The sequence below is a fragment of the Salarias fasciatus genome, chromosome 20 (genome assembly GCF_902148845.1).
Source record: "Salarias fasciatus chromosome 20, fSalaFa1.1, whole genome shotgun sequence".
NCBI classification, from domain to species: Eukaryota; Metazoa; Chordata; class Actinopteri; order Blenniiformes; family Blenniidae; genus Salarias; species Salarias fasciatus.
This window is the reverse complement of record NC_043764.1, coordinates 27,017,381-27,139,276: the sequence shown is the minus strand read 5'-3', so window position 1 is coordinate 27,139,276 and position 121,896 is coordinate 27,017,381. Positions and strand designations below refer to the sequence as shown.

The following is a 121,896-nucleotide window of genomic DNA, read 5'->3' as shown; positions in this document are numbered from 1 at the left end:
CCGAACGGCTCCGTCAGCTGGACGGACACGTTGGTTCCATCAACTGTTTACGAGCAGAAGTGATGATCGGTTTGATAAGCTGTTGGCTAACAGAGCTGGCCTGTGCTGACTGTCGGCTAACTGGTCCAACAGCCTCATTTAATAAACAAGCAAATGGTTAAAAGAGTTTACCTGAGTTCGCTTCTTTCTGTTTCCTCTTTGAAATGAGTAAATTCATTTGTTTCCTCAGAAATACACAAAATCCCATCAAGACAACATGAAACGGTGACAGTGGGCACAGCAACTTGAGTTAACAGACTGGTGTTACTGCAGTGAGCCACCAGGGGGCAGTAGTGACACACTGGGCTTCATGACGGTGGGCAGTGAGTTCCTTTATGAGAAATGTTTTACAGAAAGAGCCTGAAGCAGAACGGTGCAGCTGTAGGATTTTCACAAAAAATGTGTATCTGACTCCACGTTTAGGGGGAAACCCAACATCTCTCCGCCACTGACAGGAACTAAGATTCCATCATACCATCTTTGAAATTGATCAGCCAGGGCTCCTCACAGTGTTCAGTCCTGTGATTCCTTTTTTTTATAATTTTGTGTCCATTTTTTGGGTCACAGGTCTTCAATCTGGCGTGAAGGCAAAGAATTCTGAGGATTTGTTAACATTCATTTGCTGTTTCTCCTCTTTACTTTGATGCTTGTTATTAAAAAAAAAATCAAGGACAAATTCAACGTTTGTGAAAAATGAAAGTTGATGAAATAAACAACTTATTTCATCTACAAGTTGCACAAATTAGTTGAGATGTAAAAATTCCACTAAAAAACAAAGATGGTGTCAAAGCATGTGCTGGAGTTAGAGGACATGATGGACCAGGGGAAGAGTCCTCGCAGTGTCTGATGTTCTCCAGTTTGCTCGGTTGGTGCCGTTCTCGCTCCTCAACCAGAAAGTTGCAGATTTGATTCCACATGTTGAAGTGTTCTTGAGCAAGACACTGTCCCAATTGCTCCCAAGAGATGGATTTTGGCACCTTGCATGGCAGCTGCCTCCGTTGGGAGTCTGACAGACGGTGTGAAGTGATTTCTGGACTGTTCAAGCCCCGGAGAAGGGTTTTATTAGTGAAATCCACTGAAAGTGCTTTCCACTGAGGTCACGTTGTAGAAACAGCTTTCGAAGCAGCAGCTCCTCTGGAACGCTGCGTATCAGGCTCCAGTCTTCATGTGGTGATTCTCTGTTTGTGCTTGAAACAACAGAGATATGGAACGATAGAGGAATACCGAAAGGTTTTCGTTTCTGGTTAGATAAACACACGTCCAAACGGCGTCGGGGCCTCCAGGCTCCTGTTTACGCTGCCAACGTTTCTAACGTAACATCTCCAGAGACCAGAGCAACCGTGTGTGTGTGTGTGTGTGTGTGTGTGTGTGTGTGTGTGTGTGTGTGTGTGTGTGTAGCAGTCATGTCTAACTGAAACTGTGTGTGTATGTGTATTTGTGTGTGCTGTGGTTTCTGATATTGAGTGTCATTCATCATTACCGTTGCTCCCAATAACGCACATGCAGGCTGACCTCCGACCACCAACCGCCCTCTCCATCTCTTTTTTCCTCTCTTGGCCCTTCTTTTTCTGGGTCCGGAAAACCAGAAACCTCCTGCTGCGTTGCAACATCGGCCTCCAGCAGGCAGCGGAGGGCTCTGGGTGAGGAGGGGTGCCCCCCGCACATGATGCACTGTGACAGGCGGAGGAGGCCTCTGCTGCAAATACACACATCAACGGTGAGCGGAAGCTCAGCCTGGGAGGCGTTCAGGTGTCCCAGTGGTGTTCAGGTGGTTCAGGTGTCCATGTGGCGTTCAGGTGTCCCAGTGGTGTTCAGGTGGTTCAGGTGTCCATGTGGCGTTCAGGTGTCCCAGTGGTGTTCAGTTGTATATGTGGTGTTCAGGTGTTTGTGAGGCGTTCAGGTGTCCGGATAGTAATCAGACGTCCTTGTGTGGCATTCAGGTGCCCATGTGGTGTTCAGGTGTCTATGAGGCATTCGGGTGTGTCGATGTGACATCCAGATGCCTTAAGGTGACATTCAAGTGGTTAGATGGGGTGTTCAGGGACCTTTATGTGGTGTTCAGGTGTCTGTGTGTGGTGTTCAGTAATATATGTGGTGTTCAGGTGTTTGTGAGGCGTTCAGATGCCGATGTGGTGTTCAGGTGTCTATGTGTTGTTCAGTTGTATATGTGGCATTCAGGTTTATATGTGGCATTCAGGTGTCTCTGTGGTGTTCAGGTGTCTGTGTGGTATTAATTAAGGTGTCCTTGTGTGGCATTCAGGTGTCCATGTGGCATCCAGTCATCTGTGATGTTCAAGCGTCTAGATGTGGTGTTCAGGGACCTTTATGTGACGCTCAGAGGTCTTTATGTAACGTTCAGAGGTCTCTCTGCTGCATTCAAGCATCTCTGTGTAATCTTGATGTGTCTCTGTGTGACGTTCAGGAACCTTTATGTGATGTTCAGGTGACATTTACACACAGTCACAGTGATAATAACGACTAACGTTTAATGAACTGTTGAAGTCACGGTACAGACAAAAAAAATTACAGTCTTTAGAAAAAACAGGCAGATAAACAACTCTCAGTGGGCGTGGCCAGCCTGAACACCTTGCTCTGTGATTGGCTGGTTTTCTTCCCGGTGTGCTTCCTGCGGGTCACTCTACGGTTTCTGGTTTGGATTCCATCTTTTTTCAGAGAGAGCGGCCGATCCATCTGCAGACACACAGAAAGTACACACAGAATTACACACCACACCATAGTGCACTGCACATCACCACGGAGATGCGGTGTAGATGTGGTGTAGTCTGGATTATCGGGTGTAGTCTGGACTACCGGGTGTAGTTTGGATTACCTGGTGTAGTTTGTAGTAGAGTCCACAGGCGTTGCAGAGCGGCTGTCCTGCAGAGTTTCTCCTCCACAAAGTCGTAGTTTCAGTTTCACAGTTTACACACCGAGCAAACTTCCTCTGAGCCACGACCTGAACACAAGAAAACTTTAGAGATTTGGGATTTTGTGGGTATACATTGTAGCCCTAGTGTGTGTGTGTGTGTGTGTGTGTGTGTGTGTGTGTGTGTGTGTGTGTGTGTGTGTGTGTGTTCTCGTATTTCTATCCTTGTCAGGGCCAAATGTCCCGACAAGGATAGCAAAACGTGGAACGACGTGCCTTGTGGGGACCTTTTTCCGGTCCTAAGTAGGAGAAACAGTGTTTTCTTGACCATGTTGTTGTTACTGAAAAAAGTAAAAGTGCAAAAACATTTCTTTAGGGTTAGGCTTTGTTGTGGTACGGTCCCCACGAGGATAGAAATACGAGACTGAGCGTGTGTGTGTGTGTGTGTGTGTGTGTGTGTGTGTGTGTGTGTGTCCTCACAGTTCTCCTCTTGGGCTTCAGCAGTGGTGTGTCCTCTCTGTTCTGAGAGCTGCAGCTGTTACACTGGGGTCGACCTGCAGCGTCCTTCCTCCACAAGGGGGCGCTGCTCGTCCCACAGCAAACACACTGAAGATGCTCTGAAAAAACACACACACACTCACACAAATCAGCACCAGTTCACCCACACCCACACGCACACACACACACACACACACACACACACACACACACACACACACACACACACACACACACACGCCCAGTCTTGTATTTCTATCCTTGTGGGGACCGTCCATTGACTCCCATTCATGTCTAGCCCCTAACCCTAACCCTTACCCTAACCCTAACCCACACCACAACAAAGCCTAACCCTAAAGAAATGTTTTTGCACTTTTACTTTTTTCAGTAACAACAACATGGTCAAGAAAACACTGTTTCTCCTACTTAGGACCGGAAAAAGGTCCCCACAAGGCACGTCGTTTCACGTTTTGCTATCCTTGTGGGGACATTTGGCCCCAACAAGGATAGAAATACGAGAACGCTCACACACACACACACACACACAAACACACACACACACACACACACACCCACACACACACACACACACACACACACAAGAAATATACCTGGTCCATAGCTCCGCCCCTTTGTTAGACAGCGAGGTAACAACCAATCACAGGAAGCAAAGGATGGCGGATCATAATCGTTGCCATAGTAACCATTCGACCCAGCGCTAAGGGGGCAGGAAAGGGGCGTGGCCACAAACGGAGGAATGATGTCAGCCCGGGTCAGTGATTGACAGCTGGATTCAGCCAACCACGCAGATGGACCCGGAAGAGGCGGGGCGGCCTCGTGGAGCAGGTAAGCTGATTGGAGGAGAGAGTGTGGAGGGGCGGAGTCAACCTGGAAATACAGAATTCTGAATGAGAAAACAGAAAAGAAAACTGGACCATAACTTGAACAATGATTACCGATCTGGCAGAAAACACAAACTCATTCACTTTGGTTCCTTTTGATGAGAGCAGTCCTCTCTCTGTCGCAAACTGAATGTTTCAAATAATTCAAAATAATAGTTTTGTGTTGATGAGTAAGTAGATGACTAAATTGTAAACCTGATAATTCACTTCGAAACTACTGAAAAATTGTATAATAATATAATTTTCAAAAAATATTTAATACAGATTTTTTTTCTTTGCTTTTTTACATTCCTATCATTATAATGAACAAGTTAAAAAAATTATTAGAGCAAATGAAAAAAAACCCTAATTCATTTTAAGATTAGTAGTTTAGTGTTGTTACATTTTTTTTCATATTCAGTAATACATTGCTGGAATTCTTATTGAAAAATTTATTTATTTATTTATTTATTTATTTATTTATTTATTTATTTATTTATTTATTCATTTATTATTTTAGATACAGAGATTCAGCAGCCGTATTTCATTTCATCCCGATGATGGAAACTGAGTTATACATGTTAAAATCATGTTGAAATCTGGTTGGAGCTGGTTGAATCAAACACAGGGAAAAAAATGAATAGATTGACAATAAAAAGTAATCGCACTGGCAGCAGAATAAACTTCTTTCCTCTATAGTTTCAGATATTTTTGAATGGAAATCCAGATTTGTTTAAGCTTAAATTCAACTCCTTTTTGTGATAAGTTAACATACCTCTTACTTCAAGTTTATTTTTTGTTATTTTTTGTAAAAATTCAAACATGTTTGGAGATAAATTCACATATTAGATTAGGTTAGATTAGGAAATCCTTTACGTGTGGATTCTAAAAAAGAATAAAAAAATTAATAATAAATATTAAAAACAGGAAAGTGAATATAGATACAATATAATAATGTTGATGGTGATTGGACTGGAAGTTATTGTTGCACAGAATAAATGCATAAATAAATTATATACATTACTCACAGGATAGTATGCATTCATGTCTGCAGGAGAAACTCTGATATGTTTTAAACTGACTGAAAATCCTGATATATATGAGGATAAATTAAGCTTTTCTGACCTTCATGTTGAATCCTGGTAAAGTTTCTGTGTTGAAAGAAACAGCAGAGAGCCAATCAGCTGCCTGCACGTTTTGTGACATGATGCTGAGGAGAGAGAGTCAAAAGTTGTCTTATCATAGAAGATCTTTACAGAAAACAAACAAGTGGATCAGATTCAAAGAAAATTCACCTCAGTCTCAGTGAAGCTGCAGAGTTGCTCCGAAGTGTGAGGGCTACAACAGCTCAGTTTTATCTGAGAGGAGGAGGAGGAGGAGGAGGAAGTATTTTTGCTCCTCCTATAAACCCTGAACCGTTTTCTTCACTTTTTGAATGATTATGTTGAGTCATGAAGTGTTGTGCAAGTAACTGACTATCAATATTTAATAACTTTTGCTTCAATTAATGGAGTTTCTCCGTAGTTTTAATTTATTCTGTTCTACCTTTATTCTTACAGGATGTCACTTTGGTAGGATCGGGGGAGCTGCCATTCAGAACCGGGAGGTTTACACCTTAAAGTCATTAATGGACGAGAAAGTTTTGAGTTTTTCATTACAGTGGTTCAAGTATGAAAAAGTCGTTTGTTCGGTTTCTCAGAGAGAACGGTCCTGATGCATCCTGGAAATTTACCTAGCCAAGGTTTGTACGTTACTGTCAGCAAATGCTTCGTCACTTCCATCCAGCATCCCGAGATGTTTTTACCATCAATAAAAGTATAAATACTTAAACTGCCAAAGCTGTGTAAGCCAGCCTCTGAACACTGAAAACAAGATTTAGTGGTGTTTAGTGGTAGTGTAGTGTGTAGACAGACACTTAGCACAGCGCTGTAAAAGCTGCTGGAGGTGATGGAGCATCAACACAGAGGCTGTGTGGAGGTGACAGAGCATCAATAAATAAGCTGTGTGGAGGTGGTCTGTGGCAGCACATAGCCTCATGTAATTTTTGAATGACGTACGAATTAAAAATAATGGTATTTAATAACTACTCATATCAGTACTCGGCATCGGCCAGTAACTAAAGGTTCTTTATTGTGTAAACAGGGCTTGAGACTACAGTGACTGACGAACTTATTTCATTTAGGTAATCAGTTACTAACTCATCACTGACCAAAAGCTGTGGAGTTAGTTAAACAAACAAACAACAAAAAAACACTCTTCAGTGTTTAGACGACTTTAGGAAACACACTAGATTCAAATATGTAAACTTTTTTAATATTTTTAGCGTGTTGATTTTGTGTAATTTCTCAAATCTGCTTCATAAAATTTTGTGTGAATATTGTCAACATATAATTCAAGATAGCCATTGTTTTAAAGGAAGTCTGGTGTGATAATAGGGTCTCGTCTACAAAGAAACGAGTTCTGCTGAAAAACCCACAAACCCTGTTTCTGTTCTTGTTCTTAGTTTTCATCTTCCCATGTAGAATTTTTTTGGAACTGGATTTGTTTTCCACCTTATTGTGAAGCCTTGATTTTTTGAAACTTCGTTACTAAAATTCATAAAAGACGATCTTATGTTCTGAGTCCTCTGAATGCAGTTTAGGTGCTTGTTTTTTTTATCACATGGTCAAACTTCTTCGCTTGTTCATAAGGAACCCAAATGTTGGTTTTCAGATTTTGAGGACATTTGGAGTCCTGTGGAGTTTTCACAGAGGAGTCTGAGCATCGGTTCTGAGACTTTAATGAAAGAGACGAATCCATTCACACTTTAGGACAGGAATGTTTTGAAATGAAGGGGCGCAGCAGTTGCTTCAGAGGCAGGAGGCGTGTCCCTGCAGCAGCGCGGGGTCTACCAAGCTGTTCTCCATGGGCAGGTCCACCGAGAAGTCAGTGGGCGGGGCCTGCAGGCGCTGGCGGGGGGGTCTGCCCCCCCTCTGAGGGATGGGCAGCTCCGAGTGGTGGGCGGGAAGCGGAGGGGTGAAGAAGAACGGGTGGAGAAGTGCCTGCAGGGGGAGACGCTGAGTCAACACACCAACCGAGCAGCTGACCAACTAACTGACCAACAAACCAGCCCTGTAACCAACCGACCAGTCATTCAACCAACCAACCAACTGGCCATCCAGTCATTCACCCATCCAACCAGCCATTCAACCACCCATGTAACCAACCACCCAGGCGTTTAACCACACAATCGTCCAACTGACCAGCTGACTGACCAACCAACCAACCGTTTAACTAACCATCAACTCTCCCACTTCTCTCCCGCATGTTTGTTATGTATTTCCTCCCATGTCTCCCCATACCTCCCCCGTCTCCCCTGTGTATCCCCCTGTTTCCCACCTGTCTGGCGGAGCAGCGCTGTTTGGACGGGTAAACCAGGAACTTGTAGAGGAGCTGGATGGCGTGCGGCGAAGTGTCAGGAACAATCTCCTCCAATGGGATGGCAGGATTCTCCTTAAAGGTGATTTTATTGTAGTCGGGCAGCTCTACCATCTCCTACACACACACACACACACACACACACACACACACACTGAGCGGCTGTAGCTGCACAGGATTCAAAATGTAAACCTTTATTGGTTCTTACAGGCCAGCTTTGCTGTGTCGGCGTTCCCAAAACTCGAAGGACGCAACAAAGCTGCTCGATGTCATTTTCTCCAGGAAACAAAGGAGACGAGTTCAAGAGTTCCCCGAAGATACAGCCTACTGCCCTGTAACACACACACACACACACACACACACACACATCTGAGCAAATGTAATGTCCGACTACGTGTGTGTGTTTCACTCACCACAGATCGACCCCTTCGTCATACTTTCTGGCTCCATACAGCAGCTCAGGAGCTCGGTACCACCTACACACACACACACACACACACACACACACACACACACACACACACTACTTTCACTGAGCTGTAACTTTCAATGTTTGCAGGTGTTCTACAGACAGCAGGAGCAGAAGAGACAGGTTACCATGGAAACCGCGCCCTTACCGGGTAGCAACCTGGTGGCTGTAGAGTCGATCCTGTTGGTCGGTGAAGAGTCGCGCCAGACCGAAGTCTGCGATCTTTAGGTGACCTGAAGAACTGATGAGGAGGTTTGCTGGCTTCAGATCCTGAACACACACACACATATATACACACACACACAGATTCATACTTCATCCTATTTGACTTGACACTGAAAGCAGCAGGAGGAGGAGCTCACCCGGTGCATGATGTCATTGCGGTGCAGGAAGGCCACGCCTTTCAGAAGCATCATCATGTAACCTTTGACCTGGGCTGGAGTAAGAGGTCGCTGCGAATTCCTGATGACCTCGGAGAGGTCGGACAGCATGAATTCGAAGACAAGAACGAAGCCTGTCCCATGAGGAAAGACGTCCTTCAGCTTCACCACGTGCTGGTTGTCCTCGATCTCCTGCAGAGCCTTGATCTCCCTCACTGCCTGGTTCGGGATGCCGTCCTCCAGCCGCCGCAGAGCCACCTTCTTCAGGGCCACTGTCTCACCTGTCTGAGAGGACACGCCCATTTTAACCCCTCCCACTCAGCTGACAGACCAGCCAAGGCTTACAGTTTCCTGCTTCTCACAAACTGTCACACTAAAAGAGGCTGTAAGCTGCATTAAACTAACCAGAACCTCAGCAGTTTAGGTATTGAGAGACTAAATCAGAATGAAAGTGAAACTATGTGGACTCACCTCAATGTGTTTGGCTTTAAACACGATGCCATGAGCCCCTTCCCCGATCCGCCCCAGGAGACTGTACTGCTCCATGTCTACTGGACCAGGACCACAGTCAGGACCGGATCTGAGTCAAGGACCAGGACTAGGTGCAACCCAGATGAGTAAAAGCCCAGGATCAAAAGTAGGGACGATCTCAGGTTTTTATCAGGATCAGGACTACAACTGGAACCAGGATCTGAAGCGACCAACTGGATCTGAAAGGTTCTCACTGCAGCTTTTATCACATCTGATTTGAGTTCTGGAATAAAACTGAACCCAGACAGTCAGTTTCTTTTTTAAGGACACAGTTTAAAAAGCAGAAGACACGCGAGTCCAGAGTGGACCGATCTCTGATTAGAATTCAAGGCGATTTAAACTTTTCATTCAATTATTCAGTCGACGTACAGGAAAATTAAATATTAGTCCTTCGTTCAGGAAAAGGGGGAGGTGCGCTTTAAATCGTCAGTAAAAAACCTTCACAAAATAAATCGATTGTAAGAGAGAGCCTTTTCTTCATGCACGAAACAGATGGCGTTGCCTTGGTAACGCATTGCTGAGTTCACGCATCTAAAGATCGACGTTTTCACTTACTTATAAAGTAGAATGATGTCGTTGAAATTACGAAACCATTACGTATACATTTGTAAATTTATAATAATGTTGACTCAGCTATATGGTTAAAAATTTAATAGAGTGAATCCAGCAGCAGAGCTGCCCCCTGTCCGCCATGTTTGTTTACTGTGACGTCAAGAGCGTGATCATAGAATAGTAGCACATAGAACAAACTTTTTTGTCATAAAAAACTAATATTTATTTATATAAACATGAACAATAAGAGGGGAATGGCTGTAGCTTACAATAAAGCATGAATAAAATTATTTTTTGCAAATAAAAAAATTAATTGTTAGTATGAATTGAATTGTTGTTGTCTTTGTTTTGTTTTAAACCATTTTTGATGAATAAATAAAGTGTTTTAAATAGAAGTGATAATTTATTAATAATGTGTTAATATTTATCTGAATAGTCTTATTTTGAAACAAATCTATGTAATCTAGTTCTACGCGTATGCCTTTACTTTTGAGAAGCGGAAGTGTCCTTGTTGACAAGTGTTTCTCTTCCGGGTCAGGGCTCCGGTTGCACGCTCCGTCCTCATCTGTCTTTCTCCGGTGTTACCGGACAGTTTGAGCGGCAGCAGAAGTGCCGTGTACCCCGGGGGAGACGTGCGGGCTCCCGGCGGGCCGCCCCGGTGAAGATGGCTCCGCCCGCTGAAAGCCCCTCAGCTGTGAACCAGAAGGTTCTGGAGTACGAACACTTCATCAACGAGGTTCTGCGGAGAGACCTGCAGTGAGACTCCGTTCATACTCTTATCTTATTAGATCCTGCGTGTTGTTGTGCTAAGCATGCTGTTTACTCTGAAACATGTTATTTACTCTATTGTGTAAACATAATATTATAATTTATTCATATTCCGCTTTACAGAAAACTCCAAAACTTTGCATAGTCACATTATGAAGTCAGCAAACCTCATGAAACAAATCACAATGTCGTTTACTCTGTGTCAGAAAGGTGATGGAGCAGCGTGATGAGGTTTATGAGAAAATCTCTCAATATCTACAGCTGAAGAACACAATCCAGAGTCTGCAGGTGCGCGCGCGCACACACACACACACACACACGCACAGTCTTGTATTTCTATCCTTGTGGGGACCGTCCATTGACTCCCATTCATGTCTAGCCCCTAACCCTGACCCTTACCCTAACCCTAACCCACACCACAACACAGCCTAACCCTAAAGAAATGTTTTTGCACTTTTACTTTTTTCAGTAACAACAACATGGTCAAGAAAACACTGTTTGTCCTTATTAGGACCGGAAAAAGGTCCCCACAAGGCACGTCGTTCCACGTTTTGCTATCCTTGTGGGGACATTTGGCCCCGACAAGGATAGAAATACAAGAACGCACACACACACACACACACACACACACACAGAGCTTTCACTTCTTTTCAGAGATTTTTCAGATTTTCTACTTTTTGATATGTTGTTGATTTGTGTGTGTGTGTGTGTGTGTGTGTGTGTGTGTGTGTGTGTGTGTGTGTGTGTGTGTGTGTGTCCCTCCTGCAGGGGTCAGAATCCAAGCAGTTGAAGGTTGACGTGGATCTTGGCTGTAATTTCTTCGTTCAGGCTGAAGTGTGAGCGTCGCCTTCCTGTCACACTCTGAACTGCAGCTTTGACTGACCTCACTCTGCTCCTCTTCCTCCTCTTCTTCTTACTCTTCCTCCTCCTCCTTCTCCTCCAGTGAAGACTCCTCCAGGATTTTGGTGTCGGTGGGTTTCGGTTTCTTCGTGGAGATGACGCATGATGAAGCTCTTCGATTCATCGAGAAGAAAACGAATCAGCTCACAGCGTCAGTATTTCATCATCATCGTCATCATCATCATCATCATCATCATCATCACAAAAGATGCTTTCTCGATGCTAAAGATGCTAACTATGCTAATTGTCTGTTCCAGCTTCACGGAGCAACTCACCAAAGACTCGGCCAAAATAAAAGCAAACATTCGCTTGATCCTGGAGGTCCGTTTGTCTTGTTTTTCCTTTTCTGTGTGTGTGTGCGTGGGGGGGGTGTCTGTCCTGTTGATGTTATTATTTACAACATGTCTACATATCTTGTGATTGTGTTTGTTTTCACTTCTACTCCACTCTGTGTTGTTGTGTGTGCTGTTTCTGTGTTTTGAGATGCCAGTGTTCAGTTTTATTGTTTGTACTGTTTCAGTTGTTGTATTGTTTCTGTTTGTATGTTTGTTTTGCACTTGTGTTTTTTACTTTTCTTTTCACTGGTTAGTTTTTATAGTGTTTGTGGTGTTAAGCCATATAGTTTGTGTTGTTTGATTAGTGTTGTCCATATTGCTTGTGTTTGTCTTCTTTTGTTTATTTTGTTATTTATTTGCATTGTTTGTGTTTACTCATTGATTGAGTTGTTGGTTGTTTAATTTATCTTGTATTGCTAAATTTTTTCAAAAATATTTATTTGTTGGGTTCACATGACTTGCCTTGATTGTGGATGTTGTTTATTTTGTTCGTCATGCTTGTCTTGTTGATTGTTTACGTTGTTTGTTTTCTGTTCCTGTAGTGTCTGCGGGAGCTGCAGGGACTCAAGGATCTGCCCGACAACAAAGCCAGAGATGTTTTTTAGTCATTTCCCAACTCGGGGCTTGAGGACCGATTGGCACCTTGACGGATTTTAACAGGAGAAAAAAAAGGTTTTCTTTTTCAAAAAAGTTGATTAAAAAAAATCTGATTTTTTTTTTTTTTTTTTTTTTTTTTTGTATTTCATCTGATTATCTTTTTTTGTTTATTAAGAAAAATTGTGTTGTAAAATAAATGAAGGAAAAAAATGGTTACATTTTATTTCACTTGAAGTCAGCTGGAACCTGTTGCCATGGAGACAGAACACTCTACAAATCAAAAAAACATTTTTTTAAAAGCAACTGTCATCAAAACGTTATCAAACAAAACAAGCTTATTGTGATTAAAGAAATTTAATAAAAGTAATTTTAAAATCCTAATGTGAAAATAATGGAAATATGACAAAAAAGCTGAAGTTCTCAGTCTGATTCCACACAGCATGGACTAAACTGTTCAAAGTTGATGATATCTGATGTTGGGGTGAGACTTCCTGCAGCAGTGATCTGATATCGTGAAGGCAGGACATTCAAAGTGAAGCATGGGATGGTGAAGTCCTGTCATACTGAAGCATGCAGTCAGTATTAGTGGAGGGAATACCATAAAATGTCTCAGCACCTTCTCATGTGAGCTTCAACATCAGTTAGTTTGACGACGACACCACATGCTGTTCACAAGTGGCCTTATTGTTACTTCACAAATGGTAAAATAATTTAACTCGCGCAGCACTTTCCCACCGCTTTACACTGTTCACCACATTCACACACTTCTGCACACATTCACACATCAGTGGAGGCTGCTGCTTTGCAAGGCCTCAGTCCATCCTGGGCACCACTACTGAGGCATGTCTTCCAAGTCTTCTAGAAACCCTCACAGGTGTCTTTATTTCTCTTTATATATTTTTCTATATATTTCTCTATTTCAAATATGTATTTTTAACTGTATATTTCCATTTTCATATTGGTGTGTATATGTGTGTGCCTATGAGGCTTTCTCTTTATGTGTTTATTTCTATTTATAAACTGAGTGTCTGTCCTGTTGAGTATTCTTTTGTTTGTTTCTCTTTTTGTATGTATTTTTTTCTCTTTATATACTGTAGTGTGTAACTGTCTTTCCGTCCTGGTGTGTGTGTGTGTGTGTGTGTGTGTGTGTGTGTGTGTGTGTGTGTGTGTGTGTGTGTGTGTGTGTGTGTGTGTGTGTGTGTGTGTGTGTGTGTGTGTGTGTGTGTGCATGCATCCTGTTGTGTGGTGTGTGTACTCTGTGGTGGAGAGCTTGCTGTATATCCTGTAGCGCCCCGCGGTGCGCTGCTGACGGGCAGAGGCGGAACTCTCCCCGGTGACTCGCTCCGAGTCTGGCCGTGATGAAAAGTAGCGAGGAGACGTCGGTCCGAGCAGGGAGACACCGGGAAAACGTGGAGAAGTGATGAACTCGGCCGCCACACGCACACACGGCCGATAAACCGCCCGCCGGAGCCCGGAAAACTACTTTTCTTCCGCAGCGGAGGCCTGCGGACGATCCCCGGTGAAGCCCAGGAAGCCAGCCCGGGAGTTGTCGCCCCTCGCCGGGCGCTCGGGTTGCTGTCACTGCGGCAGGCTAGGCTAGGCTAGTTAGCACGCTAGGCTAACAGCCCCAGAAAACCTTGAACTTGTGGAAACTTTTATTGACATTAAAGACCAACGAACATCAGCAGGGCGGGATTTCAACAGACGCCCCGGAAACCACCGGGACGGAAAACAAAAATAACTAACATTTTGCGGTGCAGATATTAATTGGACTAGCGGTGTTAGCGTGGCTGGATAGCGGAGATCAGCGCTTGTGCGACAGGCTGAGCCTCCGCCGCAGCGGCGGGGGATCCAACTCCGGGATCCGCGCTCACGACGGAGGGGCCGGGCGGACGGACAGCGCCGCTGTGGGACACGTTGGTGCGGCGTTTGGACGGACCCAACTTTCTAATGCTGGGAGCCTTGTTGTCGTTAGCATGGAGGCAGGGGAGCCTGGCAGCGGCAAGGAGCGGTTACATAACGCCAACAGGTCGGCGGAGCAGCCGCTGAACGTCGCCTCCTCCTCCTCCTCCTCCTCTTCCTCCAACACCACCACCACCTCCTCTACAGCCTCCTCAGCCCGGCTCTGACAGCCGCACACTGCCCCATCACACACACTCACACGCACACACTTACACACATACACACTAACAACAGAACAAAAACAATAACCAGCAGCAGAAGCACGAGAGGACAGCAGCATGGAGGAGGAGTGAACCTGCAGGGACACAACAACAACACTGAGCTGAAGATGGAGTCCAACACGCTGATTAATGGTGAGATACTGCAGTGTGTGTGTGTGTGTGTGTGTGTGTGTGTGATTTGGAGGGAAGCAGCAGTTTTGCAACAGGTGTGCGGAAGCTGCTCAGGCCTGCTCCCCTCTGTGTGTGTGTGTGTGCGCGCGCGCGCGCGTGTGTTGAAGCAGGTATTTTCATGCATGTGTGAACTTGCAGACACCCTGAAGGCCCTTGCTTTCGCGCAGTCTCACACTCAGCTTGTAAACAGTGTGATGCATGAGAGGCCTGCAGCATGCAGCACAGCGTCAGATCCATCGGATGCTGCGGTACCTGATGATGCACAGTCGACCTGGAGCCGTGGCGTCCAGGAGAGGAGGAGCAGACCAGTGAAAGCATCCTCTCCTCGTTCATCGCACAGCGTCATCGTTCATCCAGGATCCTGTTAACTGCGTCCCCATTTACACGAATTTTCAAGTGAAAAGTTTTTCATTTAAATGGTGAAGTTTTTGAAAGTGATGTCCTGGTTTACACGGAATCGGGTGTAGTTAACAAGTTTGCGTTGTTGTTTGTTTTTGTGATTACATGACACACACAAACACACGTGCAAGGAACAATACACCCCAAACATAGGAGTGTACAGACATTCGCATAGCTGGGCGACCAAGCTGGGTTGGTTTTACGGTGACGGTCAGCTCTCAACTTAACCTGACACGTCAGATGGACAGTTTCATATGTCCGCCACGGAAATATTTCACAAGTCCATCCGGGTAGCCGCTCTTCCGATTTGATTTCAGAGGTAGGACCTTCAAAACAATCAGTAGCTGGCGATTGGACGACCGTTCGAATCAAAGAAGAAGACGATTGGACGACCGTTGTGATTGACACGCGACACACTCACCACAGACCAATCTACATCAAGCCACGGTGTGACTTTTGTGCGCTGCTGCTGAGAAGCAGTAGACATCGTTTCCTGACAAAAAGGCTTGAAGTGATGTTCTGTGCTCCTCTTTCAAAGAAGAAATTGAGTCAGTTTTTTATAAAATTGCAGATATTGGCATTTCCACGGAGATCGCTTCACATGCCGCCATTGTTTTCCAACTTTCATGCGCTTCCCGCTGTCGTCACGTCTTCTCATCACTTCCGCTCCTCCCGCAGCACCCGCCTCTTTCCCTTGATTGGGCCGGCAAAATTTTAACAGAGTGAAACCATTGGTCTATGGAGCGCTTCAAGATGGGATCTGCAGGATTTAGGAACTGAATCAGGCAGGCCCATCTGCTATGCAAGGTTACTCTCAACTACCAAGTCCAGGAGAATCTGGACTGGGACTCATGACGCTCTGGAGGAAACCATTGTTTGTGTTGTCCATCTAATTGTGCACAGAAAAATAGTTACGAAAATACAAGGGCCGTGGTGCGGCATTTCAGAATTTGCGTTTCCGTGGAGATGGAGTCGGAGCATTTTTGGCAGGTTCCACCTTGGGAGATGTTTTCAAAAGTTGCGTTTTCAGTGTCTCTGAGCAGTGTTGTCGTGTAAACCGAAAGTATAATGTGCCATTATCTGATCACTTGATCCCACAAACGATCTGATGATGTGATGATCACTCGTTTTCTCTTAACCCTGATGGGCTCATGGCCTCACAGCGGTGGGATAGTTTGTGTCTCTCTCGGACCTGGAGCTCCGTCAGCTGGAGTATCCTTCTCCTGAAAGGGATGAGCAGGTGGAATGGTAGAGAGCAGATGGAGAGTGATCCCCTGATGCTCCTCATTTGGCGGTCGGCGAATAACCGTATCCTGAAAACCTGTGTATTAGGCTGCAGCTTCTTTTTGCCGTCGATTAATATATTGATTCTTTTTTTCAGTTAGTCACGACTATCATCTTTGTTTTTAAGTACATATTCTCTGTGTAACCTGATGGTACAACAAATCCAAGGTGTTGGCATTTAAGGTGTATGTATGGCCGTAGTGCTGCCATGGAAGGAGAGTTGAGCGTCAAACTTTGGGAACTGGGTTGGAGTTTTCGAACGTCTTCTCCCCCATATTCCACTGAATGCGTTCTTCTTCTTCTGTTTCTGTGGAATGTAAACAGCGAGCGATACTGCCCCAGCACTTCCTGCAGTGTACTGGAGAGACCGATGAGCATGAGGGGACAGTTACATTTTATCATACAGCAATTTACATGAACAATAACACGATGTGTTGACGTCTAAGTTTTCGCATCAATGGGATCCATTATGTTGACTAATGACTGCAGCCCTGCTGCGTATTAAGTAGTGTTGCCGCTGGGCCCTACTACCGGGAAGCAGAGGAACAAGATGTTAGTGCCCAGATGGATCAATAATCTGCAAAGCAATGAATGGTGCTTAAACCAGTGACAACTGAGAATATTTTTAATTATTTTTATAGTAGATTTCTTACTAATTGCACCTTTAATATGTGGTGTTCCACAAGGTTCTACACTGGGACCCTTCAGTTTTTAAATTGTTTTCATTTAACTGTTATTTTTTTATCATGAATCGGTTAGGGATTAATGTCTAAATTCATAGATTTGAGCTTTGAAATATCAGAAAAAGGTGAAAAATATCAAAAATATGAAATGTTTTCTGAATGTCTGAGATGAACCTTAGCCTGCTGTATTTTTAACCAGCACTCACAGTACAAAAGTTTTTCACTTCATTATCATGAAGGACATTAGCAAAATGGAATATGTTATCATAGATTTCTCTGCATTTATTTCTGGAATAATTTCCATCAGAGTTTTGGTTATAAAATTTGTTAAAGATGACGACTTTTACAACAATTCCTTTATAACAATTCACTGAACTCATGATTCAGTGTTATTTAGGATGTCAATGATAGGATTTTTTTTTTTTTCGTTTTCCATCAAATGAAGCTTCTTTGAACCTGAGATAGACACAGAAACTGACAGCGAAGCACCAGCTAAGGCACATTTTCTTTTCTTTGAAAGGGAATAACTTGTAATATCTTTTGTCTGAACAAATTAGCTGAATTTTGAAACAAGTGTCACATAAAATAATCTTTGAGGAAAATATCTTTCGTTAAAAAAATCAAAGGCTAATAGCAGATGGTTTTGCTTTGGTCTTCTCTATTATTTTGTCATCACTGTCATTTTCGAACCTTGGGCACAGGGCGGGGGACGGAGACTTTCCCTCCTGGCGAACGTCTGTCGCCGTGAGGACAGTTTGAGGCCACCGACGTGATGTTCCTGCGTTGCCTTGGCAACGCTGACACGTTGCGATCGGCTGCGAGATGTGATATGTTCTGGATGTGATGTGTGCTGATGAGCCACAAAAAGTGCTGACAGATGGAGAGTCACAGTGCACCGCCGCGTCGTGTTCATCAGCCTGAATCCGTCACTCATTTTCCCTCTCCAATGTCAGAAAACGTGGAGCTGAAGTGTTGAAACGGTTTGTTAGGTCTGAACGACTCTGAGTTTCCTAAAGTCTGAGAGTCATCAGACGCCTGTTCCATCCCCGCTGTGTTGTCAGTGACTCTCAGCACCGTTGTCGTTTAAACGGACTCTGAAAAAAAGAAATCTGTGTTTCAGTATCTTTTCTTGAACTTGTTGCCGTGTAAACGGGCTCTAGAGGAGGATGAGGAGGGAGTCCTGCTCAGATCAGGATCCCTCCTGGACTCAGGCCTGAAGGCGTGACGTGCATCCAGACTGCTTCACGCTGGATCAGTGTGTGAGGAATGAATCAGACTGCAGCGTCTCTGTAGAAATAAAGCCACTCTACTTTTGGCTTTAGGAAGGCTTGGGGACAGAGATAAGCCTGGAACACACACACGCACACTCACACACTCACAAACACACACTCGTGTTTTTTCGCTTTTCTTTTTTATTGTCAGAGATTTCTTTCACCAAAGCCCCAAACTAATGAAACCATGTACTGTAAACAATGAAGCCACCTTTTATAGAGATGACTGTTACTGTTCGACCCGTCTGTGCTCTGAGTGTCACGATCACTTCAACAGTCCGATGACCCTGGTCAGTGAATTGACCCCAGAGGTCGCCGTGAGGGAACGCACACTTGTAGAATCAGTGTATTTTAGCAGCTGCTTCTGTGGAAAGTGTCTCTGAGCAGCAGCCGCCTCTCGCCTCTGGTTGACAATGAAAGCCGTCGCCATAGCGATGGTTTCCATGGCGGTTGGATGAGCTGCTTATGTAACAGGTCAGCCGATGGTAATGAGCTTCATTTACAGCAGTGAGGCTGGGATCCGGCGTTACCAAGGCCCCGTTTGCACCGCGTCCTGAGTGACAACGCAGTGTTTTCATTTAAGAAAAGTTTTACAGTGACGAGGCAACATTTTGACAATGAAACGTGTGTGTGTGTGTATTTGTGTGTGTGCCCTGCAGCCATGGACCCGTCCATCACGCTGTGGCAGTTCCTGCTGCACCTCCTGGAGGACCAGCGGCAGCGGCACCTCATCTCGTGGACGGGGGAGGACGGGGAGTTCAAGCTGCTGGACGCCGAGGAGGTGGCCCGGCTGTGGGGGCTCCGCAAGAACAAGCACAACATGAACTACGACAAGCTGAGCCGGGCGCTGCGCTACTACTACGACAAGGTAGCATTTCCCCCGCCACGCCGGCACTGACCTGAACCTCGGTTCGAAGCCCCCCGCTGAATGTGCCTTCGTCTTCCAGAACATCATCAAGAAGGTGAGCGGCCAGAAGTTCGTCTATAAGTTCGTGAGTCAGCCTGACGCCTCGCTGCCCGACGGCGTGCGCTCCGCCGCGGAGGACGGACTGAGGCGGGACATCGCCGACGCCAACAGCCAAACCAAAGGCCTGGTGGGCGGGGCCTCCACCTGTCCGTCAAAGGGCTTACCACAGGTGTGGAATCTTACGGAGGTTGATGATGATAACGTTGGTGGTGGTGATGAAGGTGATGTGGACAATGTGTTTGTGGACAGAGGTCGTCGCCCGGCGTCTCTCAGAAGAGCTCCAGGAACGACTACATGAAGTCCGGCCTCTACTCCACCTTCACCATCCAGTCACTGCAGGCGCAGCCCAACCCGCGGCCAATCAAATCCGAGCTCCTGCTGCAGCAAGACTCCGCCCCCAAGATGGACCGCACGCCGCGAGAGGTGAGGAGGCCGCACGCCGGCTGCAGGGGAACACCCGTAGAACACATCCTCTTCATCCTCTTCTCCTCTTCCTCCTCAGATGTGTGTGTTGTCAGACTCCAAGTCTCCTCCCTCGGTGGGAGGCGCAGTGGACGCGTCTCTGCAGGTCATCGTGACTCAGACGTCTCCATGTCCGACTCCGGCTCTCAGTCCTCAGATTCCGGCCGCCAGCAGCCAATCACAGGTCAGTCTAAAGCCTCAGCCCCACCCACATCAAAAATACTCTTTTGAGGTTTAAACCGGTACCAAACTGGAAAAAAATTTTGAATTCTCTTCCTAGTGGAGTTTGACTCTCCAACTGTGTCCAACTTCATTTCCCAGAATCCTCCTCTGAGTGACCCCCCTCAGATTTACCTGACCAACGTGAGCGACCCCTCCTCCCTCACCCCCCTCATCCCTCTGGGTCCCGTCGGAGGTTCGCCGAGTCCAGTCCCCCCTCCCTCCCACATGTCTCTGGGCTTTCAGCAGCAGCAGCCGCCGCCGCCGCACCAGGACGACTGCGGAGGAGTCGCCAACCCAGGCAGCTTCCCCCCGACTCACCCTCCGCCCGTCTTCGTCATCATCAACCCTTCTCCTCCTCAGCAGCAGCAGCAGCAGCAGCAGCAGCAGGTGGCGGCCATGACGGCAGCTCCTCCTCCTCCTGCTCCCCATCCTCCTCCTGCTCCTCCTCTCGCCACCCGCCCCCCTCCTCCTGCTCCTCCTCCCATCGTCATCAAGGAGGAGCAGCTGCCGTCGGAGGCGGAGCTGCTGGAGATGGTGACCCTGGAGGGGAAGCAGGCGGAGGAGGTGAGCCACTGCTGCACCGATCGGTCGGAGGTAAGGCTGCAGCAATACTGGTAATGATACCAGCATCGGGTCCTCGTACTCATCAGACCTCACCGCTACATGCTACATGCTAAACGTGATTAAAGTATGACTAGTATTCTTGCGTATCATTGAGTTTCTAAATGCCATTTACTGGCCGTCCTCAGGTCCCGCAGCTCATCTGCGGCTCGGGAGAAGCAGAGCCTCCTCTCACCATCGTGGAGAGCCCGCCTCCCGCCTGCACCGAGCCCGGGGTGGAGGTCCCTCAGCAGACGCAGCCAAAGGAGACGTTAGCAGGTAAAACGGGAGCGACGATCACACCGTTGATTTGTATCCAACGGAGAGGCGCACAGAGAGGTTCCACCAGTCAGCACAGACTGCTGCTCTTCATTTATAAAGGCTGGAGATTAATGATGGCATCTAGTCCATGTAATAGACAAGCAGCTGTATAATCAAAAAATACTTGCTACATCCTAGCTTCATGGCTAACTCCCTTATCGACCCTGCTACAGAGTGTTTGTTCGCTCCTCTTCAGATCCCTCCATCCCCCCTGTGTCCAACCCCTCCTCCTCCTCGGCGGCGCCGCCTCCCGTCACCTCCTCCACGCCGGACGCCATTCCTCCCAAGCCCAAGAAGCCGCGGGGCCTGGAGCTGCCATCCTCCCCCTCGCTGCCCCCCGGCCTCTCCCTGGACAAGGTAGACGTCTCTTGTCCCTCGCACCTGAGCCAGCAGCTTTAGCTCCTCCCTCCACGTGACATCACTTCCTGTCTCCCCCTCCCCTCCGCAGGTGAACGCAGCGGTTAACAGCCTGTTGGCTCCTGGATCCGCCACCAACACGCTCACGCCAACCGTCATCACCTCCCACGCACTGGTAAACGCATTTTCCTTCGTTTCTGTGGAAACTGTGCAATTTCGACAATTCCACCTAAGGAGCCGTTTTCAAAAACTTCCACTTAAAGTCTCAAGTAACCAGACGCCCAAACCCGGAGCGAAGTTTAGCACTTTCGTGTTGAGACTGGACAAATGGGAAACACTCGGCACGGTTTAGAAAACAGTGATTTGAGGCGAATTGAGTCTGAAGTGAAATTCCTCCGACCGACCGACCGACATGAAACTCTGTTTGTCGCTGCAGACTCCCGTCCTGCTGACTCCCAGCCCGCTGCCCTCCACCATCCACTTCTGGAGCACGCTCAGTCCCATCGCCCCTCGATCGCCAGCCAAGCTCTCCTTCCAGGTGACGCACACACACACACACACACACACACACACACACACACACACACACACACACACACACACACACACACACACACACACACACTGCAGGTTTCTGGCTCATGTTTCTCTCCATCTGTTACCTGCTGATAACACAGCACCATCAGAACCAACAAAAACAAAACAAACACATTTTTTAACATAAAAAATGCTGAAAGATTCCGGTTTTAGATCAAAGTCTTTGAAATTAATAAAATGAATATTAAAATTGAAGCAGTTCAGTTGTCAGTTACTCTGTTTCTTGCTGTTCACAAATGTGGGTTTGCTGCGGATCTCTGTCGCCTCCCTGTGGTCAAATGTAGAAATACAACACACAGACCTGAAAATGCATCCACAGCAACACACTTCACTTCATAACGGACACACAACATGCATACACACTGCAGCATAAACAACTACACACAGCAACATACGCTCATAATTCCACAAACACAACAACAAAAACACAGTGTACACACTACAACACAAACACACACGATGTACAAGCAGCAACGTACAATAGAAACCGCAGCAACATTCACACTGCAATAAACAGTATACACACAACAGTGACACAGAATGTACACGCACAACACACAAACTTGAAAACTGAAAACACAGAGAAACCCCACAACAACAAAACACAACAATAGGAAGCACAACAACAGTCGTACAAACCTGAACTCTGCAGATTATGATCTGACAGTCAACAAAACAAACTAACTCAGACGTGTGTGTGTGTTGTGTGTGTAGTTTCCGTCTAACGGCAGTAACCAGATCCACATCCCCGCTCTGAGTGTGGACGGCCTCTCCACTCCGGTGGTCCTCTCTCCAGGACCCCACAAACCATGAAGTGGCAAGATGGCCGCCGCCGCTCACTGGACTGCGCCTCCTGCAGGGGGCGCCCTGACTTCACGGGAGAAGGTGGAAGAGGAGGAAAAAGCTCTCTGAAGACTTTGCCTCACTTCTTCCTCCAAACAAAAACGTGTGCTGCGTCTCAGCAGGATTCGGAGGAGAAGGTGAAACCTTTATTTTTCCCGAGGGCCTTGAAGGCAGCACAGACTCGTATTTATTCCGGCTCCACGTCGCTCCTCCCGTCTGGTTGTTTCCACGGCGACGGGCTTTGAATTTGCTCCTCCCTCCCGGGCCACGGTTTAGAAACTCAGCCTTTTCTGCGGAGTTTGTCGCTTTCTTCTTATTGGCCACTTTTCAGGCCCCGCCTTTCTCCACTTATGCATGGCCCGACATTGGACGGACCCCTTCGAGGGGGGGAGGGGCTCAAGCCTGTCCGATTGTAGATTTTCTCACGGTTGTTGTCGATGAACTGTTCTCTCTTCGGAGCTTCATTCCAGACGTTCAGCGGGTTTCGGATTGATGAATGTTTATTTTTGTATTCGCTGAAAGCCTCGGATCGTCAGCCTGCAGGGTCGTTTCTGTTGCCACAAGTCTGAAACAGTCGAGCACTTAAAAAGATGAAAGACGTTTTTCTGGTTTTCGTTTTGTTTTTTTTTATTGGAGCCATAGCGAAAAGCTGCAAAAAGCTCAAACACATCCAGACTTTTTAGCACAAATTAGCAACTTTTCAACATTCAAGTTTAAGATTTGATCGTTAAGTAGCCATTTTTGGTTTTGACAGCTGTTTTAATGTGAAAGTATGATTTACTGTTTTTTTTTTTTAATGTCAATAGCTATTTGATTTTCTTTAAAACTCATCATTCTGTTGTATAGTTTGAAGTTCTATCCATAAACATTCTCGTAAATGTTACTGTTTCCGCCATCAGACGTCATCAAACCGTTTAAAAAGATGGAAAATGTTCATCGGCACCTTAAAAGTTTACATTAAAGCTGCAGTCGGCGCATAAGAAGTTTTCTTAACCCCTACAATCAGAAAGTTCAAAGATTTCCTTAAGTCTATGACCGGCCTGTTTAAGTTTATGTTAAAATCTTCGATCGTCATGTTACAAGTTTACGTGGAATTTACGATCCGCGCGTTAGACGTTTTCGTTAGCTCTACAATTGTAACGTTAAAAGTTTACATTGAATCAGCACTTCTGTTGGGAACTTGTGGCAACAACCCAAACCTGCAGAAACTGAAAAACTATGAACGCACACTCAAGAAAACCAACTGAACATGACTGTTGTTGTTGTTGTCGTCGTTATCTCTGATGCTAGCTGTGGTTGCCACGGTAACCTGATCCGACTGTTGCCCACCTGCAGGTTGCTGCTGCTACTGCTGCTGCCGTAGTTGTTGTTTGCTGCCGACGCTGTAAATGTCTTTTTATGCTTCTGTGTGTGACCACGAGGCTGCTGACACACACACACACACACACACACACACACACACACACACCAAAAAGGAGCTGAGCGAGGCTGAAATTCAGTGTTTGTAACAACAAGGAAAAATCTTAATTTCTATCTGTCCCATTAGTTTGTATTAGGGGTTCCGTATGTCTCCCTCTAGTGGCGATGCTAAGAATTACAGCAACAATGTAGCGAGCCGAGAAACAGGATGGGACGATCAAAGATTCGGGCTGGGACCTGTGCTGGAGTCTCTAGTGGCACCAACATATAAAAATTCGTCAAATTATTATCTATTAATGTGTAACGAGAGAAAAGAAGAAACTATCGTTTTTTTAACACATGACATGAAAGCTTAAGGGTTTCACACACAACTTGGATATATATGCAATACGATAAAACAAATGATTAGATCCGAATTAGCAACTTTTTTTTGTGACGTTAGCAAAAATCTGCGGGACTGAAAATCAAAAGAAGGAATGTGACCTTTGTCTGTGGATATTTAAGCAAGTTCAGCCTCCCATCAGCTCCCGGCGGCGTATTTTCCCAGCCTCTGCGGTGACCTTAACGCAGCACCAAGCCATCCCTTGCTGGACTGTTCTCCCCCTACCCCTGCCCCCGCCCCGCAGCATGACTCTATTTTTCTACCAGAGGCGTCGTGTTTATATTGTGTACCGAGTTCAAAGAGCGACGAAGCCTTAAAGACGTCATCGTGTTTTTAAAAAAAGACGAAGTGCGATGACGAGCAGCAAAAAGCCATCGGAGGAAATCACCGCCGCTTGTTTCTCTCACCAGCAGAGCATGAATCATGTTCTTCATCCATTTTTCATCTGAAAAGAACAAATCATGTCCGACCCTTTAAAAGGTGAAAGGTTAGAAATTCTGTTTTCAACATTGGAACTTAGACACTTCTTTTTCCCTACAACTTAATTATCATCTGGAATTTATTTTCTTTATTGCTCTTTTTGATTTGCGAATTTTTGTTTTTGACATTAAAAAACCTTAATCATCTACTTATGTTTTTGATGAGTAAATTAAAAAAAAAAATTCTGACAATTTTTTTTTTTTTTTGCAACTTTTTAGTTTTACCCATTAATTTACTGCTTTAGTTTAAAATTCTTAAACTAAACCAACTTTTGTTTTTAACATCTGTACTTGACTGGTGATTTCCCCCCCCCCCCCCTCTGATGAATTTCTTTTCTGAACTTTTTAGTTTTTTAAATTAAAAAAAAACCTTTGTGACTCTTTGTTCTAATGTTAAAACCTGAATCATCGGCTTTTATTTTGGAGGTTTAAATTGGACCGGCACTTTTTTCAACCAACAACGTTCTTTGTTTTTGGTGTTAAAGCTCAACTCAAACTCGGTTTCTAAAACATTACAAACCATATGAATAAACTGACGAACAGCTTTCGTTAAAATGGTTGACAGTCAGCAGATTCCATGTTTACGGCTTAAAGTTGTGGAAAACGTTAAAGAAATGAAGTCTGAATCCTTTAGGGCCTGAAGAAATGTGTGAAAGAAAAACAGTCTTAATGTTTTGTTTTCTCTGTGAACTCCATTGCGTTCATTCATGGATCTGGAAGGTTTTTTAAAAGGTTTTTAAAGGAGTTTTTTCTTCCAGAGCTTTCTGTCTGTTTTCCTTCACATCTTTTGCAATTCATTTTATTCCACAGTGCTCCCCGGATGATAACCACTCTGCCACATTTAGGACCAAAAAAAATTCATGATTTTCCAACCAAAAATTATCTGAAATAACCATAGAATATTTCTTTGCGCATTAAAAAATAATATTCCATAGCTGTAGTTCATTGTTTTTTGCTTTTGTATCAGATTTTATTTTTCTTAGATTTTCTCCACTTTAACTGTGGAGCTATTTATGGCCGCTGAGCATTTCATCGTGGTTACAACAAGTTTAGCTACATTAGCAGTTTTAACCATTTCAGCCAAGTCGGTTGTTTTTCCTCTCCTACTCGTTGAACAGTCTATTTTTATCCTGGAGATTTGGCCTTTTTGGCGATCATGGGGTGACGTGCGATTGGCGTTGGGCCCATTGTAACAGCTCCACCTTCAGGTCAGACGTGGACTTACATCTTTGATTAAATATAACGTTTTATCATGTTTTCCGGTAAAATGTGACCAATATCATCTGGCAACTTTGCGATCAAACCCAGTGCCGGTCATCATAGAAATGACCTGGCGTCGGGGGGACTCCGCGTCCCATGATGCTTTGCCAGACAGACAGACAGCCCTGGAAGCGGCCGAGCGTGTAGAAATCTTCTTGTACATAAATCTAACCCGAGCGTAGAAGCGTGTGCGAGCAGAGGGCTGTTCCAGGCTCCGCCCCTCCCTCCGGTGGGAGGGGTTTATTGTAAAGGGGCGGGGCCTGCCTTTATTTTCCTGCCTGTTGCTACTTACTGGAAACATTGGAGAGGAAAGAAAAGCTATTTTTTATGGACTTCAGATTCTGTCGTGTAAATGTTTTATGGATGATTCCTCTTCTTTTTTTATTTACATGTTTACACACACACGCACGCATACACACATACACACATGGCGGGAGGACAATAATAAAACTATTTTGTTTGGTACAATTCTTGGTTTTGTTGCCTTCAGTCATTGAATTTGTAAGAAAAACTGAAGCAATTTGCAGATTGAAACCTTTTTAAGGTCTGGTTTTCTTTTCATCCACTTTGAAATATTGACTCGGCAATCTAGAAAGTGTGTGTGTGATTGTGTGTGTGTGTGCCTGTGTGTCTGTGTGTTTAGGCTGTTTCAGGTTTCAAATGATTCAACCTGCTTCATGAACCGTCATCAGGATGAACGCTCACACCAGTCCACGTCACGGCCGCTGGCCCTCGGATTACAGTCACAAAAAAATAGAAATGCTTTTAGTAAGGTTTCACTTCTCAGAGGGGCAGCAGTCACACACACACACACACACACATACACACACACACATACACAGAGATCTCAGTATTCAAGTGTAATCCAAACTAATCTGGATTTCAGAGGCAGCGAGATTGTTTTCACTCAGCAGGAGTTCACATACACACACTAACCTGTGTGTGTGCATGTGCGCGCGCACGTGTGTTCATCCCATGCACATTAAGTTTTGTCAACTTCAACCTTTGACCTGATTTCTCTGGAATAATCTGTCATTAATGCATCAGGAAGGACCACGATGTTCCTGTGTGTGTGTGCGTGTGTGTGTGTGTGTGTGTGTGTGTGTGTGTGTGTGTGTGTGTGTGTGTGTGTGTGTGTGTGTGTGTGTGTGTGTGTGTGTGTGTGTGTGTGTGAGGGAGAGAAAGAGAGATTAAATGTTTCTAATCTTTATTTGAATGCATCTTCACTGTAATAAATCATATTTTATTAGGATTCTCTGTTTTAAACATTAATCTTCCAGAAATATATCCTGTATTTTTCACTGACATTCAACATAAAGCAACGTGTTGCATTTTGAATCAAACATGTTTTTGTTGACAGTTTATATGATTATAAATAAAATTAAACAAGGTCAAACGCAGAAATGAATCACACTAAAGAAACAATCAAATCAATTAGTATATTTTGCTTGCTTTAGTAGCATCTTTCTGTATGAGTATCTTTGTTTTTAAAAAACTAAAATGCAGAAGTAAATAAATTATTTTTTTATTCTAAATACTTTTTATGCTTTTTTTCATTTCTCTATCTTTTTTATTCAGTATTTTTCTCCTTAGTTTTTGGTGTAATTAATATTTTCTAATTAAAAATTTTGATTTTTTAAATTTTTTTAATGTAAAAATGTTCTGTTCATTCACAAAGTGATGTTATTTGTATTTAAAAAAAAAAAAACTTCCGCGGCACTACTCTTCCTCTCTTTTTTACCTTTTTCCTCTTCATCCTTCATCCTCCTTTCTTCTTTTCTTTGTCCTCCTCTATCTCTTCCTCATTCTCTCCTCTTCATCTTCATCTCTTCACCTTAGAAATGCTGAGTCACCTTTCCTGGATCCATATGATGTCACAACCAAAAAAGATGTAAACAGAAGAGACTTTTGTTTTGTTGATTATTCATTATTTACTAGTTTACTAAGATTGAAGTTAAAAAATTGAGTGAATCAAATTCTGAAAAACAACAACAACAACAAGAATATGCAGTTTTAATAATGGTAAAAAAAAACAATCTAAAAAATATAAAAACCAAAATGCAGTAAAACTACACTCTTAGACTTTACAAGATATTCCCTTTATTTAAAAAAAACAAAACAAAAATAAACATACCACTAAACTTATAAAAACTATTATTTGAGGAAAAAACCAACACACACACCTCTGCAGTTTCTTTAAAAATCCTAAAATAAAATATTAAATAGTCAAATACAAACAATACAAGATGAGTGACTTTAGAAAAGATTAAGCTGAACAAGAGAAATTAATTTAAAAACAACCCTAAATCCTATTTAAATAAATAAATAAAAATAAAATAGGTTTTAATCTTTAAAAAAAAACGACATGAATTTAACTGATTTATAACTTTTACAGTCTGAACAACAGTATATATATTGTTTTATATTATTTTCTCTAAATAATAAATTCTCTTATTATTTTTATTATTATTATTATTATTATTATTATTACTGATGTTGTTGTCATTTATCGTTTACTGTAAACACATTCAGATGATGCTCTGTTGATGATGTCATCATGAGGTGAATCTGGAGCATTACGTCATGCCCCCCTCACCCCCCGCTCCACCGCGCGCAGCATCCGGCCTCTGATTGGTTCTCCTGCTCGGCTCCTGCGCTCCTGATTGGCTACTGTGAGTCAGCTGCTTGCGGACCTAATGGAGGACAGGCTGTTGGGGGGGGTAGGTGTTGAGAGGAGGACGAGCGGTGCTCTGGATAAAAGCGGCCGCAGCAGCAGCGTCCAGTCCGCCTTCATCCGGATCCACAGACCGGCGGTGAAACCGGAGGAACCGACCCGGGACTCAGCGACCCGGCACCGGAGCCGAGAGGGAGCGAGGCGGCCTGAGGAGGAGGAGGAGGAGGAAGAGGAGGAGGAGGTGCACGAGAAGCAGGTGCAAGGTGAGAACACGGGCGTCTGGGGAGCAGGAGGCGCGGGGCTAGGTGTGTGGAGACCGGAGCTCGGAGCTCTGTCTCTGCGGCGCTCGGAGCCTGAAAATCGGCTTGATGTGCTGACTTCTCCCGCCGAGGATGTCCCGAGGTCTGGAGGTCCGGAAGTCTGGGAGGGTTTAAGTTCAGGATGAAGGGAAGCCATCACTACGCTGTAGAAATAAATAAATAAATAAATAAATAAATAAATAATGACAATATATAGAGAATAAGAACAAGAAGAATATAATCTGTCAGCCTCCATTGCTACACTGTAAAAATACCTGTCAATCTCCTTCACTACACTGTAAAAATGTTCTCAGCTTCTATCACTACACTGTAAAAAGAAAAGTATCTGTGAGTTTCCATTTCTACTGTATAAAGAAAAATATCTTTCAGCCTCCATCATACATGGAGGCCGTTGTGTTTATATTCACACTTTAGCGCCATTTACACGACAATCTTTCAAGTAAAAAAAAACATCACCTTTGCATTTTAGATTTGTGCTTACATGGAAATGTTTTGGAAACGATGGCCATGAGTTGGTGTTGTTGGTTGTTTTTGTGATAAAACCACACACACACATACTGCAGAGAACAAAACACTATTAACAGGAATAATAGTAGACGGACACTCAGACCAGGTAACAAATGAAGCCATTGCCGAAATGCAGAAAAGCTGTAACTCTGGAGAAATTCCAGCAGGGGGGCGATGATGGTTTCAAAAAGAACCCTTGTCTCAATGGAATCCATTAAAGAATTCCGAATTTCAGAGTGCAAATAAACATGAAAGCCTCTGAACATGTTCTGATCTGTGGTGCTAGTTTCCACAACCGTGTTGACTTGACAAGTCCAGGAGGATCTGGACTGGGACCAGGACCGGGACCAGGAGGGTCTGGACTGGGATTCATGACACTCTGGAGGAAAAACATTGTTCTTGTTGTACATCTACTGATTATGTGGAGAAGCGTCGCAGCGTTTCCAGTGTTCAGATGGTCTGAACTCTTCCAGAAAGTTGTGTTTTCACCTGTTTACATGGAGTCACAACGCTTTCGAAAAGTTCCAGCTGAGCAGTTTTCTTGTTATTGAAATCTTTATTATTAGAGAGCAGTTTTCAATGTTCTCAATTGTTCCGAGCGCTGTCATCATGTAAACGAACACCCAAAACGCTACGAAAGTTCAAGCCTTTTCACGGATTCAGGAGTTCTTCATCACCGCTCCAGAACGCGTACGTCAGATGATTTGGGATGAGATTCTGTCCTGGAGGCAGGACGCCTTCCTCCCTCAGACACGACCGCGATTCACCATGAAACCTGTTCATGGTCCTGGAGCTGGAGGAGCTGCTGCTCAAGTGTAGCGCTGCTTCTGGAAACAGGACCTCGGTAAAACCACTAAGTAAAAATAGTCTAGTTCTTCACCTCACATCTAAAAATAACCGAATTCTGCAAACTGTGAAGTTTTGATCAAAAACAGTAAATACTAAAACCTTTGAAATGTTAGGGCGTAATGTGAACACATAAATATGTACACATCAGTGTAAAAGCACACATCCGTCAAACGAATCCTGGATTTGTTTTAATGGTGGTGGAACTGCTTTCTTCAGACGGGTGAATGAAGAGAGCAGTTCACTGGCTTTAAAACGGCGGCGGTGAAGCTCCTTCTGAGGACGAGCAGTTTAGACCCCGACATCTTTAATAATCACAGACCTGAATCCACCTTACCGTTTTTAAGTAACATTTTAGTGTGTGAGCGAATATAAAGAAAGAAAAGAGGCTCACAGGTCCTCACTGTGTGTGTGTGTGTGTGTGTGTGTGTGTGTGTGTCCTCCAATCACAGCCTGTGCTGTGGGACAGTTAACGATGTGCTCGCAGCTCGTTAAATAATTTAAATCATCTCATCAATATTTCAGCAAGATGGATGTTCAGAGACAGTGAACGCACCACAGACACTGGACTGACCACAGACAGTGAACGCACCACAGACACTGGACTGACCACAGACAGTGGACTGTCCCACTATTAATGCCGACATTGAACTAACCACGGTGGACTGTCCCGCTGTGATTACAGACATAGAACTAGCTAAATGCAGTTGCAGTAAAGACTTATTTCCCACGATGCTCTCTGTTTTGTTTCCCTGCTGATGTTTATATTTCAAGTCAGTGCACACTTTTGTCATGCACACTCCTACAGGGTAGAATAGTAAGAACACACACACACACACACACACACACACACACACACACACACACACACACACACACACACACACACACACACACACACACACAGGCACACTTTGTCACTTCCTGGCTGGTTGCCATGCCACCAGAGGCAGAGTGTCCCCGTTTCCTACTGCACCTAAATCCACACAAACAACAGCATCAGCCTTTTAATATCAAGACTTTGTTCACAGAAGTTTTTTCTCACATTAAATTATTATTGTTATTACTATTATTATTGTTGTTTTTGAGATTTTCATATTACTGAAATATGTGTGAAATAAGATGAAAATGAGAAACGTTATTTTTAGCATCAGTAAGTCTGCAGGAATCCAGTTTGATGTACTCTGAAGTGTGTGTGTGTGTGTGTGTGTGTGTGTGTGTGTGTGTGTGTGTGTGTGTGTGTGTGTGTGTTTGTGTGTCCTCTGTGTTGTCACAGTAATTGCTGCTCTGTGTTGACGTTGCTGCAACACGAGTTTGACACAGTTTCTGCTAATGAGCAGCTCGTAGCTATGTGCGTGTGTGTGTGTGTGTGCGCGCGCGTGTGCATGTGCGTGTGTGCATGTACCCGTCCGTGTCTATTACATGTGCGTGAGTGTGGATTTGTGTCCACTGTTCTCGCCCTCCTGCTGTAAGGGGAATAAAGGGGCATCAGCTGTGTGTTTCTGAATTATTTTTTATGATTGCCTTCAATGAGCTGGGATTTTCATACCAGCAGTAATAATGGAACCAGTTTTGAAGATTGTCACTCGCGTTTCGTGAACACATGATTAATCACCACAGCCCCACTTTCAGAATTCAGTCTGACATTCCTCTTCACTGTTTTCACTTGGTTATAGGTTAACGTTGTTTTCCATTAATTTTTCACATCTTTAAATAGCGAGTCCAGGTTTGGGATTCCTCAGGGATTCGTTCTGGGTCCTCTTTTATTGTTTTCCTTTCGTTGAACAAAACATTCAGCACCATTGCATCTTTTCAGTTAATAATAAAACAGACCTTCTTCACTCTGTTTCAGTGTTTCTGTTGCCTGCTGACCTGCTGGAAAGAAGTCAATCATTCAAGCTAATTCATCACACCCAGTGCATCATGGGAGCTGTAGTCGTCTCCCTGCTGCTCATCTCTCTGCTGACAGTATCAGTGTGGGGATCGGGCGTGTCCAGCCAAGGTAAAGGTCCTCTTTCTTTTTTTAAGAGGTGACACTGAGGCTGTGTACAGGTTTGTTTTTAACAGGTGTGTGTCCTGTAGGTGGCGCTGTGCTGTGTCCTCTGCAGTGTGTGTGTGAGACGCGGCCCTGGTACACTCCTCAGTCTGTGTATCACCAGGCCCGAACTGTCGACTGCAACGAGCTGCACCTGCAGAGAGTACCGGCTAACGTCTCCATGGACACGCAGGTGACTGTCACATGAAACAGCTAACACTGGCGCTACACAGGCAATGCTAACACTGCTAACACTGACGTCACACAAGTAACACTAACACTGACGCCACATAGGTAATGCTAACACTGATGTCACACAGATGATGCTAATGATGCTAATACTGATGACACACTGACAATGCTAGTGATGCTAACACTGGTGGCACACAGATGATGCTAACGACGCTAACACTGACGTCACACAGACGATGCTAATGATGCTAACACTGACATCACAGGCAATGCTAATGATGCTGATACTGACGTCACATAGGTGATGCTAATGATGCTAACACTGATGTCCCACAGGCAATGCTATTGATGCTAACACTAACATCCTGCTGGCCACTGGCTCCGTGTCTCTGTGGTTCTAGTTGAAGAGGACTGCAGCTGTGTGGTGCAAACGTTGTAAATCTGCTGTAAATATGTTTGTCGTCATTTGTTTCAGGTGCTTCTCCTGCAGAGCAACAACATCTCCTCCATCACCACCGAGCTGCAGAGTCTGACCAACCTGACGGAGCTGGACCTGTCGCAGAACCACTTCACTCAGGTGAGTCGCCTCCAGCCGCCGCTCCTTGGTACGACGTCCGTTCAGGTGCTAATATGGTGGTCTGGGTCCGGTCCAGGTGAGCTCCATGGGTCTGTCCTCTCTGGGTCGCCTCGTCACCCTGTACCTGGAGGAGAACCACATCGAGGAGTTAGAGGACTTCAGTCTGAGAAACCTCTCCAGTCTGGAGGAGCTCTACATCAACCACAACCAAATCTCCTCCATCGGACCCAAAGCCTTCGCTGGACTCTTCAACCTGTTGAGGTAAAGTCAACCAACAGTGCTGCTACAGTCTCTTTACAACTCAGCATTACTGTGAAAGCGTCACAAACCTGAGCTCTGCCATACCATGTATTGAATAGTTCAGTAGAATCTGAAAAACCGGGAGCTGGTGTTATAGGTGCTACACCTACACCGAACTGACCGCGTTCAGGGGCCTCTCCTTCTGGGTGAGATTCTGGTTCCAGCTGGTTGAGAACTGCAACACCTCCACACCCCCCTGTTTTTGGTCTCACAGGCTCCACCTGAACTCCAACCGTTTGGTGGCCATCGACAGTCGCTGGTTCGAGTCCCTGCCGTCCCTGGAGATCCTGATGATTGGGGAGAACCCCATCCTCGGTCTAGAGGAGAAGAACTTCCTCCCTTTGTCCCGCCTCCACAGCCTGGTCCTGGCTGGGATGGGACTGTCCTCTGTACCCTCAGCTGCCTTTGTGGGTCTTGACTACCTGGAGAGCCTGTCTTTCTATGACAACAAGCTCAGGTGGGTTTCTAGTTTGACTCCCACTGTAACATTTTCCATGTGAGAGCACCAGGACCAGGCAGGACAGGTGCTAAACCCAGAGATTGTCTTTCGTCGGCAGGTCGGTTCCTCGTGATGCACTCAGCGTTCTCCCAAACCTGAAGTTCCTGGACCTGAACAGAAACCCCATCAGCCGAATCCAGCAGGGGGATTTCCAAAACCTTCAGCACCTGGAGGAGCTTAGGTCAGGCTGAACACCCCAACGAGACACTTCTGTGTCTGTACATGTTTCTGTTGTCTCTTTGGGTTTAATTGTCCCTCAGAAGACCAAATTGATAATTCAGTCAATTTTTTTGACTGTTATTGCAGATGTTGCATTCAGGGTCCCTCAGGTTGAGTGTTGTTGTCATGTTGTGTTCCACCTCAGTTTGAACAACATGGAGGAGCTGCTGATGGTGGAGCACGGGGCTTTCCAGAACCTTCCAGAAATCGCCAAACTAGAGCTCTGCAACAATCCACAACTGTCCTACATCGATCCTCAGGCCTTCAGGTGACCGAGTCCTGTCGTTTGATTTCTGTTTCTACTTCATATAGCCATTATTTTGATCAAACTGCAGTATGAAGTGAGGAACTGATCAGATCAGCACCACACTAGTACGTACTTAAAGCTCGCTTTACAAATTTTTCATACCAAGTCGTCCTCTCGTTCCAAACCATGACAACGTCTGTATTCCCCAGCTTTTTTTTTTGTGTTTTCTCTCTAAACACGGTTTCTGTTTTGTGAATGGATGATGGCGCATGCATGTTATGTTTTACTCTTGCTAAATCACGGAAAAACAAAACAAGAAACAACAAAATGCCTCATTTTCACTTGAAATGTTTTAGTGTAAACCGATTAGATCGGGGCCAATATTATTGATTTTTGATTGATCAGGTATTGACAAATTCAACCGATCACCTCTCAGATCGTTTTTTCAATGACAAACAGCAACCATGCAATAACCAGCATTAGCATTAGCAATCCAGTGGCTAACATGTCAGCAGTCTGGAAGTGCAAATGTAGCGATGTAAGTATTGGAACAGAAAAGTATCGAAAACAGCAAAATCAGATCGTATCGGGGGCCAAGAAGTATAACCAGGACATCCCTCCAAAGCTCCACTTCCTGATGTGTGATCCTCGTCTCTGTGCTCCCCTCAGTGACCTGGCCTCCCTCCGGACGCTGCTGCTCCACAGTAACCAGCTGGGCCTGGTCTCCGGAGACCTGCTGTCCTCCCTGTCCTCCCTGGAGGAGCTGTCCCTGCACTCCAACCCGCTGCGCTGCGACTGCCTGTCCTCCTGGGGCCCGCACCTCGGCAACCAGTCGCACCTGAAGCTGCTGGAGTCCTCCGTCACGCTCTGCTCCTCCCCGCCGGGCCTGATCGGTCGAGAGCTGCAGGAGGTGGTGGCGGCGGGGTGGGGCGGGGGCGGAGTCAACAGCTGCCTGCCGCACATCTCGTCTCACGCCTTCCCGCCGGCCATGAACGTCAGCGCCGGGCAGCCGATCACGCTGGAGTGCTGGGCGGACGCTGACCCTGCCCCCCAGTTTTACTGGGTGACGCCCACAGGGGACAAGGTGGGCGGAGTCAATCTCAAACACTTCACAGGCATCATATAGATGATTACTAATATTAAAAAATTAAGGCACTTCAGGGTAAAGGAATGCTGTCCTCTGATTGGTCCCTCAACACTGTCGGCCAATCAGGTCTCAGGACCGAAAACACATTATTTAATGCTTAGGATCAGATTGTTGTCCTCATGAAGATGTGATCAGAAACAGCCGGTACTGACGGTGTGGCCTCTCCGGCGCCCTCAGGTGAGCTCGGAGGCGGTGGCTGCGCCGATGATCTCAGAGGAGGGGCGTGGCCTCAGCAGAAGGAAGAAGAAGCACCGTGTGTCGGAGCCCGGAGCGCTGGTGATCGAACACGCCGAGCCGTCGGACACAGGTCAGACCGATCCGCCCGGCGTCATCCCCGCCGCCCCCACCGCCCCCACCGCCCCCACCGCCCCCACCGCCATGTGTTAACCCTCTCCCCTCCCCCTCCCCAGGTGTGTACACCTGTGTGGCCTGGACCGCCGAGGGAGCCGACACCAAGAGCGTCTCCGTGTTCGTGGACTCACAGGGGGGCGGCTGGAGGGGCGGCGAGGCCCGGCTGGGGAACTCCTCCAGCACCGGCGCCTCTCTGGTGGTGCTCGCAAAGGTCATCGCTCCGTTCCACATTTTATCTTATTCCTCTCTCGTTCAGACCCATTTACACCACAATGTTTTGGTTTCAGAAATGTTTCACGTGTGCTCGGTTTTGAAAGCCAACCATTTCTCTCCAGAAAAGACTGAAATGTAAAAAATAGATGTATTGTTGATTTCTGGCCACTAGTGGGTGCTGTGGGTTGTTTTCAAAATAAGTTAAAAAAGTTTCACTTTGGGATCTTATTTTAAAAATGTTTTCAATTTTCTCTTGAAAATGTTGATGTAGAAAAGCGGTTTTAGCAGGAACAATTTATTTTACAGGTGATTTAATTGCCTAGGTGATTTAATTGGTGATTTATTGGTTGAATTAACATATTTCGTTTGGTTAAAGTTTAATTGTAATTCATAATATCAGTATTTTTAATCTTTCAGTTGGACTACTTGACAGACAAGTATGACATTTTTTTAATCATCCCACTTAAATAGAATCTTAGTGAAACTATTTTTTGCTTAAATTTTGATCATAATAATGTGATTATTTCAGTTTTCTTCCGTGTTCTTGGTCCTCCTCCTGTGGATACCTGTCTGAATTCCCTCTGCTCCCCGTGCAGGTGGTTCACGCTCAGTCGGTGGTTCTGGAGTGGAGGTTGTATCCCAGTAGAAGAGCTCCGTCGGGGGATCAGACCCAGCCCGACGCCCCCCTCGCCCTCCCCCGGTGGACCAGCGCCACCGTCCACATCGACAACCCGCAGATCAGCTACACGGCGAAGGTGAGTCGGAGGTCAACGCCGGCTCCTTCAAACGACACGGTAACGTCTTTCATACGACTGGAGTCTTGAAGACGGGCTAACTCTCCGTCTCCCTGCAGGTCCCGGTGGATGTTCAGGAGTATAATCTGACTCACCTCCTCCCCGCCACGGAATACCACGTCTGCCTCACCGTCTCCTCCTCTCCCCCCTCCCCCGTCCTGCCGTCCTCCTCCCCCGGCCCGGCCCCGCCCCCCGCCTCCTCCCCCTCCGCCCCCGTCCACACCTCCTGCCTGAACGTCACCACCAAGGAGGCGGGCTTCTCGGTGGAGCTGGTGGCGTCGCGGCGCAGCAGCGTGGCGCTGGCGGCCGTCATGGGCTCCATGTTCGCGCTGTCCATCATGGCGCTGCTGGTGGTCTACATGGGGCGCCGCGTGCAGCAGCACAAGTCCTGCGGCCACTCGCTCAAGAAGTACATGCAGCACGCCACCGCCATCCACCTCAATGAGCTGTACCCGCCGCTCATCACGCTGTGGGAGAGCGAGGTCGAGAAGGACAAGGACGACAAGGACGAGGAGGAGGAGCGGGGCGGCGGGGCGGCGGGCGGAGGCCGGGGGGACGAGGGGGCGGCGGGGGGCGGCGGCCAGATCGACACCACCAAGACATACATGTGGTAGCCGGAGGACGGGCCAGGTCGGAACCCACTGACGCCCGAGGAGGGAGGAGCCTGACGGACATGGGGGGAGGGTGAAATATGAAAACACGCCCACTCTTAAAGGGCCAGTCCAAACCTCTGATTGGCTGACACTGTTGGAAGGACCAATCAGACAACAGATGCTTCTTTTAGTCCAAATTCATCCTCAAGCGAAACAGACAAAATCTGGACAAACCCTCTTTTAGATTTCAACTCTGGTTGAAATGAAGCAGAGATTGTGTTTATTTTTTTCGTTCTTCTGTCAGACTGGACATGTTTCCCTCTAAACTGTGGCTCGGGGGCCGTTTCGGGGCCATCTGTGGGGTTGAAACGGGGACAGGGTTCCCTTCCGAAGGGACGCTTGGATGTTTTCTCCACCGTCTGTCGAGCACACCGACTGTAGCCGCACTGTTAGAACACCAGACCTGGTCGTCGTCATGGAGATGGCGTGACGAACACTCAGCACAGGCAGCCACCGGGAAACGTCCCAGGAGCTCTCAGGTCCCGTCCTCACCGCAACCAACATTCCAGACATTCGTAGCACCTTTACGTCCTCAGTTTGCCTTTAGTTCCATAGTCCGATCCCTCATCACTACTTTCCTCTACACTGCACTGATGCTCACCTGACCAGCTTCCTGTTTGAAGGCGGGACCTTTAGCCCTCCACGGACTCCACTTTAAAGCGATACTTCAACATTTTGGCAAATTGGCCCATCTAGGGCAATTCGGTAGTCATTTAGAACAGCATACTTACTTTTTTTGTGAGGGCGAGCTGTTGTTTATTCAGCGGTGAGTCTGAGGAGAGCTTCACGGCGGACATAATGGAAGTGGATGGTACAGTAGCTTCCCTCGTCAAACTCATCAATCCAACACAATCCAACAACCCCAAAACACACTTTGGTGGACACGTTATAATCCCCACATTCACTACGCTGTGAAATAATAATGCAAAATTACGAGATTGAGCGTTTTTTTGCGAAGATTGCTAAGACGGAACTACTTACTAAACATGGCGTCTGGGCGTAGTGATCTCAAAAGAAAAAGTAGTTCCCAATATTTGCTTCAATGTCGTAACGCTACAATATTATTTGTTGGTGTTTCACAGCGTAGTGAATGTGCGGATTATAACGTGTCCACCAAAGTGTGTTTTGGGGTTGTTGGATTGTGTATTTGATGAGTTTGACGAGGGGAAGCAACTGTACCGTCCACTTCCATTATGTCCGCCGTGAAGCTCTCCTCAGACGCACCGCTGAATAAACAACAGCTCGCCCTCACAAAAAAAGTAAGTATGCTGTTCTAAATGACTACCGAATTGCCCTAGATGGGCCAATTTGCCAAAATGTTGAAGTATCGCTTTAAGGACGATCTGGAGCCTTCACGGTTCGATTCCCACCGACCTGCCGCCGCTGTCCCGGTGCTGCTGCAGCTGCATGCCTTTTGCACACACTTTTAGGACTGTTTGTATCTGTGTGACTACCTGCAACCTGCTGGAGGAGCGCCGCCTCCGCGCTCCACTGCTCCACCGTGCCACACCCGCTCACTTCCAACACACACCAAAGACTAGAGACCTCTGCAAACACACACAACCACACACACACAATGATGTCAGAGAAACCTCACAGGCCACTGATGTCAGCTCAGACTCACATGTAGCAACCAAACAAACACTTCCAGAAAAGTTGGGACACTTGATGGTTTGAAAATAAACCTCTTGCAAAGTAAACGTCAAGCAATAATTTCACTTGGTTTTGATTATCTGCTGTCTTCACATATCGTGACTCAGGCCCGTTCACGCAGCGATGCTGCTCATCCTCCAGTAAACAGGAGCTCCGTGAAATTGTCACACTGCAGGCAGCAGCTTAATGCTAAAGCGACCAGTGAGCAGGATGGTGAGACAGCAGCTTTGCAGCTCTACAACCGAAGTAATGAGGTCACTTAGGACATTTCGAAAGTGCAGAAATGTTTTCACACTTTTCACACAGGATTATTTTGAAACAAAATGGCAGTTAGCGATAGTTACAATTTGAGCCACGATTCGGCATTGTCGGCTATTTTCGTGATGAAACCACACTCACGTGCCGAAAAGACAATATGCTAAAAACAGTAATGACGAGTGTAAGTTGTTTTTCCCTCTGTTTATGCCAACACAGACTCAGAGTGTTTTCGAAATGGTGCGTTTTCCCTGTTTTTACGTAGTTGGGATTGGAGCATTTTTGAAAAGTTGTGTTTTCCCTCCTTTAAACAGATATGAAGATGGAAGGGTTTTTTTCCCCATTGCTGTGGATAGAGTCGGAGCATTTTTGGAAAATGGTGTTTCACAAAAGTCTAATTTTTTGACACCATTTGTTCTGTAAATAACTGAAAATGATTCCCACAATCCCCAGATTTCAATCTTCCTGACGCCCCCAGAGGAGACCCGACATGCTGTACCTTTAAATGTTTGCAACTGAAAAACACCGTCCCAACCTTTCCTCAAGTTCTGGGTTCATTCTGTTGATGTCAGCCAGCCACACATACACACACACACACACACACACACACACACACACACACACACACACAGACGACAGGGAAACAGCCGGTTCACTCCACAGTAATATTAATCTTATATATGCAGGGTATTTTGTATAAAGTGTCTCGCTCTATATTTGAAGAATTGCTTATATTGTTATTGTTCATATTATTTAATCGACACTGAGCACCAGTTGTAAGTAAAGGTGTGTGTGTGTGTGTGTGTGTGTGTGTGTGTGTGTAAGAGACAGAGATAGAGTGTGTGAGCGTGTGTGAGGAAAATGATCTAAATAAACTTTGTCACTCCACAGCTGCTTGTCTCTTTATTCTTTCTAAACCTAAAGACCTAAACATTTTTTACCTTTTGCTTCTTTTTGTTTTGTTCGCATTTTCTACAGATCTGAGCCATACTGTATATTCCAGTGGTTATTTTACCTTCTTAGGACATTTTATGACCAGAAGGGAAAAAAAACTTTTGAAAACAGTTCAAATAAAATAATAATCTGAATTACAAATGTGACAACTGATAACATGGTAATTTTGTCCATTCTGAAAGTAATGAAGCTATTAACCTTCCAGCAAAGTAATAAAATAGTGAAAGATTTTATAGAATCCGAAGTTTGTCCTGCTTGACACTCTACCTGTAATGTCGCATGTTGTCCACACGGAGGGCTCACACACTGATTCTCGCTCTGTGTGTGTGTGTGTGTGTGTGTGTGTGTGTGTGTGTGTGTGTGTGTGTGTGTGTGTGTGTGTGTGTGTGTGTGTGTGTGTGTGTGTGTGTAAGTTTGAAGCCTCTTTGTTCTCCATCCCTGCCTCATCCCTCATCCCTCTCCTCCCGTTGCCAAGCAGCAACAGGCTGAGAGACAAAAAAAACTCTAAAGAACTTTATTGTTCTTTTTTCTTTTTTATCTTCATATGATTTCAGCCACCACACTGACGCCATGTCTGATTGAAATGTGTTGAAAATGAATTTGTTCAATTTGTTTATTTATTACAACTGAAAATGTATTAATGTAAATTTAAAGACAGTTGCTTTGTTAAAACCATACTTAATTAAAAACACTAATGAGAAAAGAAATCTTTTTAACGACATGGACAGAAACGGCACTGAATTCAACTTGTATGTATAAAATCTGTAAACAGTGGTAAACAAATGTTTTCAAAATTGGTTTTGGGCTTACAGCCAACCAGAAAAAGAACAGATTTGAAAACTATAAGGTGACACAGGTTTTCATGATGAAAAACATTTTCCTAAGAAAAAAGCTAAATTTAGTAAAGGAAACTGAAAGGAAAATGTACAAAAAAAAATCAAACAACAAAACAAAAATAAACCAACTCACCAACCAACTAACTGACCCAACCAACCAATTAGCTCTGAAAACTTATTAAAGCTAAATTCGAGGCTGTCATGATGAAAAATATTATTATAAAAAACTACATAATGAACCCAAATTGAATACAACAATAAACCTCTAAAAAAATCGATAATATAAATGTTCCACAATACAGAACCAAAAGTTGACAACCAAACACGGAATGTTGAAATAAAGTGCAAGGTAAAAAAAAAAACAAATGTTCATTTAAACTTTAAAGTGCAGTCTTTAACATTTCTTAAAAAATACAATCTAAAATGACCTTCTAAATGGTTTTCTTAGTAAATTAAAAATTTGAATTAGCTGAATTTTAGCTGAAAACCAATATGTATAGAATATAAAAATCATCCATATGATATTTTTTCTATTAACATCTCTCTAATCTTTCAGTTAACAATACTATTATCATTATTATTATTATTATTATTATTATTATTATTATTACCTGTTTCTGACGTAATCTAGGAGTAACGTCGTGGCGTACGCGCTGACGTCAGACGCCCCGGGAAGTGACGCCGCTGTTAGACTGTGTTGATGTTTGGTGAGCGGAGCCGCTGGAGGAGAAACACGGAGAAGATTCTTGTTTTTCGCCGTCAAACCGTCGAAAAGACGCCGCGCCCACGCTCCCGCGTCCCGCTACGCTTCGGTAAGAGCCTTAGCTCGGTGATTAGAGCCGAACGGCCGGGCCGGAGGGCGCATACAGCCGAACATTTGATCGAGAAAAGGGAGGACTCGTCACCCGCTGACCCCCTCCCTACCTCCCTCGCTCCACCATGACGATTCTCCCGAAAAAGAAGCCTAGCTCCGGGGTCGGAGTCTCGGACCACGCCGATGACAGCGACCGTCGTAGCGGGTCTGACCCGCACCAACATCCGCACCCGCACTCAGGGAGGGCCGGGGCTCGACCGAGGGCTTCCCCTCCACCGTGGTCCTATCAGTCCGCTCCGCCCTCTGCCAGGGACGACAGGCGGAGCATCGAGGCGAGCTCCCGGCCGCAGCAGGCCTCTCCGCCGCCTGTCGGTTCCGTGTCCCCCGTCGGGCCCGGTGACGGGCGGGACAGCAGCGGGGGAATGGTGGCGGGGTCCCGGGGGGAGCTCGTGGTGTCGGCCGGTGTGGTCGGCTGTGGCGGTGGCATCGGCAGCTGCTGTTCGGGCCCCGGGCTGAGCAAGAGGCGGCGGCAGGCAGGCACCTGCTCCGGCGGGGTGGTGGCTACTCTGGCCGGCGGCGGCCAGCCTGGGGTGACCGGGCCGGGCGGCGTCGGCTCCAGCCAGGACACGGAGGAGGGAGCCGGGAACAACAGCGAGGACGAGTACGAGAACGCGGCCCGCCTGCAGTCTATGGACCCGGCGACCGTGGAGCAGGTACGGAGCTAACGGAGGCTAGTTAGCTCCGCTGATGCTAATGTGGCTACACGGAGAGATGTCAGGGCTGTCTGGAGGTTCCACTGAAAAGAAAACACTGAAATACAGCGCTTTAAACCAGCAAATATCCACATTTACCGTCGGAGAGTTTTAATGACTTTAAGATTTAATACATTTCAATGTTTCAACAGATTGGTAAACTTGTTTTAGGTGATTTTTGTTGGGTCTTATAATCTTATAATATGCCTGGTCAGGTAACCATGGCAACAGCAGTAGCAACCCACTCACCTGTGTAAAGTAAATGAACTTTATTCAAATAACATTTATTTAAAGCTTCTGCAGAAACATCCAAAGAGAGAAAATATCTTTGTGTATTCAGGAAATAAAACACATCAGTTGAACATAAGCATTTCAGATATTTAACTATTTGACCAAAACTCCATGAAATAAACTAATCAATCAAAGACGATGGATTGCCTGTGCATTATCTACTGCCGACCAATGTGCACAAATGCACAGTGTTTTCAGTTCTCAGTCTGTGGTGTGGTTCAGTGGATAACCCTGCTGGGGTCAAACCCAGCTTCTGGTGAAGCTCATTAAGAATAAATGTGGCCATAAGATCGACAGATTATCAAAAAAAATCCTCTCCAACCAAAGGTAATCTAAGATTTGTGGTCAGGTTAGTGTATTAATGTGACTGCAGACACTTTGAAAAAAGGCAAGGGGATTTTTAACCTATGAGGTTAGTAAAGATAAACTGACCCCACTCTAAACTGAGGAAACAAGCAGTTTAAAAATCAGCAGAGTTTTGTGAGGATCAACGCATCCAAGTCAATTCATAAAGATCTTCTGGAGTTTTGGACAACCTGGAACTACCATCAGCTCACTCGGTGTGTGATTGTTGGACTAGTTACTGGCCTTTTTAAGAGCCGTTTTTGAACAGTTTCTTCCTGGTTCAAGGCTGTTGTTTGGCTCGTTACTGACTGGTTGGAGACTGTTTTTTTGACTAATCAGTGACTGATCAGAGGATGATTTTTCATTAGTTATTGACTTTCACAAGATTGTTGGTGGGTTGCTTACTGTTTTTTTCTTTATTTGTTTAATTGGTTACTATCTGACTGAAGGTTGTTATTTGACGAGCTGTTTGATGAGATACTGATGCTTTTTAGTTTTGTTTTGCTAGTTCCTGATAGTTTTGCTTTGCTTATAGCTTTGTTTATAGTGGGTTTTATATTGTAATTACTGACTGGTGTGTGCTGGTTCTGTTTGTTTTTAGTTTTTGACTAGATACTGACTGCTTTAACTTTTTTTTTGTTTTCCAGTTTCTGACAGGTTGCTTTTTAATGTTACTTTTTTGACTGGTTTTGATGCTTCATGACCAGTTACTGATTAGTTTCCAGGTGGTTTTCAGTAGTTACTGACTGATTTTCTATTTTTCTTTTTGAGAACCTACTGGTTGGTTTCAGGTCTTTTTGTTTTTTTTGTTTGTTTGTTTTGTTTTCTTTTTCATTTTTGTTTGTTTGTTATTTTATCTAGTTTTAATGACTGTTTTAAAGTTGCTTTTCAAGCAGTTATTTTTTGAGTCGTCACTGACTGGTTTCTATGATTTTAGGAAACTATTTCGGATGAAATGTGGATTTAAAGTGGTTCCACTTCGCTCTGAGTAACAGCCTGTCAGATCGAAGTGATTGAGTCCCTGCAGTGTCCGATCGGTCCCCTCCTGCAGTCAGCTCAGACTTTGGAGCTTTGTCAGTCTTCCACGTAGTAATGTTAACGTCTCCTTCACTGTGTGGACTCACTACACCACCCTGTGGTACAAAGTGGAATTGCATGACGAGACAGGCCAAGGGGGTCGGCAAAAGAACAAACAAACGTGATTGTCTGAACAAATCTAACTGTGTGTGTGTGTGTGTGTGTGTGTGTGTGTGTGTGTGTGTGTGTGTGTGTGTGTGTGTCCAGCAGGAGCACTGGTTTGAAAAAGCTCTGAGGGACAAAAAAGGATTTGTCATTAAGAAGATGAAGGAGGACGGCGCTTGTCTGTTCAGAGCTGTCGGTGAGTCTTTATCACACACAGGGGAAAAAATATCAATATTGGAGTTACAAATCTAAGGGACAGCTTGAAATCAAAATGTAAACATTCACGTTGTGTCCTTTTTTCCCCCACAATTTCTTCTGTTTTCGATGATAACAGGAGTTCTCTATCACTGCTTTGCAGCTCACTGTCACTCATTATTTGCTCTTTGCGTTCCGTCCCCACCTTAACGCACTTCTGCACAAATTAATCTCACAGTGAAAATTAGGCATGCAACCGGGAGGGAAATCCCCTGTGCTGCTCGAATTAGACATTATACATTGATTGGCAACGCCCGAGGGTTTTGATGGCGACTCTGTAGTGAGGTGTCAGTCGGACAGATCTCCACGTCATTTGAGTCACATCATATCGGGGGGGTCTGCAACCTGCGGCTCTGGAACCACATGTGGCCTTCTGTAGCGCCTCCCTGAAGCTTTCACTAAGAAATATGGAAATAACAATTTTATTTTGTTTTTAGCTTATTTACACAGCAGTCTTTTTCAAAGGACTCTGATCTCTTGGCTAAAGGGGGTTTTAAGAAGAAGTATTTATCATCATAAATCATAATTGAAGTCGGTTGTGTTTATAAATGCAATATAACTTAGTTTTTGTTGGTATACATATCTAAGCTCTCTAGCTGTACATGAAATCTTATAAGCTGTGTTTTAAAGTTAAACATAACTTGCAGCTCTAGTTAAATTTCACTTGGTGGAAAATCACAAGAACTGCTCTTTTGTTCCTGAAGGTCAAAGACCACTGTGTCAGACACTTGTTTTTTTGAAACGACATGCATTCCACCAATCACTGCGTAAATACTAGACAAACAGCTGTGGTGGTTTGATGAAGCAGTGTGAGTCAAAGCAGGAGGCTTGAAGGAGTCCTGATCTCCTGTAAATCTGACCAAAACGGTCAGGAACCTGTAAAAACAACACGGATCAGCTGCTGCTGACGACCCCGTCATTCAGTTATTATGCAACAGGAAGACAGGTGTTTGTTTACGGGTCTCACACACACACACACACATACACACTCACTCAGTGACATAACTGCCGCTACATAATCGCCGTTGCCCGTAACCCGACAAGCCGGACGCAACTGATAGAATCCACGGTTATTCTTTACTCAACACACACACACACACACACACACACACACACACACACACACACACACACACACACACACAGAGTTGAGACAGAAAGCGAGTGGTTTGTGAGGATCACGTTGGTAGTGGGCCATGTGACTGGCAGCCAAGCCAGAGTGAGACTCGTTTCCATCTATCTTGACAGGAAGTGTGTGTGTGCTGCGTCTGTGTCTGATTGAACTGTGTGTGTCTCTCAGCTGATCAGGTGTATGGAGATCAGGACATGCATGAAGTGGTCCGTAAGCACTGTATGGATTACCTGGTGAGTCGCTGCCTTCCTCATCCTCCCTTCACTGTATCCTCCGTCCCCAGTCCTCCTCCTGGACTGTTCTGTCTTTTTCCTCGTCCGTCCTCACCTTGACCCCCTGACACGATGTCTGTCTCTATCTTCTCGCCTCAGATGAAGAATGCAGATTACTTCTCGAACTATGTGACAGAGGATTTCACCACATACATCAACCGAAAGAGGAAAAACAATTGCCATGGTAACCACATTGAGATGCAGGCCATGGCCGAGATGTACAACAGACCCGTGGAGGTGTACCAGTACAGCACAGGTGAGCCTCACCGTCCAACCACAGCCCACGCCTCCGCCTCCATCCTTCCAACTGGCACCACAGCGACCCCCTCCTCTTCCTCCCCCAGAGCCAATCAACACGTTCCACGGCATCCACCAGAACAACGACGAACCAATCAGAGTGAGCTACCACCGCAACATCCACTACAACTCTGTGGTCAACCCCAACAAGGCCACCATCGGGGTCGGCCTGGGCCTGCCTGCGTTTAAACCCGGGGTAGGAAGAAACGCACGCCGCCATGACACGACTCTATCATACCTCTGTCCAGTCAGCTGACACGACCCCGTCACGCCTGTGTCCCGTCTCTAGTGTTGATTTCCTCAACGATAATTACGATGAAATCTCTTCGTCAACAAAGCTTTATCACATGACAAAAACGAGATGAGCCAAACTGTAAGTGGTGGTGATGTGATTATTAGGGGTGTCAACGTCTACACGGTTAATAAATCGTAGCCGTTTAGGAAAATCAATAACCATGTACGCATAATTTTCCTCCTCCTCGTCCTTTTTTCACCTATATATAATGTGTCTTGGAGTGATGATGTTACCTTTCAGATAATAACATTAGCTAAGTAAATGTTCCCTCTAGTGCAGTTGTCCACATACATAATAGATACACGCGAAGCAATGTGAATGTTGATTTAAAAAAAAAAAAAAAAATCACCCACAGCCAGTGTTGCGTTCAAGTTGACTCGGCGACGCCGTGGCAGCCAACAACGAGCGGAGCGGTGTGGAAGCTTTTCTGAAAAACTGAAAATACTGCTGGGTGGAGGCTGTGTCGGACAAAGCTGGTTTACAACAGCAGTGCAGGATCGACGAAAGACCAGCTGGCATGGAAACACCCCAACAAGCTGGAGGGACAGACGCTGCAGCTAGCATCGGCGCTAACGCTCACTAGCGAGGTTCACAGGCTAGCATGAGGGATTTTATATACAACAAATCAAAGAAATGCGACAAGACACTTAGTGAACATATCAGCAACTTAACAGCTGAAATGGTGGCCCTTTTGTGTCATGACTAGTGGAATATCTTTGATTTAATGGGTTTATGAGGTAGTGTATTTCAATGATGACAGAGCCCTCTAGTGCTCATATAGCGCAACTGCAATAGAAAAAGCTAAATGTATGATGACACGTGTAACCGGTTAAACATGGGTTAGAAGTCCCAGTTACACGTGTAGAAAAAATTGTAAATGTTAATAATAGTAATTAGAGCTGGGCAACGATTACATTTCTTAATTGCGATTAATTGCACCCCAATCCTGGAGTTAATTGCGATTAAAATGGCTCATTTGAAGTCTGCCCAGGCCATTCAAAATGTGTGTGTGTGTTACATAAGTAATGACCAGAAGTAAGTCCTCAAGAACGAGTTTCTGTTTATTCAATTAGACATGAATAATCAGCAGGCATCACAGGTAACCAACAGGCGATTTGACACAGTTCTGTGTTCATGTGTCATGAACCAAATGACAACCAAGTCATAAACAGATGAAAAATGGAAGTTTATTCTGAGCACACACTTCCTCAAACTTCATTTTATCTCCGACCCTCCGACAGAGAAGACAGGATCAATTCAGTCACGCCGAATTGTGCGTCATCCTTATCTTTATCAAGCCAGATTGTGTGTTGAAGGGAAATGTACTTTATTTTGCGTGTTTTCAGCACCTGAAGAAAGCCCAGCGTGTCGAAACGTTACACCGGCAAAACACGTGATTTAAGTTTCATTTTCATTTTTTTCATGTTTGCGCTCCTTATTTCAGTTTGTGCCTCGTACCAGCATTTTCTTTGTGATTTTTCTGATAATTCGGCCGTTCATTATGGCAAATAATGAGGAATGGACCGTGTTTCACCGCTAAAAGCGCAGGTGTGCTTTTTTGACGCTCAGCTTGAGCGCGGTGTGGGACTGGGGCGCAGGACAGGTTCGGCTGGTTCACGCTCCCCACAGCGTTATTCAGCCAGGCTGGGCCAGGCATACATCCACACTAAAATATATCAAAGTGAATTGCATAGCTTGCATATGTTGTAGACTCAGCTCCCAGACCCAACTTTGAAAAGCATAGATTAACAGCGACATTTTTTACCGCCGTTAACGGCCCAGCTATCATAATAATAATGCATTTTATTTCACAGCGCCTTTCAAAACACTCAAGGACACTCAACAATAAATTAAAAAACACATTACAAATAAATAAAACAACAGACATCGTTGACACCCCTAGTGATGATAATTCTAATAAAAATATTGTTGACGAATGAAAATGAGACAAATTGTGGTTTATAGAATAAAAACTGCTAAAATGTCTCTTCATGATCGTTTATGAAAACGAGACAAGAAGAAATAACGTTTTAATGTGTCGTCGCGCTGGTTATTGAGTTTCTGTCACAGTGACTTCCTCAATCCCCGCTGGAGCTGAGCGGAGCAGCCGGTGGTGGAGGGGGAGGGGGGCGCCGGCAGGTGGCAGAGCGCGGGTAGCCGGGGCGCGGCAGCCAGGTGTGGAGAGCGGCGTGGGGAGAACACTGCGGTAACGGGACGGAGAGGCAGAGAGCGGGGCGGCCGAACAGAGCGCCTTAACCTTCCTCCTATGGATGAGGAACAGTTGAAGCATCTGCTTCAGCTGGAGGCTTCTGACGGTCAGAGTTTGATCTCAGCTTTGGTCACATGACTTCAGCTGTCTCTCGGTGCAGGTAGGACCAGGGTCACTCCGCCCAGCAGCTTGACTAATGAGGGATTTATGCAAACGATACTGTATTGTATTTTGACAGTGATAGAGATATGTGTGTGCGTGCGTGCGTGCGTGCTCGTGCGTGTGGCGACAGGTTTGGTTGGTAAATAATATGTTAACTAGAGCATCTTCCAGGCCTAGAATGGGTGTATTCCTGAGTTTAGAAAGCAACAATAATATAATAGTAAGATGAACATGTTTGATTTGTGAAATGGGTTTGACTAAATGAAAAATTGGGTTTTGTCTATGCTATACTAGGAAATTATACTACATTGATTGGGCTAAATAGAATTACATTACTAAAAAGATAGGAAAACTGCATTTTCATTGACTAAAACTAGACTAAAATATCAGCAGTTTTTCGTCGACTAAACCTAGACAGAAGTAGTCCTTGCTTATTCTGACTAAATTTCTCCGAATTTTAGTCGACAAAAACGTGACTAGATGAAAAAGAGTGTGAACGTGACTAAAAGTATGATCCAAGAACTACAATGACAGTTTGACACAAAGACTAAAATAAAACTAAAATCAAAATAGGAAAAAAAATCAGCACCACCATTCACCTGACATGACTCCGTCATACCTGTCGTCGTCCTCCCGGTTCCCTCTCTGTGTAACCGGAGCGATTCCTCCTCGCAGTACGCCGACCAGTCGCTGATGAAGTCGGCCATCAAGACGTCGGAAGAGTCGTGGATCGAGCAGCAGATGTTGGAGGACAAAAAGAGGGCGACGGACTGGGAAGCGACCAACGAGGCCATCGAGGAGCAGGTGGCCCGGGAATCGTACCTGCAGTGGCTGCAGGACCAGGAGAAACAGGCCCGGCAGGTAGGAGGGAAGAAAACCAGTTTAAAACAGTCAAAACTTATTGAAGACAGAAGCAGTCTTAATGAACCTCAAGCCCGTTTGATCCAGTTTTGACTGAAGCTGGTTGAAGACGGTTCAGAACAAGTTTGACAGCTAAAGAAACCGTCCCAGTCTTATCGTAAAGTGTAGAAATGTTTGACTTCCTGTTTGATCTCCCCTCTCAGCCCCGGAAGGCCAGCGCCACCTGCAGCTCGGCCACGGCGGCGGCTTCCAGCGGCCTCGACGACTGGAGTGCTCGGTCACCGCGGCAACGCGACTCTGACCCCTCCCACTCCGACCTCACAAGCGCCCCCTCGACCAACAACAAGCCCCCCTCCCCCGCAGGAGCCGCCCTCATCCTGAGCAAACCGCCTTCGCCCTGTGCACCGGGTAACACACACACACACACACAGACACACAGACACAGACACACACACACACACACACACACACACACACACACACACACACACACAGAGCTTTAATGACTCCTAAGGTCCAGCTGGGTCATGAATACTCAACACACTGAATTTGTTTGCAGGTCCCAGTAATCAGAGTCGCCATCATTTGGAGTACAGAGCCATCATGCAGGAGATGTCCCCAACAGCGTTTGGTAAGACAAACCCCCCCCACCCACACACACACACACACACACACACACACACACACACACAGTGTGTGAGCCCTCCATTTCAGCAGGCAGTAGCAATATCGTTGTTGGACATTTTTCACTTGTCAAGCCGAGAAGTTCTTGTTTGTTAGATTTTTTTTTTTTTTTTTTTTTAGACACTGTTTGCTCTTGCCCTGATGTGTGTGTGTGTGTGTCTGTATGCACGTGTGTGTTTCAGGCCTGACAGACTGGGAGGACGATGAGATCCTGGCCTCTGTCCTGGCCGTCTCTCAGCAGGAATACCTGGACAGCATGAAACACCAGAGCACCACCATGCACCGAGAGAGGGAGCCGTCGCCCGACAGCAGCTGATAGCCGACACACACACACACACACACACGCACACACACTCACACACACTCCCCAGCCCTCAACCCCTCCTCCCTCCACCTCACCTCTGATCCACAGAAGGAGATCGACCAGGGAAAAAATAAAACTCCCGACAAAGATGCACACTTGTTTTTTATGTTTCTGTTCTTCATCGGCTCATCACCTCCTCCTCTTCTTCCTCCTCCTGCTGCTCCTCTTCCTCCTCACCGCTCAGACTGAGCTTCGTCTTAACGCTCATTCGGGATCATGTAAATGTCCTGTTTCCCTCCAGGCAGCTTTATATATATATATATATATAATTTTTTTTTTTTTTAAACGTTTTTTGTTTCTCTAAATCGGACCGTTAGCTCTGTGGCTAGTGGGGCAACTGTGTTCAACGAAATGTGCTAATCAGAGGTAGAAGCTAACCAGTCTGCTGTGCGTGCTGGAGGCTCTGTTAGCATGCTGTTCAGCGAGTGAGCCAACACCTCAAGTCTTATGTTTTAAAGCGAGGACTCTGCTTCTTAGCAACCATCATGTTAATCCATCCGAATGACAACAAGCAGGCTAAACTGTTAGCTCAAACCTTCTCTAACTTATTTTGCTCTCTTGTAACCAGTGCTCTCCAGAGTTGACCCACACGGCATCGCGTCTGCTGTGTTAGCATTTCTGGTTGACTCAACGTCCCCAAACTATTTAGTTTGAAGCTAGCCTTACGGATCATTTCCTGTGTTATTTTTTTTTCTCCTTCATCTCGCTGCCATCACGTTCATGAGATGTCGTGGATGTCTCCTGCTAAGCAGAATCTAACGAGAATATTAGTTTTTCAGTGAAATGCTAATCACAAACGTGTTTTCTTTCGGTCTGCAGAACCAGGAGGTTTTTGTTTAGAGCTAACTGGTAGCCCAGTTGATTTATGCTTATTTTCCTGGGGGGATGCTAATGAGTTTTTTTTCCCCTCCCTCTTGTGATTCAGAACTGGAAAAATGACTCTTTGTACTTTTTACCCGAAGTCTTACTCTGTTCTGAAGCTAGCTCCTCCTGGCCTCCAGCGTTTGGCTTCACCGTTTGTAGCTGAATTTGCCTCCTGACTGGAAAACTATGCTAACGACAGCCTGTCTGTGTTTAGGTGAAGCTAGCGGGCGAGCCGTCACTTCCACTTTCTTTTTTTTTTTTTTTTCCAACTCGCTCGTCGGCCACCGACAGCCAAACATTTCCTTCCTCCAGTGGCCATTTTGTGTCAACGCTCTTAGTTTCCATGGTTACCTCCAGTTTCACCTCCCTTCTCTTTGCCTTCCTCCTCCTCTTCCTCTGCCACCACCTTCATCGTCATCATCATCGGACTTATTTAGCTGCATGTTTAATTGATCACGACCAATATCATCATAGACAAAAAGCCACCAAAAAAAAAAAAAAAAAAAAAAACAGAGAAAAACTAGAGAATTGTCATACTTATCCTCTTAATGATTGATTCTTGTTGTTATTAATATAAGTTTGTTTTATTTTATTTTCTCGTTTGGGATGAAATTTTTTTTTTCTTGGAATAAAAAGAGGAAAATGTTTCTGAGAGAATGTGTCTGGTGGTTTTCTTTATCATCTTGTGTGTAACTTCATCTGAACAAGGATATTATTACAATTTTGAACAGAAGAAAGTAAAACCGCTCTGCTCTTTTAAACTTGCTTTTATGGACTCGGTTCTCTGCTAATTCAAACAAACTTCAGACTCACTTTTAATCGTAAGGTCTGGCGCTCCAGAATAAATCCCTGTGGAACGCCACTAATTATATTCACTGGTATTGAAACGTAGTCACTTGATGGATTTTTTTTATATTTCAAAGTTTTATCACTAATTATAAATGCCACCTGAAGTTTTAAACTTGATTTATAGTTATTTCTTTATGTGAGACTTTTGAAAATTTTTGCAACAAAAACAAATGTTTAGATGTGATTTTCATCTTCTTTTTAAAAGTTTTGATTCACTGTATCCCACTCAGAAAACAAGACTATTTTTAACGGCTTCAGTTTTTAATTTCGGGTTAACTCTGGTTCCATGTTTGACACACACGCAAACACGCGCACGAATTTGTTTGACCCGCTCTCGCCAGCTCGCACCTGATTGGCGGAACCGTTCAAAACATTGAGCACACTGCTGAACGCCGATTGGACAATGCCGGGCTGAGTGGGCGGGGCTAAAGTGGAGAGTATAAATACAGATCAAAACAGTAACGTAAAGCATGCTGAGGGCGGGAGAAGCGCGAGGCGGCCCACGGCGCCGAAAACAGAGCTGAAGGCAGAGCTTTTAACGTGGTCAGAGTGTTTGTAACGGCATTGAAACAAGTTTTTCTCACGCTGAGCCCAGAAGTAAAGACAAGACGACAAGGCGAGAAGATCGAGGAAAGCGGGAAGTTTGTGTGCGGGATGAAGTGACGGAGGTTGGAGGATGGAGGCAGGAGCCGTGGAGCTGCACCTGAAGGAGGAGGCCTGGGGGAGGAATGGTGAGCCGGACATCAGCTTCACTGCTTCCAAACTGCTTCATCTCACACAGTTCGTTCCTGCTGCCAGGAATTTTACAAGGAAATGTTCACCAGGTGCGGTAAACTTACTGATACAAGATTCAGACTCGGGGAAACTCCAGAATAAATCCTTTTGAAACACCACATTTTACATTCTCCATTACTGAAGCATGACTTACACTGTTTTAAATATAAATATAGAACTTTATCTCTTGCTGTTTATCAGGTTGGTTTTATTTTATTTTATTTTATTTTTTTGACATTTGAGGCCAAATAAAATGTTTGCAAGATCCAAAAATCACCAGATTTGACATCATGTCCATGTGTTGTGCTGCTATTTTACACAACACAATTAAACCTGTTCAGCTTAAGGTTTTTAAAAGTTCTGCTGATATGATTCCTGCTGTATTTTACTTTTAGATTCTTTATTTTTCCAAATTTCCAGACTTTAAAGGTGCATTAAGGAGTTTTACAACCTTAAAAATACTTATTTTCCACCATAAATATGTTACACATTTTTAATGATGTGTACAATGTGCCCTGACATATTCATTACAAGTACCTCTAACAGCACTAAATTGTCACTTGAAAGTTGCAGTGCCGGTCCGGCACCAGCATTTTTTTGGGGAGAATTTGAAAGGAATGATGTAATGCGCGCTCCGGCTCCTTGAGTTTCGATTTGTCCGCCATTACTCCGCCAGATGCTTAGTGAGCAACAACTGAGCAGGAGCTTCCAGAAAGTAAGAAAAGACTGGCTTCTAGCACTGCCACAGCTCCAGCACAGACTCCACCAGGTAAAAGAAACTTAAATCTTACTTGAGCGCTTCTAAACGAGCGAAGACGAAGTCCCCCTCTTCCGTGCACGCGAGCCACAGGGACGAGTTTTTCACTAAGCTGCATTATGCCCAAGGCCTGCAGGGGGCGATGTTTCGCATAAAACGTGCAAACTCCTTAAGGCACCTTTAAGCAGGGAAACGCCTTCAGTCTCAGATATCCTGCAGCACTTTGATCCCTTCATATTTTCAGGATCTTTAGGATAAAACTCAGACTTTCAAAGTTTCTGTTTATGTTCAGATTTGTACAGTTCAAAAACTCAGTCCTTCCAAAAAAATGTACAGGATGTTTTTGTTTTGTTTTTTTTCCAGAATGAAGTTTTCATTTGTTTTTTGTTTTTTTTCTCACTTCCTTTGTGATTTGCGTAGGCTTCAGCCTCTGAGAAAACTTGGGATTCCAGGATAAATCCTTGTGGGATGCCACATCTTATATTCAGTTACTAAAGCATAACCATGTCGATCTTTTGAAATTCCTGCTGGGTTTCCAGATGGAAAGAATGAAGTTTCGTTGGATGAAATCAAGCTCAGACGGATCTGTGATTAGGCTGCGCTGCGTTTGAGGTTCATCAGGACGTCTCGGAGTATTTGATGGTGTCTTTATGTGTCCTCAGTGAAGGAGCCGTTCTACAGGCAGTACGTCTGCGGCCCTCTGCTCGGCAGCGGCGGCTTCGGCAGCGTGTTTTCAGGCCAGAGGCTCTCGGACGGCCTGGAGGTCAGATGAAAGCGAGATGGGCGGGGAAAGTTTTCTGATCTGTTTTCACCGGTTTCCTGAGCTGTGGTTTGCTTTGGTTTGGTCTCACCAGGTCGCCATCAAACAGGTTTCCAACGACCGGGTCGGGACGTGGACCAGACTGGTGAGTGGAGCTGTTAAGCTCCGCCCCCTGTTGGACAGAGGATTTTATACGTGTGTGGGAACAGTATACGAGAGTGTGTCCTTGGCTCTCCTCAGCCAGATGAGGTGGACCCCGTTCCCATGGAGATCCTCCTCCTGCAGCGCCTCACGGAGTTCGGAGGTCACCGCGGCGTTGTGCGCCTCCTGGACTGGTTCCGGGTGAAGGGGCGGGGCTTCCTGCTGGTGCTGGAGCGCCCGCCGCACAGTCAGGACCTGTTCGACTTCATCACGGAGAGAGGAGCGCTGCCCGAGCGCCTGGCCCGCAGGTCGAACCCCGCCTCCACCCCGCGTCCGGCCAGTCGGCGCTCTGGATCCCCGCCACTAACGCCCCCTCCCAACAGGTTCCTGGGTCAGATCGTGGACACGCTGCTCTTCGTGCACGCTCACGGCGTCCTGCACAGAGACATCAAGGACGAGAACGTGGTGGTGGACACCAGGACGCTGGACGTCAAAATCATTGACTTCGGATCCGGAGCGCTGCTGAAGGAGACGCCGTACAGCGACTTTGACGGTATGCCCCCCCCCCCCCACCGCCACGGGGCCTTTTGTCAGCATCCTGCCTCCGGGGTAAATCCGTCTGCCCTCCTCCCCCCTTCAGGGACCCGGGTCTACAGCCCCCCCGAGTGGATCCTGAGCGGCTCGTACCGCGCCGAGCCGCTCACCGTCTGGTCTCTGGGCGTCCTGCTCTTCGACATGGTCTGCGGGGACGTTCCCTTCGACAGCGACGAGGACATCGTGCGGGCGCTGCCCGACTTTCCCGCCCGCCTCTCCAGCGGTGCGGCACAGGGAGACCACTCCCGTTCCCTTCTTTCACACTGCGGTGGATTTTTAAAGCACCGAAAGAACGAATCAAATGTTTGAATTCGGTTTTTTGTGTTTGTGGTTTCAGGCTGCCGCTCGCTCCTCCGCTGGTGTCTGTGCTTCGAGCCGCAGCTCCGCCCCTCCCTGCAGGAGATCCTGTCCCACCCCTGGATGGGTGGAGGACAGGAGGAGGAGGAGGAGGAGCAGATGTCAAACACGGGAGACTTTTGAAGTGTTCCTGGTTCAAGTGTTCATGTTGCACTTTATTTTTATCCTTTTTCTGCAGAGCAGCTGTGAAAACTTCAGCCGATTATTTGACAAAGATTTTTAACTGAATCGGAACCATTCTGGAACAGGAAGCCAAATAAGTTCTCAGCATTGTATTTTCTGCATTTGATCTCCTGATTTTCTGTTAACCGTCATTGACTTTTTTTTTTTTTTGAATTTTTGATAAGAGTTAGCCTTAAAGTTATTTATTTTTACCAGTTTTACTGAGTTTTTTTTTAATGAGTTTCTAGAAGTAGTTGACCTCTGAGCTCCTTATTTTCTTCTATCTGTAGAAAAGCTGTAAATGTTCCATTCTCAAAAAGTGACACATGATTAACAATCAAAGTGCGGTGTGCCTTTGTTGTTCAGTTTTCATTGAAACTAGTGGACATCTTCACTTCTGTCCAGTTTTGTTCGGAGGTCTTGTTGTCATAGAAATGCTGGAGCTGATGTTTAAAGTGGCCTTTTAGTCGCTTGTTTGTGGGAATTTATTTGAAATGAGAAGTTTTGTAAAGCGAATCTGACATTTTGAATAAAAGTTTGTCAATTTAACACGGATTTCTTTTTTTTAATCCCAAGTTGTGACGATAAACAAGGTTAAACTGAATATTAAGATACAATTGCAAGACTGCAGCACTTAAAGATGTTATTTATTGAATGATTCTTTAAAACACAATTTGAAATAATATAAAGTATGAATTAACTCAAATAAATGTGATCCCTGCTCTGTTCTCCAACTCTTCAGGAAAGTAAGAACACAGCAATCCCCTCACACGTCCGTCCAGTTAGAATATTGTATTGTTTGCCACCATGAGATAAAATTATCTTAGTGTCAGATGATTTTTTTTTTCCAAAAATATTTCTTAAGTAAAATTGTTCTTAAGTTTAAAGAAAAAAAAGTTTGTGTTTCTCTGTTGCAGAGATGATGTAGATCTGGGCTACTCAACCCGCGGCCCGTGGGTCGCATGCGGCCCGCATGCTATAACGGTGCGGCCCACGGCTGATTGTAAGCAGTGAAAAAAAAAAAATCTACTTTTAATGAGGAAAAAACGTTTCTGATATGCGGACACCAGAGGGCAGTGTGTTTGACCTCCTGACAACGGTTTACAGTCAGGTCGGCACCACTCCAAGTCGGCCCCGGCCAACTCGGCACCGCCCCGGGATACAGTCAACTCGGCATCAAGCCAACTCGGCATCAAGCCAAGTCGGCATCAAGCCAAGTCGGCCTCGCGGGCGGGGGGGGCTCTCGAGTGACCGAGTTGGTCGGTGCGGACTTGACTGTAAGCTGCTTATGTAACATATCATTAATTTGAGTTTCACTAAAATCCTTCATTTATTGTGCTTTATGAGTTCTGACTGTTGTGCTTGTGCGTGTGCGTGCACTGGGTGGCGCAGTGACGTATCCTGCGCATGCCTACTCTGGTCAGAGCCCTCATGCACGATCAGAGGTAAGCTGCAGCTTCAGCCGCTCCTGCGCAGTTTTATTTTTTTTAAGTTATTAATTGCGTTTTAAGTGCTACGTTGGGCATTTTGGGGGGGTTCTGTTTTATGTTGGACCCATCACGGTTCAGTTTTTTTAAGGTTCGGTCTGTGAAGTGCATTTTCGGATCACGTTGCGGGTTGGAGGCTAGCGCTAGTTAGCATTAGCTTCCTTTAACGTGCTTGCTTTTTTCCCCATCTATTAGAAAGAGAAGAGACGTGCTGAAAAGCTCATGTGCAGCAGCTCACGTGTACTCTGTCCATATTCACAGGTACAACAGTAGTTCTTCTTTATTATGTTCTTTAATGTATTGTTTTAATTGATGTGTTTTGAGTTTTGTTTGGGGTTTTTGTTCGTTTGGTTTTGTTTTTTTCTCATATATATATCTGGTCAGAGCCCTCATGCACGATCAGAGATAAAGAAGTTTTGATCAAGAAACCTGTTTCCTGGAGTCTGTATTTGCAATCCACAACGCAGAACGACAGACACCAGTTACATTGGTGCCGTGACCCTTCAGGATTCTACAAGGATCGACACCAGCTCGATCGCCGGAGGAGTTCCTGCATCCCTTTCAAGTTTGTTTTCTGCCTTTTGGGGAACCTTATGTACATATCTACACAGTTGCATTTAAGATTAATTTGCTCAGCTGAAGTTAGGGAGCTGCTGTGGGTATTGATTCAGTTGTGATTTTTTTGTACAGTATACAGGAGTTTTGTGTTATTTCTGATTTTGGAGTGTTACGGATTTTTGTGCTATTTCTGTGCTATTTCAATATGCATCCAGCGAGTGGTTCAGGTGGGTCTATTCCTCCTGATGCGGAGGAATATTGCAATGTGGGAAGAGGGAGAGGATGGTTTTTCAGGGATGATGTTCAGACACCTAAGGTGGGTGGGTTGAGATCACCTGATTTCTGTTCCACACGTCTGCAGGTTCCCCCCTGTGAGTTGAATGCCCATCAGCCATCACCGCAGGATGAGTTAAGCACTCTAATTTCTGAATTAGCCAATCAGATTGGTCAATCTATTGTTAACCAATTGAAGGGTGACATGAATGTTTGTGAGTCCGCTCCAGCTGCGACTTTTATTGAGGAACAGAAATCAGAACAGAAACCAGAGCTGAATTTATCTGGGTTTAAACTTGTCATGCATTCTGATGTTAAGGAGCCACCAGTTTTCAAAGGTGACAGCAGCGATACATGTTCTGTTCGTGAGTGGGTTGAAATGGTGGAGCTCTATCTATTGAAAAGAGACATCCCTACAAATCAGCAGTCACAGGAGATTTTGGCTAGGCTACGGGGAAAAGCAAAAGATGTAGTCAAGGTTACATTACGCCACAACCACTCTATTGACCACATCCAGACCCCTGAGCTGATTTTTGACATTCTGAAACAACATTTCAGTGATTTGACTTACTCATCTATGCCGATGGCCGACTTTTACAACACCAAGCCACAGCAAAATGAGGGAGTTATGGAGTACTGGATTAGACTGAACAATGCCATTGACATTGCTGATGAGTGCTTACGGAGACAGGGCCGAAGTATTGAAGATCCAGGACGTGAAGTGGCTATGATGTTCATTAAATACTGTCCAGACCCTATCCTCTACAACAGACTCAGTTTCAAGGCAGCTGAAGAGTGGACCACAAGTGAGGTCCAGGATCGTATTGACAGCTTCCAGCGTGAGCTCAGGTCCCGCACTCAAGCCTCGCAGAGACGAGGTATCTGTCACACTCAGACAGCTGCAGTGCCTGGATTGGAGCAGTCAGAACCAAAGCATGTCAGTTCAATGTTACAACTCCCCCCTGCACCATGCACTTCCCAGCAACCTGCATTCACAACATTTGGAACAGTGCCAGCCCCGATGACACCTTCAGTCATTACGTCGCAGCTTTCACCCACAGCAGCCCAATTTATCCCAGGTACGCCTACGGTTCTTGCTCCTTCTCCTCCCCAGATGCCTACATCTCTTCAGCACGTGTCCACTTCTGAGTCTGCACCAGTAGCACCATCTCGCCCAGCTACTGGTCCTATTTGTGAACCAGTTCGTGGCCAGCTGGCTCCGGTCCCCAATCAGAATTTTGATGTGAATGGCATGCATACTCTTATCAGCCTTTTGGATCGGATTATGGCTCACCAGAATATTCAGGTTACAGCTCCTGCGCCTCTGCCATCACGACGGCCAGCCTCAGGCCCACTTCGAGGGCGGAACTGTCGTGTCTGTGGTGACACCAGTCATTCAACACTTATGCACTGCAGAAGGGAGAATCTGTGTCTGTCCTGCTTCGCTCCTGGACATTGGAAAAAAGACTGCACTAAACAGGGCCAGACTCCGAGGGGTGAAACTGCAGGCAGCCGCAGCCAACACTCGGAAAACTAGTACACCCACACTTGGAGAGGGGCGGTGTGGGAGGTGGACTTACAACCCTCTGCAGAGATGAGTCAGACCTCGAGCTCCTTTATGTCAACACATGTTCAGTCATGCCGGAGGGCTACAAGGTGGTGGTACAGGGACAGACAGAGGTGCCAGTTTTCAGTGAATTATTCTACACGCAGGTTTCAGTGAATGACAGGGTCACGTTAAAGGGCATGATAGATTCCGGGTCTATGGCTTGCACTCTCAGTGAAGAGGCTGAGTGTCGGCTTAGAGATGCTGGAGCCCTTGTAGGGGAACCACAGTCAGCAGACACAATAGTACTGGTTGGGTGTGGGGGAAAGCAGTCCCACCCCAAATGTATTTATGACCTGACAATAACGGTCTATGGAGTAAAATGCATTGTACCAGTTTTGGTGGTTTTAGGCCAGCGTGATGAGCTCATCATTGGTTCCAATGTTGTCAAGCACCTTATGAGCTCTATGAGAGAAAATGATGACTACTGGAAGCTTCTGTCTACAGGCTGCAAGCATCCACCTCCAGACTATGAGCATTTTTTGGATATGATGTCATGCACAACGAGATGGAGGGGTGGTGAAGTTCCCAGCATGATAGGCACCGTGAGGCTGCCCAGTGCTGTCACGCTGCTCCCCCAGCATGAACACTTGGTGTGGGGCAGGTTGCCCGGCAACGGGCCAGTGTCCCCAGGCAGCACAGTCATTGTGGAACCGAGCTCCTCCAAGTCAAGACCAAGGGATATTCTGGTTGGTCGACTCATCACACCCATGTGGGGAGACCGGTGGGTACCGATGAAGATTACCAATCTGTCATCCAAACCAGTCACCTTGAAGCGAAACGCCAAGATTGCTGATGTTTCACCCTGCATTGCGGTGGAGGATTTGTCAATCCAGCAAAGCTCATGTAAACTCGATGATAAATACCGACCTCAAACCAGCCCATCATCTGCAGATCCAGTTGATTTGAAACGGAAACTCTCCAACCTGGGGTTGTCTGACCTTGACATTGAGGCGTGTCATGCCAGTTCTCATGCTAAGAGAAAACTTTCTGAGCTTGTTGAAGAGTTTGAGGATATTTTCTCGAGACACTCGCTTGACTGTGGGGAAGCTACCAGATATGTGCATCGCATTCGTCTGACAGACGACCGCCCATTCCGCATGCCATATAGACGGGTACCACCTGCTCATTACCAGAAACTTCGCCAAGTTCTCACAGACATGGAGGAGAAAGGTATCATTCGCAAGTCCATCAGCGATTATGCTTCTCCTCTTGTCATGGTGTGGAAGAAAGATGGCAGCCTGAGAATCTGCACAGACTTCAGATGGCTGAATGCACGGACTCTGAAAGACGCCCATCCACTTCCTCATCAAGCAGATTGTCTTGCAGCCCTGGGTGGTAATGCCTTCTTTAGCACGATGGATTTGACCTCTGGGTTTTACAACATCCCCATGTGCGAAGAAGATAAGAAATACACTGCCTTCACAACACCTGTTGGCCTGTATGAGTATAACAGAATGCCACAAGGGTTATGCAACAGCCCAGCTTCGTTCATGCGAATGATGTTGAACATTTTTGGAGATCTCAACTTTACCAGTTTGCTCTGTTACCTGGATGATCTTCTTGTCTTTGCACCAACTGAAGAGGAAGCACTCGGCCGGCTCAGAGTTGTGTTCCAAAGATTGAGAGACAACAATCTCAAACTCAGTCCCAAGAAATGTCATTTGTTGCGTACGTCTGTCAAATTTCTTGGACATGTCATTGATCAGAGTGGTGTTGCAGTGGATCCTGCTAAAGTGGAAGTGATTGCAGCGATGCCAAAGGAAGCTGTGATGGAGGAGGATGGCTGCACTCCTTCCGTGAAGAAGCTCAAGTCCTTCTTAGGCATGGTCTTCTTCTACCAGAGTTTCATTCCTGGATGTTCAGCAATTGCTAAGCCTTTGTTTGCGCTGACGGCTGGCCAGAAGAGAAATAAAAAGCCTGGTCGGCCCAGTAAAAATGCTGGCATGTTCAGAAAGTTGACTGCCACTGACTGGACTCCTGCATGTGAAGCGGCCTTTCACAGACTCAAAAATGAACTCATCAACTGTGCTGTCTTGGCTCATCCAGACTTCTCCAGACCTTTCATCTTGTCTGTGGATGCGTCTTTAGATGGACTGGGTGCTGTGTTGTCCCAGCTGCCTGCTGGGGAGGACAAAGTCCGACCCATTGCTTTTGCTAGTAAAGCCCTCAGCAAGTCGCAGCAGCGGTATCCAGCACATCGACTTGAGTTTATGGCTCTGAAGTGGTGCATCTCGGAGAAGTTCAGCCATTGGCTCAAAGGACACAATTTCACAGTATGGACAGACAATAATCCACTCACTCATGTACTGACCAAGCCAAAGCTTGATGCATATGAACAAAGGTGGGTGGCCAAACTGTCATCATACAGTTTTGACCTGAAGTACATCCCGGGTCCCAAAAACGTCGTGGCTGATGCACTTAGTCGTGTCCCCTTTACCTCGTCCATCGGCATGCGTCTCATTCATGAGCCTTACATTGACTTGGTGAAAGAAGCAGAATGTGCGGAGGCTGACAAGGTGCAGGATGCTCTGCGAATTGGTGCCCAATGTCTTCAGGTGGTTCAGCAGTCCACACATGCTCCAGACATGATGGGCTTTTGCAGCACTCCAGAAGTCAAAGCCATCCTGTCATATCATGGTGATTGGGAGAGTGGCATGAAGCACAGGGTGGCCCACCTTGCCCAACATGTTCAGCGGCTGCAGCCAGTTGGTCAGGACACCTTACCTGCGATCTCCTTGCATGAGTTAGAGGCTGAGCAACTGAAAGATCCCACCATCTCCTGTGTTCTGCCGTTCATCACCCACAAAAGACGTCCTTCCAGGCGGGACAGACACACGATGACCGCTGGGGCACTGGCCCTGTTGAAACACTGGGAGAGGCTCAAGATCCAGGATGGGGTTTTGTACAGAGAATCACGGGACCATGTGCATAGGACAAGAAGGCTTCAGTTGGTGTTGCCTGCGAGCTTGAGAGAAATGGCGCTCAAGGGCGTTCATGATTTGGCAGGGCACCAGGGTCAGGTCAGAACCCTCCACCTGGCGAGGCAGCGCTTCTTTTGGCCTACCATTCAGAGAGATGTGAAAGAGTATGTACGCTGTTGTGAGAGGTGTGTGCTCGCCAAGACTCCAGAGCCTGCAGCACGAGCCCCACTGGAAAGCATTAAGACCACAGCACCTATGGAGCTGGTCTGCATTGATTTCTGGACAGCAGAAGACAAAAACAAAAGATCTGTTGATGTTCTGGTGGCAACCGACCACTTCACCAAGATGGCTTATGCCTTTCCCTGCAGAAACCAGACCGCAAAGCAGGTTGCCAGGAAGCTGTGGGACTGTGTTTTCTGTGTGTATGGTTTCCCAGAGCGCATTCACTCAGACCAGGGACCCAGCTTTGAGAGTGAGTTACTGTCTGAACTGTTGCAGCTGTCTGGTGTGGCCAAGTCCCACACAACTGCCTATCACCCAATGGGCAATGGGGGCACGGAAAGGTTTAACCGTACACTTGGCAGTATGTTACGTGCACTCCCCTTGAAGACTAAGCAGGAATGGCCTCAACAGATACAGACATTGACGTTTGCCTACAATGCCACTGTGCATGAGACCACTGGCTTTGCCCCTTTCCACCTGATGTTTGGCCGCATCCCCAGGCTCCCCGTTGATATTATGTTCAAGTCTGCTTTGCATGATCCAGTCGTGACTGATTTCAGCAGCTACTCAAGGACTCTTATGTCCTATCTATCTGAGGCTGCCCAGATCGCACAGCAACATGCTGCGAAAGAACAGAAACATCAGGCCTGTCAATATAACAAAAAAGTCAGGGGTGTCTCACTGAATGTTGGAGATCGTGTGCTTCTCGCTAATAAAGGGGAGCGTGGGAAGAAGAAACTGGCTGACAAGTGGGAACCGGTGGTGTACACAGTGGTTGAAAGAAACTCCACAAATCACATCTACAAGATCAGTGATGCTTCCGGCCAGTCCAAGGTTGTGCACAGGAATCTGCTATTGGATGTCAATTTCCTCCCTGTCCGGGATACACTGGAGAATCAACCTTCTGATGTGTTTTCTGATGAAGATGATTGTCTCAGCGCCTATGGAGGAACTGATGGCCTGAGTAGCCTGGAGATGGAATCCTCTCAGGGGCGGACATCTGTATGGGTGCTGAACTCTGATCGGGTTGATGGAGTTGTGAGAGCGGAGGAGCTCGCTTCTCAACTATCGGACATGTCTGATGCACACCCTGTTGGTGTGGACACTGATAATACTGGATTTGCTCCTGACTTTTCTGAATTTGCCGAGACACAGACCAGGACTGTCACCGTGGGTGTGGATTCTTCTGCTGACTTGGTTGGGACCCGACCCGCGTCGGACTCCATTCCAGTCGATCCCCCCTTTGACAGCAAAACTGAAACTGATCCAGTCCTTAATCAAGACTGCTCTCCTGCTGACTTGCAGACTGTCCCAAATCTTGACTCTGACTTGCTGCAGACTTCTGGTGAACGACATACTGACCCCCAGCAAGAGTTGCCACATGGTTCTGATGGCGTTGCAGTTCAGGACAGGGTTGTTACCAGAGCAGGCAGAGTGGTCAAGTCTGTCAACAGACTGATTGAGAGTATGTTTCAGAAGCCTATTTTTTGGTCTCAGCCAGATACGGCTCATTCTGTAGTATAGTTATTAATATGAAGTGAGGTTTTCTGTTTTTTATGGATCTATGATTTGTGAGACTGAGTTTGACATGTATGCGTGAGGGACCAGTTATTCTGAGGTGTAGGCTGCACCTCTGTTTTCCTAAAGGGTTAAAGGCCTGATCAACCTTTTACTTCTTTTGATCTGTTTTACAGATAGTTTCTAACTGATTTCATATGATGGATTTTTTTTGTGTTGTCCGGTCCAGTATGGTATGTGTTGTCAGCATTGTCATAGATCCTGGTTCAAGTTTTATGTGTGATGATTTTAGTGACATCCAAGTGGGGTGAATGTAACATATCATTAATTTGAGTTTCACTAAAATCCTTCATTTATTGTGCTTTATGAGTTCTGACTGTTGTGCTTGTGCGTGTGCGTGCACTGGGTGGCGCAGTGACGTATCCTGCGCATGCCTACTCTGGTCAGAGCCCTCATGCACGATCAGAGGTAAGCTGCAGCTTCAGCCGCTCCTGCGCAGTTTTATTTTTTTTAAGTTATTAATTGCGTTTTAAGTGCTACGTTGGGCATTTTGGGGGGGTTCTGTTTTATGTTGGACCCATCACGGTTCAGTTTTTTTAAGGTTCGGTCTGTGAAGTGCATTTTCGGATCACGTTGCGGGTTGGAGGCTAGCGCTAGTTAGCATTAGCTTCCTTTAACGTGCTTGCTTTTTTCCCCATCTATTAGAAAGAGAAGAGACGTGCTGAAAAGCTCATGTGCAGCAGCTCACGTGTACTCTGTCCATATTCACAGGTACAACAGTAGTTCTTCTTTATTATGTTCTTTAATGTATTGTTTAATTGATGTGTTTTGAGTTTTGTTTGGGGTTTTTGTTCGTTTGGTTTTGTTTTTTTCTCATATATATATCTGGTCAGAGCCCTCATGCACGATCAGAGATAAAGAAGTTTTGATCAAGAAACCTGTTTCCTGGAGTCTGTATTTGCAATCCACAACGCAGAACGACAGACACCAGTTACACTTACCAACTCGGCCAAAAGCGTCTTTCTTTTTTTTTCAATCACGATGGTGGATAATGTACCTGGGAGCTTCATGTTTGACGTCCGAGTAGCTTAGCTACAAGCGCGCAGCGCTTAGCGGCTGTCTGGTCATGTGACCGGTCCCAAGGCATTCTGGGAATCGTAGTGCAGCGATGCCGGCTGCGCCGCGACGATTTGCAGTTTTTTTCGTGCCGGCAGCGCCGCTTCTCCTCACGTAGCAGGCAGGGGACTGGAGGACAAACTGTGTGGTTATGGTGACTGACAGGTTAGAGGTGGAGAATGGACCTGGAGCTTCATGGTTGACGTCCTGTTTGAACCGAGTAGCTTAGCTACGAGCGCACAGCGCGAGCGGCTGTCTGGTCATGTGACCAGATCATGTGACCGGCATGTGATCCGCGAACGCTGCATGATCAAACCAGTCGCCTGCATTATAATTTTATTGTAATGTTCTTCACCCCTGAAGTTTGGTCAGCCAGTACAGTTAGATTTACAATTAGATCTAAAACATGTAGGATCACCGCTCCTGAGGACTGGAGTTTGACACGTGATTTAAATGTAAACATGACGACCGTCATTTCAGTGAAATGAAATGTATATAATATTTTACCGGAGGGCTACGTTTATGAGCTTATGAACGCCAAGAAACCACATGAACAGCTTAACATGTACTACTGGTAATCGTTTGATATTACAGTCCCAGTTGCTATTACTGTTGACGCACACTAGATGGCGGGCAAACAACATTTACAACAAAATACATGCTTTTGCAAATGACAATGTTTGTTAAAGAAAAGAATAATGACTGATAAACTAACAATGTTGATCAGAAATGAACAAATCAGCATAAGCATAATGCAATACAGGTATTATGTTGTGGCTGGGATGAAATACAACAAGTATGATCGAGTTCGTCATGCAGCTTCGGTCTTTCTAGGTTTCCACTGATTGGGTAAAAATAAATTAATTGTACTGGCTGACCAAACTTCAGGGGTGGAGAACATTACAATAAAATTATAATGCAGGCGACTGGTTTGATCATGCAGCGTTCGCGGATCACATGCCGGTCACATGATCTGGTCACATGACCAGACAGCCGCTCGCGCTGTGCGCTCGTAGCTAAGCTACTCGGTTCAAACAGGACGTCAACCATGAAGCTCCAGGTCCATTCTCCACCTCTAACCTGTCAGTCACCATAACCACACAGTTTGTCCTCCAGTCCCCTGCCTGCTACGTGAGGAGAAGCGGCGCTGCCGGCACGAAAAAAACTGCAAATCGTCGCGGCGCAGCCGGCATCGCTGCACTACGATTCCCAGAATGCCTTGGGACCGGTCACATGACCAGACAGCCGCTAAGCGCTGCGCGCTTGTAGCTAAGCTACTCGGACGTCAAACATGAAGCTCCCAGGTACATTATCCACCATCGTGATTGAAAAAAAAAGAAAGACGCTTTTGGCCGAGTTGGTAAGCAGCTTACAGTCAAGTCCGCACCGTCCAACTCGGTCACTCGAGAGCCCCAACGCCCGTGAGGCCGACTTGGCTTGATGCCGACTTGGCTTGATGCCGAGTTGGCTTGATGCCGAGTTGACTGTATCCCGGGGCGGTGCCGAGTTGGCCGGGGCCGACTTGGAGTGGTGCCGACCTGACTGTATCCCCCTGACAACAGGCAGATAAGTGTTGCAACTGTGGGGCTGTACCACCTGGTGGCGGTAATGCGCCAATAGGCTGTTTGCTCACCGCCAAAAACAAAAGACTCGAAGAAGACCGATCACAGTGGAGTTCATGGCTGCCGCCGGTAAAATTAAACTAAAGTTATGCGATGAACACAGGAAATTTCAACCGTCATGGGAGGAAGAATTTGCTTTTCTGGAAGTAAATAACAAACCAGTGTGCCTTCTTTGCCTAAAACCGTCCATTCCTAAACGAGCGAATCTTCAGCGTCGCCGCGACAGCTGTCACGAATTTAATTTATTACAGTAGGACTGCACCACTCAACCTGTGACAACACTGCCACTGTTCTGTCACTGAGACACTTCCGAAAGTTTTGTTTTTCTTATTATAAATCCTACGTGTATTGGACTTTGCTAAGAAATGTGATACATCGTCCTGATTCCAAGTGAGTGTAATAGTTTTAGCTTTGACCTCTTCTGTCAGGGCTGCCTGTTGTGCACAGTTTCTGTGAGTAATGCACACCTGTGTGTTTTTTTTCTGTCATTTGGTTACATTGTTCTCCAAAAAGTAGGTCACCTGTTTATATGCTTTAAAATGATTGTTTTTTTGCCACCGGTGATCTTTTTTGTGATGCACAAGATTTAATTTTTACTTCATTTATTTTTTGCAGGAGTAGGCCAATTATATTTATAAAGAATCCCTTAATTTATTTACCTTTTTGTGGAAAAAGACCTGCTTTTTTGTTGTAATTTAGTGAATTTCTTAAACGCATTGCTTGAAAAATATTTTAAAAACTTAAAAAAAAAATACTTATGTTTTGTTACAAAAAATGCTAATATGTGTAGTAAGTATATTCATATTTGTGAATAAAGCCTCATTTTTTAATTTGATATCTGACTTTTTTTAAATGTCATGCCATTTCACCTTTTTGCTTTTTATTGGAAATGCAGAAAACAGCCACAAATAGATCTATAAGGCTTAGTGTAATGTATTTTGAACAAAGTCTTATTTTAGTTTTACAAAAGACTAATGTAGTTGTCTTTCTATTGTAATGCATTTAAAATTTCATTATTGAATATTACTTACATTATTTAAATGTCTTTTACATAATTCAGTCATATAAATGAGCAAACTTAGGTTGCGGCCCACGCAAACAGAGATGTTTCTCTATGTGGCCCATGAGCAGTGGTAAGTTGAGTAGCCCTGATGTAGATGGAGGCTCCCGCTGTATCTCGGTTCACCTCGGCTTTTGTCGGTTCCTCTCGGTTAATTTCGGCTCCTGTCTCTCTCGGTTCATTTCGGCTTCTCTCGGTTTCTCTCGGTTTCTCTCGGTTCCACTCGGGTCCTCTCGGCTCGGGTAGTCCCTGAATGTAGCTTCCGGGATACCTGGAGCCTCCACATCGTTCACCCTCTCATGGTCCGCTCGGTCCCCCGGTAGCCTCCTCCGGTTCCACGCACGGGCCCGCTCCGTCAAAGCCACGGCCTCCTCCGGTGTTCACCCGAACAGCGAGCCGGAGACCGGAGCTCCTGCCACGGCTTCCACACCGTGAGCGGGGACGGGGAGTAGCTCGGAGGCCAGCGGAGCGTTAGCCTAGCAGGCGGCGGGGCGAAGACGCGTCCGGTCCGGGCGGCGGGCACAGCGAGCGCAGCATGGCCGGAGGGAACCGCAGCGGCGCGGCGGAGGAGAGGGCGGCGAGCCGGGGTCAGAGCGACGGTGAGTGGAGGGAGCGGGGGCCGGAGAGCGGAGCAGCGTCTCCCGGGCCCCGCTGCTCTGAACTCGGGGACAGTGTGCGGCTGCGTTACGGATAACTTTCAAACAACTAAAATGCCATTCAGTTCAATTAAACTCAGTTTGTCTCTTTTAGTATCGCAGGAGATGCATGCTAGCTAAGTAGCTGCTCTGCTAACCAACTGTAGAAGTTAACAAGTCTAAATAAACAGGTGTCAACCCGTCAGTGGGGGACTTGTCAAAATAAACAGAGCAGAGTTGGGTGAATGCTGACGTGTAGGGTCGACTCACACAAACAAACACACACACACACACACCTCTGCCGAGAACACACACTCCTTTCTTCTTACGAGCCTTATGCAAATATGTTGTTCAGGCGCTCCGAGCACACCCTCTGAAGTAGTTGTTAGTTTATTTAAGAGTAGATGCAGCTAGTTGTATAACTTAAAGAGAGGAAAATACTCTATAATCTGGTCGTTAGAGGAGGAAGATGCTCTATAATCTGGATGTTAACAGAGGAAGATGCTCTATAATCTGGATGTTAACGGAGGGAGATGCTCTATAATCTGGATGTTAACGGAGGAAGATGCTCTATAATCTGGTTGTTAGTTGAGGAAGATGCTCTATAATCTGTTAGAGGAGGAAGATGCTCTATAATCTGGATGTTAACGGAGCAAGATGCTCTGTAATCTGGATGTTAACGGAGGAAGATGCTCTATAATCTGGATGTTAACGGAGGAAGATGCTCTATAATCTGGATGTTAACGGAGGAAGATGCTCTATAATCTGGATGTTAACGGAGGAAGATGCTCTATAATCTGGATGTTAATGGAGGAAGATGCTCTATAATCTGGTTGTTAGTTGAGGAAGATGCTCTATGTGAAATATCTGATTAGTCTGAGGTAATTGTTTGGCTGGATGTCTGGATTTGGGTCATTTCTCCAGAAAATGTTTGTATCTTTGGATTTGGGACGTGGGGCAGTTGTCGGTTGTCGGCTCATTTCTGCCCCGCTCTCTGTGTCCTCCAGCCAACAGGAGGTTGAAGTACATCAGCCTTGCGGTTCTGGTGGTGCAGAACGCCTCGCTCATCCTCAGCATCCGCTACGTCCGCACATTACCCGGCGACCGCTTCTTCACCACGTCGGCCGTTGTAATGGCGGAGGTGCTGAAGGTCACCACGTGTCTGTTCATCATCCTGCTGCAGAAGAGATGTACGTACGCACAGATGCACCACACACCCGAAATGACACAGCCATGTCAACGACAGGCGAGACGAGGACATCTATCTTGGCATCTCAAAGCCTCGACGCCTCGAGAGCTCAACACCTCAACCTTGACTCCTTGAGACATGACCACAAAAACAAAGAAACGTCTAGTAACGATGCAAAGTGGTCTGAAATGGCTTGACAGTATTTATGATTTGTGTGTGTGTGTGTGTGTGTGTGTTTGCAGTCAGTGTGAGGGAGACCTTGTCCTTCCTGTTGGACTGTGTGGTTTATCAGTACAGCGACACTCTAAAAATGGCCGTCCCTTCGCTCATCTACACGCTGCAGAACAACCTGCAGTACATCGCCATCTCCAACCTTCCCGCCGCCACCTTCCAGGTGAGTCCCCCCCTCCTCCACCGCCCCCCACTCTGAGAACAGAGTGGTTTTTATGATGTGTCTCCCCCCTGCCCCCCAGGTGACGTACCAGCTGAAGATCCTGACCACGGCGCTGTTCAGCGTGCTGATGCTCCGGAAGTCCCTCTCCAGGGTTCAGTGGGTGTCTCTGCTGCTGCTTTTCGCCGGCGTGGCCGTCGTTCAGGTAACTGCCGGCCTCGCTGCCCGACCCAGTCCGACCTGTTTCAGATGTTTGACGTATGCGATGGCGCGCTGTTTGACCTGTGCTCCCGTCAGTCATGTTTTGAAAGTCGGCTGCGTTCCCTCAGGTGCAGCAGGAGGCCAACAAAGAGGCGTCGGGCCGGGACTCGTCGCAGCAGAACTACATGGTGGGCCTGGTGGCCGTGGTCGTCAGCTGCCTGTCGTCGGGCTTCGCCGGCGTGTACTTCGAGAAGATCCTGAAGGGCAGCGCCGCCTCGGTGTGGGTGAGGAACGTGCAGCTGGGCATCTTCGGCACGGCGCTGGGCATGCTGGGACTGTGGTGGAACGACGGCGCCGCCGTCGCCGAGCGGGGCTTCCTGTTCGGGTACACCGGCATGGTGTGGTGCGTCATCTTCAACCAGGCGTTCGGCGGCCTGCTGGTGGCGGTGGTGGTCAAGTACGCCGACAACATCCTGAAGGGCTTCGCCACCTCCTTCTCCATCATCGTCTCCACGGTGATGTCCGTCTACCTGTTCGCCTTCCACGTGGACCTGCTCTTCACGGCAGGGGCGGGGCTCGTCATCGGCGCCGTCTACATGTACAGCCTCCCCCGGCCGGCCGGCGGGCCGCTCTTCCTCAGCTCCTCTTCTTCCTCGTCCTCGGCGAAGGCGGACCGGGCGGACGCAGACGTGGAGATGGAGGCGTTCCTGCCAAAGTCAGTGAAGTGATTCTGTGTGTCTGCTCTGGTCAAAGGTCACGCCGTGCACACTGCTGCTCTCTGGGAGGGTGACCCTCCTGCTCCTGCTCCTGACTCCTCCTCCTAACATTCATCACTTCAGCTCTGAACTAAAGAAACTGGTTATTATTATTATTATTAATCTGCTACAGGGAAGCCCCGCCCCTCCTTGTTCCTGATTGGCTGCTGCTAACAAGTCACAGGATTCGGGCTCTACAAAGAAAACTGAATAAAGCCAACAGTGATGAGTGTTAATCCTTCTCTTCCTTCCTCCTCCTCCTCCTCCTCCTCCTCCTGCTCTCTGGAGCTTTCACTCAGCAGGAGTAAACAAGACCTCCCCCACTAAAGACTGCAGTAGAGGAGGAAGCGCCCTGTTTCCCTCCTGAACTTTCTGAACCTCCTTTTCAGAGCGATGTTCTCACTGTCCTCCTCCTCCTCCTCTTCATCGTCATCTCTAACCTCTTCTCTCGGCTTCAGACTTCAGGAGGAGGAGGCGCTCTGCTCCCTCCTGACTCTAAAACTTTACAGCTCCTCTCTCCTCTGACGGGGAGAAGGAGGAGCTACCTGAACTCGCTGTGCTCTGATGGAGAGGACGAGGTGAAACCTGAACCTGAACCCACCGCAGGAGAAACTCACTCCTCCTCCTCCGGATCACTTTTCCCACCTGAGCTTTCTGACCCGCTTCAGCTCGTTTCTCCTCCTGTGACAGGGAGGAGTTCCTCCTCTTGACCTCTAACCTCTCCTCCCTCCGTCTCCTCCTCAGAGCTCCCGGAGGAGCTGCGTCTCCTCCGTCTGCCTAACACTGAAGGAGCAGGAGAAGGAGCAGCAGCAGGAAGCCTCCCTCTGCCTTAAAACTGACGGGCCGGAGGAGAAACGCCTTACGCTGCAAACCTGAGCGCTCGTCACCGCGGCGGCGTCGGCGGCTTGATCCTTCGACCCCCGCCACCCCCCATGTTGTCACCGCGCAGCCGCGACACTTTTAAAAACCTGCAAACCGGCCGCACGGAGGCTCAAAGAGTCGCAGGCCACAAAAACCCAACCCAGTTTTACCGAATAGTCAGGGTCATGTTTTTGGAAAGAAGTCAACGATGTTAAGACTTTGTTTCCGGTTGGAAAAAGTTCTTTAATTGTCGTCGATGTGAGCGAGTCGGCCCCTTCTAAATCTTGGAAAACTTTGTCTTTATACTTTAAACGTTCCCTGCAGTCCTGTTCTGGTTCTCGCCTCCCAGTTGGCTTTACTCAGAGTACGTGGTTTCTGCCATATCTAGTCTGACCACTAGAGGGCGCCACAGGTCCGACTCTGGTTGTTGTTACAATCTCACTTTAGATTTGTGAATGTTTGAAGCCGCTCCTTCACCTCCCGTCTCTACATTGCTGTCGTCATATTTACTCTGACCACTAGAGGGCCCTGGAACGGGAGCCGCTGAACCCGGATCAGCGTGTCTTGCTAGCACGCGGCTGCGCGGCGGGAACGTCGGGGTCCCTGCAGACGGACGGTTTGTGTTCGGTGCCTTTTCCCGTCTCATCTGTACAGAAGCCATACGATTGTGTCTCAGCTTCGGTCCGCCGGGCTCGCCGACCGGAGCGTCTCTTATCGGAACCCTCAATCACAGCTGTCCACTCGCGTCTCGCCAAACCGGCCCCCCGCGGCGCCGTCTCGTTGAAGGAGACGGCGGGCGGAGGCGTCCCGAATGTTTCAGTCGGCTCGATGGAGGCGGATTTAGAAAGTGGCTTTTTTTTGTCTCTACGTTGTTTCTCCTGAGGGTTTTTTCGTCTCCTGAGGTCCGCGGCTCAGACCACCGGGGTTTTGTCCACAACATTCAGATCTTTCTGAGAAAGAATCTGGTGGGCTTAACGAAGAACAGATATCAGAAACCAAGTGTTTAGACAATGTTATCATCAGATAAAACACACAAAATCATTTTGAAAAAAAGAAGACGCCTGCATCGAATGTTTGCCGTTTCCATGGTAACGGTGATAAGTGTCAAAATGAATCACACACTATTAAAGTTATGGTAATAAATACAAGGTAAGCTCATTATTGCTGATGTTTCTGTCGAACTAGCTAATTACTTAACGCTCATTTTCTGGGTGGTTTTTGGGTTAAAACACTCTTAGCATTAATTTGATTCCGTATAATTTTGTGAAAGAATAAATTCAGGTCTCAGAAACAGGAAGGGCTAATCAGTATTTCATGAATCCGCAGTCACAACTGATCATGAGGCGCCGCCTGCAGGTGTGAGAGCCGTAGAAAAGCCAAAAGTAAGCGCCGGAAATTGTCTTCGTTTTTCAAAAAGTTTTGCGACAAAATAAGACTTTTTTTTTCTCATTAAAAGTACGATTTTTTTCTTTTCTTAAAAGCAAAGAAGTTTAAAATTGTAATAGTTATTCCTCTCACACAAATTCTTAAGTACTTTAGTGAATAAGTCAGAAAATGTTGCTGCGTCTCGACTCGGAGACTAAAAAACCTCAACATGTTTGCTTTACTCTCCAGTTTCTGAAGTTATAAATCAAACTGTGAATGGGAAGAGAACAAAAACTCAATCTAAATGTTTGTTTTATGTTTTATGGAGACCTTTTTTTTTTTTTGTAACTGTCAAAAAAAAAGCTTGAGATTACACTGACAAATATTTTTATACCTTTTTTTTTGTCTGGTGAAGATATTCTGCATGTGTGTTTTTTTTTAAAAGAATAATCGGTGGGAATTTTTTTCTTTAATTTTTTTTCTTTTTCTTTTTCAGAGAAAAGGATCCAGAGTTTGAAACTTTTTTTTTTTTTTATTAAGCCTGGAGTGGCCGTATATTTTTGTTTTTGTGTGGTTTATTTTCTGTTGATTTTTGGAGGGAAAAAAAATCACATTATTTATGTTCTATAAAGTTTATTTACTGCAGCTAGAAGACAAAAATGTGTCACTTTAATGCCAAAATAAACTTTTTCTGCACTAAAATAAAAAAGTTGATTTAGTAAAATAAACATTTTTGGAAAATTTTGTGTCCATTTATTTGAATATGCTTTAAAAATGATTACATGATTTTGTGATATAAATTTATCAATAGAAAATTACCAAAAATTAAGAACTTTGAATGGTTGAAGTGATCTTTTCAGTCACAACTACTCCATGCAGTATTAAGCTGATATTGGTATTGGTCCATTATTTTTTATTGGGAATGCATAAAAAAAAAAAAAAAAGTTTTATTTATAATTGATGTAAAAATAAGTTACTGCTCATTTGAAATGAATTTTGTAATTTAAACTTATAAATAAAATATTTATTTCTCTAATAAATATAAAGTACATGGAGGTCTGATTTTTGGACTCTCTGGGCCCCGTTCTGCAGCGGCTCCTGTTAACGGACGCTTCTGGTTCTTGTGGAAATGTAAGAAAAGTTTCAAGTCCAGGAAATACCCTGATTATTTTCCTACATTTAAGCTGAAAACTGAATTCACCCTTTTCAGTGCGACTGATTTTAGCATGTTAGCATTTCAGCTGGTAAGGCACTTCTATCATAACTTTTCATGTGTTAGCTTCGGAGCCTATTACTACTTTTGCATTATAAGTGCTGATGTACTTTCATCCTAATTTTTCACATATTAGCATTTTTTTTAATATTAGCAGCTATAGTGATAACATTAAACTAATAATCTGAGTTTAATGTTAGCATTATAGCTGCTAACACTTTAATCTTCCTCTTTTTGTCGTTAGCATAATAAGTTAGCAATCATGTTAGCATTTTAGCTAACATCAGAGCTAATAACTAGCAATGATTACCTGTTGTCTGATAACTCATTTTAATGATTCATCTCCAGTTGTTAGCACCAGAGCTCATTGCGAACAGCGCTGGTTCGAAGTGGAAGCTCCTGAAGGCTAACCTCTTGCCCTCTTCTTCCTCCTCTTCCTCTCTCTTCTCCTGCAGGTCCAAACAAAAGAAGCTGAGCTGAGTTTCCAGACGTTTCCTCCTCCGCTTCAGTCCCAACAGTATTACAGAGCCTTTTTTTTTTATACTATTTTATATACTTTTTATATTTCAACATTTCATTTATTTAACTAAAAAAACATCCCTGCATTTCAAAGTAAGACATCATGGATTTTATTCCAGAGATGAATTATAACCAGTTTTGTATTTCTGTATTTATAACATTTCTGTTACTTTTTTTAAAGCGTTAAGTTTCGTGAAAGTATTTCAAAATAAGTGTTAAGTACTGAAATAAAGAAGTGCTACAGTAAACTTTATACTTTTACTTTTAAACTCAACTTCTTGTCTTACTTTGTCATATTTTCACAATGAATGTTTTTTTTTCTACTGTGTAACAAAGTATTTTCTAATGTGAAACTTTGTGAAAATAAAATTTGGTTTTAAGGGGAAAATGAATTCACTATTTATTATGAAAGGTTAGAGTAAACGTTTCTAAATAAAAAAAATACTTCGTTTTCTAAAAAGAAAAAAATGAGTTTGAAGGTATTGTAGTTCAAGTGTGAGCCACCAGGGGGCGACACAGACTGCTTCACATCCTGAAGCGGTCAGGCTGTTCTCAGGAGTCAGTGTGCTCCCCTCAGGCTCGAACATGGTGTCAGTTCACGTCCAAACAGCTGGATACCGTTTCCCAGGAATTACTCCGTCTCCATGAAATATTCAAATATTAGTTTCTTTAACTTAGTGACATTTCTTCTCTCTTTTGCGAGGAGTTAATCTGCTGTCTGAGATCTTCAGTCAAACAGTACCACTGCATTTGAAAATGGATTCTTTTCCAGGAATTATTTATGAGTTCACACAGTAAATCTTTTTCATTCCAGGTGATAGTCTGGACCGAAAACATCTCCAGTTTCAGTCTGGGTCCTTCACAGAAACACAACTTCCAGGTGTTGAGCCAGACTGTGAATGCTTCAGTGAGTTGAGGATCACGGCTCCAGGATTTAGTCAGTATCCACCAGTGATTGTAGAACTTTGTGTTACTGGTTTTGTTATGAACAGTGTTTTCGTTGCGAAGCACTTCAGCTATAGAGCTGGACGGGATTTGAGCTGAAGCACCGTGACGGTTGCTGTCTTCTCCTGAGTCTCAGGTGTGACTGGTTCCATCTCTTCCTGCTGAGGTCCCCTCAGCCTGAATGCTGACTCCAGGCATTAGTCAGGACCAGTAAATCTGGTCAGTAGGTTTCTTCTAAATGTGTTCGATGAGATAAATTCCGAACTCAAATCCAAGCACAGGTCCCACTGATTCTTTTATGGAATCTGACTTCAGTTATGCTGTTGACTTTCAGGTATTAATTGGCTCCATTGCTTCATTCCAGGCGGTAGACCAAATGAGGTGAAACATTCATCTTCATTTCAGATAACGATGCTTTGTGACTCCAGATAAATTTTGTTTGGTGGAAACTCTTGAAAATGGCTCTTTTGGTCTGAAAGTGCTGGATCATTTGATCAAGTCTTTACTCCTGTCAGGTCCAGATTTCACAGGCAGGCATTACAACTTGTGCTGATGTTGAGCGTGTTTCAGGTCACCTCCAGGCGCTAGTCGCCTCCCGTGTCCGGTGGTCTTCCTCCTCCACTCGGATGCCTCCAGGGAGCTGCGATATAACCTTAAAGTGATCGCTTTGAAACACGTCATCAGCATTCAGCACATAACGTTTTACAACTGAACTCAATGACCTGAAGATAAAAGAAAGTACAGACAGGCTCACGGCATACCCAATAAATAGATAAAAAAAGAAATCAGCGCCTGCAGTGAGTCGTTCTCTCCTGGAATTGAAAACGCCGCTCCGAACGCTAAACGTCAAAGCAACCAGGAAAACCTTTTGCGACCAGAGGCTGTGAGAAGCGGCCGGAAGTGTGTATATTTCATTCAGTTTAAGCCTCTTCTCTCTTTAATTTCACTTTTCTGACTGACAGATTTTGTCTCCTCATAATGTAAAAAAGACAAAGCTGCTGTCAGAACTCCGTGGGTCAGTTTAATGACTGAATCATCTGGGTGCCCTCAGTCAGTGGGAGGAAGATGCTCTAAAATCAGCAGGGAAAAAAGTTTGATAAAAAATGACTAAATCTGATTAAAAAGGACTAAGTTTGATTGAAAACACCTGAATTTGATGTAAAAGAATAAAGTTTGGTTAAAAGGGCTAAACCTGATTAAAAAGGATTGAATCTGATTAAAAGGAAAAAGGATAAAGCTTGATTTAAAGAACTAAATCTGTTTAAAATGGACTAAGTTTAATTTAAAAGGATTAAATCTGATCAAAAAAGGTCAACGTTTAATTAAAAAGGACTGCATCAGATTAAAAAGAACAAAGTTTGATTTAAAAGAACAAAGTTTGATTTAAAAGAACAAAGTTTGCTAAAAGGAGTAAATCTGTTGAAAAAGGTCTGAGTTTGATTAAAAATAGCAAAATGTGACTAGAAAGGACAAAGTTTGATTAAAATGGATAAATCTGTTAAGGAAAAAGAGCAAAATACAGTGGTGATGTGATTAGTGCTCATGCCTCACAGCAAGAAGGTCGTGGGTTCAAATACCGGCTGGGGCCGGGGGCCTTTCTGTGTGTGCCCAGAACAACCAAAAGCATGCATGTCAGTTGGTCACCCTAAATTGCCCCCAGGTGTGAATGTGAGTGTGACTGGTCGTCAGCCCTGCCACAGACTGGCGAACCATCCAGAGTGACCCCGCCCTCGCTCGAAGTCGCTATGATCGGCTCCGTCCCCCGTGACCCTAAAAAGTATAAGTGGCTTGGAAAATAAAAGCTTGATTAATCTCATTAAAATGGTTAAAGTTTGATTAAAAAGGACTAAATGAAACGTTATTTATAAGGCACCTTTATATATATATATATATATATATATATATATATATATATATATATATATATATATATATATATATATATATATAAAGCAACTCAAAATGTATTACATTGTTTTTTAAAAAAAAATCAGTACATAAGAAATCATGAATCACCACACCTTCACCATAGTCACACACACACACACACACACACACACACACACACACGCACACATACAAACGCATTCCATATTTGTCACTCACATTTGGGAGACATGGCATGGCACTGAGCATCATGGGAAACACCACCAATGGGGCCGTCCACACCAGAGAAATCTGATTTAGAGAGACTAAATCTGGTTAAAATGATCAAAACTTGATTAAAAAGACTTAATCTGATTTAAAAAGGACCAAGTTTGATTCAAAATGAATAAATTGGGTTAAAAAAGACTAAATCTGTTTAAGAAGGACCAAGTTTGATTAAAAAAGGACTAAATCTTAAAAAGAGCTCAGTTTGACAAACAAAAGGACAGATTGATTAAGTTAAAAAGGAATTTGATTGAAAAGGGGTCAGAGTTTCCATTTTTACATTGTTTCTTTGTTCTGGTTAAACAAACCCAGTGGTATTAAACAGACTCCCCTCCAGGGATCGAAGCACTCAAGGACTTGTGCAACATCCACAAGTTAATTCACTGGTCTGAAGATAAACCAATCCCAGATAACGCAGGCAGGGTTCAACTGGAGCTCTCGCCATGCCCTCGTCTCTTAGACTCAGTGATTTGAGCAGCCTTGCCTCTTATTAGCAATAATTTGAGTTCAAATGCAACAGTTAAGAAATTCCAGAGAATTTGGGCTCAGCTTATGAAACATTACAGACTCCAGAGGTCTTCCTGTCCTCTCACCTGTCAAATCAAAGTTTGATAAAAATAGACAGTTTTAAAAAGGACAGTTTGATGGAAAAACAGGGCAGCATTTGATGCAAAAGAATAAAAATGTATAGAATTATGGACAGTTTTATTATTCAGCACAGTATAAGCATAAAAATGATAAGTTTGATTAAGGTTTGACAAGGTTTGATCAAACTTTGTCTTCTTTTATGAAACTGCATTTTTAAATCAAGCTTTGTCTTTTCTAAATCAAATTTTGTCCTTTTTTTAAATCAATATTTATTCTTTTTCAACAAATGGCCTTTTGATCAAACATTTTCAAGTGTGTGACATGGGGCTGCCGCATCATGTTAGAAAGTCTGTTTGTTACCCAACAGACTGATTTAATCCTTAATCAAGCCTTGTACGTGTTAATATTTATCACAATAAAATAGAATGGAAATACTTTACTCATCCCAGAGAGAAGTTCTTGTAGTATAGCTCCACACAGAAAAGAATGATTTGAATTGAAGTAACAGATATTATGTGATTATTTAGTTTTCACTTCATGTCTCGGTGCTAATGGTCTGTGGAGAATCCTGCTGGGCAGGGGGAGGGGGCGTGGCCTGAGCTGTGACGTCATCCGGGTCTAACCGCTGGCCCTTTAAAACCGTCCGACCGGCGGACGGAGGGACAGACACACGGACGGACCGCAGCGGCTCTCTGAACCCTCCGCGGCTCCGAACGCGGGACAGCTGACGGCTCGGAGCTCTCCTCGGCTGCCGCCCTCCCCCTCCTCCCCCCTCCTCTCCCGCACCTCCTCCTGGATGGAGCTGCTCAGATTCCTCCACAGCCTGCACCGCCCGCGCGCCGCCCGCCGCCGGGACTGAGCCCGCCGCGCGCCTCCCCCGCTCTTCTCCTCCTCTCCGCTGCGGAGTAACGGAGTAACGCTCGGGCTCCGGGCGTCCCCCCCGGCCGCCCCCGCCGCCCCGGCTCCGGCTCCTCCGTGACTCTCCGTTCCCATGCGATTCTTCAGACTCACATTCAAGTGTTTTGTGGATTGTTTCTGAAGGTCGCCCCGCACGCCCCCCCTCTCTTTTTCTTTTCTCTCTCACTTGGTTTTGTGTGACTTTTGTTCTGAGAAATGTCTCCACGTTAGTGTCTCTCATCTCCATTGAATCCCAGCCCCGGAGGTCCACCTGAGGAGGACTCCGGACTCCCGGACGGCCAGCCCGGATCCAGGTCTCGCACCGGTCAGAGGACTCCATCAGACTCCAAGACTCACTAGCAGAAGGACACACTGAAGGACCCCGGAGAGCTGGGTGATTACTGGTTAGTAACTGGTAACTATCCGGTGATCTGGGCGACTTTGGTTTGAGTGTTGACCTGCAGAAACAGCAGGGGAGGTTCGAGACCGCAGGGGATCCGACTGGAGACGGAACGAGTAAAGACTGACGACTAGAGACGAACAACTGAAGACTCCAGATTAAAGACTAACGACTGAAGACTAGAGACTAAAGCCCGGCGGTTGAACGGTTTGGCCCTGAGCAGTTCTTGTTGGTTTCCCGGTTGGTCTGTGACGGTTTTTCGATTGGTTCCGGATGGAGAAGCAGTCCCTCCCAGCCTCGTCCTGCTCCCTGGTCCACCTGGAGGAGACCAAGAAGGGCCCCCTTCACCTCACCAATGGCGGCGGCGGCGGCTACCCCCCGCCGGGCGCCAACGGCAACCTGGTCCCGCTGGCCTCGGTCACGACTTCTGGCTGCTCCCCGGTGGGCGCCGCTTGTGGTGGAGCAGACAAAAAAGTGGCTGGCGGCGGCGGCGGCGGTGTGGCCAATGGCGCGGGGCCCGTGGGGTACCAGGAGCGGGAGACCTGGACCCGGCAGATGGACTTCATCATGTCCTGCGTGGGCTTTGCCGTCGGACTCGGGAACGTGTGGAGGTTTCCATACCTGTGCTACAAGAACGGGGGAGGTGAGTCCCGGACGAGGCAGTTTTTTTACCCAGAGTCAACTGTAACGTTCACATTCAGGCAGAACCAAGGTGACGAACTTTACGGGAATTCATTAAAACTCTCCCTTAACACTGAGACGAGTAATGGAACCTAAAATGTAGGTATAAAACTCTAGATTAAGTTGCGTAAATATCATGTCGGTGGCATCCTCTCTGGCTTTTCACGCTCAGCTCGACTCTAAAGTCTTCAAACATTCACAGTTTTTCCAAGAAAGTTTTTATTTTGAAAACTTAATGAAACATTGACTTAACAAGAAGAGACACGCTGGGAACGTGGAGCTATTTCTGTGATTTACACTTATTGCAAATTCAAATAAGAATAGGAGGGGTGGGGCTTGATGGATGTGGGAGGGGCTTAGTGTGAAAGGGGCGTGGCTTTCAGGGTGTTAAAATAAGTCTCTGCATGTGTGGTGGAGTGTTTTCCTGATGAAGGCTACGCACATGTCACTGAGCAGATTGACAGCAGCAGGTTCTCTGTGTGTGTGTGTGTGTGTGTGTGTGTGTGTGTCTTCCTTTGTGGGCTCCAGCACTCAAAAATAAACACACTCGTGGGATCCTGTTGGAGTATATTAAAAGATGTCGCCGATTGTTTTCATTGTTTAGGATGTAGTTGCCGGGTGGAGGTTAAGTCCTCGCATGGGCTGGTTAAGGCTCTGGTTAAGTCCTCACATGGGCTGGTTAAGGCTCTGGTTAAGTCCTCACATGGGCTGGTTAAGGCTCTGGTTAAGTCCTCACATGTGAAGGAGTGGGCCTCACAAGTGGGGCTATTCAAAACGTGCGTGAGTTTTTTGCAGCATGTGTGAAATGAAAGATACTGTTACCTGAACTTCTGCCATACTGACAAACTGTGTGTGTGTGTGGGTGGGTGGGTGGGTGTGTGTGTGTGGGTGTGTGCACGCTGGGCGACAGCTGACCCTCACAAACGAACTTAAATATAATCCCTCAGTGATCCTGTCACGTCCTGTTGGCTTCAGCCTTCATCCCATAGACTCATATACGCACAGACATGTATACATAGACACAGACACGTAAACATGAGCATTGAAACATCCGCTCCAGATATATGTCCATAGATATGAAACTATAGACATAGATATATAGACATAGATGTAGACACATGCAGAAACGTAGATACATAGATATCTCATCATAGACTTACTTACAGAAACAAACATACATAGGACACACACAGATACATACAGTATATATGTGTGTGTGTGTGTGTGTGTGTGTGTGTGTGTGTGTGTATTAGTGTTGGCATTTTTAATCGTGATAAATTCATGAAGGGTTGTCAACAATTCACAACAATTCAGAATTCACTGTTTGTTATCAGCAGGGTAAATTCTATTGCGTCCACTCCACCTGCGTACCTTAAAGGGGCTGTATCATGCTTTTTTAGCGAGTCCAAACCCTAGAAATGGCATTAACATGGTAATAGTTTATTTTTGGCGCTAAGGAAAAGTAATTTTGTGTGAAATAAAAGATTTTCTGGGGCTAATTCTGAAACCCGGAAGAGAAAACGCTCCGTTTCACTGAAAATCCCGCCTCTCCCCCTGTGGACTTTGACTGACAGCGAACTTCAACCAATCAGCGCTTCAAAACAAATACGCTAGCTAGCTTTAGCTCTTTAGCTCTCGTTTCTCCACACGCAAAAACGTCTTTTCCTGTTAGAAACTCACCAAGCGCAGACCCTTCAGACCCTTCAGACTCTTGCTCTTGCTTGACTGTTGCTTTCAGACGATGGTCAAAGTTTATCCTCGAAATCGGAGTTACAAAAAGCAGCAACGCTGATTGCCGAGGGCCTGCGGGAGGAGGAGGGGGGCTCAGGGGAGCCATCTTCACCGTGTGACGTGAACGTGGGAAAACAGAGCGTTTTCACGGGTGCGGGAGGGGCTGCCTCTCTGAGCAGCACAAACACTGGGAAAGCTTAAACACTCGGGCACAAAGGAAAAAAAACGCTTTTGGGGTGTTTTAGGTGAGTACATAACTATATAACAAGGTTAAAACATACAAAAAGTGAATTTTGCATGATACAGCCCCTTTAAATTAAAGCATTTAGCATCCGCCCATGCTGCCCTACAGGATGCTATATCCTCATATCACTGTGTCTCATCTTTCATGATCCTACTTCCTCCCCTGTCCTGCTGCATCTTCACACATCTGCACACTAAATCCAACTCACATATAAATGTTTCATGATCGGCTTTATGACAGAGGTAAAAACTGAGTGAAGCAACGGAGACAGTGGTGGAGCGGTGGAGCTTCTCCGCAGAGAAAACCTGTTGACTTCATTTACCGTCACTGGTTATGGTTTAATGTCTAACGCGTCTGCAGCATGTCTGTGGTTGGAACAAGTAATCATTAACTTTTCAGACAGAATGGTTTGAAGTGAGAGATTTTTAAAAGCGTTTACAGACTCAGATCCGGCCACGTTCTGCTCCTGATATCAGTGGGACGTCGAAGACTTTTGATCATTTATCCACTTTTTACCAGAAAGTACAATCGCAAAATACGGTATAGACTTCCCATTGTCGATTCATCTGGAGTTAGGCTCCGTTTACATGGCGGTTTTAATGTGGAAGCGAATTATTGCGTTTCTGTTGTGTTTTCACGTCAGGTGCTTTTCATGATGGGCCGCTAGTGATTGTTGTAATAAAACACAACAGACGTGAACCTTGTTACTGACATGTTACACATCCGTAACCGACAGGCACACAACCAGACTAGCATGAGCAGCGCTTCAGGTCTGCCCTCGGTTCACTGTGGTGGCGCCACCTGCAGGTCAGACATGGACCCAACTCACCAGGGAAATGAAAGACCTTTTATCAAGTGAAGTAGACAAAGAGACGAGGACAGAGGACAAGCAGGAGCAGGAGGATTCATGGCCTCGTTTTCTTTGTGCGAACTGAAATTTACCATCTGAGACAAACTGCTGAGAGAGAAAAACGAGATGGACGCTCTCACCTGAAAAGGTCTCGTTCTCACGGAGCAGGAGGAGGAGGAGGAGGGGGAGGACGAGGAGGAGGAGGGAAAGGTCCTGATGTTCACAGAGGGAAGGCGGAGGGTGTGAAAGGTCACATTGTTGGGCTACAGCTTGGAAACAAATTAAACTGTTTTGGCTGCATCTCAAATCTGTGAACGGTCAAGCCTCCCTGACTGTCCTCTTCCCTTCTCACTTTCTGTCCTTCCTTCCCTCAGTCCCTCCTTCCTTCCTCGCTCTTTGAAGAAGTGGACTCACTGAGATTTATGAACCCGCAGCTTATGTCACTGCTGCAGTCACCCGGCCAAGGACACACACACACACACACATGAACGCACGCACACAGATGATAAACAGACCTGCAGCTCTGCTTCTTTTTTTTTTTAAGTGTCCTTCATGTTTTCTGTGTGTGTGTGTATGAAGAAGTCTCCGAGGTTTCCAGGGTGTTTGAAAAGTTTGCATTGGTGAGGTGAGGGTCCTTGATGAAGCGTAATGCAGTGTTGAGATGGTTCCGTTGTCCTGGAAGTGTTATACGGCTCCTGAGTTCAGCGCTGCGGAGCTCGGAGGTGCAGGAGTCCTCCAGGGAGCTCCAGGATTCCTCCAGCAAGTCTTCCTGAACCTTAAAGATACCAGGTCTCAAGGACATTGTCCCAGGGTGTGAGAAAAAGCTTGTCCAGGTGATTTTATGGAGCCAGGTGTTTTTGAAGTCCTTGTTAGCGTCTTGACAAGGTTCAGTGAAGGGTTTTTATGAGGTGGTCTCATTGTCAGAAGAGGATCCAGTGACCCTTGAGGAGATTCCAGGTGTTCTTGAAGTGGCTCTGGTGAGCCCACATGAGGTTCCAGGGATCCTTAGAAAGTGTCTATGTGGCCGAAGGTCCTTGAAGGTCTCTGATGGTCTTTAATTATTGTTTGAGGGTCTTTGAGAGCTTTCAGGGTCCTTGGATTCATTGCAGACTCTCAGGGTCTGATTGGTCATCCATTAAACTCTCTAACTGGCTGGTTTAGCTGAACCACACTTTACCATGGGGACGAAGCAAGGGCCAGAGGTCAGCGATGCTGTATATATATGTGTGTGTGTGTGTGTGTGTGTGTGTGTGTGTGTGTGTGTGTGTGTGTGTGTGTGTGTGTGTGTGTGTGTGTGAGAGAGTGACATCATCATCCTGTGACCATGTGGATCGGCTTATGGAAGCGTCTCGTTAATCTCTTAATCCACTTCACGGACCTCGACGCCTCCTCGCTTCCTCTCCTGTCTCCTGCGCTCCTCTCTCGTCTCCTGACTCCTGCTCTCCCTCTCCCTCCCGGTTTCCTCCCGTTCCCTTGTCTTTTCCTGCGATGTGCAGTCAAGTTTCATGTCTGAGATGTCGGTCGTGTTGTGTTCAGAGTCTTGCTGTGTTTCCTGTTGATGTCAGACCAGAGGCCTGCGCTGTGAAGCCGTCTAATTTCGATATCTCTCCGCTACCTGACTCACCCAGACATGCACAATCCTTGATAAGCGATTGGACATCGACTCAGTAATTCAACCCAGGAATTTTGTAATGGAGATCAGTGTGCGTTCACATAAAAGGGGCGGAGTTTACAGCATCTGACCAATCGGAACCCTGCAGAGCAGCTTACTTCTCTATGGGTGAACAGACAATCATACCCCAAAAGTATGAATAATTCAAACACATCATCCAGGCTAAAAGCAACATTGTCGCTGCAGTGAAAACCAGGATGGAATGCTGGCAGAGAATTCACGACTGTGTGAATGCATAATGATGAAATTCATATTAATTCATCAAGCAATATGAACAGACAGCACTCTGGTCACTCAGTATCGCTTTATTGCAGGACTTGGACTTTATTTTATTATGTCAAAGGATTGCATCCCTCCCTAAAAAGTCTCTCTCGCCAAAACACTCCTCTAACGATCCTCGCACCAACGCAGGCGGGTGATTTTCCAGGACATCTGATGGGTCAGGAGGCGGTGCTTCTATACTCGCTGATCTCTGCTCCAGAACATAACCTGCTCCGGAGCAGGCTAGTCAATTAGTATAAGTTACCCTGCTGATTCATCCTGTAAGAAGTTAGTCTGCTTCGCCGTACAGAAAGTCCGGGGTTGACCCTGAAGTTACCTCCACAAGAGAAAATTCTGCTTTGTTTCGTCGGCCTCTGGTCCGGTCGCTGTGACCTGTGACCGCCGCTCCACCGTGCCGCCGGGCCGCTATGTAAATAACTGATCATTGTCAAAGGAGCGGGACTCCTCCCCCCACTGCACTCAGCCTGTCAGTCTCAGAGGCTTCAGGGGCCTCATGACCCTTTGACCCCTGAACCTCCTGCCCCTGTGCCTGTGACTGGTAGACCCTGTTAGTAGTCTGTACAAAGAACACAAAATGACAAATGATGCAATGAAATATGAAGACATTTTATGAAATCATCTGTTCATTTTACATTTTGTCAATTCTATAGTGTCTTTCCCTTTCAATAATGTCCCTAAATGTTTCTTTCTTTTTTTAAATTTTAGCTATATATCTGTTCGTAAATGCATGGCACAAGAACCCACTTAAATGTGACCTTTTTTTTTAGGTTCAAAAATTATTTTAACCGAGGTTTTGTTCTGGTTTTGAGCTTTAAAATGAGGATTTACATGCATATCAACATTAACAGACTCAGTTGGGAGATGCTGAGTCATGTTGAGTTCAGGTGAGCTGCTGAGTCATGTTTATCTCAGGTTTGTGGGACAGAGGACTTGCAGGAAGCTGCCAGCTGAAGCTAACAATCACATTAGCATTAGCAGGTAGTGAGTGATGGAGCTCACCCAGGATCCTGGCAGAAGGACAAAACCAACACGTCTCCTCCTCTTCTCCTTCCTCTCAGTGCTGCTAATGATGATGATGATGATGATGATGCTGATGGCGCTCGTGCCCCGTCATCAGTCTGTCACTGCCTCTGCCTCTCAGTACTTAACCCAGTGACTTACCCCGGATTAGCCAGCTTAGCTCGCTAACTGCAGCGCTGCAGCTTAGCAGGCTAACTGCAGCCGAGGCTCTATTTCTGGTCCCGTCTCACTTTCTGCGGGACACGTTCGGCCCGCCGCTCAGCCCCCTGCTCCACCTGCTCCACCTGCTCCACCTGCCGCAGGTGAAACAGAAAGTACAGGTTCTCTTGTTGCCTCTTTTTCTGTCTTTTGAAGCATGTCCCATTATTTCAGAGGTACCTAATAAACTGGTCAGTGGTTACATTTTTCCTCCAAATCAGCACATATTTTTTCTTCACTTGATGCTTCATAACTACAGAATGTTTGTTGGATTTTTTTTTTTTTTTTTGTTTATCTGGAATCTAAAATAGACCACGTGGTGAGACGTCAGTGTTGACGAGGAAAACGTGTTTGGGATTTCCTCTGAGATGTGGAATGAAGAGCAGCAGATTAAAGTGTGTGTGCATGTGTGTGTGTGTGTCCTCGTCCCTCTATCCCTCTCCTCTCTCTGCAGTCATGACTCACCAACAGCTCGCGTCTTTTCATGCTGAACTACGCTAGGTTAACGCCACCAAGCGTTATATGCTGCGTGTGTGTGTGTGCGTGTGTGTGTGTGTGTGTGTGTGTGTCATCGTCAACCTGTCCCACGTCACTGGAGCCTGCGTCATCGATGACGTTGTGCTCGTTCAGCCATTCCTGCAGCTCATAAGTCATCAGCAGCTACAGGAGCTGCATCTCAACCTGCTGTGTGTGTGTGTGTGTGTGTGTGTGTGCGTGTGTTTGTGTTTGTGTGTTTCTGCATGGTTTTCTATGGGTATATGTAGAATTTAAACTTTGTTTTCCAAGTTTGAAACATTTGTTTAGAATTATGGAAGCTTAAACCTTCTCAGAAGCTTGTAACCATTTCTTTAATAGATATATTGTTTCATCTTGTAGTGTTTCTTTAAGAGACCGAAGATGAAATGTGGCATTAGTCCTTGAGGAGACATATTTCAAAATTCCACTCTGCTCCTGTCAGAGACAGCTCTTAAAACATGTTTTTGTTCCTTTAAACAACAGATTTTAATGCCTTTCTCAATTCCTATAAGATGATTTTTTTTAATGTGTTACCTTTATTATTAGAAGGACTTCAAAATGGCACTGTTCCTTTAAGAGCGATTTCAGAACGTGCTGCTATTCCTTTAAAAGAGCGGCGTGTGGCTGCTTCAGATAGTGTAAACGTGACGACGATGCTAGCGGACGTAGCGTGTCCCTGCGCCGTTGTGTAAGAGCTCAGACTGATGGCAGCCTCCATTATGTAACCCACCCCCCCCCCCCCCCCCCCCCTCCCCTCCTCCAACTCCTCCACCTCCCACTCCAGTGGGGTTCATTTAGAGCTGTGACCCAGTTACCCCCCACAGGGTCTCCATCAAATACCATGAAGAGGAGGAGACGGGGCAAAGAGTCTTCACAGAGAGGAGCAGGAAGCTCCAGCTAGCCCGTCCATTCATGAGCGTGTATAGTAAAGCTACATCAGTGTGTTTGATGTGTTCAGGCTCACGTTGGGTTTCTATTATTTATTCATTGAGTCCAAGACCCAGAAGAGCACGCAGTTAACGCCGAAGCTCCTTCGAACTGCCGTCCTTCGTCGTTTTGCTCCACTCACTTCATTGGATTCCATGTTCAGAATGATTCACTCTGACCGTTGTGCACACGTAAAGCGTCTGCATTTCAGAAAAGTTGCGTTTTCAGTGACTCCAAGCACCGTTGTCATGGAAACGGAAAGCCAAAATGATTGAACGTGTCGTCCAGGAGCATTCTCATTGGTTGAAACCCGGTCTGGTTTGTCCTGCAGGCGTCTTCCTCATCCCCTACCTGCTCATCGTGTTCGTGGGAGGAATCCCCATCTTCTTCCTGGAGATCGCCCTCGGTCAGTTCATGAAGGCCGGCAGCATCAACGTCTGGAACATTGCGCCGCTTTTTAAAGGTACGCCTCGAAAGATCCACACACTCAAGTTTCCAGACCAGTTTAAACTGGTTTAAACGGATCTGATCTGCTTCAAACTGAATTTATTTGATGGTTTAAATTGGGTTAAACAGTTTACTTGCTGGTTTCTCACGAGTTTAACCAGGTATCTGACAACTTTAAGCTGGTTTCTGATCAACGTAAACTGCTTTAGAGTGATTTCCCTGTAAGTTTAAATGGTTTGAACTGCTTCAAACTGAATGTTTTTGAGGGTTTACACTGCTTTAAACTGATTTAATCTACTTCAAACTGTTTTCCTTGATGGTTCAAACTGGTTTTAACAGGTTTGATCTGCTTCAAACTGATTTCTTTGATGGTTTAATCTGCTTTGAATAGTTTTCCTTGATGTTTTAAACTTTCTTAAACTGGTCCAAACTGATTTCATCTGTATTATTTGATGGATTAAACTGCTTTAAACTGGTTTCTGATAGCCTAAAGCTGTTTTCTAACTGGTTTTAAATTTTTTCTGGCTGCCCTAAACTGGACTCTGTTAAACTAGTCCCTTTTGAAACAGGTTCAATCAATCTTTATTGCGGACTCTTGTGTCCCTAAAAAGAGCAATAAACAGAAGGGAAAAGAAGAAAGCAGAAGAACATTGGTCATTGAAAACAAATAGCTGTCTGATTGAGATTCAGAGTGAGCACATTGTTCAGCACAAACAGCCGAGTGGCTTTAACAATAAACACAGTGTATCATTATTTGTAACTTCAGCTTGTTAAATTTGGCTCTGCTGTAATCACACCATGAGTGGAGAGTGTACCGTGGCATAGATGAGGTTATATTTACCTCATCTGTTCACATGCCGATTTTACATGCCAGCATGTTAACGTGTGCATGTAATTTAAAATACTGCCTTTGATCGTCTTCAGCATCACAAAGATTAGTCATGATCACACGACCAAAGGTAACTTTGTCTGGAAACAGTGTTACAGTCCCTCCTCAGAATCACACTCACACTCTTTTTGGCATCTTTGTGTCGTGTTGCTCTCCATGCCTGACTTATCTGTAGGTTTCGTACTGTCCTCCATCTAAATGCTTTCAGATGTTTGATAATCCGACACTGTAAGTTGCAGAGACCTCAGGGAAACTAATGTGGCGTTACCGTGCACCCGCCTCTCTGTCCCTGGGTGTCCTCCAGATCACCGCCGTTCGTGACAATGTTTCAACTCCGTAAGACGTGGAGTCGATTTCCAGCTTCTCGAGTTTGGAATATAGATGTACGTCATTGATTGAAGGCTTGAGTGTTAAAAGAGGACATTTGTGCGCCTGCTGAGCGAGACCGTACAGTCAGTCCTCATCTGAAATCTCCGGCCTCAGAGGAGTATCTTATTATCGCTCCTCTGACGCCCAGTTTCGCATGACTCGCCCTCGTATTGCTGAGTTGACCCGCTTCTTTTTTTGGTCCTCCCAGTGACCCCGAGCTGACCTCCGCGGCAGCGAAACCCAGCCGGGGCGCAGCGGCCGGGGCGGTCGACCGAGAGACACCTGCAAATAATGACGTTTACATCCCAAACAAATTAAAAACGAGAGGAAAAAAAAAAAGTTGACGTCGACCCAAAACCCTTCAGCATAACTCGGCCCAGGCCGCGTTGCCGTGGCAACAGACATAAATCCACACAGTAAGCAGAGAGCGGTGATAATCTATGATCCCACTGTACACACACACACACACACACACACACACACACACACACACACGCATTCCTGTGAAGCTGCAGGACTTTCGTAAAGCTCCGTATCACTGCGGTTATCTATTAAACCATCAAACGGGAACAGCCTGCATCTCGTAAAAAAGCATTTAGAGCTCGTAGAATGGGGTTGATAGTATTGTTACAGTCACGTGTAATGTATGACCTCTGACCTCAGGCACCTTCTGGCCCTTCAATTTAAGTTTCGAGGATTCACTTTCACCCAAGAGTTTCAAGAATTGCAAAACTGACAAAAACAACAGTTTCTGGAAATGCCCGGGCTCCCGAAGCGCTGCTCCTGCTCAGGCGCACCACAGCTGGAGTAAACAGATGTTCGGCTCATGCATGTGCAGCTGGACAGTGACGGTGTTTATCTCCAGAGTGTCATGACTGTATTCTCCAGGAAACTTAAAGAATGCAAAATGGTTCAAACCAGTTGTTGTAAACATGACCTTAAACACTTCAGTTAAAAAAAAAACAGAATAAAGACAGACTCCAACCAATATTTTCCGTGTTTAAAAAACCAGGAGTGAATTCTTCTGAATCTTCACATGAACCTCCCGACCCCCGTGACCCGCCTCCGTGGTAAAGTCCGTTCCGTATCTTTCCCGTCACAGAGCTGAACCTGAACTCGGCTCAGATCTTCACCTCACGCCCCGTGAACGCAATCACACCAACCCGATTCGACACAGATACCGGAGAAAACCCTCGTTCACACCGCGTTATCTGCAGGTTCAGGCCTTTATCACCAGCAGGGTGCAAAAATACTCTCTTTATGGAGCTAATGATTACATCCAGTGACTTCCTGTGTTTTCAGCTCTGATAACAGATGGCAGTTTGGTTGCTGACTTTACAGTCTTGAAGAATCAAATCATCCCTCAATTCTTGGATTTTAATGGTCCTTTGTAACTGGCTGGAACACTCAAGGCCAGACTTCACGCATGTGTTTGTTGCCCTCCAAGTTCATCTCAAGGACTCATAAATGCATTTTTACAGTTTAGGTAATCCACTTTAAGAACAGGAGGTGGAAACTTTTCGCCCCCTGACCCGTTTTAAAGTATCCGCAGTAAATTTTAATAAGCTGAATTGCACAGAGTGTTCGGGCCGCGGGATGATTTAGCGGGACCCTTTTAACGAGACTACCGGGTGTAAGACAACACCGTGACCCAGAACGCAACGGCGAAGCCAACGGTCCGATGGCGAGGTGCGCATCCGCCCTGTCGCCATGAGGCAGAAATCCTGAGAAACTTTCTGAAAACATCTGTTTGAAGAGAAACTCCTGGCATCTTTTCAAGCCAGTAGGTTTTTAAAACGTACCCTTGACGTGTTTCGATACGCCATCGAAACACGTCAAGGGTACGTTTTAAAAACCTACTCACCTGAAAAGATTAACATAAAATGCATTTGGATAATCCAAAAGGAAACTATCAAAAGTATTTCTGATGCATCCACTCTGATCTACCCAGTAGATTTTTCCCAAACAGACTTCGGCTCGTCCGTGTCGCAGGAACTGAAATGTGGCTCTTCGCTCGTGGCTCCGCAGGTCTGGGCTACGCCTCCATGGTGATCGTCTTCTTCTGCAACACCTACTACATCATGGTGCTGGCCTGGGGCTTCTACTACCTGATCAAGTCCTTCAGCTCCACCCTGCCCTGGTCCGACTGCGACAACGAGTGGAACACGCCCAGCTGCATCGAGATCTTCCGGCACCAGGACTGCAAGAACGCCAGCTTCGCCAACGTGACCGTCGGCGACCGCAACATGACCTGCGCCGAGCTGGCGTCCGGGCGGTCCCCCATCATCGAGTTCTGGGAGTAAGTCTCGGTCCGGGTCCTGGCCTGGGTTTAGTTAGCTGAATTTGGGTTGTGTTTTCTTGCATTTAATTAGATTTTTGAGGGCTGGGAGCTTTTTGGAAAGTAAGAAACTTTACAGGGAGGGTAGATTTGAGTCGGTTTCATAAGTTTTCTGTGATGGACTCGAACTGTCAGACGAGTGTTGACGCACAGCTGCGTTCTGGCAGAGTTTCCTCAAAATGTTGTGAGAACGTGAAAGTGGAGCTCCGTGTCTTCACAATGCAAAGGAGTCGGATTCTCAGCCACCTGCTGGGCTCACGGTCACGGTGTGAATGTGTGTGTGTGTGTGTGTGTGTGTGTGTGTGTGTGTGTGTGTGTGTGTGTGTGTGTGTGTGTGTGTGTGTGTGTAGGAACAAAGTGCTGAACATCTCGTCGGGCCTGGACGAGCCCGGACATATGAACTGGGAGCTCATGCTGTGTCTGATGGCCGTGTGGGTCCTGGTTTATTTCTGCGTGTGGAAAGGAGTCAAATCCACCGGGAAGGTAACACAGACACACACACACACACACACACACATACACTCACGCTCACATTCACACACCAACGGAGGCGATCGCTCACCCCATTCAGAACAATTTCATTGTCTTGCTCAAGGACACTTTGACATGTGGGATATGGGGAATCGAACCTTCCAAATGAAAGACGACCTCTCAGCTGCTACTGTAGCTTCACTGCTTTTACATTCCAGTAAAGTAATAAACTCAACTGTAACAGAATAATAATTCCCACTGTCGGTGGAAGATGACCTGTCTTTTTATCAGCCGGTGTTCAGGAGCCGATTGATTCGTCGCTTCTGACAGATGAACTGTGGGACCGCACGTCGGCTCCCTCGTCCCGGCTCAGCGTCCTCGAGCCTTACTTCCAGCACTGGCGGAGTTTACTGGTCTTGCTCAGCGGCGGGGATGAGGGAGTGAGGACGGGGGAGCTTACATGCCGTCCAGCCGGACAGCGGGGGGCGTGGCTAAATCGCTCCGCTGTGACGGGTCGATCACTAACACCGGCTAGCGTAAAGTCGTTTCCGAGCAGGACGGGAGAAAAAAACCCCCGTGAAGCGACACTCAGCAACTGAACTGAACTGAACTGAAGTGAAACGTTTGCATACTGGACTGGAGCCTGTGAGCGGCGCGTGCAGCTCAGCGTGACCCCGGCATCCCGTGTCTGGCGCCTCTCTCTCGCCAACATGTGATCGATCCTCGGCGGTATTAATCGCCCCGCAGTCGCTTACATAACGCCGCTGAAGGTCAGAGGCAGCACGTTCGAAACGCCGCCGGCCTGAAGGAACGCTGCTCCTGTTTCCCCCCCAGTAAATATCAGACGACACCACCCAGATGTGGAGTCGATGCTGCCCTCCGGTGGCCGCGCTCAGTATGACAGGAACAATGAGGGAACAGCAGATGAACATCTTATTACCTCAGGACCAGCAGACACGTTTTCAGGATTTTCCACCAAATAAAATGCATGGAGCCACAAAAAAAGACTAATTATCTGATATTAAGAATAAGAAAGAGCTATACAGACAAAACATGAGGTTCGTGAATTGTCGTAGCTATAATGTAATTTCTTCCTAGAGATGTATTCTGTTTTACATTTGTAGCCATTCCTATAGATTTTTCATATATTTTAATGGATTTTTCTACTTTAGCCTTTTAGTTGTGTGTTTAAGAGCAGTTCGAGCTAAGCTTGTCTTTGTTTTCACACCCACCCCTTGTTTAAAAAAAATGTCATTTTTTCTGTTTTCTTTTTATTATCTCTAGATTTAAAAACCTACTTTGAGGTGCAGTTTATTAAATCTGGAATTAGAAACAGTCAAGTGATGTTCTGCATTCTTATAGTTAAATAAAATACATTTTTTGGTCTTTCTATACATGACAGTCTTTATTTTAAGGACAAATGAATGATTATTGGTATTTCTAATGCAGTTTTTAATTGTGTGAAGCATCTCTTAGTACAGTTATTATTATTATTTAACTTCTGGGATTAATGCTCAAAGAGGTAAATGAAACATAGTAATCATAGTATACCATCAGTGTCTGCTCTGACCTGCGCCTGCTGGGATCTTAAATCCTCTCCCCGGGGTATTTATTTGTTTATTTAGTCATTTGTTTATCTGAGAGCTGAGCAGTTTGTCCGCCTGCCCCTTTAAAACTACAACCTCCAGACCAAAGCTTCTGACTGGCTGGCGGATCTTTTCATCCGCTGGTGACGCCGCGGCCGAACGTACTCACGGTCACGTGGCGGGGCCAAATGTTGCCATGGCAACCCAGGGGAGGGGGGGCTGTGGGTGGGGGGCTGTGACGTGGTGGGCTGCGATTGGCCGAGAGGTGGGAGGACAGCTTGACTGCAGTGGGACGTGACTGAGAGAGAAAATGCCCCCCTTCCCCTTGCCCCCTCCCCCCTCCTGCCCCCTCCCAGCCCCCCGTACTGTACCGGAGCCTGACCCGGGACGCTGCAGCATTAATGACATTAATACATCACAATATTCATTATTATTATCATTAGAAGAGGGAGGCAGAAAACTTTAAATATGACCAAATTCAATAAAAGTAAAAAAAACAAAAAAACTTGAACATTAAAAAAAAATATATATATATTTGGAGTGAAAATTCTTTTTTTGAAAAATGACCAGAAGAACATTTGAAGGTTTTTGTGAATAAATGAATCGATTGTTGTTAACTCCTGTACACCCGCAGTGTGAACTTCTTACATAAACACACAAACCGTGTTAAACTCCATTTTTTAGGACTTCATTGAAACAGTTCAGTTTGGTTCATCGCGCCTTTAGTTTAGCTTGTTTATGAATATTTTCCATCGATGCGCTGATTTCCGATGACGTCTGGATGACGGAGATCTGATGATTTTTTTTCCAGACTCGTCAAAAAGCTGCAATGACAGCTTTTTGTTTTTACTGTTTGTCTGATATCGAAATCTGATCGTTGATCTGTGCAACAGACTGTGCATAAACAAACATCGAGTATTGAGTATGTGAACACACACACACACACACACACACACACACACACACACACACACACACACACACACACACACACACACAGCTGGTAAAAGGCACATAGGCTTTTCTTCGTCTCTCTTCGGCGGATCAGGGCGTCTCTGAACGGATCCAGTGACTCACAAACTGTCCGTCTTCACTCCTCAGGTCACGAACTTTACCGCTCGCTATGATCTGAGTCGTCAGCTGAAAAAACCCTCCGAACTCCTCCGCAGTCTGAAGTGTTTCTCTGTCATCTGAGATCACACCGTTTGTCTGAAGAGAAAATATTTGAAATGCAGCCAGGACAAACTAAGCCGGTACAGTCCAGTCAGTCTGAACCAGAAGAATCTAGTCTGAGACGGTTTGAACTCACAGCCCATCTCCACTAAACCCATTTTATCCTTTAAATAGAGATATGCACGACTATAAATCCATTTAAACCTGTCCTGTTTGGTCTCGATGTGCAAAAAATTGTATAAAGTTTCAGAACACATAATCAAATGTTTAGTTCACTTCAAACCAAAAATCAATAAATTTCGTTATGCACCAGCATAAACCCGTCCGTCCAATGCAGAGCACTCTGAACCAGCAGTATCCAGTTAGAACTAGAAAAAAAATAATTGGCTAATACCACTTCAGACTGATTTATCCGAGTTTAATATAAATAGTTTGAGCTGGGTCAAACCAGTGCACTCAACTCAACTTTACTTATATAGCACTTTAAAAACAACTGCTGCTGGAACAAAGTGCTGTACAAAGTCATAAACACATAAATGCAAGATAAAATGCAATAAGAACAAAGAAAACAAAACAAAACAAAAATAAAACTTTTAATGGAACAGTTAAAAAAAAAAAACAAAAAAAAAAAACTAGCGGAGTCTCAGGTTGAGTTAAAAGCCAGTGAATAAAACTGTGTTTTAAGGTCTCTCTTAGAACTGGACAGTGAAGAGGCTTGTCTGACATGCAGTGGCTCATTCCACAGCTTAGCGGCTGAAACAGAAAAAGCTCTGTCCCCTCTGAGCTTACGCTCGGTGTAAACTACTCTCAGCGAGTATGAACCCGTATAATCCCGTCCGCCCAGTGTAATGCATCTTAAACTGAACCAGTTTAAATCACTATTGTCTGGATAGAAGTCTGAACTCACATAAACCAGTGTCAACCAGAATAAACCGATCTAAGCATGTAACAGACTGTCTAAATGAGCATAAACCATTCAAAACTAGAACAGGCCAGTCGAAGCTGGAATAAACCAGGATCAACTCTTCTAAACTAGTGTAAACCACCTCAAGTTAGTGTAAACCTGCCTCCTGGTTACCTCTGTGTGTGTGTGTGTGTGTGTGTGTGTGTGTGTTCTCACGGCTCTCAGTACCAGCAGAAACAGTGTGTGTTGTTGCTCAGCGGGCGGCTGGGATGGAGGATCTCACACAGAGATTCTTATTAGAAGAATGTCCTCCGCCGAGGTTCGACTGAAATCTGAGTGCAGCTGAGAGCGGGCGCTCTCCATGGTGCTGAAAGCCAACACTCCTCACTCCGTGTGTGTGTGTGTGCGCGTGTGTGTGTGTTTCAGATTGTGTACTTCACGGCGACCTTCCCCTACGTGGTTCTCATCATCCTGCTGGTTCGAGGAGTCACTCTGCCCGGCGCCTACGACGGCATCATGTACTACATCAAACCCGATTGGTCCAAACTTGAGGAGGCTCAGGTCAGTTCACTGCCACCCTGAGTCCTGTCTGTCAGGTGAGCCAGGCAGGCTTCAGCTCCTCCAGAGCCCCTGTTGCCCAGAACTAGACAGGTCAGGTAAACCAACCAGGCTACAGCCCTGTAAGGATTGATTTTCCCTGAGCTTTGGCTGTCAGGCTGCAGCCCTGAATTATGACTTTACATCCAGCTGTGTTACACTCCTCGCTCTCCTGGTTAGCTTGTCATGCGCAAAACAGATCCAGGCGAAGCAGTGACAACAGTGAACCCATCTCCCTGACCCCTGACCTCTGACCCCTGACCCCTGACCCTGCAGGTGTGGATAGACGCCGGCACTCAGATCTTCTTCTCCTACGCCATCGGGCTCGGCGCTCTGACCGCCCTGGGAAGCTACAACCGCTTCAACAACGACTGCTACAAGTACGACACAAACACACACACACACACACACACACACACACACACACACACACACACACACACACACACACACACACACACACACACAACTTTCAGCCATGCATTTTGTTGAAATGAAGCCCTTCAGTAAGTCTGAACTTCTCAGGAACTGATCTCCTCCTCCTCCTCCTCCTCTTCCTCCTCCTCCTCCTCCTCCTCCTCCAGGGATGCCTTCGTCTTGGCCCTCATCAACAGTGGGACCAGTTTCTTTGCCGGCTTCGTGGTTTTCTCCATTCTGGGCTTCATGGCTGCAGAGCAGGGCGTCGACATCTCCCAGGTGGCTGAGTCAGGTGAGCCGCTCTCCGGATCTGGACCTGCAGGCACAGAGTCCAGACTGAGACTCTGGACCTGCAGACTTGAAGTGCATCAGAGCACGGTTTAAATCCAAGTTTTAGCTTCGTTTGGGTTTGATACATACAAGTTAGTTTGTGTGTGCGTGCATAAGTATGTGTGCCGCCCTCAGCTGGCTGTACTATGTATTATTAGCACAGCGGCACATGACGTGACGCCACGAACTCCGAGTTATATTTAGTTTGTCCACAGAAGGCTGCAGCTCCAAGCAGCTCACACACACACACACACACAATTAAACCTTGCTGAACCATGCTGAAAGGATGCAGTGAAGAGCTCACAAACTGCTCTTACAGTTTAAAAACAAGCGTGTGTGCGTGTGTGTGGGTCTGTGTGTGTGTGAGAGAGAAAGAGAGAGAGAACATGAATCTTTCTATTTTAATCGTTCTGTAAAAAGAACAAAAACAAATCCAATTTAGAGCGAATCCCAGCTGACACGTTTACAATGGTTTAAAGTCTTAGCATCACTCTACGTGTGTGTGTGTGTGTGTGTGTGTGTATGTGTGTGTGTGTGTGTAGCTTTAACTGTGGGATTATTGAAGTGGAACTTTTCACTTCACAACATGCGGCTCTTTTTCAAACAAATGGGAGATAAAAATAACGTTTCAACGGTAAACATTGTGTAATTAAACAGTTCAACTGTACAAACGAACTGAGTTATTAATACAATGATTATTACTACCATTATTATTACATTTTTGCAGTAAGAATAATAAGTATATTTAATATGTTTTAATTACAACTAAGTAAAAGTGAGAAATTTGAAATGTTTAACAAAATTTTTAATCTGAATTTGCGAAAAGTTTGAGTGTTTTAAAGCAGCTAAAATACAGTTGTTAATCAGAATACACATTTTTTTTTAATATTTGGAAATGTGAAGCAATTTAATTATGTCAAAATATTATCAGATATGAATGAAAATTCTCCAGATTCCCGTCTGAAACCGCCACTTTATAGGTTATGATGCATTTGTTTTGCTCTGTTTTGTTTTGTGTGTGTGTGTGTGTGTGTGTGTGCGTGTGTGCATGTGCGTGTGTGCTCCAGGCCCCGGTCTGGCCTTCATCGCCTACCCGAAGGCGGTCAGTCTGATGCCGGTGGCTCCCCTCTGGGCGGCGCTCTTCTTCTTCATGCTGCTGCTGCTCGGGTTGGACAGCCAGGTGAGTGAAGTGTCCGAGTCGCAGCCTATCACGACCTCCAGAGTGACCTTTGACCTTCAAACTCATGAAAGATGATCCGCCTTTGTGATGTGGCCTGCAGAACACTGCTCAGCCCTCATCAGCCTAGCATAGCATGAGAGGAGCAGCTGCGAGAAGTTTCACTCACTGTGCTGTAACTCCAGAAACTCCCAGACTTGTGTGATTCACACACTGTGTTTGTGTGTGTGTATGTGTGCGTGTGTGTGTGTGTGTGTGTGTGCAGTTCGTAGGGGTGGAGGGTTTCGTCACGGGGATCTTGGACCTGTTTCCTTCGCGGTACTATCACCGCTATAAGAGGGAGATCGCCGTGGCGATCTGCTGCCTGCTGTGCTTCATCATCGACCTCTCCATGGTGACTCAGGTGTGTGTCAGACCTGAAACCTCCTCACGCCGCCAGCTGCTGTCTGCAGGCTGATGTTCTGTGTGTGTGTGTGTGTGTGTGTGTGTGTGTGTAGGGAGGGATGTACGTCTTCCAGCTGTTTGACTACTACTCAGCCAGTGGGATGACTCTGCTGTGGCAGGCTTTCTGGGAGTGTATCGTCGTGGCCTGGGTCTACGGTACGCAACACACACACACACACACACACACCACATTTTAAGTTTCTAAACTTTTTTGAAATATAAACAAATACGGACTTGAGCCGCCATGCTGCTGCTCAAGTCTGTATTTGGACTACAGGTCTGAAAAAGTTCCGGAAGAAAAAAAAAAAAAAAAAGCAACCTCCATGTGGAGACAAAAGAATTGCTGACCAGCAGGGGTCACCACTGAGCTTCCATGTCAAAGCAACACACACTTCAGTTTATTCCTCATGAAGATAGTAAAGCAAGCACACACACACTCATACATGTATAGTAACACACACACACACACACACACACACACGGGCTCTCAGAATAGAGCGTGACTTCATGTGTTGAGTAAGTCAACCGGAAAAGTCACAGTTCAGATGACATGTTGCACAACAGAGGAAAATGATCCGATGGTGTGTGTGTGGGTGAGCAGAAACTCTCAGAAGCACTCTACATGCACTCTACATGCACTCAACATGCACTCTACATGCACTCTACATGCACTCAACATGCACGCTACATGGACTTTTTTTAAATGTTGCAAATAAAAAACATAAAAAAAATACTTTTAATGAGAAAAGACGCGAAGTGTTGCAGGAGAGCGGTTCCTCTGCTGGGGGGGCGGGTCGTTTGAGGAGCTGTTGGGGTGACGTGTCTGTGGAACTGTGTGATGTGGACAACAGGAGCCGACCGCTTCATGGACGACGTGGCCCGGATGATCGGCTACCGCCCGTTCCCCTGGATGAAGTGGTGCTGGTCCTTCATCACGCCGTGTGTGTGCCTGGTACGCCTGACACACACACACACACACACACACACACACACACACACACACACACACACCACACAAACTCCACACGGAGAAATTACTTCACCTTCGAGGCATTGAATCACGTATCGTTGCCCGAATGTCATGTCGGTCCTCACTTCTCTGAAAGGCCTAAATCCGGGTGTAAGAAGTACCTGAGGCGGTCCTCACGGTGTGTGTGTGTGTGTGTGTGTGTGTGTGTGTGTGTGTAGGGCATCTTCCTGTTCCACCTGGTGAACTACAAGCCGCTGACCTACAACAACGTGTACGTGTACCCGTGGTGGGGCGAGGTGATCGGCTGGTGTCTGGCTCTGTCCTCCATGCTCTGCATTCCCGTCAGCCTCCTCTACAAACTCTTCAGAGCCAAGGGCACCTTCAGAGAGGTGACACACACTCTCACACACACACACACACACACATTGGAAGGTTGTGTTTCATCTCTGACTCCCCGTGGTTGTGTGTGCCACAGCGTTGGAACCACCTGACCACGCCGGTTTGGGGCGCCCACCACCTGGAGTACATGGCCCCCGACATCAAGACGCTCAGCTCGCTGTCGCCCAGCACCGACGAGAACAAGGTCATCATCTTCGAGAGCGTGATGTAGGGCGCGGCGCCCGTCCACCACGCCCCCACGCCCGACCTCCAGACGCCTCGCCGTGGACCGGCGGATCCACGCGCCCCCCCCCCCACAACCGAAGCTGCACATTTTGTTAGAGGATAGAAACTTGTGAACGCGGCTCCTCGGGGCCGACTCTCATTCTGAAAGATGCCAACGAACTCTTCCTTTAGCCACGATCGCCGCAGGACGTGTCAGCGGACCGCCGAGCTCTGGACCCTGGAGGTTCCCCTGCAGGCCGGAGCCTCGCCGCGGCGCTCCGGGCTCGGGGCGGACGGCCCCGGCACGCCGACACGCACGAACCTGATCGACGGCCACAACTCATCGTCAGACGTCAGCTAAAGGGACGGGTGCTCGCTCACTTTTTTTAAAATGTTTCCTGCAGATCTGAGCTCCAAGTGTCAAAGCATCATGGGAAAGTTGAGCCCTGTAGCGGTAGCAGTCTGTGTGGAGAGGGACGGAGTCGTAGACACACCGACTGAAACGCAACACACACACACACACACACACACACACACACACACTGCCGAGCGTCTCAACGCCACGGGGAGTCTGAAACCGCTGTCCTTGAACTCATCACGAGCTCGACGAGTCCCTGAATGTTTCGTCCTGATCGTCTCCCTGAGACTTTTCTTCTCTCAACATCCAAATATTTCGGTTTCGACATATTTGAAAATCGTCACAACGAAATTTCGACCATCTTTGTTTTTTAAACTCCTGATTTTTCTCAAACTGAAATGACTTTTCTTTATTACTTCGTCTTAAATTCTATTTGAAATCAGTAAAAATTAAATTTGGCTCTCAGAACTCAAAGTAAAAGTAAAATCAGTGAGTTTTTATGGATACATGTCCGAGTTCTGGTCTCCTGAATTTAACCTCCCTGACTGTCGTCCTGCATGTCCCTTGATTTCTCTCATGTGCCAAACGGTCCTCCGGTGGTCCAAATGGGTCCCTCGGTGGTCTGAACGGTCCTCTGGTGATCCGAACGGTCCCCCAGTGGCCCCAACAGTCCCCGAGTGGTTCACCATTTTTTTCTCTGCACATTCAGTCGTTGGAGACGGTTTCAATCGGGCATTAATGGAGCATTTCGGTTCTGTTCTGGACTCTAGTCGGAGCCGCTCGGCGGCTGTTGAAATGTTTGGAGGCAGATTTTGCCGGTTTGACCGGAAACCCGTCGGTCAGCTGACGGCTCCCCGCTCGCTTCAGCCGACGTCGACTCGTCGGTCCGCCTTACGTCATTGTCTTAAAAGCTCGACTCGCCACCTCATCCCACCAATCGGCAGCCTTCAGAGGCGTGTCTACAACTCCGTCTCCTAGCAACCACCCACACGGTTAGAATGTAAGCTGACGCTACACACGTTTGCACATCGTTCGCCAGCAATGTTTCTTTTGTAAAACAAATCAGAGATTTATTTTGTGGAGACTTTTATTTTTTCTGATACGAACGGGACAATAGAACTTTTATTTTGGAATTCTATATTTGATGCAGTATAAAGGGGTTTTATTGGCTGACAGTTCACGTGAAGCCGGCGGACGCTGCAGCACCTTCAGACCTTCACTTCAGCTTTTAAATCTAAAACTAATGTGAACATGAACAATTTTTTTTCTAAACTTTTCTCAGTTGAAATTTCTCACTTGACTCTGTTATATTCAGCACTTTATGTGGGAATCCTGTCATCTGAGGGAACCGTCACGGTTCTGGAGCGTCCGTCCGGCTGGCGTGAGCGAGCATCGCTGCGATGCACCGTGAAAGGGAACGTCTCCACTCTTCAAAGTGCTCAAGTCTTTTTAAACTTTTAGATTCAATTTAGCTTTTTATCATCCTTCTTTCTTTCTGTCTGTGTTTTAATGAACTATGTCGGGGTTTGTTTTTCCCCTCAGACCCCCGAAGGCTCTTGAAAAGAACAAAACCAGTAAGATTTGAGTGGAGAACTGCCGACTGCGACCGCAGAACGTTTCCCAAACAGCTTCAGCTACCTCAGTGAATTCACACGGCTACATTTCCCAGCATGCAGCGGGAGCTTCCAGATAACAATCCCAGCCAGAGACTGAGAAAAGAGCGTTGATTACAGAAACGGTTTGGTCCAAATGCTGAACCAAATGGGCCAAAAAGAAAACCCCAAACGGTGAACCTGAAAGCCCCGTTGAGAGAAGACGTCTGCTCCTTCCTCTTTCAACTCCCGTCCAAAACCAACAATCTAGAAAACAAACAAATATTTAGTCTCGTTATTGGCGAAGGCAAATGTAAGAAACGCTTTTTCAAGGAAAAGACCAACAGAAATCGCGGAGACAATTTGGTTTTTGAAGTGGAGGAGGAGCAGCGACTCGCTGGTGGTGCCTGGAGGAGGTGAACTTCCAGACGCTACAGTGGATTGACTTCCCCTCCACCGCCGGCGCAGACCAGCGGGGCTTAAAGTGGAGAGAAACCTTCCATTTCAGAGCGCCAGTCCCTGTTCTCGGAAGATACCAACTGTTTGGTGAAACACTAACAATGAAGTTTATCTTGGAGCAGGCGAATCGGCCGCGTTGTAGACTTTACCTGTGCTAACAGCGCTAACAACGCTAACAGCGCTAACTCGCAGCGGCAGTATCCCACAGCTGGAATCTGATCAGACACATTTCTCTTTTGTTTTTTTTTAGTATCATTACTGTGTCGGGAGCCTGGAGGGTCGGAGGACTGAGATTTTTTAAAAAAAAAGATGCTCTGCAGCCATTTAAAGACAAAAAGCAAATAAGAAAAACGGAAAATGTGACGTTGCTTCATCTTGTCTTTGCTCTTCTGCCAAAAACCTGCAGCGACCGCATCTCTGATCCAAACTGAAGGGAAAACGGCACCGAGCTTTCTTTTTTTGTTTTTCTGTTTCTTTTTCTGTCAGCTGGAGACGAACTAGGTTGAAGTGATGCTGATTTTTACATTTTTTTTTACCTATGTGAGGGAAATACTATAGAAATCTTTTTTTTTTTACTTTCTTTAGAAGTTGCATTTGTTTCAAAATCAGCTAAAAGTTACAAAGAAAAGATTTTTTTAAACTGAATTAATTCATTATAATTGGTAAAAATCTATTTTTTAAAAAACTTATTTTGAGTCTTTTTTTTTAAACAAAGAAACTGCTTCTGGTTTTCTATGGTTGTAAATTAAAAATATAAAATATAAAATATAAAATGATCAAAATTTAATCCTTTAAATTTTGTAAAAAAAAAAAAAAAATTAAAAGATCACATTTGTTGTAAAGAAAAATCTGACCTGCTGCAAAAACAAACTTTAAAATGGAAAATACGGAACAAATTAAAAAATGTTTTTAAAAATACATTACAGCAACATATTTAGTTTTTATATCATTTTAATCTTCTAAAAAATCCCAAAAAAGAAATGTTTAGTTTTTTTTGTTGTTGTTGTTTTTCTCCCGTTTTTCTCCGACCGGCGACGAAACGTTTCGATCCTCTGACTGAAAAAACTTTGATCTGATGGACGACTCAGGAAATTCAGAGTTCCCACAGCTGTGATCAGGAAGTGTTTCATTTGGGAAGGGACCAAAAGTTTCTATCCAAACGTTTTTCAAGCTTTAAAACTTTACACGTTTGTTTGTACAGAAACTTTCACAAAAAAAAAAAAAAAAAGATTAAAGATTAAAATAACCGCATAGAAAATGTCCTTCAGGTTCTCTGAGTTTTATTTTCTATTTGTGACAATCTGACATCTCTAAAGAAAATACCTTTTTATGTTTGGCTTAGTGAAAACAAAAGTGAAAAGATCTGAATTCAGTCTGCACGTTTATTTTTGTATTTCGTGATTCTGATTTTGATCATGTATCGTTTCATGATCACCAAACGTTAAATCTGTGTAAACAACAAAATAAAACATGTCGACTGAGTATTTTATTAGTACAAATTGTGAAAGAAATCCACAGCAATCAACGTTTCTGAGTCTCCGAATCCAAACGTTTGTTGCAGGTTTGGATCTCTGATGCAGTCCAGCAAACTTCAACCACTCATTTCCTTCAGAGGAGAGCCATTGTACCCACAATCCTTTGCAGCTTCGAGTGATTTTAAGGATTTAACAACGAACCAAAACTGGTGCTACAGCAAATTAATGAATTAATAACTAAAAGTTGCGATAAGTAGCGTCTTAGCATTCTGGAAGCTGAACAGAACCAGCAGGGGGCGCTCTCCTCAGACGGGACAGACATTCACGATGGGGCTGGAAACCGAGAGACGCTGGGTGGAAACCCAAGAAAATAACAACAAATAGTGGTTAAACAGGACAGAAATAAACAAATACTGCAAACGATCAAAATAGATCGAGTGAAACAAAGCCATGAACGGAAAAAAGATGAAAAGAAACTAGTTCAGACAATCATCAGAAACTGGAAAACTCACTGTAATAAAACTAAAACGAGAGATTGAAAACTCATCAAAACAAACGTAGAAAAACATTCATAAAAATAAACATGGAACATCGAATGCACAAACAAAAACACAAAACAAAATTAAATTGAAAAAAATTGGATCAAAACTGTTTTTGGATTAAAATATGAAAATTAAACCAACAAAAATGTAATTTTAAATTAAAAAAAAAAAGTAATATAGTTTGAACCTGAAAAAGAAACTCCAAAAAATATCAAAAATACTTAAATGTGGAGTAAGAATTTCAAATTAAAATCATTCAAGTCAGGCACAAAATAGTCCTGATAAAAACCTTCAATCTGAAACAAAAAGTCATGAAAATGTTACAAATGAAAGAAAATATCAAATAACGGATGTTTGTTTTGTTGGTTTTACAGCGTCTGATTTTTTGTGAAGCTCAAATTGTTCAAAAACAAAGCTTGTTAGCTTGTTCGCTCTTTTCTACGATTGTTTATTTTCTCATCGGTTTCCAGCCCGACCGCCTTCACGCAGTGACCTCATGTTGTTGTTCTCGCTGTACTTCCTGTTGTTGTTCTTATTGTGTGTTTATGTGACGTTGTGCGTACGCAGCCGTCTTCCATCCATAACGAGTAGACTTACAGTAGCGTAAAAGCCGCTAGCTGCTAGCCGCTAGCTGTTATTAACAGTAGTGAGAAGAACTCGGGGCTCGACGTCGACGAGTCATCGGCCAAAATAATTAAAAAAGCAATAAACTGATTAATAATTTTAAAAAAGAAAGAAAAAAAAGTGGCGAGTTGAAGACGAATGTTCGAGTCCCGACGATGTCATCAGTGTCTCATTGACCTTTGACCTCCTGCGAGGGGTTGCCATGCTGTGATCACTGTGCTCGTTCACCACCGAACCAACAGCAATAAAACCGACGTCATGACAACCACACAGCCTGTCTCCATGGTTACTGGGGGAGGGTGGGGGCTGAGGCGTCCCTCAGGGATCTGTCCTAGTGCCACAATTATTTATCTTAAAATCAATTATTTTAATACATTTTCTATCATGTCATCAACACAAATGGATCTTTTATCTCATGAGAACATCACTGATCTGAAAAACACAACGTACAACAACACCAACATCCAAACAGACATCTGACTGTAAACAGTGTGTGTTAATCTTCAAATGAAGCCGCTCCACGGACAGGGTGCAGTTCACTAAACTCCCAAAGGTCCATGTTGAGTTTCTAAACTCCTTTTGGATGTGTTGGCTGAAACCTGATCGGTTTGGGACGTCGGTTTGATTCCCCTTCTGAAGGATCGAGATGCTTTTAACTGTTGAAGTCTTCATTTGAGCCTCATGTTGATCGACCTACATACTGTTCAGGGTCGTTCTGGAGCGGCGGAGGATCCCCTCTGGACAGGTCACTAGTTCATCTTAGGACGCACACACACACACACACACACACACACACACACACACACAGAGGCGATTTAGGGTCACAAATTAACCTCACAGCATGTTTTTGGACTGTGGGAGGAAATCAGAGGAAACCCACGCATGCAGCCTGCACACTGGGTCGTATTTCAGCCAATGACCTTCTCACTATGAGGTGAGAGTGCGCACACACACACACACTCACACACACACACACACACGCACTCCTTGGAACAGAGACTTTATTCTGTGAAAGCAGCTCTGAAGTTTCTCTGGTGTGGGGACAGAATGAACAGTTCGAACCTTCAGGAACTCTGAAAACTGAGACACAGAGGAGGAACAGCTGAGAGGGAGGACGAAGAAGAGGAGGAGGACGACGACGACGAAGCAGAGGAACACCAGCCGGTCTTGGTCCTCTGGGGCCCGTGGCTGCTGGGGGTCCTGGCCAGGCTTTTCCTCTGCCCCCTTCTGGGCTGGTGCGTGGGGGTCTGCCTGGGGGAGCATCTGGGCTCTGGGATGGCCGTTGGTTGTCTGGGCCCTGAGGGGCTCTCTGGCCTGCTTCTGGTCTTCTCAGGGGTCAGAGGTCATATGTGCATGATCACTGTCACATTTCCACGATCTGTAATCACTGTTCATATTCTGCATGTGGACTCCGTTACCTTGTTTTCTTGTGGTGGGTTAAACTAATGCTGATCTGTAGTAGGCCTCGCCTGATGCGCTGGTGTAATTTGATACCTGGATCCTCAGTTTGCACGACCCAGTCCACCACCAGCTATAATCTCCATAAAAAAGTCCATAGGATGCCCTCTGTCATATCTTTATGCAGGTGCGGTAGCCGGTCGACATTTAAGAACATCTAATCTTCCTTCTCTCCACTCTTGTTTGCTTTGTCCAGCAATGTCATGTATCAGCACTCAAAACAAATAAAGTAGGAAACCATTACCCTTTATGCTTATAAGCTCCTCTTGGAAAAGCAAATCTGCGGGGAACATAACAGCAGCCAGACCTCCATTCTGCTGCTTCCATGCTGGACCGGACAGGTTTAAAAAAAAAAAAAAAAAAAAAAAGGAAACCCAACAGTCTGGGTCCCAGTCCAGAACCCTGAGGAACCCCATCAGTCACGTTACTAACAGTCATATTCTGTAAAGTGTTAAGAAGCAGTGCGACAAACGTTTTCCTCTGTGGAAACATTTTATTTTGACAAGTAAATCTTTCACAGCAGAAAAATTTAACGGAAAAAAAAAAAGTTTCATGCAGCGTTGAAACAGTTTGGAGACAAAAACCAAACCGTCCGATGAGAGCAGAACATCCGACATTCAAAGAAAAAAAAGAAAAAGAAAAAAAGAGTGAAATCCCCAAAAGGTGAAGTTCCAGAAACAAACAAAACTACAGCCAACCCAAACTGAAGCTACATTCCCAACATTTCACCATCTTCTCTGAACTTCTGATACGAAGATCGTCATGAAAAAGCAGAATGACGCAACGCAAACAACCCCACCCGCAAACCCCGAACAGACATGAGAACCGTGAAGAATCAACCCGACAACCACACTCTGTAAACTACGTCCTCAGAGCTCCACGTTCACAGGAAAACCTGGAACCACAAAATTTAAACCTTTTTCCTAAACTGTAAACGGAGCGAATCGGGGCCACTTTCTAGGTTTTCAGAATAAAATGAACATTACCGTGATTCATCTCACCGCTACATCGACAGTGTTCACTAAGAATGTGAAACCAGCTCTATGCACCGGGGGCAGCGCCGAGTCACGTCTGGCCTTCAGCTTCAGCTCGGTGTTTCTGCCACATTCTCGTTTCTTCTGGGTACTTTTAAGGCCTCACATAACCGGTTTCAACAACTCTTCAAAAAAAAAAACAAAAAACAAAGACAAAACAAACACCTGCTGGATGAAAACCGCATAAAACTGGAGAAATCCAACGTCAGCGTTACATTTTACACCTGAAAAGACTCAACATCCACATGAACCGACTATTCAGAATGAGTTTTAAACCTCGGCGTGAGCGCACGATGCTTTTATTTTGGAATGAAGCTCAGGAAATGATTTCTCTCTCCGCAGACCGGAATGATCTCCAACTCGACGAAACTGAAAGGAGAGCGGAACGTTCGCACGTGGAAGCCGAGATCACAGGAATTTATTTTGGAATGCAGCTCGACTTCATGCAGGAAGTTTTCTTCTATTCAAAATAAAACAAAACGAAACAACAAAAAAAAAACAGTGACAGAAGAAGCATCGTTCAGGCGCAGAAGATCAGATCTGATCGACCAATCAGAGCTCGCCGCCATCAGCTGACCACAGGACGGGGATGAAGAGGACGGAGAGAGGGGACCCTCGTCTTCCTCAGTCCGACTTCTTGTCGCTGCTCGCCTATAAAAGAAAACACAATTAATCTACAGGTCAGGGGTGTGTGTGTGTGTGTGTGTGTGTGTGTGTGTGTGTGTGTTACCAGCAGCTTGCTGTGCTCCTCCAGCAGTCGGTCGTACTCCACCGTCAGATTCTCCGCCTGTTTCTTCATGGCTGAAACGTCTCTGTCTGACTTCTGCAGAGCTACCACACACAACACGACCTTTCAGGATCCAGGCGACAAATTACAGAGGCTCTCCTTCTTTCATTTTTTTAAATGACCCCCCCCCTCTACCTTTCTTGGTGGTGTCCAGCTCCTCCTTCAGGGTCTTCACCTCCTCCTTCAGGGTTTTGTTCTCCTCCTGCGGTCCCTTCGTTCCGGCCTCCGGCGGCTCCACACCAGCGTCTCTCAGTTTCTGAAAGTCACACACAGACACACACACACTAAGGCACTTCCTGACACACACACACACACACGCTTTAATTTCTGTGTGAAGTTTATATCATAACTAACACTTATTTCAGAGACTAAATGAGAATGAAACTTTGCTGTGAAGAAACCAGAGAAAAGCAAAAAGATCTGAAGTCGACTTTAAAATGTGGAAAATCGGAGGTGAAGATAAAGTTCGATGCCTCCATGATGGAAGCTGAAGATTAGATCGTGAGCCGTGCGGGTCACGCGTCGACCGCCAACGTGTCGGCGCGGCGGTTCAGTGTGACGGAGCGGAGCAGCTGCCGGGCTCAGACCTTTAACCGAGCCGGCCGGGCCATAAAAAGCCCGTTTTTACTGCTGTGAACCCAATCCAGCAGCACGAGGCGCCGGGCGCAGAAAGGCCACCGCCGCTGCATCACATGACCACCAGGGGGCGGGGCCACCATCAAAACAACATCTGCATGGAGTATGAGGTGTGTGTGTGTGTGTGTGTGTGTGTGTGTGTGTGTTTGCGCGCGCCACCTCCTGCAGCAGGTCGTTGTCCTCCATGTACTTCTTGGCGGCGTCGGTGGCGCTCTCCGCCTGCTTCTTGAAGGCCTCGTTGGACGCCATGAGCGAGGCCTGCTGGGAGAGCAGCGTGGCCAACCGGCGCAGCAATCTGCACCAGAAACACACGGGGCGTTAGCACGGGAGCTAACCAGGCTAAACACAAAGCCAGGCCGGAACGCTGCTGGAGCCTCTTGAGGTTTTCTCAACTGAAAACCAGAAGTGGAGCTGCTGCCTCCACTGTGAGGTGATGGCGCCACCTGCAGGTCAGAGGAGGAACAGTAAAGGCTCCTCACACTCACACTCACACACACACACACACACACACTGATCTCTGTGCCTTTAAGAGGCACTGAACTGACTTCCATTCACACACAGTCCTGACATTTGCTGGCAGGAGGTGATGTAATGATAACCCGCAGCGGGGGAGGGAGGGAGGGGGGGTGACAACTGGAGGGGTGGATGAATAATTGCCCCCATTCCTGAGAGACGGTCATTCACCAGGCTGCTGCTGCTTTGTCTCCGGGGGAAAGATTCCACGACGACGCTTCAAGAGAAAACGCATCTTTTCTGTTTTTCTTTTAAAGATCGTTTGGGTTTTTTTTCGCGTTGACACGGCGGCATTTTTAAAAATGACGTCCTTTAAACACGGGAATGGTGAAAACGCTGTCGTTTGACAGGCAGGCGAGAAAGTTGGACTGCTGTTGCGCATGATTCTCCTCAGCTGTTTTTAAAGCGCTCTAGAAATAAAGTGCTGAACGTAAATAAACTCATAAAACCTGAAGAAAAAGTGTGAATGATAAATCTATGAAAACGATGTCTTCAACAGAAACAGGAGCGTCTCAGGCTGCGTTAAAAAGATGGTTATTTTCACTCCTGAACTACTGGGCATGTGCACAAAAAGCCTTTGTCCTGTTGTGTTTTCAGAGTCGGCGCAGCTTCTGAAAGTCGTCTTTCAGTGTCTCCGAGCGTCGTTTTCTTGGAAACAGACACAAAGTGAAGCACAGGTTTTGTGTTGAAGGTAATTTCCCTCGTTGCCCTCCGATGGCCGATGCGGCATCGCCGGGGTCGGCGATGGGATTTAAGTTCCCTGCATTTCTTTCATCTTCTTCCAGTAAAAGTGCACGTTCGGCGTCAGGTTTCCACGTGGTTGGACCGAAAGGACAGGATGTAAACGATCTGAATGAGCAGGAAGCACGAGGCGGCTGATTCACCGCCGTGTGACACTTGGGTGGATCTCTCTCCAGCACGCCGTCACCTCGCTGCTATTTCCACACGGCAGCGGCAGCAACACAACGGGGCAGACAAAATGTCCTCATATAGACCGATCGGGGTCTAACCCCGGGCGGCACGGTGCGGCGTGGAGCCGACACGTCGCGCTCAGGCAGGCCGTCAAAACGCCACGCAGTCAGGAGGAAGCCCCCCTCCCACCCGGTCCTGAACATGGCGGCGCCGTGACGTCACGCTCCTGAAATAATCGGAGCAGCTGCCGGCGCCTCAGTTTCCACTCAGGAAAAAAAAAAAGAGACCAACAGGTGCTTGTGTGTGCAGCTGGCTCTGGTTAAAGAGCTGCTGCTGCCCCCTGGAGGCCCAACAGAGTCGCAGCAGACCACCTGCTGGTCCTCATCTGACTCCCACAGTCTGGGTCTGACCCCGGAGTCTCACACACATTATCTGGGCCAAAAGTTCAAAGTTCAAAATTAAACTTCAAGGTTTTTTTTCTGTTGTTGTGCAAAGCACACCTGAGGGAAATGTCTTTAATTTCACCAAAAAAAAAAAACAAAAAAACAATTACTACTCAAAATGACTCCAATCTCAAGTTAAGTCAGTTCTAATGATGAGAAATGCAGTGAAATGTCAAAACGTTTCTCCAATCCCATCCTGACAGCTTGGCTTTGAGTTCAGTTTGACAGCACTGAGGTTGGAATCTTACAAAGCAGCATCACTCATGTCTCAGAGTTACAGTCTGATCGATCCAGATGATGGGAGCACGCTGTGACTCCAGGTTAAAAGTCTAGGTTTACAGAAAATTTTGAGTTTGTAGTTCTGGACTGTAAAAGCCTTTTGGTCTCAGCGCAGCTTCAGCTCCACTAACAGAGAGGCGGGGCTTAGACGAAGGTCAAATGAATGACGGACTGAGCCACGGCGCCTCCTCTGGTCTCACTGTCATTTTGAATGAGTCCGACATCAACAGCTCATCAAATACTCTGATTACCACCGTTAACATTCATTCAAGAGTGCGTGTGCGTGTGTGTATGTATGTGTGTGTGTGTGTGTGTGCGTGCGTGCGTGTCTCACAGGCACAGCAGCAGGGCGAAGCCGGCGATGTACTCGTTCCTCTGCGCTCTGAACAGCTTCATGTGAATGTGCTCGATGGCCGTCGGGTGGTTGGCCATGTCCACCTTCTCCGTCACGCTGTACTTCCTCACCTCACGGAAGGCGTCTGATGAGAGAGACAGGAAACAGTAAAGCGGGGATTTCAAAATAAGACACACGGGGGTGGGGTGAAGCGGGGACCCACCGATGAGGAGGAAGACGAGGATGGCGATGGCCACCATGAAGGAGGTGTTCCCGTACAGAGCGATGGTCTGCATGATCCGAGACTTGAAGATCTTGTTCCATCTGGAAACACAAAAAACATCAAGACTCCGGCTGTGTAGAGTGGTGGAGTGTGTGTGTGAGAGTGTGATACCTTTTCGGAGAGATGAAGGGGATGCAAAGCAGGAGCACTAAGAAGACCTCCACGTAGAGGAAGGTGGCCACGGCGGTCCACTGCAGACTCATCGCTTCTGACCAGGAAACAAACCTTCAGTTTAGTTTCAGCTTCACCGCTCATCGTGTTATCAGACCAGATTCCACATCAGATCCTGATCAGATCCAGACCAGATCCAGGCCCCGTTTACACAACCAACACAGAGGTCGAGGCAACATTTCTGACACGCTGCTTCTGGTCATGAGCGCCACAACATTTTTAGCTGTGTTTTTGTTACTAAGGGTTCGGACATTGCTTTCAAAATGTTGCAGTTTAAACTATTCTGAAACTTTGTCATGTAAAAAGGGCCAGGAACTGAAAACAGCCGGGGGGGGGGGGGGGGGCTCAAATCCTCTTTAGGAGTGAAACCCACCAAGATCTGAACAGTAGATCTCAGTTTTTGTCAGCGGGAGCTGTAAACTCTGAGACTTAACGGTCCTTGCTCCTGATTATTCACTCCTCATCTGACATCCATTGGAAACATGTGACTGCATGAAGAAACTCCTCAGGGCACATCCACAGGAACTGAAACAAACCGCTGCAACACTGATGAAACTATCCTAAATTAGATGTACTGTACAGGAACCTGATCATCGAGGCACCATTTTAAACAGTCGGCTTGTGTCAAATTTACAGGGTCTGGAACATTTCTGGTGTTTGCAGCAGCACCTTGTTTGAAAATGTGACTTTTTTTCTACAGATAAAAATACAAATATGCCTCTATTCATTATCTGATTTTAACGTCAAAGTTTCAAATCACTTTATCACAAGTGCATTTAGAAATCTGACAAATAAAAAAGATTAATGTAAAAATATTTATGTTGAACAGTCATTTTAACGCCACACTGTGAAAACACGAGCCATAACCCCTTTAAAATCCGTCTGAATGAGAGGAATCAAATTCAATGACCACGTTCTAATGATAATCCTGTTTCTAATTTGGCTCATTTCAAAAACTGGCACAAAAAAATGCAATATGCATTTAAATTCATATTTCATGAGTCATTTTAACGCTACACAGCTGAAATGTCAACACATCCCTGAACATTCCAACACAAACAGTAGGATTTGACTAATTAACCCAAACTATGGTTATAAATCTGGAGGTTTGGGTGTCTGCTGGGATTAAGTTGAGATTAACCGGATCAAGATGTTTATTTGCTGTGAGAAAGTGACAGCATGGCTTGAGCTAACTAGCATGCTAGCTGTTTTTAAACTAAAAGCAATTATCCATCCGACACCAAAGGACTCTGTCTACTTTCTAGCATGTTTTAAAATCTGAACATTATTATATATGAATCCTCCCGCTGCGTGAAAACTCGTCCCTTGAACAGTTTGTTGTCTGAATCTGGGACAAGTTTATCAGCCTGTTAGCAACAGTTAGCATGTTAGCTCGTGTCTGTCGAATCGGGTTTAGGTTAAACGGAGCTCCGGAGCTCCACCGGACGGACCTGCATCGTCCTGTCCGCCCCTTTCCCTCACCTGGAAAGCTTCAGCAGGCTCGGGGAGAATCGGTCCGCACACCGCCGCCACTCCGGAGACTTTCGCCTGCTAGCCTGTTAGCCTAGCCTCCTGCCGATATAAACACTTCCGGTGTGATGAACCTGCCAACTCATCCTAAAACCTGATTGGATGAACGAGAGATGAGGGGGCGTGGTCTATCAATGACAGCCCCTTGCATCAGGGTCGTTTTTAAAGCGATAACAAACTGTTTCATTTAAAAAGTTAAATGACCAGTTAACAAAATTAACAAATTAAAATTGAACAATCACAATAAATTACAAATAATTTAAAATAATCCAAAGAGCATTTGTCAAAAACAAATTCATAATTGACAAAGCTTTACAAGGACATACTGAACATTATAACAAGGAGTTTGAGAATCAAAATCTTAAGTATTTGAGAAATACAATACGATTAAGAGATTGGGAAAAGCATTACCAAATAGGATAAATACAACAAAGTTTTTTTTTAAGATAAAGATAAATAGACAAGTAAAATCTGTTGTTTGATGGAAAGTTGAGGAAATATTAATGTTTTAGTCCTGATGCAAAAGAAATGAGTGTATCAGGAAGTTTTCCTTTTTTTTTTTCCACAGGTGAGGAGCATAGGAAGAAAAAGCTGCTTCACCTTGTTTCCTCCGACTCTGAAACACTAAATAAACCTCTTCCTGAGAACCTCGGGTCTCTGGACGGTTCAACGGCAGCCAGAGACTGGAGCTCGGGTGGAGTGTGCTCCACTTCACAATCCTTCTGTTAGTGAAGATTCTTCCAACAGATTTTTCAATGAGGCCTGTAAACACTTAAAATAGTGCAGCCTGATAAAATTAAAGGCATGAGTAAGTTTCTCTGAATTTGCTCACTCGGGGATTCCTTTAATTTTTAGAGTGTAGTTTGCAAATTTTCTTAGTATCTTAATGTGGTTGTTGAATTCCAGGTCTGAGTCTTTCATTAAATACCTGTACTGATAACAAGATTTGTCGAGCTTAAATTTCAAAGATCAGGTCAATTTAAAGACTTTACACTTCATGTACAGAATGAAAACCTGCAACTTCCTCACAGCAGTCAAGGGTTATTTCAAATTAAAGAAATAATTATTTATGTAGCTGCTGGGGAAACAAAAGAAATTAAATGAACTGAAGCAAAAAAAGCATGTGGGGAAAAACAGAAGGGAAATTATCTTATTACCTGAAATCCTGAAATCAAGTGATTCAGGAATAAATATTTTAGATGAAAATGTGGTCACATGATCCATCAGCCATCTGATTCAATCAGTCAGTAGAACCCTGTAGACCATCTCATCCATTAAAGACGAGTCACTGTCTCACACCCAATCATGAATGATTCAAAGCTGCTGGTGCGAGGCAGATAAACCCCCACTGCTCGGACTTTGAAGCGAAGAGACACACCCAAAAAAAAAAACAATGAGAAAAAAACTCATAAAAACAAACCAAGCAACAGCAGGAAACAGAAAATACAACAAATTCACATGAAACAACTGCAGATGCACAACACAATGAAGAAACATGAAATAGCCACAAAGAACAACAAGAAAGAGAAATAAAAAAAACTTGGAGACATCAGTCAATCAGTCATCCCCTGACTGTCCTCTGGAGGGCTTACCTGCAGACACACTGCAGCTGGAGCACCATGTGGAGAAGCAGTGTGTCAGGACGCTCTCCACCACTCCTCTGAAAAGGTCCTGAGGATGGTGGTGGGCAGAGAGGCTTGTTTCAGCTCTCTCAGGAGCTTCCAGCCTCATCTGGGACCGTTTGATGATCGCTGAGGTTTTGTCGTTCCAGCTCAGGTCCTGTGAGATCTGCACTCCCAGGAACTTCATGTTCTCCTCTCTCTCCACTATGCAGCCGTGGCGGTGTCTGATGGAGTTTCTCCACCAGTCTCTGGGGGATGACTGTATTGAAGGCTGAGCTAAAATCAATGTACAGGATCTGAGAGTAGGTGTCTTTATTGTCCAGGTGTGTGTTGCCTGAGTGAAAGGTGGTGCAGGGTGGAGCAGGGTGGTGGATATTGCATCCTCAAGAAATGCAGCGAGGCTGACTGATGTGTTGTTTGATGAGCCGCTTAAATCATTCCATCACATTTGGTGTGGCGGTTGTAATTCAGACAGGACAGGACTGATTTCTTTGCCACTGGAACAACGGTGTATGTTTCGAAGCATCAAGGGACAACAGCCTGACAGGAGGAGGTGCTGAAGATGTCAGTCAGTACATCTGCCAGCTCGCCAGCGCAGACCTTGAACACACGTCCCGGGATGTTGTCTGGTCCCATAGCTTATTGTGGGTTGAACCTGGCCAGGGTCCTCCGTCTGGTGAGAGCTGGTCCGACAGATGAAGAGGACAAGGCCTCTCTCTGATTGACAGGTTTTGGATTGATTTTAAAGTGTGCACAACAGTTGCTGAGCCAGTCTGGAAGAGAAGTGTCATTGTCTGGTCTTGTAGTCCGTCAGCTCCTGAACTCCATGCCACATCCTTCTGGTGTTACCATCAGCTGTGGGTGTGATTCGTATCACAGAGATGTTGGTGGATTTTCTGTGTGTTGGAACGTTTTGCAACCTTGATCCCTTGAGAGAAACAACTATAAAGACACACTGAACAACAACAAGACATAAATCAACTGCAAAAACACACTGAACAACAAGACAAAGCTACAAACACTGAACAACAACAAAGAATCATAAAAAACTACAAAACATAAAACAACTACAAAGCGACACTGAACAACAACAAAGAGCCAGAAAAACTACAAAGAGACACTGACCAACAGAAATAAAACAACTACAAAGAGACACTGAACAAAAACTGAGACATCAAACTACAAAAACACACTAAGCAAGACAAAACAACTACAAAGACACACTGAACAACAGAGACATAAAACTACAAAAAGACACTGAACAAAAACAAAGTCACAAAGAGATCGCCTGAATTCAAATATCCGGATCATTTTATTTTAGAAGTTTACTGGTAATCAGTCTTCGTTTTTATGACATTTGAACAGTTCATTGAACATTTTTATGAGAAGATTTTTACAAATTCTTTAACAAACCATCTTATTATGAAAAGAATGACAACAACAAAAACAACAACAAAATATTAAAATTTTAAACACTGCATGTCATTGACTTACACTAGATTGGATCAGACACTGAATTCTAAGTCACTTTTGATAATGATTTAAACATAAAAACAAACTTTAGAGAGTCAACTTCTTTATTCCAAATTGTCATTTTGATCATTCCTGGTACATTAACATGTTTGAATCTGAATTGTTGACTGACTTTGGGCAGGACAGTGGTTTTTGCTCCACTAACCAAACAAATCAGAAAGCTCAGAAATTTCACCAATTTCATTGAGAGAGCTAATGACCAGAGGAGCAGAGTTTGAAGAACCTCCTTTATAACCAGGACTAAAGAATGGGAAGAGCTTCTCGGTGAAGGAGTAGCCAGTGAATGAATAAATCAGAGCTGCGGTGTCAGCATCATAAAAGGAGACGAGACCTTCGTCATAGTCCACAAACACCCCAACTCTCCTAGGATGAGACTGAAGCTTGAGGCTGAGCGAAGGAGAGGTACATACCAGGTACTCATTCTTGTTTAGCAGACAAAAAACAAAATAGCCATTCTTAGGTGTTTGTTTCTGTGTTTCCTCCCTGTCAATTGACTCCACGACTACTCCGACATCCCACTCTGTCTTTTTTCTCACCTGAACCTCAAAGTAAAATCTGCCTGATGAGAAACTCTGCTCCCCTAAAACATAGAGAGAATACTTGAATCTCTTTGGATTTTCAGGAAGTTCTTTCCATACACTCTCATCATGAACCTGTTTCTTGTTGTCTGACAGGTGGAGCCAGTAGTTTGCTGTTTCAGGATCCAGAGTCACCTCCACTGCATACTTCTGGACCATCCTCAGCTCGGACTCAGACAGCTTCTTCCTCCTCATCCTCATGGTCTTCTCCAGCTCAGTCACGGCTCTCACCACCATCCCGTTGTACAGCGGAACACTCACACTGTCCTCCACCGAGTCCTGGATGCTCAGGGCAGCAGCCTTCAGTGTTGGGAAGCTTTGGAGGAGGTGGAGGTGGTCATCAGAGCGTGACAGCTGCTCCAGCTCAGAGCTCTTCTTTATCAGCTCACAGATCTCCTGGTCCAGGTCTCCCAGGAGACTGTTGGCCAGCGTCTCCTTGGCTTTGTGCTTCTCGTCGATGTCCTTGATGAGCTTCTTCAGGCCGTCCTCCGCAGCCTGCACCAGAGCTCTGAACACCTCCACACCTTCTGCTTTCTCCTCGTCTGCAGACTCTTTATTGACCCTCACTGCCTCTCTGATCTCCTTCACCTTCTTACGTTTCTCTTGGATGATCTGCCTGATCTCGGCCTCCACCTTCCCCAGCTCGGCTTTCTTGGCATCGGCCTCTTCTCTCAGAGGAACAAACTGGTGGTTCTTGTGCTCTAAGACAGAGCAGAGCATGCAGACACAGGTCTGGTCGCTCTGACAGAACAGCTCCAGAGGTTTATCGTGCTGCGGACACATGCGTCCTTCCAGGTCCTCCACAGGCTCGATCAGCTGATGCCTTCTCAAGGCCAACCTGCTGCGATGAGGCTCCAGGTGAGTCTCACAGTAGGAGGTCAGACACACCAGGCAGGACTTGAGGGCCTTCACTCTGGTCCCGGTGCAGATGTCACAGAGGACGCCTCCTCCTGCAGCTCTTTGCTCTGAGCTGCCGCCGCTGGACTCCTGCTGAGTTTCACGTCTGAACTGAGAAACTATCTCCTTGATGAACCTATTGACATGGAGCTCTGGCTTCTCTTTGAAGACCTGTTTGCACACGGGACAAGAGAAGACGTTGCTGGTGTTCCAGTGCAGAGTGATACAGCTTTGACAGAAGGTGTGTCCACAGGAGGTGCTGACAGGATCCGTGAAGACATCCAGACAGATGGAGCACAGAAACTGGTCCTCAGAATGGCAACTGCTGGCTGCAGTCATGTCTACACACACACACACATAAAAAAAAGGAAACTCAGTTTGATGACATGGTGTTACTAAAGGCCTTTACAGATTGCGATTTCCGTCCGTCCTAGACGAAAGATAACTATTGTGAGAGAATCATTTTTGATCTTTGCTCTAAATCCGAGGTCCTGCGTTGCACTGTGAAACCAGGTCAAAGGACAGCCGACATCTTCGTCTGCAACCAAAGATAAGCGGCAACAAAATTCTGACAGTGTCAGAAATTTGGGGCGGTCATAGAACTTCTGCTGCGATCCATGGCAATGTTTCTGACGTTTACATGTAGTGTGTTTTGTTGGAAAATGACAGTCTGTAACATACGACGCTTGTAGATGCTAACAAGTACTTACTTAAAACCAAGTGGCAAACATTCATGACGTCACCCCTTTGTTTCTATTATCATCAAATGAGGCTCTCTCGGAGGCTGACATGATGGAATTTTGGAGCCAGAGACGAAACAAAGACAGTGAGGGGGCAGAGCCAGAGAGTGACAAGGGGCGGGGCTGCGGTGTTGTGTGATCATGTGATTGTCTGCTGTAAACTGCTGGAGTTTTATTTCATTTACTTGTCAATAATAACATTTACAGTGTTCGTGCATTTGACCAGGTCCCCAAGTAACACCCGGAACATCCACCGCCGCACCGTGCCGGCAGCTAGCACAGTATCTTGGCTCTCTTCGGGGATTCACAGGCTGGAGGGTTCCTGGAGAGAAGCGCCCGTCGGGCCGTCGCCCATCACTGACAGCAGCAGCAAGCGGTGCTTTCTCCCCAGCAACCCAGCATGTCCAGCCAGCACTAATGGTTTTTTTTCCCCCGGCTGCTATTTTCTGCCGGGTAGCGGCACTAGTGGACACTGTAATATTGCAAGTTTTTGGCACTTCAGGGAAGGCTTCATGTTTTGGGGTCACATGTTTTATCCATTATATATACGATCAATGCTTGAAACTCCCTTTGCAACATTCATCTGTCTTTTCGAGCTACAACAGTGTCCATATTCTCCTTCTTCTTTTTTCTACAAACAGAGCAAACTTCATGTCACGGAAAAGTTTTTCAGATCCATGTCGTACAGTGTGACAAGTTGTGAACTTTTTTTTTTGGCAGTCCATTGATTTATCGATGAGGACGAGCTCCGTCGATCTCAAGAGAGATCATGTTCAAGCAGGGGAGAAGTTTTATGGAGGAACTGAGATGCCCAGTCGACAGATCCCCCTTCTCAGCCTCGCTGGTGGTGTCCAATGGAAGGGACAGGCCCATACAGTTGGTACCAGCTTGGCCACAGAAGTTGCCGGAAGGTGCCGCAATGCGAGGACCAACTGCCTTCGGGGCTCCACTCCAGATTTTTCTGTAGGGGAGGTCGCCGTTAGCCTTTGTCACTCTCGTGATGACCACAAGGCAATGGTGCTATTTTACCTATATGTGGCATTTTTTGGTTGGAGGTGGGATTTCAATTGAGGGCCTGGGCTCTCACTGGCCACTTGCGCCAGCTGGTGATCCATAAAAGTGCCGTCTCTTGGTCTGCCCCCCTTTGACCTCACGCATCTGCCCGCCTACTGGCGTCTCACTTCCG

At 45.7% G+C, this 121,896-nt stretch overlaps 13 protein-coding genes and 1 long non-coding RNA gene across 21 annotated transcripts in view; 8 read left to right on the top strand and 6 right to left on the bottom strand.

The window, feature by feature from the left end:
- Positions 1 to 2,571: 2,571 nt before the first annotated feature.
- On the bottom strand, positions 2,572 to 5,717 carry LOC115407456 (erythroid transcription factor-like). Its single transcript, XM_030117804.1, has 6 exons — positions 5,580 to 5,717; positions 5,410 to 5,494; positions 4,015 to 4,291; positions 3,386 to 3,522; positions 2,870 to 2,995; positions 2,572 to 2,730 (listed from the first exon to the last, which is right to left on the bottom strand). The coding sequence occupies exons 2-6, from the start codon at positions 5,488 to 5,490 to the stop codon at positions 2,572 to 2,574; spliced, it is 780 nt and encodes a 259-aa protein (XP_029973664.1). The 5' UTR covers positions 5,491 to 5,494; positions 5,580 to 5,717.
- Positions 5,718 to 7,035: 1,318 nt separating this feature from the next.
- On the bottom strand, positions 7,036 to 9,772 carry cdk20 (cyclin dependent kinase 20). 2 transcript variants are annotated; one of them, XM_030118923.1, is made up of 8 exons: positions 9,637 to 9,771; positions 9,022 to 9,148; positions 8,533 to 8,835; positions 8,319 to 8,440; positions 8,115 to 8,177; positions 7,910 to 8,033; positions 7,663 to 7,818; positions 7,036 to 7,325 (listed from the first exon to the last, which is right to left on the bottom strand). In XM_030118923.1, the coding sequence occupies exons 2-8, from the start codon at positions 9,094 to 9,096 to the stop codon at positions 7,134 to 7,136; spliced, it is 1,035 nt and encodes a 344-aa protein (XP_029974783.1). In that variant the 5' UTR covers positions 9,097 to 9,148; positions 9,637 to 9,771; the 3' UTR covers positions 7,036 to 7,133. The 2 variants fall into 2 exon arrangements, with proteins under 2 accessions (XP_029974783.1, XP_029974781.1); XM_030118921.1 differs by having other exon boundaries at positions 9,022 to 9,772.
- A 375-nt stretch (positions 9,773 to 10,147) lies between these two features.
- uxt (ubiquitously-expressed, prefoldin-like chaperone) lies at positions 10,148 to 12,415 on the top strand. The gene is made up of 6 exons (XM_030118934.1): positions 10,148 to 10,389; positions 10,608 to 10,689; positions 11,170 to 11,237; positions 11,345 to 11,452; positions 11,559 to 11,622; positions 12,179 to 12,415. The coding sequence occupies exons 1-6, from the start codon at positions 10,298 to 10,300 to the stop codon at positions 12,239 to 12,241; spliced, it is 477 nt and encodes a 158-aa protein (XP_029974794.1). The 5' UTR covers positions 10,148 to 10,297; the 3' UTR covers positions 12,242 to 12,415.
- Positions 12,416 to 13,538: 1,123 nt separating this feature from the next.
- Positions 13,539 to 26,601, top strand: elk1 (ETS transcription factor ELK1). Of its 2 annotated transcripts, none has more exons than XM_030118895.1 (11): positions 13,539 to 14,548; positions 18,884 to 19,092; positions 19,172 to 19,360; positions 19,441 to 19,614; positions 19,694 to 19,837; positions 19,975 to 20,439; positions 20,625 to 20,754; positions 20,993 to 21,153; positions 21,245 to 21,328; positions 21,590 to 21,691; positions 22,465 to 26,601. In XM_030118895.1, the coding sequence occupies exons 1-11, from the start codon at positions 14,524 to 14,526 to the stop codon at positions 22,561 to 22,563; spliced, it is 1,782 nt and encodes a 593-aa protein (XP_029974755.1). In that variant the 5' UTR covers positions 13,539 to 14,523; the 3' UTR covers positions 22,564 to 26,601. The 2 variants fall into 2 exon arrangements, with proteins under 2 accessions (XP_029974755.1, XP_029974754.1); XM_030118894.1 differs by having other exon boundaries at positions 19,975 to 20,469.
- A 2,449-nt stretch (positions 26,602 to 29,050) lies between these two features.
- On the top strand, positions 29,051 to 37,728 carry LOC115408279 (leucine-rich repeat neuronal protein 1). Its single transcript, XM_030118935.1, has 13 exons — positions 29,051 to 29,070; positions 32,333 to 32,482; positions 32,563 to 32,708; positions 33,183 to 33,284; positions 33,361 to 33,545; positions 33,799 to 34,041; positions 34,142 to 34,264; positions 34,448 to 34,570; positions 35,219 to 35,633; positions 35,874 to 36,003; positions 36,107 to 36,258; positions 36,857 to 37,015; positions 37,114 to 37,728. The coding sequence occupies exons 2-13, from the start codon at positions 32,404 to 32,406 to the stop codon at positions 37,666 to 37,668; spliced, it is 2,412 nt and encodes an 803-aa protein (XP_029974795.1). The 5' UTR covers positions 29,051 to 29,070; positions 32,333 to 32,403; the 3' UTR covers positions 37,669 to 37,728.
- LOC115408281 (uncharacterized) lies at positions 29,149 to 50,116 on the bottom strand. The gene is made up of 3 exons (XR_003933756.1): positions 50,031 to 50,116; positions 33,246 to 33,408; positions 29,149 to 29,270 (listed from the first exon to the last, which is right to left on the bottom strand). It is a non-coding gene; the product is annotated as an uncharacterized LOC115408281 (long non-coding RNA).
- otud5a (OTU deubiquitinase 5a) lies at positions 42,079 to 52,694 on the top strand. Of its 2 annotated transcripts, none has more exons than XM_030118903.1 (9): positions 42,079 to 42,932; positions 44,895 to 44,985; positions 46,345 to 46,409; positions 46,548 to 46,704; positions 46,793 to 46,941; positions 50,087 to 50,272; positions 50,476 to 50,680; positions 50,832 to 50,903; positions 51,139 to 52,694. In XM_030118903.1, exons 1-9 carry the CDS (start codon positions 42,345 to 42,347, stop codon positions 51,270 to 51,272), a joined length of 1,647 nt encoding a protein of 548 aa, XP_029974763.1. In that variant the 5' UTR covers positions 42,079 to 42,344; the 3' UTR covers positions 51,273 to 52,694. The 2 variants fall into 2 exon arrangements, with proteins under 2 accessions (XP_029974763.1, XP_029974762.1); XM_030118902.1 differs by having other exon boundaries at positions 44,892 to 44,985.
- An 824-nt stretch (positions 52,695 to 53,518) lies between these two features.
- On the top strand, positions 53,519 to 57,118 carry pim2 (Pim-2 proto-oncogene, serine/threonine kinase). Of its 2 annotated transcripts, none has more exons than XM_030118926.1 (7): positions 53,519 to 53,764; positions 55,227 to 55,327; positions 55,419 to 55,469; positions 55,565 to 55,773; positions 55,849 to 56,018; positions 56,106 to 56,282; positions 56,397 to 57,118. In XM_030118926.1, the coding sequence occupies exons 1-7, from the start codon at positions 53,710 to 53,712 to the stop codon at positions 56,537 to 56,539; spliced, it is 906 nt and encodes a 301-aa protein (XP_029974786.1). In that variant the 5' UTR covers positions 53,519 to 53,709; the 3' UTR covers positions 56,540 to 57,118. The 2 variants fall into 2 exon arrangements, with proteins under 2 accessions (XP_029974786.1, XP_029974785.1); XM_030118925.1 differs by having other exon boundaries at positions 53,519 to 53,857.
- Positions 57,119 to 57,884: 766 nt separating this feature from the next.
- Positions 57,885 to 60,998, top strand: LOC115408259 (uncharacterized). Of its 2 annotated transcripts, XM_030118907.1 has the most exons (3): positions 57,885 to 58,023; positions 58,261 to 58,326; positions 58,471 to 60,998. In XM_030118907.1, exon 3 carries the CDS (start codon positions 58,829 to 58,831, stop codon positions 60,431 to 60,433), a length of 1,605 nt encoding a protein of 534 aa, XP_029974767.1. In that variant the 5' UTR covers positions 57,885 to 58,023; positions 58,261 to 58,326; positions 58,471 to 58,828; the 3' UTR covers positions 60,434 to 60,998. The 2 variants fall into 2 exon arrangements, with proteins under 2 accessions (XP_029974767.1, XP_029974766.1); XM_030118906.1 differs by having other exon boundaries at positions 57,885 to 58,326.
- An 8,200-nt stretch (positions 60,999 to 69,198) lies between these two features.
- On the top strand, positions 69,199 to 76,460 carry slc35a2 (solute carrier family 35 member 2). Of its 2 annotated transcripts, none has more exons than XM_030118919.1 (6): positions 69,199 to 69,563; positions 70,607 to 70,789; positions 71,031 to 71,182; positions 71,262 to 71,384; positions 71,509 to 72,095; positions 76,030 to 76,460. In XM_030118919.1, the coding sequence occupies exons 1-6, from the start codon at positions 69,500 to 69,502 to the stop codon at positions 76,052 to 76,054; spliced, it is 1,134 nt and encodes a 377-aa protein (XP_029974779.1). In that variant the 5' UTR covers positions 69,199 to 69,499; the 3' UTR covers positions 76,055 to 76,460. The 2 variants fall into 2 exon arrangements, with proteins under 2 accessions (XP_029974779.1, XP_029974778.1); XM_030118918.1 differs by lacking the exon at positions 76,030 to 76,460 and adding an exon at positions 72,880 to 73,836 and having other exon boundaries at positions 69,200 to 69,563.
- Positions 76,461 to 81,264: 4,804 nt separating this feature from the next.
- slc6a8 (solute carrier family 6 member 8) lies at positions 81,265 to 101,936 on the top strand. Its single transcript, XM_030118891.1, has 13 exons — positions 81,265 to 81,717; positions 89,527 to 89,658; positions 92,929 to 93,199; positions 93,589 to 93,721; positions 97,799 to 97,933; positions 98,246 to 98,349; positions 98,554 to 98,678; positions 99,784 to 99,896; positions 100,159 to 100,296; positions 100,391 to 100,493; positions 101,189 to 101,289; positions 101,526 to 101,696; positions 101,783 to 101,936. The coding sequence occupies exons 1-13, from the start codon at positions 81,348 to 81,350 to the stop codon at positions 101,915 to 101,917; spliced, it is 2,031 nt and encodes a 676-aa protein (XP_029974751.1). The 5' UTR covers positions 81,265 to 81,347; the 3' UTR covers positions 101,918 to 101,936.
- Positions 101,937 to 109,180: 7,244 nt separating this feature from the next.
- Positions 109,181 to 115,433, bottom strand: bcap31 (B cell receptor associated protein 31). 2 transcript variants are annotated; one of them, XM_030118932.1, is made up of 8 exons: positions 115,293 to 115,433; positions 113,751 to 113,844; positions 113,580 to 113,680; positions 113,357 to 113,501; positions 111,035 to 111,170; positions 110,375 to 110,495; positions 110,183 to 110,283; positions 109,181 to 110,103 (listed from the first exon to the last, which is right to left on the bottom strand). In XM_030118932.1, the coding sequence occupies exons 2-8, from the start codon at positions 113,840 to 113,842 to the stop codon at positions 110,077 to 110,079; spliced, it is 723 nt and encodes a 240-aa protein (XP_029974792.1). In that variant the 5' UTR covers positions 113,843 to 113,844; positions 115,293 to 115,433; the 3' UTR covers positions 109,181 to 110,076. The 2 variants fall into 2 exon arrangements, with proteins under 2 accessions (XP_029974792.1, XP_029974791.1); XM_030118931.1 differs by having other exon boundaries at positions 113,751 to 113,847; positions 115,293 to 115,419.
- Positions 115,434 to 118,255: 2,822 nt separating this feature from the next.
- The window catches only part of LOC115408254 (E3 ubiquitin-protein ligase TRIM39-like), an 8,228-nt gene continuing 4,587 nt past the window's right edge, over positions 118,256 to 121,896 (bottom strand). The window contains exon 2 of the mRNA XM_030118901.1: positions 118,256 to 120,311. Coding sequence (XP_029974761.1) covers positions 118,636 to 120,309 — 1,674 coding nt within the window. The 5' untranslated portion in view covers positions 120,310 to 120,311 and the 3' untranslated portion in view covers positions 118,256 to 118,635. The remainder of the gene's footprint in view (positions 120,312 to 121,896) is intronic.
- The window catches only part of LOC115408253 (zinc-binding protein A33-like), a 24,584-nt gene continuing 21,315 nt past the window's right edge, over positions 118,628 to 121,896 (bottom strand). The window contains exon 3 of the mRNA XM_030118899.1: positions 118,628 to 118,658. Within this exon, the coding sequence (XP_029974759.1) occupies positions 118,657 to 118,658 (2 nt within the window). The 3' untranslated portion in view covers positions 118,628 to 118,656. The remainder of the gene's footprint in view (positions 118,659 to 121,896) is intronic.

Bases quoted from the DNA above. Each gene is read 5' to 3' on its own strand.
- LOC115408259 (XM_030118907.1), top strand. From the start codon at position 58,829: ATGCATCCAGCGAGTGGTTCAGGTGGGTCTATTCCTCCTGATGCGGAG.
- uxt (XM_030118934.1), top strand. From the start codon at position 10,298: ATGGCTCCGCCCGCTGAAAGCCCCTCAGCTGTGAACCAGAAGGTTCTG. The intron at 10,390-10,607 runs GTGAGACTCCGT...ACTCTGTGTCAG, and splicing joins GTTCTGCGGAGAGACCTGCA to AAAGGTGATGGAGCAGCGTG. The intron at 11,453-11,558 runs GTCAGTATTTCA...TGTCTGTTCCAG, and splicing joins AAAACGAATCAGCTCACAGC to CTTCACGGAGCAACTCACCA.
- LOC115408279 (XM_030118935.1), top strand. From the start codon at position 32,404: ATGGGAGCTGTAGTCGTCTCCCTGCTGCTCATCTCTCTGCTGACAGTA. The intron at 33,285-33,360 runs GTGAGTCGCCTC...GGTCCGGTCCAG, and splicing joins CGCAGAACCACTTCACTCAG to GTGAGCTCCATGGGTCTGTC. The intron at 33,546-33,798 runs GTAAAGTCAACC...TTGGTCTCACAG, and splicing joins GGACTCTTCAACCTGTTGAG to GCTCCACCTGAACTCCAACC.
- LOC115407456 (XM_030117804.1), bottom strand. From the start codon at position 5,490: ATGTCACAAAACGTGCAGGCAGCTGATTGGCTCTCTGCTGTTTCTTTC. The intron at 3,523-4,014 runs GTATATTTCTTG...GTGTTTTTTCAG, and splicing joins GGGGCGGAGCTATGGACCAG to AGCATCTTCAGTGTGTTTGC. The intron at 2,731-2,869 runs GTAATCCAAACT...GTGTGTCTGCAG, and splicing joins TCTACTACAAACTACACCAG to ATGGATCGGCCGCTCTCTCT.
- cdk20 (XM_030118921.1), bottom strand. From the start codon at position 9,096: ATGGAGCAGTACAGTCTCCTGGGGCGGATCGGGGAAGGGGCTCATGGC. The intron at 8,178-8,318 runs GTAAGGGCGCGG...GTGTGTGTGTAG, and splicing joins AGCCACCAGGTTGCTACCCG to GTGGTACCGAGCTCCTGAGC. The intron at 7,819-7,909 runs GTAAGAACCAAT...GTGTGTGTGTAG, and splicing joins CGACACAGCAAAGCTGGCCT to GAGATGGTAGAGCTGCCCGA.
- pim2 (XM_030118925.1), top strand. From the start codon at position 53,710: ATGGAGGCAGGAGCCGTGGAGCTGCACCTGAAGGAGGAGGCCTGGGGG. The intron at 55,774-55,848 runs GTCGAACCCCGC...CCCTCCCAACAG, and splicing joins CCCGAGCGCCTGGCCCGCAG to GTTCCTGGGTCAGATCGTGG. The intron at 56,283-56,396 runs GTGCGGCACAGG...TTGTGGTTTCAG, and splicing joins TCCCGCCCGCCTCTCCAGCG to GCTGCCGCTCGCTCCTCCGC.
- otud5a (XM_030118902.1), top strand. From the start codon at position 42,345: ATGACGATTCTCCCGAAAAAGAAGCCTAGCTCCGGGGTCGGAGTCTCG. The intron at 44,986-46,344 runs GTGAGTCTTTAT...TGTGTCTCTCAG, and splicing joins TTGTCTGTTCAGAGCTGTCG to CTGATCAGGTGTATGGAGAT. The intron at 46,705-46,792 runs GTGAGCCTCACC...TTCCTCCCCCAG, and splicing joins GGTGTACCAGTACAGCACAG to AGCCAATCAACACGTTCCAC.
- bcap31 (XM_030118932.1), bottom strand. From the start codon at position 113,842: ATGAGTCTGCAGTGGACCGCCGTGGCCACCTTCCTCTACGTGGAGGTC. The intron at 113,502-113,579 runs GTGGGTCCCCGC...CTCTCTCATCAG, and splicing joins CCTCGTCTTCCTCCTCATCG to ACGCCTTCCGTGAGGTGAGG. The intron at 111,171-113,356 runs GTGAGACACGCA...TTTCTGGTGCAG, and splicing joins TTCGCCCTGCTGCTGTGCCT to ATTGCTGCGCCGGTTGGCCA.
- slc6a8 (XM_030118891.1), top strand. From the start codon at position 81,348: ATGGAGAAGCAGTCCCTCCCAGCCTCGTCCTGCTCCCTGGTCCACCTG. The intron at 93,722-97,798 runs GTAACACAGACA...TGTGTGTTTCAG, and splicing joins GAGTCAAATCCACCGGGAAG to ATTGTGTACTTCACGGCGAC. The intron at 100,494-101,188 runs GTACGCAACACA...TGTGGACAACAG, and splicing joins CGTCGTGGCCTGGGTCTACG to GAGCCGACCGCTTCATGGAC.
- slc35a2 (XM_030118918.1), top strand. From the start codon at position 69,500: ATGGCCGGAGGGAACCGCAGCGGCGCGGCGGAGGAGAGGGCGGCGAGC. The intron at 70,790-71,030 runs GTACGTACGCAC...GTGTGTTTGCAG, and splicing joins CATCCTGCTGCAGAAGAGAT to TCAGTGTGAGGGAGACCTTG. The intron at 71,385-71,508 runs GTAACTGCCGGC...GCGTTCCCTCAG, and splicing joins CCGGCGTGGCCGTCGTTCAG to GTGCAGCAGGAGGCCAACAA.
- elk1 (XM_030118894.1), top strand. From the start codon at position 14,524: ATGGAGTCCAACACGCTGATTAATG. The intron at 14,549-18,883 runs GTGAGATACTGC...TGTGCCCTGCAG, and splicing joins GTCCAACACGCTGATTAATG to CCATGGACCCGTCCATCACG. The intron at 19,838-19,974 runs GTCAGTCTAAAG...TTCATTTCCCAG, and splicing joins CCGCCAGCAGCCAATCACAG to AATCCTCCTCTGAGTGACCC.